The 132,465-nt window shown below is 34.8% G+C and overlaps 8 protein-coding genes, 2 long non-coding RNA genes and 1 pseudogene across 22 annotated transcripts; 4 read left to right on the forward strand and 7 right to left on the reverse strand.

The window, feature by feature from the left end:
• Positions 1-500: 500 nt before the first annotated feature.
• LOC122301889 lies at positions 501-4,429 on the reverse strand (annotated as a pseudogene).
• Positions 4,430-15,178: 10,749 nt separating this feature from the next.
• Positions 15,179-17,790, reverse strand: LOC122300900 (sm-like protein LSM1B). The gene is made up of 5 exons (XM_043111863.1): positions 17,215-17,790; positions 16,255-16,323; positions 16,052-16,167; positions 15,901-15,963; positions 15,179-15,436 (listed from the first exon to the last, which is right to left on the reverse strand). The coding sequence occupies exons 1-5, from the start codon at positions 17,273-17,275 to the stop codon at positions 15,359-15,361; spliced, it is 387 nt and encodes a 128-aa protein (XP_042967797.1). The 5' UTR covers positions 17,276-17,790; the 3' UTR covers positions 15,179-15,358.
• Positions 17,791-18,861: 1,071 nt separating this feature from the next.
• LOC122300901 (protein DEEPER ROOTING 1-like) lies at positions 18,862-27,418 on the reverse strand. 2 transcript variants are annotated; one of them, XM_043111865.1, is made up of 6 exons: positions 27,381-27,418; positions 21,490-21,562; positions 19,930-20,444; positions 19,541-19,706; positions 19,356-19,409; positions 18,862-19,218 (listed from the first exon to the last, which is right to left on the reverse strand). In XM_043111865.1, the coding sequence occupies exons 2-5, from the start codon at positions 21,548-21,550 to the stop codon at positions 19,390-19,392; spliced, it is 762 nt and encodes a 253-aa protein (XP_042967799.1). In that variant the 5' UTR covers positions 21,551-21,562; positions 27,381-27,418; the 3' UTR covers positions 18,862-19,218; positions 19,356-19,389. The 2 variants fall into 2 exon arrangements, with proteins under 2 accessions (XP_042967799.1, XP_042967798.1); XM_043111864.1 differs by lacking the exon at positions 27,381-27,418 and adding an exon at positions 21,681-26,410.
• On the reverse strand, positions 21,540-38,602 carry LOC122300902 (probable nucleoside diphosphate kinase 5). 7 transcript variants are annotated; one of them, XM_043111870.1, is made up of 7 exons: positions 38,453-38,602; positions 38,009-38,098; positions 37,105-37,323; positions 35,931-36,038; positions 35,614-35,723; positions 27,381-27,415; positions 21,540-21,562 (listed from the first exon to the last, which is right to left on the reverse strand). In XM_043111870.1, the coding sequence occupies exons 2-6, from the start codon at positions 38,083-38,085 to the stop codon at positions 27,384-27,386; spliced, it is 546 nt and encodes a 181-aa protein (XP_042967804.1). In that variant the 5' UTR covers positions 38,086-38,098; positions 38,453-38,602; the 3' UTR covers positions 21,540-21,562; positions 27,381-27,383. The 7 variants fall into 7 exon arrangements, with proteins under 7 accessions (XP_042967804.1, XP_042967803.1, XP_042967802.1 ...); XM_043111869.1 differs by lacking the exon at positions 21,540-21,562 and adding an exon at positions 26,548-26,831; XM_043111868.1 differs by lacking the exon at positions 21,540-21,562 and adding an exon at positions 26,548-26,849.
• Positions 38,603-49,120: 10,518 nt separating this feature from the next.
• On the reverse strand, positions 49,121-55,696 carry LOC122300903. Of its 4 annotated transcripts, none has more exons than XM_043111875.1 (13): positions 55,033-55,695; positions 54,421-54,573; positions 54,105-54,317; positions 53,936-54,025; positions 53,668-53,784; positions 53,136-53,405; positions 52,410-52,566; positions 51,815-51,856; positions 51,334-51,434; positions 50,947-51,117; positions 50,422-50,496; positions 49,852-49,959; positions 49,121-49,536 (listed from the first exon to the last, which is right to left on the reverse strand). In XM_043111875.1, the coding sequence occupies exons 1-13, from the start codon at positions 55,429-55,431 to the stop codon at positions 49,198-49,200; spliced, it is 2,235 nt and encodes a 744-aa protein (XP_042967809.1). In that variant the 5' UTR covers positions 55,432-55,695; the 3' UTR covers positions 49,121-49,197. The 4 variants fall into 4 exon arrangements, with proteins under 4 accessions (XP_042967809.1, XP_042967807.1, XP_042967808.1 ...); XM_043111873.1 differs by having other exon boundaries at positions 51,815-51,892; XM_043111874.1 differs by having other exon boundaries at positions 51,815-51,892; positions 55,036-55,694.
• A 6,346-nt stretch (positions 55,697-62,042) lies between these two features.
• On the forward strand, positions 62,043-68,480 carry LOC122300904 (proteasome subunit alpha type-6). The gene is made up of 9 exons (XM_043111877.1): positions 62,043-62,274; positions 63,070-63,164; positions 63,241-63,322; positions 63,899-63,995; positions 65,677-65,735; positions 66,066-66,148; positions 67,265-67,360; positions 67,916-67,975; positions 68,090-68,480. The coding sequence occupies exons 1-9, from the start codon at positions 62,199-62,201 to the stop codon at positions 68,180-68,182; spliced, it is 741 nt and encodes a 246-aa protein (XP_042967811.1). The 5' UTR covers positions 62,043-62,198; the 3' UTR covers positions 68,183-68,480.
• A 1,822-nt stretch (positions 68,481-70,302) lies between these two features.
• Positions 70,303-75,332, forward strand: LOC122300905. Of its 3 annotated transcripts, none has more exons than XM_043111878.1 (9): positions 70,303-70,479; positions 70,647-70,774; positions 71,136-71,454; positions 71,653-71,850; positions 72,092-72,364; positions 72,814-72,916; positions 73,114-73,232; positions 73,554-73,730; positions 74,151-75,332. In XM_043111878.1, coding segments are annotated over exons 2-9 (2,058 nt in total). In that variant the 5' UTR covers positions 70,303-70,479; positions 70,647-70,772; the 3' UTR covers positions 75,018-75,332. The 3 variants fall into 3 exon arrangements, with proteins under 3 accessions (XP_042967812.1, XP_042967813.1, XP_042967814.1); XM_043111879.1 differs by having other exon boundaries at positions 70,673-70,774; XM_043111880.1 differs by lacking the exon at positions 70,647-70,774.
• A 10,375-nt stretch (positions 75,333-85,707) lies between these two features.
• LOC122300906 lies at positions 85,708-87,429 on the forward strand. The gene is made up of 2 exons (XR_006240091.1): positions 85,708-86,225; positions 86,743-87,429. It is a non-coding gene; the product is annotated as an uncharacterized LOC122300906 (long non-coding RNA).
• A 24,283-nt stretch (positions 87,430-111,712) lies between these two features.
• On the forward strand, positions 111,713-115,657 carry LOC122300907 (trimethyltridecatetraene synthase-like). Its single transcript, XM_043111881.1, has 2 exons — positions 111,713-112,678; positions 114,801-115,657. Exons 1-2 carry the CDS (start codon positions 111,758-111,760, stop codon positions 115,461-115,463), a joined length of 1,584 nt encoding a protein of 527 aa, XP_042967815.1. The 5' UTR covers positions 111,713-111,757; the 3' UTR covers positions 115,464-115,657.
• Positions 115,658-119,207: 3,550 nt separating this feature from the next.
• LOC122300908 (putative receptor-like protein kinase At1g72540) lies at positions 119,208-121,931 on the reverse strand. The gene is made up of 5 exons (XM_043111882.1): positions 121,062-121,931; positions 120,799-120,934; positions 120,572-120,708; positions 120,363-120,486; positions 119,208-120,290 (listed from the first exon to the last, which is right to left on the reverse strand). The coding sequence occupies exons 1-5, from the start codon at positions 121,443-121,445 to the stop codon at positions 119,668-119,670; spliced, it is 1,404 nt and encodes a 467-aa protein (XP_042967816.1). The 5' UTR covers positions 121,446-121,931; the 3' UTR covers positions 119,208-119,667.
• A 4,380-nt stretch (positions 121,932-126,311) lies between these two features.
• LOC122295259 lies at positions 126,312-128,080 on the reverse strand. Its single transcript, XR_006237924.1, has 3 exons — positions 126,936-128,080; positions 126,479-126,836; positions 126,312-126,356 (listed from the first exon to the last, which is right to left on the reverse strand). It is a non-coding gene; the product is annotated as an uncharacterized LOC122295259 (long non-coding RNA).
• Positions 128,081-132,465: the final 4,385 nt, after the last annotated feature.

Genomic DNA, 132,465 nt, shown 5'->3' on the forward strand with positions numbered 1-132,465 from the left:
AGTCCATGTAATATTGCTGGCAATCCAGGCTGCATCCTCTGTAGGTAGTTACGAAATTCCCAGAAGCTTAGAGCCGGAAACTTCTGTTTGGGTCTAGATAGCTTAAAAAAAATAAAAGAAGAGAAAAATAAACCATTCATCAGTTAGATCTAGGGAAAATAATTGCCATGTTTTGCTGCCTTGCATTAAAGAAAATATAAAAGGAAAAAAATATCTACTTGCATCTGATGACATGATCCCTATCCGAACATATGAATCATGGAGTGTCGTAATTTCACATGAGAAGCCTTTTCAGCCAAATCAAGATTAGGGCACTTCGCACTTTGCAAATACAAAGACGACGTGGAGTTTAGTAATAAAGGAGGATAGAAAGTGGAGTTGTAGTTCAAGTGAACCAACAAGGAAAAACGACATGCAAATCAGGTCGTTGAAACTACTCGAGCCCTTAGCTTCACATGATAAAAGCTATCAATTTCATACAATCATACTAAAGGATCAGGAGCACGGGAACCCACTTAAATTTATATTCTCATCTCTTCCCAATTACTGAGCAATTCAATAAATAATTTGACACGGGCGGAGAGAAAACACTAAGGAAGAAATTTTCAAAAATAACAAATGAAAAGCCAAGTCAAGTGAGAGTCGTAACCTGGAATTGGGAATGTTTTGTGTCATCATCCCTACTTGAGAATACATGCTAGTGGGAATTTGGTATTACAACAAGGACTCCAGATTTGCAACTGGATTTAAATTTATTTGATCTTGTCTTCTTCCGAATCACCGTTTAATACTCCATTGCTACCTTGCACTGGTCTAGCTTCAGGTGCACTTCGAACATTCTTAGAAGGCATTGGGACTGGTCTTATGAGGTTTAGTGTCGTGTCATCCTTGTCAAACTCTTTGCTCGCATCTCCAGAGTAAGCATATCTGTGATGCCAAATTTGGTAATGAGTTCCTTAACTAAAAGATGCAGTTTGAACTTTGGCTAAAAAAAAAAAAAAATCGTTTTCTTTGGCTTTACCGTGTTGAGTTCTGAGAGGGCGCCCAAAGAGCACAAATAACACAGGAGAAAGAATGACAGGACTTGCCAAAACGTTGGGATGATCCATGCAGTTTGCCACTTCTCATTGTATACATCTGTAGATTTGAAATAAAGCTGCAATGTACCAAGTTGGGGGAAATATTATATCAATGGCCTTATATGAAGCTGAAAATTCAAAGATGAGGATCAGGTAAGATGTGACTCCATTAAGGAGAACATAGTGCAAGGGTAAAAGAAACAAAATACTAAATTGAAACAAATCCAATCCATCTTGTTCAGGCATTTTAAATCCAACCTGTCCTAAAATTACGAGTACTTTTAAAAAACTTTGCTTACTTTTACCATGCATCCTATAAACTTTAATTAGCTTGAATCCATCTGCGCACCTATCTACCATATAATAAAGGAATTGATAAGCTTTGATGTTACTGTTTGTCCCTCCAAGGGTTTTTAATGAAATCTCTATGATATCTTCACATTCCCTAATTTCTATAGAGGCGGTTATAGATTCAACTAGCAGTTTTTTTATAAGTTGAGCAGGTCATTCAGCAGACGTTCTTGAACATGTCAGTAGTTCATATTCTTTTCCTTATCTTCTTAAACATATGGAAGTTCCAGTGTGTGCGCATTACCTCATAGCATATCCAACCCACTGAGACAATAACGGCTACTGCCAAAGCATTTGTAAACTTCCGGTATACGTCCAGTTTAACCATCATCCTTCTAGCCTGTCATTACATATTATAACACATAAGAAGATGAGGTAGCAATACTTAATGCAGCATTAACGGAGCTAAGGTCTGAGCAACCACCCAATTACAAAGTGCAAGACGCAAACAAGTAAAATGGGTCCGACTTTAATAGTCAAAAACTAATGTGAACAGCCAGGTGTAAGACAATTACAATCTGAGAGAGAAATCATGAAAATTCATGATGACAACCTTCTGCTTGTTCTCTAGATGCATGGTTTGGAGCAAAATTATCATCAAAGCAGAACATTAATAAAAAAACTTCCCTTTGATATTATTTGAAGGATTATGGAGATCTATTAGGTTTTGACACGGTTGCCAGTGCTTAATATTCCTCAAGTGCCCATGGTTGTCACAGTTTCTTCGGAAGCATTCTTTCTTTCCTTCTTTTAACAAGTGATCAAAGACACCTTAATCCCAGAAATCTGGCTTTCATTTGTATAGATACATAAACTTTCAACTTGATTTTATTCTCAATTTGAAACCAATATGGAAGGCCATGCGATTCCATCTTCCATAAGTCTAAACTACATGCTATGAAGTTAAACTATGAATTGCGGGGAAAAGAGACATGATCTTCAAAGAAAGAAATACTAAAATGAAATAATGGCAGTTCTAAACTAAGTACCTGAAGCTTATTTGAAGTTGCAGAGAGGGAAGTAAATATCCAAAGAATGAAAAAAGCATCCAAGACTGCCACAGGAAGAACCAAAAAGAGTCGCCTTTCCTGAATGATCAATTACTGTACCAACATTTTCTACCAATTCAAGTACTTCAGATGCCACAAAGAAGGTCACCCAAAGCATGACCACCTTTGATGTAAGCCCACCAAGAGTAGGTCTCACAACACCATAGCCCATTGCAACCATTAAAATGATCACACCATAGCCCCAAAGGTGACCGCCCACATGGTTATCCCAGTTGGCCTGATTCCAGTCTCGTTGAATTCAGCATACTCAAAATACCATATAGTCATCTCAAACATGCCCAGCGTTATTACTAGTGTTAGACAGTTCAGCAGTTGAAGAACTTCTCTCCAATATCTTGCATACTGAGAGAACCAAAAGATCCCAAGTATTGCAAAAGCAAAGCACGTGAACCTATAAAAACTCACAAGTGGCGCCATTCTACCAGGTAGGTAACCAGCAGGATTTTTCCAAATTGTTTTTTCCTCAACCAAAATTTTCAGCTTTGGATCACAATGAATGAAATACACGTTGTACATCCCAGTTTTCGTTATCTGTATTGACTTTGATGGTAATCTTGCAGCTAGTTCATCAACATTGAATGAGACATTAAACACTTGGGGCCAGCCCGGATTCTCTGTAGATGGGCGGTGAATGATTTCTCCTTCCAAACATACACCTAATTTAGCAAGATCCGCTGTGCAACAGACTGCTCTTTGACCCCCATAGGCTGAACCCCCAATGATGTGTCTATCTTCCACCTCAAAAACAATAGCGTGGACCAAACCCGAGCTGAAGTTAGCAAGTGCCTTGTCTCTCCGAAACGTAACCTTTTCAAGACTGATTTTATATTACCACGTAATGTCAGGCAACGGAACAAAATAATTTAAAATTGGAAACCACAGAGCACGAGAGAGAAAAAATGTAAAACCAAGTAGCGGTACACCAACTTTCAGTAAAATCAATAAGAAATGCTGGCGAAAGTTTAAAAACTATTCTGCTTCTTTCAATAGATTTTGACAAGCAGAAAAGCACCACTGGTCCACCATTGAGCTCATTTAGAAAGAAAGTAGATTTTGGAAAATGCTTCTTAGACATTTTTAATTGTGCTAGTGTGCTACTGAGATTTGAATCTCCATTATCAGAATTGGTTGACACTGAGGCCCTCACAAGGGCTAAAAAGTACAGAGATTTCTCGTTACCATATCTCTCATCTGGTCACAGTACACATTCTTTTTTCCAAGGATACAGCCCATGCCTGGAACGAAATGAAGGGTGGGAAGAAGGAGATAAGGGCCCTGATACTCAGGAACTTCAGTATCCCTCCCCTAAAACAGCATCCCAACTAGAGCATTCCTCAAAATACTAATCATCAACTTTTTTCGCCACATTCAATATACCAAAAAAATAAAAAATAAAAAATAAAAATAAAAAAGAAGGAAAAATGACAAATACTCTGACTTAAATGAAGATTTGACTTTCGCAAGACTATAATTTTCCACCTCTTCTTCATCTTTAAACGCGTACATCGGTAACTACTGTTTTCGGCCGATGATCTTCTACCAAAATTTCATTTCACACCAGACTCGCTCAATGTTTCGTATCTAAGGGTGCAATTACGAGTTTCACACCAGATCTTGACCGATTATACTTAAGTAATCAAATAATCACCAAAAAATAAGTAATGTAAGCAAATTAAGCGAGTTTGATCTTTGAAAATAACCAAAGCTCGGCAAATTAACGAGCTTAATTATTTACCGTACGTAAGAGTCGCCATTGGCGGAGGTGGAGGTGTTACTAGGAGTAGGGAGAGAAGAGTAGATTCCCTCGCTGCCAGCATGAACGACAAAGGCGTTGCCTATGGCGGCGAATCTCTCTCCGGCGTATTCATGAACCGAAGCTTCGATTCCAATGTAAACAAAGCACAGGCACAGCAGAGCGAGAACGCCGCGTCATTGGAGCGAAGCTTCTGGAGCCACAGGGAGAGTGACTGAGTGAGGGAACGAAAGTCAGAACGTCAGTCTCAAATCTCAATGTCTCAGGTAGAACGCCTGTTCTGCGTGAGCTATAAAGCTTCTGTTTTTCTTTCTTTCTTGTCCTTTTTTTAGGGTTTTGTTTCGCTGACTACAGGTTATAGTTCTTGAGAAATCTTATTCATTCTCTCACATAGAGATGTGATTTATTATTTTTATTTAAATATATATTTACACATTAATATATGTTTTTAAATATAAAATAAAATAAATTATATAGTGTAAGAGATAATAAATAGAATTATTTTCAATTTTTTCTTTTGAATAGTGATACAGGTATTGTAAAGGAAAAATGTTACGTTAGCTGGTTTTGGCAGTTAGTATATTTTTATTTTTTATTTTATTTTCAATTTAAAAAAAATAAAAATAAAACTGTACCAACGATCTCTGTAGTAAGACCCTTGCTTGAGTTTTAGGAACGATAGTAGAAATTATGGTCAACAAAAGGATGCAAACTCAAATTGAGCTAGTTTAACAATGTAAACTTATGCAAATATGACAAAAGGATCAAATTTGGGTTTGTTTAGTTGGTCAGATTTTAGATTTGTTTTCTAATAGTCACTAATTTGAGTCTCCTCAAGATTATTAGAGGTTTATCACGTCGTAAACTTCAAAGTTATGTAGGATTAGTCGAGGTGTGCGCAAATTAGTCTGGACACTTATAGATATTAAAAAAAAAAAAAATCTGCACAAATATTATCTTGAATGGTACAAACTTAAACCGATATAGAGATTTAGGTTTAGATTCTATATTGAGCATGTTGAACTACTTCAAGAAGGTAAATATGTTGAGATATCTCAATTTATGTATCTCATTTTTAAGAAATAATTAGAATTTTTTATTTTTGAAAGTTTTTTCATAATTTCAAATTTTGAAACTATTTAAACATGACTTATGGCTTGATTAAATGATTTTGAATTTTATCAATAGACTATATGCTTAGAATTTATATTTGTTTTGTATATTTTTTCGGTCTCAATCCTTGGTTTCTGTTGATTAACTCATGTCGAGTAGAATTATAATTAAATAAGTAACTAAAAAAGAATTCTATAAAAAATATATATATATAGCCAAAATCAAGATTAAAACCACTCCCAAAACTTGAAAACGAAAGATTTCTTAAAATGGCACAATTGAACGTAAATAGACATAAAAGCTAGACCCATATGCCCCAAGTCACCGAGGTTTGCATAACTATCCCAATCATTTTATTACAAGAAATGTTTCATTCATTAAAAAAAAATATTATAAAAAAAAACTTATAAACTAACATGATTTGATATGTTATATTAGATTATAAAATTCTTTATACTATAAAGCACATATGATATTTCACATCAAGTCAGTTCAATTTATGAGTTTATTTTTATAATATTTCTTTATTACAGATCTAACACTTTTCTTTCATTGTTATTTACAGAATTCTCCTCTAAGTTAGGTTAGTTTACTAAACCCTCTATAAATATAAGAAATGCCTGTTGAGCATGCGACAAACATCTACCTTTTCTTTTTTAAGTTTTAACTTTAAATTTTGTCATATTCTTTTATTAAAAAGATATATGCTTTTTTTTTTAATCTCTAATATATATTTTTAAATGAATTGGAAAAAGTTTCTTCAACTAAATTTGAAGGAAAATTCTATTCATATTTTTTTGGAGAATTAGATATGTTTAATAATTCTGTGATTTCACTTAAGACGCGATGACTTCTCTAAATAAAAGTATTACCCATCTAAAGTCAGACTAAGAGTTAAAGAGTTAATACCGGATGAAAAGGGCTTGAATTGCCGAAAAATATTAATCCATCTTTAAAAGGCTTTGTTGAACTCAAGATTTTAAATTTTATGTAATTATATATTTACACATAAATTTTGATGATAACAAATGAATTCAAAGAATAAAGAAGTCTCAATCTCAAATTGTCTACACAATGGAGTCAAGCACATCAAGGAAACAAGCATGAGCAAGAATGGAACAAGTTCACATTAAAATTATAGAGTAATGTTGTAAATCTCTTCAAAATTCGAAATTAGGATTAATGCTCAAAATTAATATTTTATCATAAAGCATTAAAATACATTTTCCACATGTGCATGAATATTTTTGAAAATTAAATTTGAAAATTTTGAAAGATGATTGATTGTCATCTTTTGCATGTGCATGCCTTGATTAAAGGGTTGAACTTTGAAAATATTAAAGATGATTGATTGTCATCTTTCACATGTGCATGTTTTATTTGAATATTTTCAAAAGTGATTGATGCTTTTTTAGACTTATACAAAAAATAAAAGATTAGGTTTGAATTTTTTGAAAAGGAAAGTGTGCTTCTTTTGTCATATGCAAAAAGTAAAAGATTAGGTTTGAATTTTTTGAAAATGAAAGTGTGCTCATTTTGTCATATGCCAAAAGTAAAAGATTAGGTTTGATTTTTTTGAAAAAGTGAATGATGTTGTCTTTGACAATTGAAAAAGAAGAACCTTTTATTTGAATTTTTTGAAAAAATGAATGATGTTGTCTTTGACATGTGAATCTTTTTAAATTTGAATATGAAGTCTCATATGCCTATAAATAGATCATTTGAGAGCTTCACATTTACAACATCCAGAACATACAACATTCATTCAAAACTTTCATTCTCTCTTCTCTAAGCATTGAGCCTTAATCCTTATTCATTTTGAGAGATATAGTTTGCGCTGTATTGTTCTTATTTCACTCATTGAGGAGTGTTTTCTGATAACCTACCCACTATCAGCTCTTGTATCAGAAAAATGGTGTGTATAACCCTTGTGTGTGTAGAAAGTATTCTACACGGGGAATAGTTGAATCACCACGTGTAAGGTGATTGCAAGTGTAGAGGGTGTTCTACACGGATCCTTTGTAGCGATGTTGTTCAAAGGTGTAATAGGTTTCTATCTCCACCTGAAGGAGGTTGAATAGTGAATTTGGGAATCCTCAAGGGGTAGCTTAAGGCGAAGACGTAGGCAGTGGAGCCGAACCTCGTTAACATACTGAGTTTGCTTCTCTCTTACCCTTACTCTTTATATTTATTGTTATTTCATATTTTGTTTATATTTTATATTATATATTTGATTTATAATTGTTATTTTTTTTTAATATAACTCAATTCACCCCCCATCTTGTGTTAGTCATCTAGGCAACAATTGGTATCAGAGTTAGTTGACCTGTACTGTTCATACAGGCAGATCACCCATGGAAACTCTCGCTTGTGACTGTGTCACCGAAGCAAGACTCTCCGACCATGGGTGACGGTGCACCGGTAGAGACTGTGGCCGGCTAGTCTGGTAGGTACAATTGTTAGGTGACATAGGTGCGGCCTATGATCAGTAACAATTGGTATTAGAGCTAAGAACTCTATTATAAGACTAACTATCTTTTGAGTTAAGATCTTATGGCTAACATTTCAGCTTCGTTTGGCCGCTGGCAGGCCCGCCGGGCCGTGAGCGCGGTGAAGGTCAATCTAGCAGCCGGCCTCCACTCTTTTGTGGAGATAATTACTCATTCTGGAAAGTTAGAATGAGAATATTCCTTCAGGCTCAAGGTCGAGAAATCTGGAAATGTATTGTAAATGGACCTTATATTCCAACAAAAGTGGTTGATGGAGTAAAGGTAAAAAAGGAAGAAGAAGAGTTTGATCGTGAAGACGATAGACTTTATACTTTGAATTTAACTGCTATGAATTTATTATTTAATGCTCTCAATAGAAATGAGTTTAATAGAATAATGACTTGTGCTACGGCAAAAGAAATTTGGGATAATTTGGAAGTTACTTATGAAGGAACTTCGCAAGTCAAGGAATCAAAAATTTATATTCTTACTCATGAATATGAAATGTTTAAGATGAATGATGATGAATCTATTTTTAGTATGCACACTCGTTTTACTAACATCATAAACAGCTTGACAGCTCTTGGCAAAGTTTATTCCAAGGTGGAGATAGTAAGAAAAATTCTCAACTCTCTACCAAAACGCTGGGAATCAAAAGTGACAGCGATTCTTGAAGCTAGAGACCTCAAGAAGCTCGAAGTCAATGAACTCATCGGGTCACTTATCACCCATGAGTACACATTGAAAAGAGGAGAAGAAGAAGAAAAGCCAAAGAAGAGCTTAGCACTTAAAGTTGTTCCTCATGAAAGTGAAAGTGATGAAGATGAGAAAAATGAAGATAAAGATGAAGAAGTTGCGATGATAACAAGAAGAATTCAGAGGTTCTTGAAGAAAAATAGAACTCCTCCAAAGAAATCTTTCAAAAAGTTTTCCAAGAAAGATTCAGGTAAAAATGACACTTTAATTTGTTATAAATGCAATAAACCTAGTCATATCAAACCAGATTGTCCTCTGCTAAAGAAAGATCGAAACAAGGGCAAGAAAGCAATGAAAGCTACATGGGATGATGATTCAAGTAGTTCAGATAGTGAAGCAAGCAATGAAGAATCAGCAAATCTTTGTCTTATGGCTAAAGATGACATTTAGGTAACAAATCTTGATAATATTGAAGATCCTTCATATGAAGAATTGCAAAATATTTTAGAAAAGGTATATGAGGAATTTGAAAAATTGGGTATCAAGTATATTGCTTTGAAAAAGAAAAATTCTTCTTTAATAAACAAAATTGAAATTTTAAGAAAAGAAAGTATTATTTTGAAAGATGAAAATCTTGAATTAAATAAGAAAAAAACCGATTTAGAAAATATTGTTGAAAACTTTACGAATGGAAAAAGAAATTTTGAAAAATTTCTTGGTAGTCAAAGATGTGTTTTTGACAAGGCAGGTTTGGGATATATGCCAAAACAAAAATACAAACCTTATAAAAATTTCTTTGATAATCATTCTACATCAAAAACTAATATTCAAAATTCTTTTCATAAAAATAATTTTGTCAAAAAAGGATATTATTATAATCATTCAAGTTTTTCATATACGTCACATGCTATTTGCAATTTTTGTAATAGAAATGGTCATAATTATCATACTTGTCCTATTAGAAGAAATCATACAATGACTATTAGGGCCATATGGGTACCTAAAAATCTTGTTTCTTCTAATACTAATAAATAAAGGACCCAAAGAACTTGGGTACCAAGAAAAATCATCTTAATTATTTTTATAGGTATGCATGAAGTCTTCCACAAACAAAAACAAATGGTTTTTAGATAGTGGATGTTCAAGACACATGACGGGAGACAAGACTAAGTTCTTTGATCTTAAATCTAAAGAAGAAGGACACGTGACATTTGGAGAAAACTCGAAAGGGAAGATCGTGAGAATAGGTAAAATTGGTAATGAATCTTCTCTCATAATTGAAGATGTTCTACTTGTTGAAGGTCTAAAACATAATCTTTTGAGCATAAGTCAATTATGTGATAAAGGATTTACAGTTACTTTCAAAATGGATAAGTGCATTATTTTGAATGATCATGATTGTAATATTTGTTTTATTACTTTTAGAAACAATAATGTTTATACAATTGATTTTGAAGAAATTACCTCACAAGATGCTATTTGCTTTTCAGTTCAAAATGAAACTAGTTGGTTATGGCATAGAAGATTAGGTCATGCCAACATGGAACTTATTTCCAAACTTTCAAAAAATGATCTTGTGAGAGGTTTACCAAAAATATTTTTTCTTAAAGACAAAATTTGTGATGCATGTCAATTTGATAAACAAACAAAAACTTCTTTTAAAATTAAGAAACATATTTCCACTACTAGACTATTGCAACTGATACACATGGATCTTTTTGGACCAAATAGAGTTGCAAGTCTAGGAGGAAAATATTATGCATTTGTTATTGTTGATGATTTCTCTAGATATACTTGGGTTATCTTTCTTGCTCATAAAGATGAGGCACATAATGCCTTTACCAAGTTATGTAAGAGAATTCAAAATGAAAGGGGCTATACTATTTCAAGTATCCGAAGTGATAGGGGAAAAGAGTTTGTTAATAAAAATATTGAAACTTTTTGTGATGAAAATGGTTTTGTGCATAATTTTTCTGCTCCTCGAACTCCTCAACAAAATGGGGTAGTAGAGAGGAAAAATAGATCTCTTCAAGAGATGGCAAGAACAATGCTCAATGAGAACAACTTGCCTAGTTATTTTTGGGCCGAAGCGGTAAGTACTGCATGTTATGTTATAAATAGAGTTATGCTAAGGTCTAAGTTAGATAAAACCCCCTATGAGCTTTGGAATGAGAAAAAGCCCAACATTGGTTACTTTCATGTATTTGGATGCAAATGTTTTATTTTGAATGACAGAGATAATTTGGGCAAGTTTGATGCAAAATCTGATGAAGGTATCTTTTTCGAGTATTCTACTAATAGTAAAGCTTATAGAATATTCAATAAAAAGAATTTGACTGTACAAAAATCTATGCATGTAGTATTTGATGAATCTAATTCTCCACTCTCCAAGAAATCTATTGATGAAAAAACAGGAGGTATAAATAACACGGAAAATCTCAATCTTAACAAAGAGAAAACAATAGAGGAAGTTCAACATGGAGCCATCAGGAAAGATCATCAAAATTTAATACAAGATGCAACCAGACAGTGGAAATTTGTGAAAGATCATCCAGTGGAACAAATTTTGGGAGAACCTTCACAAGGTGTAAGTACTCGATCATCTCTTAGAAATATTTGCAATCATACTGCTTTTCTATCTCAAATTGAACCCAAAAATATTGATGACGCACTTCTTGATGAATCTTGGATTCTAGCTATGCAAGAAGAGTTGAATCAATTTGAAAGAAATGATGTTTGGACACTTATTCCTAGACCCAAAAATCATACTATTATTGGAACAAAATGGGTTTTTAGAAATAAGAAAGATGAGTCCGGAGTCATAACTAGAAATAAGGCTCGACTTGTAGCCCAAGGTTTTAATCAAGAAGAAGGAATCGATTATGATGAGACATATGCACCAGTCGCAAGATTAGAAGCTATTCGAATGCTACTTGCATATGCTTGTTATAAAGATTTCAAACTTTTTCAAATGGATGTTAAAAGTGTTTTCTTAAATGGTTTTATAAATGAAGAGGTATATGTTGAGCAACCTCCAGGTTTTGAAAATCATATTTCCCCAAATCATGTTTTCAAACTCACAAAAGCACTATATGGACTTAAACAAGCTCCTAGAGCTTGGTACGAAAGACTCAGTGGTTTCTTGATTGAAAAAGGTTTTTCAAGAGGAAAAATCGACACAACTCTTTTCATTAAATATGAAAATGATGATATTCTTTTGATTCAGATTTATGTTGATGATATAATATTCGGTACTACTAATGAAAATATGTGTCAAGTTTTTGCTATGACTATGCAGGAAGAATTTGAGATGAGTATGATGGGAGAACTTACATTCTTTCTCGGATTGCAAATTAAGCAAGCAAAAAGTTGGACATTCATCAATCAATCAAAATATATTAAGGAATTACTTAAGAAGTTTGGGATGGAAAATGCTAAGGAAATTGAAACACCAATGAGCCCATCAACTAAACTTGATAAAGATGAATCCGGTAAGCCAGTTGACTCGAAGATATATCGAGGTATGATTGGTAGCTTATTATATTTAACAGCCAGTAGACCAGATATTATGTTTAGTGTGTGCTTATGTGCACGTTTTCAATCATCTCCAAAATAATCACATTTAATTGCAGTTAAGCGCATTCTTAGATATCTTAGTGGTACAATTAACCTAGGGTTATGGTACCCTAAGCACACATCTTTCGATCTAATCAGCTACACAGATGCAGATTATGCTGGCTGTAAAATAGATCGAAAAAGCACTAGTGGAGCATGTCATTTATTAGGTCATGCATTAATTTCTTGGTTTAGTAAAAAAACAAAATTCTGTTGCACTATCTACTGCTGAGGCAGAATATGTTGCTGCGGGTAGTTGTTGTGCTCAAGTTCTCTACATGAAACAACAACTTGAAGATTTTAAACTTAAGTATAATCACATTCCAATCAAATGTGATAATACACGTGCTATAAATCTTTCAAAGAACCCAATACAACATTCTAGAACTAAGCATATTGAAATAAGATATCATTTTCTTCGAGATCATGTGCAGAAAGACGATATAGTACTAGAATTCACAAACACACACGATCAGTTAGCAGATATTTTCACAAAGCCTTTACCAGAAGATAGATTATGTATGATCAGAAGAGAAATATGTATGATGCATGCTATGAATATCTCTTAAAAGATAGACGAGAATCAATAAAAATAGAGATAGATTTTTTAAATACTTTTACATAAACTTGAGATTCTTAGCCTTATGTTTGAGACGCTCATTCTCTTCATACAATATCATGTCATTCTTATCCATGGGAACCGGCAAGCGGAATGAAAAATCTAATAAAAATTTCAACTGTTTATTCTTCTGCCGAATGATTCCTTCCCTTGTGTGAGACTCTTGAACAATTCGTTGAAGTACAACAATTTGTTCTTTGAGCTTTTCAACTTCATGATTTTTGGCTTGTAGCCGCTGAGAAAAAGCAACAATAGAGGAAGAGTAGCGAGTCCCAAGACTCACCAAGTCATAAATAGCATCAGAATCTGACTTATTAGTCAGATTATTATTTTCCTGCTGCAACATGGCACCAATGGCAGCTGCAGAAAGGACAGGAGGTTGAGATGCAGAATGCCTCATGGATGGATCTAGAGAAATGAGCCATTGAGAAAAGAATAGAAGGCTTAAAACGAGAATGTTGAAGGAATGCAGATAAGTTATAGAGATGAGATGAAAACTTGATGCGGATTGGATGAACTTCAGGATTGATTTTATAGAGATAGCATAAAGAATAAGACAAGCTATCATCCAAGTCAAAGAGCAATGTATTTTTTTTCCGATCGGTGAAAATGTCATTTTTTAGAAACTCGGAGCCTTCAATCTCGTTTGTCAACAACATCAGACGATTTTTTCAAATCTCTAGTCGCACTTGTCGGGTCACAGACGGATGAAATTTATTTATTTATCTACAGTGTCTACTAACGCACCGTTTTCTTCAGGTCCATTTACTTGTTGCAGATCCTTTTTAATGATGCCAAAAGGAGGAGAAGTGTTAGACTAGAACATTAACATTGTTTGAATTGCTAAACTTATTATATATACTTGGAATTATATTTATACTTTTGCTTGAAAAACTAACGCATATTCTCAGGGGGAGCTTAAGTATTAATACAGGTTTCAGGTTCTATCAAGTATTTGTCATCATAAAAAAGGGGGAGATTGTTGAAACCAAGATTTCAAATTTTGTGTAATTATATATTTACACATGGATTTTGATGATAACAAATGAATTCAAAGAATAAAGAAGTCTCAAGCTCAAGTTGTCTACACAATGGAGTCAAGCACATCAAGGAAACAAGCATGAGCAAGAAGGGAACAAGTTCACATTAAAATTATAGAGTAATGTTGTAAATCTCTTCAAAATTCGAAATTAGGATTAATGTTCAAAATTAATATTTTATCATAAAGCATTAAAATACATTTTCCACATGTGCATGAATATTTTTGAAAATTAAATTTGAAAATTTTGAAAGATGATTGATTGTCATCTTTTGCATGTGCATGCCTTGATTAAAGGGTTGAACTTTGAAAATATTAAAGATGATTGATTGTCATCTTTCACATGTGCATGTTTTATTTGAATATTTTCAAAAGTGATTGATGCTTTTTTAGACTTATACAAAAAATAAAAGATTAGGTTTGAATTTTTTGAAAAGGAAAGTGTGTTCATTTTGTCATATGCCAAAAGTAAAAGATTAGGTTTGATTTTTTTGAAAAAGTGAATGATGTTGTCTTTGACAATTGAAAAAAAAGAATCTTTTATTTGAATTTTTTGAAAAAATGAATGATGTTGTCTTTGACATGTGAATCTTTTTAAATTTGAATATGAAGTCTCATATGCCTATAAATAGATCATTTGAGAGCTTCACATTTACAACATCCAGAACATACAACATTCGTTCAAAACTTTCATTCTCTCTTCTCTAAGCATTGAGCCTTAATCCTTATTCATTTTGAGAGATATAGTTTGCGTTGTATTGTTCTTATTTCACTCATTGAGGAGTGTTTTCTGATAACCTACCCACTATCAACTCTTGTATCAGAAAAAGGGTGTGTATAACCCCTGTGTGTAGAAAGTAATCTACACGGGAAATAGTTGAATCACCACGTGTAAGGTGATTGCAAGTGTAGAGGGTGTTCTACACGGATCCTTTGTAGCGGTGTTGTTCAAAGGTGTAATAGGTTTCTATCTCCACTTGAAGGAAGTTGAATAGTGAATTTGGGAATCCTCAAGGAGTAGCTTGAGGCGAGGACGTAGGCAGTGGGGCCGAACCTCGTTAACATACTGAGTTTGCTTCTCTCTTACCCTTACTCTTTACATTTATTGTTATTTCATATTTTGTTTATATTTTATATTATATATTTGATTTATAATTGTTATTTTTTTTAATATAACTCAATTCACCCCCCCTCTTGTGTTAGTCATCTGGACAACAGGCTTTAAGAGGGAAATTTGGGTATTTCCCCACTAAACAAAAAAGAATTGGCAGCATCGGATTCATAGAAAAGCAGTTAACTTCCAACGTCGTTTTTAGATTTGAATCTATAAATTTAAAATTATAAGAGGAAGTAATGGTTTATGAACTTCAAACCCCATTAAAATCATCAAAGTAGTTGTATTCATTCAAACAAATATTACAAAGATTTGGCCCCCTTAACACCTATCAATATCCAACAGCCAACACAGAGAGAGAGAGGCCGCTATAATATTTGCGGACAGACGTGAAAGAACTCCATGAAGTAGCAAACGTCATTAATCCAGGTCAAGGAATTCCATTCTTTTCCTCATGGTCCCTTTAAGATCTGTAGCTTCCCTTTCTGCTTTCTGTGCCTGTAAAATTTTAATGCAGTTCAGAGAGAGACAGACAGAGAGAGAGTGGGAGTTCAATGAAGAAAAAAAAAATACAGGGCACAGCACGACCCGCCTCAAAACACTTCTTGTTAGTAAATTAGATAGCATTATAAACCTAGATATGCTGCTGTGTGGTCCACAATTCTACGTAAAGAAAGAACCTCTTTGAGAAGATTCGTTGAGCTAATTACCTCATATCTGTGGCACATCCAGAAACTTAGAAAAATATAGTGATACAAGAACAAAAGGCACTCATCTTAAAAAAAAAAAAGGAAAAAAAAAAAGGCAGTCATCTCAACAAATACACGCTATCTGGCATTATGAACTGCACTTCACAGTTGCAATGGTAACTATGGCAGATATAATGACAATTGGCAATGGTGCCTGCTCAGCATATCAATGCCCCGACATACTAGTAGAAATTATCACGGGGAAATGCTTACCCTTTTAATTTCTGCTTCTGAAACGCGAGTCATGTGTGGGGGAAGTTCCTCTCTCTCCAAGTCCTAAAAAAATCAAGTGCAGATCTTAATAAAACAAAAGGGTGCTCATTTCACTCAACAGATATGAAAGGTATCTAATAATCCGCCATACCAACTCCCCAATTAAAACAACATTCTCTCCACGGATTATATATAGGCCCAAAGGAATGTCACAATAAAGATCACCAACAATAACTCTCTCACATGCTTCCTCAAGTACGGCGTTGGCTGAAATATGAGAAATATAACATTTCCAGTCATTAAAAAAACTATAGCATGTGAAACATGGAATAATAAGAATGGAGAAATTAGTACCAAATTGATCAAAAGAACGAAGAATCCCCATGAGCTTTCGACCATCTCGCAGCAGTACAAGAAGTTTCTCTGTAGCATTAATAAGAATGTAAGACCAAAGAATGGAAAAGAAAAGTGCTACATTCTGAATTTGTAAGCCGTTTTGAGTTACAACCCAAGCAACCATGTGCGTCAGAGTCATATTGTGATAATACTTCCTGTAACAATGCATTGCATGTGAAATAAGGTAGAACAAAGGACAAGCAGAGCCCCACATAAGAAAACCAAGATGTTCAAGTAGACCCATTCAACCAATCTCTCACTAATGCATCAAGCACATATTTTTTGTACGAAGTATTCATATTTCCTAAAAGAAGAAGTATCCCAAGCTAGAAACCAATAGTATATATTCTAAACATAAGGCCCAAAAACATGATCCTTGAGACTCAGAGCACCAAGTAAGCGTAATAATAATTTTTCCCTGCTTGTGAAGAGAAAACAGGTAAGAGAGGGAATTCAGAGGGGCTAAGCTTCAAGTTGCATGTGCAATGAGCTGGAAAGAGATTAAAAGAATGGGAAAAGAAACACCTATGTACGGAAATGGAAAGAAATAAACAGAAAGTCTTAATGCCACGCTCATGCTACATAAACAATAAATTAGGAAAAAGAAATCCAGACGATTCTTTGCAGAGCACAACAAAATTACAACAAGACATTGTCACATTGAAACAACTACTACTCTAACACCTTTCTCGGTTCTATCCATAAGATCACATCATAAAGTGTTGCCGCATCTCAAAATTCAAAGCCAAGAAAAACAATTTGTCCAAAATGTAAACTACCAACGTCCAAGGAAAAAATAAAGCACATCAGCATTTCGGAAGCGTTTAAATGTTAATGGAAGCCACACAGACACAGCGAGAGAGAGAGAGAGAGAGAGAGAGAGAGAGAGAGAGAGAGAGAGAGAGAGAGAGAGAGTACTGTCGAGATAGCTGGCGAGAGAGGTCGAGAGGTAGACGTCTTCCGGCCCTGCCCAAGACATTGATGGCCTCAAAATTAAGCTTTTTCGGTATCTTAAAAACCACCGAAAAAATCTTTATATACCAAACCAATAATGGCATTGGCAGCTCAGATTTCTCTATAATATGCCACCCAACCTCCGAGAAGCCTAACTCCAACAAAAATATTCGAAAATAACAAAACCTAAATATTTTCAGATCCAAAACCCTCGAAAGTAAGATACCAAAGAAGTGGGTGGGGGGGTTGATATTTCTCTTCCGGATTGATGGGTCTAGGCGGGGCTGTAAAATGCGCTGAGATCCAATCGCGCCGAAAGAGATTCAGGAGGGGGATTGAAGGGAATTGGAACGAAAATAGAGAAAAAACGTGGAATATCTTCTTCTCCTCCTCCTCCTTTAAGGGGTCGACTTTGATTTTGATTAGGGTTAGGAAGAGTAGCAGGTGGTGGTTGTGGTGGGAGAAGTGGGAGAAAGACGAGCTGTGTAGTTGAAGTACTTTAAGCACGTGGTGATCTCTGTTTAATTTTCATGGGTATGGCACTAAACGACTTGAAGGATTCCTTTCCCCTCAACTATCTATATTTTTTTTTTAAGGCGATATTATTTTTTTATCTTATATTTTCAATCATACCAATGTGATTCAATTTAAATAATTTTACGAATTAAAACTGAAAAAATAACTTAAAACGTAACAATTCAGTCGTTATTAAAAATACATTTATATTCTATGTCAACCATTATTAATATATATGAAGTAGAAAAAACTATTATTAATATCTATCAATTAACTAGAATTAAGATGCTTATCTATCAAACTATTATTAATATCTATCAATTAACCAGAATTGACCCGTTTAAATTTATTTCAGAATTAAGATTTTATTATTGTTAAGTTGTAATATTGGAATTCCTTAATATGCTTATGTTTTTATTATTAGGATTGTAATTTTTGACTTATGCTCATATTTGTTTTTGTATGGTTTGTAATATTAGATTTATTATATTTTAAAATTTGAAAAATATTGATATATATTTTTAAGATATTTTGATTTGTAATAAATATAGATTTTAACTTTTATATGAAATTATGTTAAACAGGTTAAATGAGTTATATGTTTTAGTTCAACCCATTTACATGAAACAAACGAGTTTAAATGAATTGTGTGGTATTAATCGGATTAAAACAGGTGACATGACATAACCCGCTATCTAAATGGGTTGAGTTTGGGTTTGGAAGTTTGACATGTTTAGGTTAATGGGTTGGGTTCGGATTGACCTATATAATCGAATGTTTATAACTTGACATGGCACGAAAACACGATTTGCCACCTCTTATATTATGGTTTACAAGGAGTTTTAGAACCCTCAACCATTGGTATCTTTTTCGCTTTCTAGCCATACAACTTTGGGTCTTTGACATTGAAAGCCACATTGCATCACGTACATTTTGTGTTTTTCATATTCTTTCGAGCCACTAGGCATGAATATCTGGAACCCACCTAATGTAGAGATCATCAGAAGGCATGGACAAAATGGTAGAGGAAGCTTTGAAAATATGTTAGAATGGTAAAAACTATACCATGGAAACTTGTTTTAGTAAGCTGCAATATCTTCATGATTCAAGGTCTCAATCCAATGTTATTCACCATCAAATATCTTACAAAGGGAGGAACTATGCAGGGAGAAGGGGAAAAAAAGAGTATAGAATCGGATGAAAAATGTAGATAATGTCTAGCCTTGCCACTTGCTAGTACAGACTACAGAAATCCTTTTTGACGATAACATGGGTTGTACTGTGTCCACAGATAACCATGAAAAAAAGGGGGAGCACCTTCGAAAACAGAGACAGTATCTGTATCAATACATTTTGTGGTCTTCTGATCATGAGCCACCATTAAAACTTTCTTGATGGTCGGTAATCCTGATGTCTGAGTTCCTCAAAACTCAAAAGCATAAACATTTGAATCTGCAGGGTGATTAGATATAGCATGAAGTTAGAGATGTACAATACTAAGATATGAAATTGACACCCAAGTTAATCCCTCAAGAAAGATCAAATTATTTTTTTTTTCAGGAAAGCTCAGATATAAGGTCCCCTCTTACCTTGTAACTGTAATGATTGCAGAGTTAGGTAGATTCATATCTCTAGAACGATATCTGCAAATCAAAGAACATTTCACATCAGAAGCCACCTTTTATGTAGGTTTTCTTGTGTTATTTTGAAGCTATGCATTTTTCTTATGTATGTGACTTTCATGCTAATCCGTGCATACTAAACATAACCTTACATTCAGAATCTGTCTTGACCCATTTGCCTCCATCATTGGTCTTCTCCTGCGTTTCATCATCATATCTCTTCTTTGGTATCTGTGTGTCCTCTAGATATCTCTTCACTGATGATGCCCGAGAAGTATTTTGAGGGTTGATCTTCTTGTGAAGCATTACTCTCAAAAGCTGTAGGCCAAAACGATATAGAAAGAGAGAAGATCAGATAAACAGTATAAACAAGTTTGATAAGTCAAAGCTGGAATTAAGATGGTAATGTACTAACAGTTTGGCATATGCACAAAATGGCATTAAAATTTCATATTCCATTATATTCACATATTTGACATATGCGCATGTCCGCCTGCAGCCTTATTCCTACATATTAATTTGTGTATGCGTTATTATATACCTTCTCCATTCTTGACTCCTGAAGTGTATCTCTTAAACTGGGTGCTGGTGCAAACCCGCTTCTACAAACAAACATCTTCTTGAGAAGGAAGGAAATTGATTTCTTCCCAATTGCTTTCTTTTTATTATCTGCACAAATTTCTCTACATCTACCAATTATGACACTAATTGTCCTGTCGATATCTTCCTCTCTATCACCAGATTCACTGCAAAGAGCATTACTAATTCTTCGATCAACCTCCAAGCTTGATGGGCAATTAAGGAATCTGTCCAAAGGAAGATCTGCAACTTCTTTCTCTTTGTTTGGTTTACGTGACAAGAGCTTTGTCAACTCCTTTTGTAACTTTCCAACTTCTTCTGGAGTAAAATCTAGTACTTCTTCAGATGAAGATGGATCATCTTGACTATTTTGGCTTTCTGGATTTTCTTTCAGATCATTGTTCCCAAAAGTTCCAATTGCTAGCAAGCCATGGGGCCAGTCGTTGAATTCTTCACGTGGCTCTTGTTTCACATGATCTTCACAATAGAAAGACGGAAATTTCAAATTATACATCAAATTTGGAAAATGTATCAAATTGTGGCTGAACGAGTACACGTGAAGAAGTATAAATTTGAGAAAACAAAAGGACCCTTCCAATTTCCAGGAAAAAAATTATCATACAAGATCATGCATACCATTCACGGATGAGGTTATCTTATAACTCAAAGGGCTGCTACCATTTGATCAAAAGCTAGAAAACATATTAGTAGATAGGATTTGTGAGTTCCCATAAGATCAAACGGAAGGGACAAACGATCCAATTCAATGATCACAATTCAAGCAATATTTTTGGAATTGCCTTTTGGGTGCTAAACAACAGGACTACCTCAAGTTAAGCATATTTAACTTTTCTCTTTTTGTAAAGCTCTCGGGATGAAGAGTGCCATTTCACGGTTCACTACTTTGATATGGGGAAAGTGGACCAATAAAAAACCAAAGCCCTTGGGATCCGATTCTATGAACATTTTTATGCTGGCAATATAAACAATGAGGTAGGCTAGCTTGAGAGAAATCAAAACTAAAATCCAACGCAAACTTTACTTCAACATATTGAAATATGTTTCTCCTATATTCTGATATTTCATTGACTGTTCCATATTTTTATAGTGCATGGTTAACGAACTTAATCAAATCATTGACTTGATTAGGCTTAAAATTTCTTTTATAGGATTTTTTTTGGTTCCAACTGTTGATCATTTTGACAATCATTTGGTATTGTGATATAAATCTTAATCAGCTTAGATTCTGATCTAGATCCAACCTGGTGATCACACACTCTCTCTCTCACTCCATGGTAAAATCTAGTCACTTGGATAATGAATTGAACAAATTAATAGTGATGCCTGATGAAATCAACCACAAAATGGATCCATATCTAGATCCAATCTCTTTCATGTCTCCAACACAATCACTTCCATGGGTGTAAAGCCATCAATATATGGACGGCTAGATCACGGGGGAAAACAATTTGTATGACGAAGTGAATTAAGAATGCAATGTAGAAGTTCAGAGAATACTCACTCGTAGTGGAAGCTGTATGTGGTTTTTTGTTCACTTGTTTCCCGTTAAGCTTATTTTGCATCCAACTGAAAAGCTGCAATCAAACAAATGAAAACCATCATCAACTTTGCGTCTGTGTGACCCATAAATGTACAAACCAACCAACTTCTCTCTCACTCTCGCACACAAACACATACACACTCAAAGCTTACCTTCATCTTCACGACGGAATGGAAATCTCTGAGAGTTATCGAAAGTTGAAGGAGTTGGCGGGTGAAATGAAGTATGCGGAAGCTAGACTGAGGCGTTCAAAGCGGATCTTAAGAGCCAATGACAGTTAAGCTTTGTGCATTTAAAACGATGGGGGTTTGCTGAGTTTTATGGGCAAGCTGGGAATGATTTTTCTATTGGTTCAAGTTCCCAAAGACGGCCTTTAACCACTCCCAGCTCCCACCTATATGAGGACTCTGTATTCAAACTCTCTTCTCTAATCTCTCAACTTTTATAGCTAATTATATAAAACCCCAAAACCCCGCTAATGCAGAGACATTCTCTTCCAATTTATAATCCATGTGCACGGCTATAAAATATATAAACGCATGGACGAGAATACAGTGAGTCGACTCTGGAACATCTCTGTACATAGGAGCCCTTTGTGTAGATAATGAAGTAGAGATCTTAAGATATTTTTCAAGTACGAAAGTTGGAACCAATCTCAATGCATCTATTATCGAAAGGCAATTAGGGTGACACGAAGGATGCAAATGATGATATAAAAGTGCCTAAATGACCACTAGTTTGAATAGCATTTTTGTATTAATTATATTTACGTGAAGTTTCATGAAACTTACTCGATCTTTCATAGCATTAACTTGGTCGTACCATTATTCACTTTGTCATACGATGCTAGAACTGCGGCTACAATTCAGCATATGTTGGTGCTCCATCAGAAAGAAACAGGCAAAACAATTGAGCAAAGGTTGGTCACTTAAACTGAACTAGAGGTTCCCCAATAACGGATTGCAGACTAGCCTGAGTAGATGATTCTAGCTAATTGTGTAATCATCCCATGATGATTGATGAACTCTCTTATGAAACAAATGACCTGGATTGTTTATTATTGGAGAAATGGGCAGCATGGGGTTAGCTTTTCTTGTAGGAAACGGCCCTTTGTAATTCTCTTTTATTAATATTTATATATATACTCATTAATACAACAAAATTGGAAAAAAAAAAAAAAAAAAAAAAAAAAAACAAGGAGCAGACTATCACTAAGCAACAACTCATAAGCATAATAAATTAAGCTCCAGACCCAGAATTATAAAAAGAAGTAAATTAGAAATATTAAGGGAAGTCGAGAAAAAGGAAGGGTATGCGGGGTAGGGCTAACAGGAGGAATAGCTGAGCAGAAAAAGCCAATGTTTCGCATGGAAATGCCTGTCACTGACCGGACCGACAACTGAATCTCACCTGTCCCCACTTGTAGGCGACTTCAATTCAATTCCCTAAGTTCTCTGAATTACTTAATTTTGCTTATGGAGTTTAAATACTAGTTTGGAATCTTTGGATAGTAGAATATTTTGAGAATATTTAATTACTATTTATTATTTTATTATTAATTTTTACCTACTTTTTACTATTATTCAATATTTTGTCGTTACTTTTTTATTACTATTCACAAAATATCTGAAATCACCTTATTATCTAAACGCAACCGCCTTATAATGTAAATATTTCTCAACTTTGCCACAATGATCTGAATGATTAATATTCTGATAAATATTTTGTCTTTTTAGTTCTTTCATTTTGGACCAAAAATGAACGATGACATTTGAAAATATAGAGAAAGGGTTTTCTTCTTCGGATGAGTCAGCAAGAAAAAGAATAATCACTCTCTAATGAAGTTGGAAAAGAACGGGTAACTATTACTTCTAGAGAGAGAGAGAGAGACCACATGTACTCTCTCCTAAAACCTATGTTAATATGTTATTTCATGAAGGAAAAAAAATGGAAAAAAATGGCAAATTTGATAACAACTTACGTAAACACATGCCGGTTTGGTATTGGCCTCTTGATAAGATATGGTCTCGTCCCGAGAGATTGTTGCATCGCATTCATTTTATTACTCATGACCAATCACGTAAGATCCTCAAAAACCATGTAAATATAGGCCAAAGTGGACAGAACTCTCTTAGGGAAGAGGAACATTAAACTTAATTAACCACAAGTCCCCCTTGTTAAGGTAACACTTAACCAGTGCCATCTTAGGTATTTGAAAGATTATTATTGGATTGAAATGTCAATTCAGGCCGTCAATATTGATTCCTGAGTTGGTAAGAAGAATATTGAGCAATAAGGTTTAACTATTACCTGAAAATATTATACATTTTGCTACGTCTAGCTTATATTATTGGAAAAGATAATGATAGAGATGCGAGACTCATTAGTAGAACTCATGAACAGTATTTTTACTGTTTATGAGTACCAATATAAGTACATGGATTGTGTCTTTAGCATTTTCGTGATGCAAAATACCATCTTTTCAAGAGCTATACTCGTAAGTGTGGTACCAATTTGCAATAGAAACCATATACATATCCCAATTTTTTGTAACATGTAAAGCAACACTACCGCTAATATAACGAGTTTATTACTAACTAAAAATTCATATCTTGTACTTTGTCCTTGAAGTACCTCGTTGAACGCCAATCCAAAAGCACCAGTGAGAACAAGAAGCAAGCTACACACACCCAAGGACTTTGGTCTTTTAGATGCATGGTACTTGGATGCCGAAAAGAAGGCCCCGTTCAACTTTAAGCAATCTCTCCTCTCCATGTTGGTAGAATATTATCCGTGAGATTGGGCACCACGAAATCACATGACTGGCCAATCACGTGGGATCCAGCCATATCCACTTGGAAATGGAGGGCACCAAATAGTGCAGACGGGTTTAGGCGAGGGCAGTTGGCTACGTGTCACGACAATGTAATTCCCATCATCTTATGTCGGACCAACACGTGTACCAAAGGGGTCGGGTTGACTTTTACCCTGAACAAATTCGTACTAAACACCCAATTGGTCTATTTATTGGGCCAGATACATGCCAGAACAACGCTCCTTAGATTTCTGTATAATCTTTTTTCTTGTTCTAAGTGCCACCCTTTTAAAATTCAATTGCTGCTTTCAAGATCCTCCCTACATCGCTTAAGCATGATTGGATTATAGTATTTTAGACAGTATCTTCACCAAATCAAGATAGTTAAATGGTCACAAGCACAATTTACTTGGATAAGTGTTCTGCTTCGTCACTCACATTGTAGAATACAATAAATTAAGGTTTCATACAAACGTGTTTGGCTAATTATTCTAAATCTATAGCATTTAAATGGACCGCATAAACAAGTGGCATGCTAAAATATGCCACCTCCAAGCAAGGTGCACCACGAAACATATGTAATTGAGGATTAAGGATGTTTAAGAACTCAATGAGATACGTGTAAAGATGTTCCACAGAAGTAACACAGCTTAAACCAATGCATCGTTCAAGACTATATGATGAAACCATGAAGAAGATCCTAGCAATGTAGGTGAAAAATAATATCCCCCATCCATCGTCACTTGGCTCGTCACGGCAATACCTAAAAAGTTTTCCATTTTATTTTTCAGATTTGAAAACTCCTCGAGATGCAGGTAATGGGCAAGTGAAAAGGGTCCACAAGAATCACACCCACCAAGATACAACTTTAAGGAAAAGAGTAGAAGCCATGTGGGTTATCGCATCTACTAGATGTCTAGTGTTTAGAAATCCAAGCAACAATGGAAGAAACTTACTAATCCTGGAAACTTGTACACTATGCCCAAAGCAAACTAAGACCTTGTATGATGTGGACCTCTATCTTCCATAAAGTGGTGGGCCATGACGGTTTGACCAGCTCAACTTTCATTGGATCTTCAGCAAATTAATAAACAGTGTCTTGCATTATGATTAAGCAAGTGTTTCATCCTGCAATAAGGTCCCTTCAAACCGAAAAAATTAACTAATAATATATTACTAACGTGGAAATAATAAACTATGGTCCGTCTCTCAAGCACAGAGAAAGCCACCATTCTTGGCCATTAATCAGGAACTTGTTGGTATTCTTAATCTTAGTAATTACCAACCATGAAAGGGCACTCCAGGAGTCAGTAATCTACGCTGTATTTTTAGGAATCTCGTATAGCTGTTATAATATACCTACAATCAATAGCTTTTGAACAATCTCTTAACAACATAAATACAAGCAGCTTCCAAGACTAATGGCACGATTAAATACTTTGGGCTCCAAACCAACAGATTAGGGAAAATGCAGTAATCACAGCAGCATCTAATCCCTGCTTGGTTTTAAGATTTCAAGTTACTTAAATTCTATCTAGGTATATTTCCCAATTAGTTTACTCCACCTAAATCTTACAGTTAAAGTGATTTCCTAAAAGGAGTAGATTAATTTGTAAACTGACATGAACATACCTGAACACCACGTTTGCCATCTCTCATGGGACACCTATATAATAAACATCTAGTCGAAGGGGGGGGAAAAGCCATAACAAGCCCCAAGTTGTTGAACAAGCCATAAAGAAGACTCCAAAATTTAATCTGGTACATGGAACAACCCGCATGGTGCAGTGTACCAAAACAGAATGAAAATGATTTTTTTTTTTTTTTGGAATTAATGATTATATGCACATTCTTGGTATAAATTGCGGTCATGTAACCTGATAATTGAAGGTTGAAGCCTAACAATAAAGTCATGAAAGCCTAATGGATCAACATATTGAAACAAACTACAATGCCTATAGTACAACGAAAGATTGAAACATTAACATGCATGCTAACATTTTTTCATTCCTCTTATTTTTCCCCTTTTCTTTTGGAAGGAAGAGTGGGGGCTGTAATGTTTGAAATTATGCATAGTTAATATAATCACGACTACAATATTTTACCTCAAGGATATTTTGAGTGGTAGACAAGCCTTCAACAAGGTTAACCTCTATAATATTGAAAGATGAATAGATATTTTTCTTTATTGAAGACGACGATACTTCAACTTTATAAAGATGCATAGATATTGCCGAGACCAATCAGTGTATATGAAGTTAACTACATGCATAAAACCACATGCATGTACAATCGGCAAGACATATATGTATGATTTATCCTGGCTTCTAAGAACCTCACTACTTTCAGCACTAATCAACCATGCCAACAAGTCAAACTTCTAGTAAATTTCAATCAGTTTAAGTTCCAAGAAACCAAGATTGGCCAACTTGTGCACGTCCATGACCAACCTTGTGAACTTGTAAGCAACTCCTCTCTCTCCACTTTCCTAGTTTTCAGAAAAAAACTACAGAAAATTAACGTTAGCAATCTGCATTGGCTGCACTGACTTTGAATTTAAAACTGCTTACCTAAATAAAAGTAAAATCACAAATTTTGAAAAAGTACTTGCCCAATTCCAATTCCAAACCTATACCTTTACCCAAATCAATTGCAACTAGAACACATTTCAATCATGATTTCCAAAATTCTAACTCAACATCACAAAGTCCATGTACTAACATGACCAACTTAATTGATTAGGAGAGTATCCAATATGGAAACACAAACCCACAAACATTGTTAGCAAATAATGGAATTTATGAATCATCCGACATTAGATGATTTTTAAGCTCTCCTATAAAACCCTTTGAAGCCCGTGCTAGGATCTATATCACAAGAACCTATGAAGTTTGATAGAGCAGGACTTGTAAGAAAGGTCACAACGTTTAGCAACAGATGGTCTAACAGTAACCTCCACAAAGGATTTGGCAGCGCAGTCATCCTATTCTGGAAATTCATACATGTAAATGAGTGTAAACACTAAAGAGACCCGTACCGTTTAAAGCTCATCATGTTCAGTAACTGCTGCACCTGTCAAAACAAATTACAGCAACCAAAGTAAATATAAAACATCCCTTTGTAGGAAGATGAACTTGGGAAGTATAAGGTATTAGACAGCTATTAACATACAAAAGGGTTCTTTTTGTTTTTAGTCTTTATCTGTAACAACCCAGCCCAATATTCTAAAGACAATTTTATTGGGCCTAAATTATATTGATGGGTCATATAGAAAAGCCCAATTGCAATTTTTGGATAACCATAGGCACAAAATTATTATGGTGAATGAGAGAATTTTTATTGGACTCAATACTTGGGCTAAAGCCTAGTTAATATTTATGGACCAAGTGGGCTTATATTTAAACGGTACGACGCCCAAGAAATTAATTATAAGCCAAAAATACAATACCCAATTGACATAGCCCATGGACATGCACGTCTTTCTCGCTCACTAGGATTTCCTACGTTGAAGGGTTATCTAAATTCATAACCAAATCACGCCGGAATCCTCAATTGCTTATATCCTTCTCCCTTCCCCCACGACATTCCTCCCTCAACCCTTGAAACATCAAACAAAGCCTTGCACAATACCCAACCGTGAAGATCACCCATGTTCTACCACGAAACACGCTCCACCAATACACGAACAAGCCTCTGCCTTTACACCATGAAAGCATAGCACAACTGAAAGACCACCTTAATTGTAGCCTAATCCACACTGTCAACTCCCTCCCCTTAACTACAACCTCACATAATCCCTAGTTTTAATACACCATGGCATAAAGCAAACAAACGAGAAAGTGTCTGTTTCCCATTCCAAAATAGAGCACACCAACCACTGTCGAGGGATGCATGAAATCACTGCAACCCAAGAAAGCAACCACCAAAGTCCAATAGAGGAACCCAGCATGTAGCAAAACCAACCACGGTTGCACTGCAAACCATGTTACACAACAACAACCAATTGAAAGTGCAACCCGAAGCCGAGTTTAGCCATCCCCATGCCTACGTCTAGCACACAACAAACCTTCCACTGCCACGCAGCCACTGTGAATTCACCTCGTACCAATAGCCAGAGCATCATGTCACCACACCAAAAGATCCACATGCATGGCAATTTGCGTTAGGAAGCCATGAAGCCGAAGCTTGGTTCAACCACCACCTCACCAGAAACCATTGAGAAAGTCACATAAAGTCCCATAAAGCTTGGTTCACTCTCCTTCAGCCTCACATGGCTACAGTAAGTCCATGCCGAGCTCTCCTTGCTCATCCCTTTACTCCACTGTTACCTCTGTTAACTACACAAAACAACTTCTCTCTCAGTCTCTCTCAGAAATCCTCCACCCCACACATGGGAAGCCCAGTAGCGCTGTCATGGTTCTGGCCTCTGCCACCGTCTTTGACATGCCTTGCCCTCTTCCGCACGATTTCGGATGTCCTCTGTTTCTCCTTGGGTAAGCTATGCTAAACAACCTTCTAGAATAAATAACTACTACTTTAAATTACTTTTAAGGCCTCGTTTGGATAGTGAAAATATTTCATCTTATCTCATCTTTACAAATTTTCTAAATTCTCACACAAAATATAATAAACAATTCAACTTTTTTAATTTCCATAATAATAATATTAAAAAATTATATTCTAATAATATTTTATTTAACTTTCAACTTTCATCTAAAACCATTTCATCTCATCTCACTATCCAAACAGCACCTTAAGTTGCATTTGGGTAGTGAGATGATCTTAGATATTCTGTGAATAGTATTGAAAAAATAAAAAAGTCATGATAAAATATTGAATAATAGTGAATAGTAATAAAATATAATGATAAAATAATGAATAGTAGTGGAGTATTTTTAGAACACTCTAGTACCCAAACTAGCCCTTAGTCTTCAACTTTACATAAAAGTACCTATATATGTTAATATCATTTCAAAGATGCCCTTAAACCTTGCATTGTAGCTCCTCACATAAAGTCTAAGAATTTTGTGTAATTACGTTACTGCCCTTTAATATTTAAGTGGGCTGATTTCAATTGGGTTTGGACTCAAGTGGGTTTGATTCTATTTTATTTCATTTCAAAAAAACTATTTTATTTTAAGTTGGGTTGTGTTTGATATTTTAAATTAGGCATAATTTTACTTAGATAAATATATTAGTCCATAGACGATAGTTTACAGAAGATAATTGAAGGTTTTAAATCATATTACTACGTAATATTAGTAGTTTACAAGAATTTTTAATATTAATTATTATTAAGGCTATTTTATGAATCATTTTCATTTAATCGATTTAGATAAAATACAGTTTCCTACCAAAATTAGATGTTATTAGTATTAAATTATGATTACAATAATAGTTTATAAGGATCTGAATTTTAAATATGATTAAGCTAATTATCGAAATGACTTTTCCGTTGTTATTTTGTCAGCTTCAATAAAATTATTCTAATATAGTTATAACTATAAATAAAGAAATCTATTAAGCATATTTAAATGATGTTATTATTTATTAGATTTCTTGTAAAATTGAATAATTATGTTAAATTTTCTTTTTTTTTTTTGTTTTGATAGGTAAAAGTAAATTTTATTCATAAAAAGGCATAGCCTGAGTACACTAGAGGTATACAAAGAACATGCCAGGTTACAACTAAGAACTAGTGAGGGTTACAAGCAAAGTATGGATATCATTTGTATTACAAATAATGGCCGAAGCCCAGGAAAGCAAAATACAGTAAGAGAAACGTTTCAGTTCAGCCATAGAGAGCTCCATATCTTCGAAACACCTCTTGTTTCTCTCCAACCACACACACCACATAATGCAGTGAGGTATCATTTTCCACACAGTAGCGATTTGAGCGTTTCCCCGTATACCTTTCCAACAGCACATAAGATCCCTAACACTTCTAGGCATGACCCATGCCATCCCTACCCTACTAAAAACATCATGCCATAAGCTCCGAGCCACTTCACAGTGTAATAAGAGATGATCAACAGATTCCCCAACACACTTACACATATAACACCAATCTGAAATAATGAACCCACGTTTTCTCAAATTATCCGAGGTAAGAATCAGCCCAATAGATGCTGTCCAGACAAAGAAAGCAATTTTGGAAGGTACCTTGCACTTCCAAATAACTTTCCAAGGGTAGCTATGACCATGGTGTAGGCCCAAGAGGGCCGAATAAAAGGACCGCACCGAGAATTTTTTATTTCCACTTGGTTTCCACAACAGCCTATCCCTCATCTCATTTCCAAAAGATATAGCATATAGAGAGTCAAAAAAACCAGACAACATGTCCAGCTCCCAATCTTGAGCCGCTCTTGAAAAATTCACATTCCAATGAACAGCACCATTAGATTGTGTCAATAGATCAGCCACAGCAGCCTCTTTGTCACATGCAATTTGGTAAAGCATAGGAAACGCCTGCTTAAGAGCCATGTCCCCGCACCAAACATCATGCCAAAAAGAAACATTGTTGTCGCTGCCAATTATAAATCTGAAAAAAAAAGAGAGAATCTGTCCCAGCCAACTCTTATGTTTTTCCACAAGCCCACTCCATGTGCTCCCCTGACTTCGTTAGAGCACCCCCCCCCCCAGTAGGCTCCCATACTTAAACTCTATCACTTCTCTCCACAAGCCCTCTCCTTCACTATGATATCTCCATAACCATTTCCCCAATAGTGCTTTGTTGAATACCCTTACATTACACACTCCCAAACCTCCCTATTGAATTGGAGAACAAACTTTATCCCAACCCACAAGGTGGATTTTAGCTTCGTCCCCCATACCTCCCAAAGAAAGTTGCGAAAGGTTTTTTCGATGGGAGAAGCAACACTTGCGGGTATCGGAAATAAGGAAAGAAAATACGTGGGGAGCTTAGATAGTGTAAATAAGAGTCCATTTACCACCCTTGGATAGGTATAACCGTTTCCATCCAGCCAATCTTCTTTCAATTTTTTCTATCACTCCATCCATGGAAGGCCAAGGTATTGCAAAGGCAATGAAGAAATTTGACAGCCCAAAATAGATGTCAAGCCTTGAATATTGTTCACACTACCCACAGAGACCATTTCAGACTTTGAAAGGTTTACCTTCAGACCTGAAACTGCTTCAAAACAAAGCAAAACAGCTCTCAAATACTGCATATGAACACTGTCAGGCTCACAAAACAGCAGTGTATCATCAACAAATAAAAGGTGAGATATGGAAAGCCCTCCCACCGAGAAACCAGCAATAAAACCACCACTAACAGCTGCACTCAACATGCGACTCAAGGCATCCATAACAAAAACAAACAGTAGAGGGGATAGGGGATCCCCTTGTCTTAATCCCCTGGAGCTGGTAAAGAATCCCTCCAGTGTTCCATTCACCAAAACCGAATAGCGGACCGTAGTTATACAATGTCGAATCCAAGATAACCATCTTTCCCCAAATGAGAATAACCATCTTGAATCCCACATAATGAGAATACCCCCGGAGGCTCCCCTTGAAGCAAGATAGACCCATCTCACAAATGGACAGCCCCAAATGCTATTGATGAAGTAACGATCTACAAATTCCAATTTTGTTTCCTGCAAACAAACAATAACTAGCTTCCAATGACGTAAAAGATTCTTCACCCTCAACCGCTTTTTGGGATCATTGAGACCCCTAATATTCCAAGAAAGTATTCTAGGCTTCATGGGGAACAACAACCTTGCCCTTGAATCTTCCCTTGCTAGTGCTATAACACCCCGTTTCCGTAGGATAGAGACGTTATTAACAAACATGATAAAATACCCGGTAAAGAGACTCATTACTCTAAAATACCTCATTTATTGAAAAAAAAAACTTAATTAAAAGGATATAAATAGTCTTGAAACTTGAAACTGAATAAAGCAAAACATGAGTTAGTCTTAAACAAGACTAGTTATTGCAATGACATAAAAGAAACTTAATCCTTGAGTAAATGACACTTATTCATCTCTAAATCCTTATACTAAATCTACTACTGGCCATCCAGCTCTACATCATCATAATCACCATATGTGGCAATCAACATAGAAGAAAACAAAAAGACAAACAACAAAAATGAGTCGAACACTCAGTAAATAATACATCATACCGTAAAATACTATCTAGTTTAGCATAAATTTGATTTTTGAAAGACCCTTCATAACGTACATATATCATCACAGATTTATAAACATAGCTTAATTTAATACATGCATATATCGTCACAAATTCACATGGTATATCTATTCATGGATTAACATGAGCGGAAACATTCATAATCATGGCAAACATGAAGCGTGAATATATGAGTAACTTGTTTATCTTGAATTGTACTTATTTCATGGTGAACCACGCTTGAATCCATGGCACCACATAACTTGTCATGTAGTGAAACACGCTTGAGTCCGTGTTTCACTTAACTTGCATAACATGAAGTGAAATACGCTTGAGTCCGTGTTTCACTTATCTTGCATAACATGAAGTGAAATACGCTTGAGTCCGTGTTTCACTTATCTTGCTTGACATGGAGTGAAACGCGCTTGGGTCCGTGTTTCACTTATCTTGCTTGATATGGAGTGAAACACGCTTGGGTCCGTGTTTCACTTATCTTGCTTGACATGAAGTGAAACATGCTTGGGTCCATGTTCACTTAACTTGCATGACATGGAGTGAAACACGCTTAAGTCCATGTTTCACTTAACTTGTGGTAACCACGCCTGAGTCCGTGATACCGTCTTAGCATAACTGTGGTAAACACGCTTGGGTCCGTGTTACCTTAAAATGTTTATCTTTCTTGATGCATGATAATTTTCTTGGACTTCTTAGACTTTTCTAGCATGGCATATTCTTGTACATGGCATGGCATAACATGATATATTCTTGTACATGGTATAGCATAGCATGACATGGCCTAACATGATTTAATCATTTTATGACATTTCATGGCATGCATGATCTCAGAACTACATGAACATGGCATACATGACCTGGCTATTTATTACATAGCATGCCTGACTTAAGTTATTGCATGAACAATACATGGCATATATGGTCTAAGTACTACATGAATGAAGCATGCATGATCTGGCTATTTTAATTCATAGAATACCTATCTTAAATTATTATATGATCATATCATGGCTTCCATGTGATTTTAGTAACATTCAATCCATCACTCAACAATCCATAAAAGCATAACATATATACAGGCTTACTTTCATGTAAATCATCGTAATTCATAGAAGTTCGTGAAAGCGATCTAACCTTGACTTGGCTCTTAGTGCAATGTAGATAACCATCAAAACCATATCATATTATCATACCCAATTATAATATTTACATTACGCGTACATTTATATGATCATACTATTTACCTCTTAGCGCTGCTTCCGAAATCTCACGTCTTAGCTCGTGACCTATACGAGGCACTAGACGTTACTAATATTTCTAGAAAACGTGTCATAGCAATCTAATTACTTAAAATCTTACCATAGAGATAGTTTAATAAATAAGTAATTAATAAAAAGAAAAAATATAATCATAACATAGCTAAATAATTTCTAACTGAATTAGCCTAAATTCTAGGTTCGTATGTTACAAGTGCTCCCCTCCCTTTTGTCATAATTGATTGAGCAAGAGAGGCGTTTCAGTTCCCTCTTTTTCCTAGTAGTATTTTTAGGAGTTTGGACTCGTCCCTCCTGAAGAGCGATAATTAAATCTCTGAATTGCTCCTCATAACCCACACAAGAAATCCCCATACATTCCTAAAGTTCCTTCACTTTATGGACCAACCAATCTGAATGTGAATCTCCCATAGAAATCAAAGGAGATAACGTGCGTAGAGGCTCCACCTCCTCCTCCCCCTGAGTTAATAGAAGCATGGATTGTATAGGATCTGACCCCCCACCTGTCACTTCTATACGTTCATTAGATACTGGAGAAGATAATCTCAGATCCTCCTCCCTGCTAGTTGTATGTTTCACAAGCTGGAAATTCTTTACCGGCAATGAAAACCTCTGGAAATCCCCATCCCCATCCTCCCTACCAGCCTTCGACCAGTTCTGTTCGACAATAACCAACGAATAACTACTCCCGAGACTTGGATAAGGCATATCGGCATTATCTGTGTCCTGGGGGACCTTCGCCGGTGGTAAAAACCTCTTGCCGGCATTATCTGTACCTTGGGGGGCCTTCGCCGGTGATGGGAGTATCTCGCCAGCGTTTTCTATAGCCGTCGGAATGTTCTGTCCTACCCCTATCGACGGAGAGGGGTGATAACCCACCTCTGTAATGGGTTCAAACTCTGCCTGAGTCGAGTCCCTCTGTGTCGGCGCCACCTCCTTCCCTTGCAAACTCCCCACATTTCCCACTTCAGTAGACAGCCCATTATCGGCACCTTCAAGCTCAACTTCTGCCGAGGAAAGCTTTTCATTTTCCACCGCAACAAACGAAGGAACTACAACCTGAGGCGAGTCCATCTGTATTAACACCGTTGCCAACAGCGTCGCCGTGCACTAAATCTTGTCGGACGAGGGGCCTGCCAAGCAGCCTGGCTGTGCCTTCCATTCCCGTCTCACCTCATTTCTGCCTTGGGTTGGACCCGTGGGCTTAAGCCCACCACGGGCTGCTGGCAGAGGCTACTTATTTCGGGCCCCATCCCTTGGGCCTAAAAACCCATCCCTTTCAGACCCAACCCCTTCAAATCCCATATGAACTGAGCCTGAGCCCAAACCCATTTCAACTTCTTCTTTTCCTTTTACGCCCCATATTAAACAATCCATCTTCTCCTGCAACTCTGAAATTTGTTTTCTCATATCCAACATCGAGTTCAACACTTCTTGGTGAGGATGATGATCAAGGTGAGGATGATGATCAATACAAGCAGGCGGGTCAAGCCTAGAAGGAGCAGTTGGGTTTTAGTTCCAGGCTTTAATTATTTAGTTAGTTTGATTTATTAAAAATGAGACCTCTTATCGGGTTATTTTTATGAAAACATGTGACATCCCTAGCCTACAAGAAGGGGGTGTACACTATCATCCTCCACCTTGTTCTTACAAGGGTAAGAAGCACTAGTTCATTGGCTTTCATTTTATCACCTTGTGTTTCACTTTCCAAACAGGTTGGCAATTTGAAATGAGCCAAATTTCCAGGAAAGTGAAACACAGGCTTGAGCAGAGAAGAATAAACGACTGTCCATATTGACTAGGGAAAAAAACAGAGAAGAACTTGACCTGCAGACACCTCTTTAAAGAAAAATGAGATCTCTCTTTGAGCTGATTGAGTAGAATCTGAACCATGAATGCAATTCTTTTCTGAATCTAGCCCACACATTGCTCTGATGCTAGGCAAAAAAAAAAAAAAACAGAGCAAATAATAAATATCTTACAAGAACTATTTAACAGATGACATCATAACATTTTCTGATTGAATTCAAGGATCCTGATATTATAAGAGAAACTGACAATGGATCATACACTTATAATGCAAAATAATGAGAAAGACGGGGAAAAAAGGTACAATTACAAAGAAGATCAAACTTAGAACATACCTGTGTGGATGAGTAACCTTAGCCTTGTGTGCATCAGTTGGTCCAATCAGATCACGCCAATCGGCAACAGCATTTTCCTTCTCCAAAACCATAACCAACACTGGACCACTGATTCCCATGGAGTCTCAAAGAGAGGTATAAAGTGAGCCAAAGTAAGTATCATAGAGCAAATGAATCCCATCATAGAAGCAAAGTAACTATTCAGAGTAGTTTCAAGATCATTAAAGCTCAATATGATGTCAGCTGTATAGAACCCAGCCATTCTATGATGAAAGCTACATCAAAATCCAGAAGGCCCTCAATGTTGTCATTTTTCATATTTCTAAAAACAAAAATAGCTATAAATTCTGATGCGTCAGAATCTCAGATATAATTTTTTTTTTTCAAGTAAAAGGAACCATGGAAGTAGCAAATGTGGATGCCCAACAATCGAATTGCTGATAAAAAGTAAAGACTGATACAGGTTGATCTTGCTATACCTCGCTTTTCTTCTCAACACAGGAGACAAACTGTCTCCTATTCTCTTAAACTGAACAGAGGCTTTAATATTTTTTTGAAATAGTCCTACATATAAGCAATTATCAGACAAGGTTATGTAACAATATACACCCACCGGAAAACCCTGACCTGACGTTTCAAACAGCTGTAGAGAAGAATGGAACACTGACAGAGACCTCTGCTGGATGACAACTTCAAAAGAACTCAACAGTCACAACTACCAGGCTCTGATAAGCTTCAGAGAATGATAGTATAAAACTTAACAGTTTCACACATTGGGTACATACCGCCATCAGTCAACTAATTAGTGAAGACAACAGTTAATGGTTAGCCATGATTTTCATAACTTTAGTTTCCCAACCACTTCCATGGCCATTGGAGATATTAATTTGTCCCACACTATTAGCATGAAATGAGGATCCTTCTGTAAATTTCATGATAGACTAGGAAAAAATGTGAAAAGAGAAACCTAATGAAAATCTAACTTGCTTTAATCCAGCAGTGTATTAACATGCAGCAATGCAGACAACTACTATGGAGCTTGCCAAACAATAAATATAAACAGCTAAGCAATTAAGGAAATTCACTCAAAAACCAACTCATGAGCTTAATTCTCATTTGAGAAAAAACAAAAATAAAAATAGCATGCAATAATCTAAAAAAATATAGTAGATACCTCGTTATGTATTTGATTAGGCTAGAAAAGAAGCTTTTTGCAGAGTGCTCAGCATAAAAGCTTGCTGCAGTGTCTTCATCAAGTTGAACAATTGTTTCCTTGACAATACGGAAACCAGACTCCAGAATGACATTCTTTATCCTATTAGTGTAATTACCAGACATTCCATCTGGCTTTATCATAGCCAAGGTCTTCTGTGTACTTCCACTGCTTGAAGACCTTTTTTTAAGCATTTAACACAAGTAGGTTAAAAGAAAATGGTAGACGTTGGAATGAGAAGTCCCCCCCTCTCTCTCCAAAAAAAAAAAAAGAGGCTAAATCAGGAAGAAAATTTATCACCAGAGAAAGTTCATAAAACTTTTGACACAGAACAAGCAACTCAATGGAACTGTAAATGCTATAATGATGTCTACATATATTTTTCTCAATCTGCCTCTTCTCCTTTTTTCCCATCAAGTGATGCATAGGCATGAAAGTGTGTAGAAAATTCAGGTCTCCTTAAAAAGGCCCTACAACCCTTATACAATATCCTCAACATTTTTCTTTCGTTATAAATGGTTCCTTAGCAACTGTACGGAGCACGAAATGTACTTCAATTATGTTGATTGTAAATGACTCGATGCAGTCGTTGATCTTGTCCTAGGAAGCATTCTTTGCTTTGGCAGTTCTAAATTACCTTGAACTCTTTAATATAACACTTTCCGAGCGTTTATTCGTAAGCTCAATAGCTAGCTAGAGTTTCCTAGCAACCGAACTGAGGAAAACAAAATTCAACCGAAGGAAATTCAAATCCAGCATCCGTCTACTTTAATGCTGTAAAATTCAAAATAGTACTTTCTTTCCTTATCCACAGCTCAATAAGAAGTATTTCTTAAAAAAAATTTGAAACCCTAGCTTCGTTTACCTGCAAGGGAAAGGAACAGAGACCAGAAGATAGAAGAATAGAAATCTCCCGAGGAGCAGAAAGATACGAAGCGTCATTTGAAAGGTTAATCTGTAATGATAAAAATGACCATAAATTAAATAAAAATTAAAAAAAAAAAAACAAAAAACTGATGATGGAAATTGCTGAACAGATTAACTTTCCAATTCTAACGCTTTGCACAAAATTAATGGCTTTGAAAATTGAGGAAAATAAAAGAAAACAGTATAAATGTGCTAGCTACGTCAATCGGTGGAACTCTTCGACGATCGGGTTCAGTGAAGTGGAGTTTGTGTTGTTGTCATTGCTGCTACTATTACTTTTGGGTAATTTAGTCCATGAAATTGAATTTTGAAATAACAAAGATCGAGAGATTGGTGAAAAAAAAAACCAAACAAAGATTTCATGAACCAAACCGGGAAATACCTGTAATTGTGGGAAAAAGACGCACAACGAAGAGAACAAGAGCTTTTGCCGCGAATGAGAGGGGGGCGGGAAAAATGGAAACAAGATAGATTTGGAGTATTGGGTTTATAAACCTGAGTTTAGACGGGGGGATATTAGATGATGGCTGAATTCCCGAAGCGTGTTTTAAAAAAAAAAAAAAAAAAAAAAAAAAACCTTTGTAATAAAATATGTGTTCATTATTTTTGCTATTTTCTTTGATTTTGGATGTTATATTTATAACTATCTTAGGTCCCGTTTGGTTACACAGATGAGATGAGATGTTTTAAATAGTAATAAATAAAATATTGTTATAATATAATTTTTGAATATTAATTTTGTATTGGGATTTGAAAAAGTTAGATTGTTTATTATATTTTGTATTGGGATTTGAAAAATGTGTAATGATGAGTTGAGATGAGATGAGATGAGATTTTTGGTTTTGGCTAAACAAACAAGGCTTAGTATTAGAGCATCCCCATCCGGTTTCCCATCCTCATCCCTATAATTTAACTCAAAATCACATTTCCTCAAATTTATCCCTAAATTTTATTCATCTTCTAAAAACCTCCTACATCTCATTCCCCATCCCTATCTCTATTCTATTAAATAATATTTCTCTATTCTTTTTTTATTACTTTATTCTCTCTCTTCCATTTACAATCCTAACTACTAACTCTTTTGTCTTATTATCTTTTTTTCAAATATCACTTTCTACTAAATATTTATATTATTTTGACTACCCAATACAGTATTTTTTTAAAATCATTAATCGTATTATAAAAATAGTAAATTTTATTAATAAATTAATCCATTTTCTAACGTGATGGAAATTTTATTTAGAAGAGTACTCTTTATCAATTAAAGATTAATGAGGATCCGTAGTCACGTATTGATGTTTTATTTTTTTAAATTGGTTGTAACGGTAATATTACCTGTCCTTTCTCCAACGGTCATATTTTTTGTCCTTTTTACAATGGTAACATTTTTTGTCATATTTCCAACGGTAATATTTTTTGTCTTTTCTCTAACGGTAACTTTTTTTATCTTCTCTCAAACGGTAACATTTTTTGTTTGTAGTGTAACGGTAACTTTTTCCTCTATAAATTAGCATATTGCTAACATTCACATTCTCACAAAGTCAAGTCTCATTTCATTTATAGAGCAGAGATTCTATTCTATCCTTTCATCTCTCACTCCCTTCATCAAATGGCCCGTACCTTCTTTCGCAAATTATTGACATACGTATCCTCTGAAGATGATAGCGATGTTCATACTGAGGAGGTCGATGGACAGTCATCGAGGCAGCGTGACAATAGGCACCCACGTAAGTTTATTCGGCGTGATCATGCCCAGGGGCACGAGCGCCTATTTCGTGATTATTTCGCAGAAAATCCAGTATATCCCTCGAATCTATTTCGAAGGAGATTTCGGATGAGTCGTCCCCTATTTCTTCGTATTCTAAATGAGGTAAAGTCTTACGAGCCGTATTTCGTCCAAAGAAGAGATAATGCCGGAAGACTTGGTTTATCTTCTATGCAAAAAATAACCGCAGCACTTAGAATGCTGGCGTATGGGGTTACTGGAGATTTTATGGATGAATACATACGTATCGGTGAAAGCACCGCAATGGAGAGCCTAAAAAGATTCTCTGAGACAATAGTAAATGTTTTTTCAGATGAATATTTGCGTTCTCCAAATGCTAATGATATAGCCCGATTGCTGTTGGTTGGTGAACAACGAGGATTCCCAGGAATGCTCGGAAGCATTGATTGCATGCATTGGAAGTGAAAAAATTGTCCCGCAGCGTGGAAAGGTATGTACTCTGGCCACATCCATGAACCAACTATTATTTTAGAAGCAGTTGCTTCATATGATCTTTGGATATGGCATGCATTTTTTGGTATGCCCGGTTCACATAACGACATTAATGTGCTAGAAAGATCTTTTATTTTTACGGAACTTGCTCAAGGGCGTGCTCCTGCTGTCAATTACACTATCAATGGCAACGACTACACTATGGGGTATTACCTTGCGGATGGTATTTATCCCAAGTGGCGAACTTTTGTGAAGACGATTCCATCGCCACGAGGGAACAAGAAGAAAAATTTTGTGAAAGCACAAGAATCCGCAAGAAAAGATGTCGAGCGTGCATTCGGGGTACTTCAACAACGATTTGCTATCATTCGTGGACCTTCCCGAATGTTCAAAGTGAAGGACCTAACAAATATTATGAAAGCATGTGTTATTTTACATAATATGATCATTGAAGACGAACGTGATGATAGTGAGAGTCTGAACATTGAGTATGATCAACTTGATGATCATCTTCCAGAATTGTCACGCAATCATACAATTGAACTTACGGACTTCATCCAGCGTCATCATCATATTAGAGATAGCTCGGCACATTATCAGCTCCAAGAAGATCTAATTGAACATCAATGGTTATTATATTCCCAACATTAGCATAAGTGCATTCAAACTATGACCTCTTTTCCTTCGTGTTATTAGATCTTCCAGAATTGAGTTGATATGGCATGCATTTGTATTTCCTTCATGTTATTTAAGATTTATGTTTAACTTAATTTGCTTTGAGTTTGTATTTCCTTCGTGTTATTGGGTTTTATATTTGAATTGATTTGCTTTGCACTTGTATTTCCTTCGTGTCATTGGTAACTATGTTAATGGTAAAACCCTTTTAGTAATGCCTTTCCTTGAGTATAAGCTTTGCAATCTATATGATGATGAAAATGTTATTTTTAATAAAAATAAAAATTATTATAACATATTACTTGCACAAGCATATTGAGGCTACAATACTAAAATTGTTAAAAAATATAATCACATGCTTTTTATACATTTATCATTGTTCAGAACAAAAAATAAGATGGCCAACTGAATTTGGTAATATTAAAAAACAAGAAGTTCAATCTTGAGAAGTACTGCGTCTCGCCATGATTTCCCTCTGGAGTTTCTGGAAGTATAACTGATGCATTTCAGGCATGCCACTCACGTCCATCATCATAATGCGCTGATCACTTTCTTTCGTGGCTAGCTCCACTTTCTGCGCCTCCAACCTTAACCTTTCGTCCTCTTGACGAATTTTGGCGAGCTCATTTTTCCTCTCAATTACCATCTTCTCGGCCTCCAACCTCAGTCGTTCATCCTCAAGGCGTAATTTTTTTTCCTCTTTTTCCTTGTCATACTCCATCTTCTCGGCCTTCATTCGATAAAACTCTTTCTCCTGAGCGCGTGACTCCTCCAAAAGAGTATACTTCATCTTCCTGAGTTGGAAATTTTCCTCTGCTTGCTTGCTTTGGGCCTTTCGTTTTCCTTTCTCAGCTTTCCTCCCAATTGGTCGGTCCAACTCGATAACTTCATTCTCCATGACTTCATCCGCCTCTATATCAAAAGCTGAATCAATTATAGCGCCAGAACATCGAGTTGGGGTCGAGGATGGGGACATCGTCTTCCTTCGTTTTGGATCCTCCTTTGTGGCGCGCCAAATCCACTTAGGTTGGTCCTTCAACAGGTGCCAACAATGCTCAAATTGGAAGAAGCATTTCTCTAGCGCTTGGTACATAACCTTGGCCTTGTCGAACTTGCATGGAAAAAAAAAAACAAATGTTAAACCAATGTAGAAAATAAGATATTTTAGAGTAAAACAAGAAGGATATCGAATGGCAATACCTTGTCTTGGTCGGTCATGCCACTCTGATTTAACCCTTCAACTTGGGCTAGTTTCGCACAAAATTTGTTCGTGGCCTTTTGGATAACCGACCACCGATGAATTAGAGATTTTATTGTCCGCTCAGTTGTGGTTTCTTTAAATTACTGGAAGTACTCAAAATTTTTTTTCCAGAGTTGGGAGTGTTTTTGATCCATTTCCTGAACGGCATCAAGGCTACAATTTAGCCAAGCGGAGACAAGTAACTTGTCTTCTTCAGGGGTGAAATTCGCACCCCTCACTGATTTCCTAACGCCGATGGGCTCGTTAGGGGGTAGGGTTGGAGAGTCATGCAGGGTTAACGGAGAACTTCCACTTTGCCCACCGTAAGTGGGGTCGAGTTGAGGATCTTGACTAAGGAGGTTCGTGAAGTACATACTAGTCAAGTCTTGTGAATCCATCTCTAAAAAAATATATAGAGATTAGAAAAGATATCACCACAATGTTTGCTTTTTGATCAAGGCTCAGGAACCGAATGGCAATACAAAAGATAAGATTGCCACCCACTCATGGCTGCAACAACCGGTTGCCACTACTTGTTGGCCGTCCGGGTTACCTAGCCACTAAGGAGATGGCAATCTATATGATGTATCCCTACATGCGGTTGTCATCATCACAGCCGAGGGGGTTGAGTTTATACATTATTCAGTTATCAGAACATAATACCAAACACCAACATCATCAGCATGTAGATCATGGAAATTTATATAAGAGCATCCCCATCCAGCTCCACATTATTAATATAACATAATTTAATATGACAAAGGGCTCAGAATGGTGTAAATATGCTCAGCATGCGTAAGTAAGGTGGCGAACATCGAATGACTGCAAAACCCCACTCGAACCCCAATTGCCTTTTGTGGAAAGTACCACAAACTGCAATATGGTCATCCGAATGAGGATTACCCCGCCATATCGATGGGTCCCCTAATACACTAGTGACCTACCATCACTATAACCATCATCATAGCCTATTAATAGGTCCCCTCCCCCGAGATATATGAATAACTGCAAAGAATCCAAAAAGATTGCACAAATTCAAGCAAACTACAAGGAAACTGTCACAACCACAATACTATTATCCAACAAGATTGTATTGATCATAAGAATAGGCAAGAGATCTAGCTATAGGATCTACACGGTGCAAATGGTGTAATTCTTGCATTAACTTCTCAAGTGTGTCAGCAAGCAGCTTCTCTCAAGGCTTAAATATATGAGATTCCAAGATTTCACCGGCCATAAAATGTGTATCCCCCACATTGTGGAATTTCAAAAAATCTAGTCAAAATATTAGCTGAATGATTTTGAGCAGCAATGTGATATATAACAGACGCACACAAAGGCAATTAAGTTGAAGTCTACACTTTGAATGTATCATAACTTGAATTCTAAACTGCAATGCAAATGGCCAGACTGATGGCATAAGAATTAATAGATTTAAACAACCTAAATAAATTTTTTTTACATTTTTTTTATAAGTACATCAATTTTAAGACATGATGTAATATATATAAAGTAGAAATAATAATGTCCTTTCACAAGGTTCAGAAGCTGATGAATCAAGAATTATAGAGTCAAAAAATGAACATGTGCAATGATCACAAGCTAGACTCCTCAAAGAACTCCTGTAACATAGCATATACACAAACACAAGAATATGCAATAAGAAAAGGGATGGGGATATGTATTTCGAAGGTAATTAACCCACCAACACAGTGATTATGGTATGTGGTTTCAACTAGCAAGGAAAAGACATATTCCAGATCAATGGTAACACAAAAAGTGGCAATGCTCAGAAACATATTCCAAAGTACACACTAGGCATGCTATTCACTTTTCATTGAAGTTTCTTACTAAAAATAAAAAAAAAAGCACATGCATGGTGATGCTACAGCTTAAACAGCAGTTGAGGAATCACAAGTAATATTCTATCACAAAATGGCAACATAAATAAGGGCAACAGATTTCTCAAGCCTCAAAATCCATTCCATACCAACAAACTCCACCAAATTCTCCTCAAATCCAACAACCCAACACACCAAGAAGTCACCAAAGCCACAATCGCAACCAGAGCATCTCGGCTTGTCAACTACCAGCATCAACAAATTATAAATGGTAAAAGATGAGACAAAAATCCAAAAAAAAAAAACAATCCGTGTGAAACCCAGCAAAATTTTCTCGGCAGCCAAACACCAAATCAATGAATATGCAATACTCAAATAAAATATCCTCAAAACCAACAACCCAACATAGCAGGAAGTACTTAAACCCACAATCGTGTGTTGTATTTTCTCAACATCAACTCAATCAATGGATCAGAATAATAAGAAATTTTCAAACATGAGCTTCATCATTTTGCACGGAAAAAAATCCGTGAGAAAATTCTCTACTTTCTCGGCAGCCAAACGGTGAAAGCATGATGCAATCCCCAAAGAAATTCGTACCCAACGAGAGAGCTGAATGCATTTATCAAGATGAATCACAGAGTTGAGGGCATTTTCCAAATATCATAGCCGAGCGAAAGGGGAAAAGAAGACCTCAAGGTGAAGAGAGAGGGTTGTGGAGATCTTACCGTGCGTGCCGATGAAGACCTGCAATCAATGGTGGAGCGTTGCGAGGGAGGGGCCAACGGTTTACCCTAGCAAGAGAGAAGGAAGACGCGGGGGGGAAAGGAAAATCGTTGGGGATGGGGATGCGATGGGGATGTACAGTCGTTCCCCATCTATGGGGAACTCCTGTACAGACCCTAAACAGAAACCCCAAAATAGGGAACCGGATGGAGACACAAAAGTGACCAAATCCCTAAAATTTTCTCCAAAATTTAGGGATGGGGATGATATAGAGAACCGGATGGGGATGCTCTAATCCTTGGATATGCTTGATTTTTCAAGCATATTATTGTATAAATCTATTCCTCTAAAAAAAAATATTAAGATTCAATTTGACCCTCAAGAATTCTAATTTCAAACTTAAAATTTTTATCTCATCATTATAATTTTTTCAAATTTTCATACAAAATATAATAAATAATTTAATTTTTTCAAATCTTAAAAAAATAATAATATTAAAATATTTTATCTTAAAACTCAAAATTATCATCTCAAAATTCTCACTTACCAAACCATACCTAAACCTATAAAGAGATTTTATAACAGTAAATTTATAAGAGTAATATACAAATTTTAAAGGTATTAAAGTCTCCCGCGGCCGCAAGCTAGGGTTGAAAGCCGAATCAAGTGACTAGGGCCTGCGGGGAGAGGATTGGCTGGACCGGTTCTTCTTGGTTTGGGGGTCGTACTCTTTTTTTTTTTTTTTGGTGATATCCAAACAAATAGACGGGAGTGTTAAAAAAATAAAAATTTTTCTTGTCATCTTCATACTTCACACACTATACTTATTTTAATTTTTTTCATTTTTTCTATAATAAATATGTAGTGTGTGGATGATAAATAGAATAATTCAATTAGTTTAATAAGAAAAAAATGAAATAAAAAATAATATTTTAATATATAAAATGTGTGATGTGGAATGATGTGTAGCATTCCTCTTAAAAAAAAGGTGAACTGGTTGAACCGAACCGAACACACATGTTCGGTGGTCTATTCGGTCGGTGGTCTGTTCGGTCTGATTCATAACCGTTTCGATCCGAAATTGATTCTAAACCGGTTTTTATATTTTAAAAATCAATTTCAAGCGAATTGGATATGTATTTTTAAGTTTTGATATTATATATAAAATATTATTTATATAATTATTTATATTATATATGCTAAATTGTTAATTAATATAAAATAAAATTTTAATCTTATTATTTGTGTCTATTAATCTTATAACATAAAATTAATATAACATTTGATATGATATAAAATTAATCTTAAAAGCTTTAATATGACATTTGATTATGATATAATGTAAATTAATCTTATATTTTTAATATAACATTTGAATTTTGATTTAATAACTTTTTAGTCAAAAATTATAAAATGAGGGATATGAGTCAATCACTTGCTAGAGTTTTGTTGGAGTATGATTTTATTTATCCGTAAAACTAGACCAAATAAGAAAAAAAAAAAAAACCAGAAGTTCCAATTTCAATAGTCAATCAGTATAATATTAGTTCTTAAAATTTTAAAATCACAATTTGGTTATACAAAATGTCCAAAACCAAAACAAAAGGAATCAGTTACACTCATACAAATAAAGCTACATCTCTAACCCCTTCAATAGAAGCTAACACTCATTGAATTTTCAAAACAAAGATTAAAAAAAAATTATGCAAATATTCAATTCAAATTAATTATCAAAGAAAATAATTGAGACTCAACCAAATCGATAAAAATTTCACGTTCCAAGAGGGTAAGAAGGTTTGAGAGAGAGAGAGAGAGAGAGAGAGAGAGAGAGAGAGAGAGAGAGAGAGAGAGAGAGAGAGAGAGAGAGAGAGAGAGAGAGAGAGAGAGAGAGAGAGAGTACGCGAGGATGAGAGAGGCGGCATTGAGATGACAGAGGAACTAGGGAAAACCAAGATAGCTTTAAGAGATAAGAGCATTGGCAATGGCCAAGTCTAAAATTTAGCTAGAATTTCTTCTTTTAGCTATAGTATCAAGTTTTAGTTAGATGAGTTCATATTGGACTAGCCATCTTAAAGGTAAACTAATAATATTATATATTTTAATAATATTAATTTTTTTTTTTTTATATTTTACAATTACATTTTCTGAAGCAAAACAGTATATATTTTATCAATTATATATATAAATGCACTTCCTGAAGCAAATATAAATACAAGACAAGTACACTTCGTAAAACTTTTACAGATTTGGTAACCACAGAGAGATAACTCAGACGCACCAAAGATGCCATGGAAATCAGTTGAACAGATCATGGCCAACCACGAGCACCCCTCCAAATACAGGCAGGCTGTAATGTTAGTTCCATATATGCTATAGTGGTTGGGTTATCAAAAGCACATATCCATGATGAGAATCAGGTTTGATTATCTTCTTATTGAATTAAAAACTGCACTCGCAATGCACACAACACATACAAAGGGCAGCATCACAATTGAAGAGTTACCCAAAATTCATCCACTATCAATTAGCCAAACTATCACACTAATGTATTTGATTTTTATACATAGCGCAGCATCACAATTGCATAAATTCGATTTGTATATTGTTACAAGTATAGACCTTGTGATGAGCAAAATCAATGTGGGAAGGATCAAAAGCACGAGCTTCAGGACCTTCAGATGACACCTAAGGGATCCTTGCACAAGATCCATAGCCATCAAATGACCAACCATGGTATGAACACTGCAAGTTGCCGCCTTCATCAATCCGCCCTTCCTACAAACCATATGAACTCATCAAGATCCCGAAAATACATCAAGAACCCAATCCTTCCCAATTCCTCACTTCTTCATGGAAAATTTACAAGATATAAAGAAACAGAGCATGTTGCAACTTTAATTTACAGATAAGGGCGCGAGGTGGTGGGGGCATTTGTCGTCGAAAGCAACCCATTCACGAGCAGACCTGTCGAACCAAAGCACGAGATCTCGACCCAAAAGCTGAAACGGGGTAGGGAGCAGAGGGTCCAAATCTTCGATCAAAGAAACCGGGTACCAGTGATCCCTCCAAGTGAACATGGCATTGGGCGAGCTTTCCTCACCGTGCTCATCCTCAACTCCATACCCTTCTATCACATACCCTTTCAAATAACTAAGGGCTTGCGGAGAAGAACGACGGGCTGAAGAAGAAATGGGCGACAGAGAGAAGGGGATGAAGATAGAGAAAGGTTTCGGGAAAAAGAAAGAAAAGAAGGAGGCAGGAGCGTTTCGGGAGAAAGAAGAAAAAAAAAAAAGAAAAAGAAATGAAGTGTTTTGGAGACGAAGACAACGAAAAACGGAGGGAAGGATAGAGCGGCAGGTACTTGGAAATGATAAAATATCACTTTACTCTTTGTACAGTCGCTGGCCAAACATGGAGAGCTGCTAAGAATTACTGTAGCAATTATGTCAAGCTTTTCAACTTTAGCTAGGCCAATACAGATGAATTTACAGATGAATACCGTACCGGATGTCGTACCGGTCAAGGCACTGGAACGAAATATTTCGGTACCGGTACCATTTCGTGTACCGTTTCGGGATAGTCGATATATAAATAAATTATATATATAAATATATATTAATTATATTTCAAAATAATAATTTATATATAAATAAATTATACATAAATACATATATCTATATAAATTATAAATAGTTTAGTCTAAAAAATAAATTTATAATATGAAAAAATGAAAAAAAAAAAAGGAGACAGAAATATCAGCCGGTATTTAAACCGATACAAAATTATAGAATTTCTGTACCGATCCATTGGCCAGTACGAAATATACGGCCGATATGGTAGGATTTTAAAAACAATGGGAAGAGGGGCAAGGAGGGCCTTGGAAGCCCCAACCCAAACCAACCGGTATCATTTCAATTAATTTTTTCACAACTATTATAAAACGTCACCGTTTAACTTCAGGTAAGTTAAATGCTGTTGTTTTATTCAGCAATAAGATATATGTATAAATATTATATCAATTGATTCATTGATTTGAACATGGTGGAGAACCGATTTTTGAATCTGGTAGTACCTTTATAGCCCTAATATATATATATATATATATATGCCTTTTGTAAAAATGTAGTCTTCATCAGGATAAAAACAAATTTTGATTTTATTTTATTTTTACACGTTCTCATAACGAGCTTCAATTTTTTCACAAAAAGTCTGCGAAGGCCTTGTTAGAGTTCTTACAAATCTTGACTCAATTTATAAATGGATATGGCTTTACGTGAGATATTAGTAAATTTATAAAACCAATTTATAAGTTAATTTATAAATTTTTAATAAGATCTCTGACTAAATATCTGACTTCACCTTATAAGGTGACTTCGGGGTTTGTGCCTTCTGAATTCTTCAATGATCCACCGGATTTACGCTGTTCATTACAAGCATTCACAGAGTTCACAACAGCAGTCGAGACACTCAAAACAAGCGAGAGCAGCGCAGAGCTGCGTGAAAACTATTGCACACCGGTCATTCATATACGAGCAAGTCTTAATGAAGCACATGCAACAGCAGCGATCAAGTAGCTGGCCACAGCAGTTGGAAGCAGTCTTCATCAACAGTTGTGCAGGATCAAATGAACTGGCTTCTTCCGTTCCAGGTACAATGTTCCCTGCCGTTGCAGCCAAGTTGCCAAAGCCGACCCCTAGTTTCCCCAGGATCATTATCTTCAGGCCCTCCACCTCCACCTGCTTTTGCTGTTTTAGCTTGCTGTTTGCCTGTTTCAATGCAATTCAAGGAAATCAGTAACTCTAATGAATTTGGAGTTACTTTCTGTTTAGATGTTTTGTGAATGATCTCCATAATGAAGATGCTATGTGATAAGAAGTCTATGCACGTGAAACCACAAAATGATTTTTAAGAGCAGAAAAAACTAATGCAAGCGGAAAGATAAATCGCATGCTGTCACTTAATGGATCATTCAGGAAAAACTAGTAGAATCTATTATTTGCTTGCTACTAATAAACTGCACCAAAAACTTGCATGTCCGAGTAGCTAGAAATATTGATGGAGATCCTCAGGAAAACGCATACCTCTTGTGTCCAAAGCAGTTCGGGTGCTTTCTTCCCTGCATCATCCTGAACAAAAACCATGCAAGTATACTCACATGGAACTCCAGATTGGACACTCATTTTGGCAACCTATAAGAATCAGCTAGGGAAATTAGTTACTTAAAATAAGCACATAAATCACTATTGCAGCAAGAAAGATGAACAATTATTCTTTGTCATTATGTTGGCAGTTGTATTTGTACATACTAGGACAAGGCTACAACTTCATCATATATGTTAAGCTTTCTAATGGTGAGAAGGTTATGGTTGAAGTGATCATGCTGTAACTAATATAAATTCTTACACAGGACTCTGAACTTTGGCGAGTATAGAATGATCACAGCTAGCCACTGCAAGTTTGTCTCAAAAAAATTTCTTCTCTGTAAACTGTACCCTGCCAACCTGGGAACGCTAATTCCTTTTTTCTTTTTGATTCTCTAGTTTACAATCATATTGATGGCTGTTTTCAAACTATATTTGTATATAAATTGAGTCTAGTTCTGGTCTTTATAATGACTAATCCGACTGTAGGAAATTCCATAAAAACTAAACCTTCTCCTCCAGTTCTTTATTTTCCGACAACCATGCACGAGCTGTGAGTATATCAATATGTCTTCTTGCAAACATCTGCTGGAAAGAACAATAATTAGAGAATAAAAGTGCCGAAGTAGCCAAAAATATTAATTTGCGCATTTTAATGGAGGCAATGTACCCTCATCAATTCATTCAGAGAATGGGGGAGAGAAATATATTCAAGCATGACAGCTCAGGAAGATAGAGATCCATACCTATGAGTTAGTTTAGAATCTAGTAGCAAAAATGGTCATTCAGCAGGGGGACCTTATAAACAATGCATGTGCAAGGAAGCATACGTGTTGGGGAATTTTATAGCTGATTTTTTTCTTGGAAGGGGTGGAGATTTCCAAGATCCAAAAGTTTGAATATGCAACTTCATGTGCAATGTAGAGGGTGAGGGTAGGAAGATAACTGAGGAGTTTATTTCTGGGCACCTTCGCAAATTCCCTCCTCCCAAATATAACATAAAAACAAGAAACACAACCAGGTTAGAAACATTACTCTATCAAGCGGCATATCCTTTGCTCTTTGCACTTTCAAGTCTATTACAAAATTGCTCATATCTGCCAAGGTACCACTAATTTTAACAGATTCCGGAAAGTTTCCATTGTATCTTCCTGATAGAATCAAGGGACTTCCAGACGAAAGGTCCAAAAAATGAGAAGGAAACAACTGCAATCAGGAATAGGAAGGATAACAATATGTCACTCTGCAGTCAAAGATATCCTACTAGACAAGTAAATGAAGGTTCCCTCCAAGAACAAACATATTTGATCAACAATCTCTTAAAGTGAAATGGGCGCATAATCTTTTGAATCCACAAAAGATAAGCATATTGTTCAATCCAGCATGAGCAGGAACAAAAATTCCCACATAGGACCTGTGTACCTCAAGTGAGTCAACATGTTCTAACGTGTCCATCTTAACATTGGCAAGAATGACTGACGATGCACTAGTGATTAGTCTTTGCATCAAGAAGTAAATTGTATCTGGTCAAAGAAAAGATAACATGAGATTATAAAATATATAATCAGAGTTAGTAATTACAATAACTGGTATATTCGGGACAAGGAAAAAAACCTTTGTGGTATTTAACATATAGCCTATCCCTTACTAGATTATCAAGCATTTCATTGATAGTAATGGTGAAAACCTAGATGGCTTGGGTAATTTCAGGTTTTAAAATGATGTAGTTCCATGTATATTGCAGGTGTAGAGAAACATGTGTCCATCTTGTGCAGAGTGCCTCAATGCTGCTAAATTGCACTTTTATAAAAAAAACCTTGGTGTAATGATAATCCTCACAATTATTAGCAAGGTTAATAACAGTATCAATAATGGAAAAAGGAGAAAGAAAAAGGAAACTGACCTGCATCATAAGCTGCATCATAGTGACCCATCCCAATGTGTGCTAGCATTTGCAAAAAGTAATGATTACAATACGAACCTGGAAAAATGTTCCACTCGATAATTAATGAATAAACTAACAATAGAAAACTACAAGGTGTATTACACAGATAAACACAGATGAAAAATAAGAAAAAAAATTCATGGATTGGTGGAAGTTGGAGAGCTTCAAACAGGAACCAGATGATAAAAGATTGGAGATTGGTTAAAGTGGTTTGAATACACACAGTGAAGAGTGAAGACAACAAAATTCACTGCCCTGATTCAGAAAGAGTGAGTTCAAATTAAAGGTGATGCAGAGATTGAAGGACCAGTAGCATAGGGTCAGAGGAGAACAAACATTAAAACATACTGTCATATATAATGTAGGGAAGGCAGTTCTGAATAGCTGGGACTGGAAATGAGTTGAGAAGATTACATTGAACTACAGAAAACGTCAAGCAAGCAGCAGGAATGGATTTGCAGAGAGGTGAAGGGGTTTCGGCCTTGGTGAGTTGTTATATGATGCTGAAAAAGAGAGAGTTGATAAGAAGTAAAACCCCAAACAGAACTCCTACCTATGCCCAAAGTACATATGCGAGGACAAATTGAGTCCCCACTTTTGAGATAGCCTTTCATAATATTGCAAATCTTCCTTTCATCCTCAACAGCACCATCAGTAATGAGGAAAATGAGAGGAATTGAATCGGTAGTCTCAGCCAACAACTTCATTGCCTAAATACAGGAGATTGTAGTAAATATTCTGTATTCCCTCATGTACATGAACAGAGAAAGTGAAGAGTAATTAATTTGTAAAGTAGCCCATAAATGAGTTGTAAGAATGTCATAGGGGCATTCCCATAATCCAATTTATCAAAAACCTGTTGAACAACTTGCTTTAAGGATAAACCTTTTTAATGGCAGTAGCCACACAGTCCACGTTACAACATGGCAGTGGCAAAAGACCTCTTACAGAATTGTCTATAAATGCAGGACGGCAGGAAAAAATATAGTAAAAGAAAAGTAAGAGCTCCACTTGTTATCTACTAGTTCCACAACATATGATTTCTTATAGACGACAGAATACAGATCATGGAAGTAAGCAGAGTAGAAATAGAATAAAGTTGGTAGTTTCTTTGAGTTTCTATTTCGCTTTTTTCTTTTAAGCAACAACAACTATGAAGGAAGGAAAATGGATGAAAATCTTCAAAAAAAAAGAAAAAAAAAAAAAATTGAACTTCACAAGTGTTAAAATTGGAGTAAATTTGATCAGTGATTTGGAACATGTTAAAACTTAAAATCACCTGATTTAGAGGAAGCAAAATGTTTGTACCACCATCTGCTACAAGATTAACGTCAACCCAGTCTGTAGCATTTGAGACTGCTTCCATGGTTGCCAGCTTCATTGTTGATGAGAATAAGTGTATCTCTCCATTAAAAGCTATTATGTTAAAACTATCTTGAGGGTTGAGCTTGGAGAGTGAGGCCACTAGTGCATTCTTTGTATTCTCAAGAGGATCTCCCCTCATGCTCCCGCTTATATCAATAAGAAAAACAATGTCCTTTCTGAAAACCTATCAAAATCACTAAAATTAATGGAAAGAGAATTACCAGGAGGAATTTGAAAATGTCTAAATTATTATTGTTGCCAATAGGTTTGGTAACTTAACTGCGCATAGAAAAACTCACATTATTAGCACACTTCTTCAAATGCCAAAATGACCATCACATAAGAATTTAGTTGAAAGTGAAAAACCAAGTAAATGCATTTCCCACAAATGCAAGGCATCAAATGAAAAACGTTAGACAAGAAGATACTGCGTTATGCTAACAAACCTTCCTACTCTGGATATTTACAGAAAAAAGATAGAGGCAAAACATCTCTCTCTGATCAAAATCCCGAGGAAATGGAGATTGCAAGAGCACACCCCCAAAAATGTCACTCGAATTAACCTGTAAAAACAGTAGTATATAAGACAGATCATTCTTGCATCTTTGAATGTTATGATATTATCATAACCATTAACACTGTTAAGTATTCAATCCTTCCTATAGCGATACATGCTGAGAAATATTCAGTCACAAAACAACCAATAGTTCTTACAGTATAAGAGAAAGTGAAGTCTGCATTTGACCATACTGGTACTTCAGCTTCATATAAGAAACTTACTTTACTAACTTCTCGTGTTAGTTCCTGAAAATTCAAAAAAAAAAAAAAAACAGGTTCTTTATGTGTATCTAGAAACTGAACAAAACATACAAAGAGTAGTTACCTTTAAAGGATGGCTGATACTTCTGCATAACAATTCTCTCCCAGTACCAGAGTTCACTTTGAGAAAAATCTTCTCTCTTTTAGAGATTTTCTTCCCAACGGGATTGACATATGCTGGAAAACTAAAAGGTACATTGAGGCAAAACTGGCCACCAAGATATATTAATTTCTGAGACCAACTCATCTTAATCGAGAGAGTGGTGCCTCCATCAACCTAAAGGATAAAAATAATTACTAAAATAAAAGAATTGAAAAATAAATAATAATTCTTTGGTTTGGAAACTGAAGAACGCACTGCATGCACTTGATAATATAACCTGTGGAACTTTTAAAGTGTATATCTGGCATTTGATGAAACGTCCATCTTCACATTTTGTCATTTTCTCAATGTCTTTTACATCTTCCATTCGAATCAACTGAGTACGATAAGATCTTCCATTAACATCAACCTCGACACCTAGAAGTGAACCCTGTTAGCCACATCAAGTTTTTTCTTGAGAACTTAATATGAGTAGCCCGAAAGACAAAAGGAAAAGACTGTCGGCAAGTAGCTCGAGTATTTTATAGCATGCCATCAACTGATCAACATATGATAATCCGAACAACTTCGGAACATACAGACGCTATGCATCATAAATAACAAAATGCAGAGCATTAAAATTACTTAACTACGCAAAACCTTGAGAAGAGAAAAAAGTGGATGCTTTTTCAAACAACGACTGGACAGGAAAAGTGCATGTGGATACCTACCGAAAAAGAAAGAAAACTGCATATTGTTCTTAACGGGCAACATTTAACAGGAATCACACACATAACTTTAATTAATAATAGTAATAATAATAATAGAACACAAATTGAAAAAAAAAATGCTAAAACATATTTAAGCAACGTTTTAATTAGACAAAACCACAAAAAAAGTCGTTAATTACCACCTGTTCTCCCATCGGCACAGCAATGCGACAATCGCACCTCCGGCTCGCCATCACGCAATGCACGCGCCACGTCCCGCTCACCGCCACGAACGCAGTGTCTAAGTAGCTCTCGATCTCCATCGCCACCGCATGCATTTGCAGAGGTATCAAAGCCGGAGGCACGCACCGGCCGTGCACGTAAGGTTGGTAGCTCGGAACGTCCGGGTTGTCCACCACCTCAGGCTCGGGTACCACCGCGTACACCGTCGGCGCAGATGGCAAGTACCCCTCCGCCGAGAACTTCGACATCGCTGGAACTACCACAGGAGCCGAAGAAGAAGCCGATTCCTTCCCGTAGTATATTCTCTGTGAGAGCTTCAGACCGTACTCCACGCAGGTCGAGAACTCCTTAGCCATTTGTTTCGCCTCAGAAACTTCCCGGCGAGGCCAACATTTATGTTGTCCAAATCATAAAATCTTTTATCATTCTATTTTTGAGCGCAATCCCTCTCAAATCACGTGCATCAATTGAAACAGTGATTGTTCAACCAGAATCTCGATAAACTGTTCTAACTGTACGTGTCCGAGACACAGTTCACTACAGAGTGTGATGTTAAAGACGTTGTGAGAGTGTTGAGTACGCAGCAGAGAGAACGATGCAGGAAGGACCCACCAAACAAACAGAAAAAAAAGTTCACAACATCGTTATAAAAATACTTAAATCATTAAATAAATAAAAAATCAGATAACTCAGTTGAAGACAGAGCGATTCAACTGTGGAGCATACAATATAATATAATAACACAGAATCAGTGTTTCGGCACGTGGAGCATATCTGTAGGACGCGACGGAATATACATTTTCTCTCGCCAATAAATTTAAAAAAAAAAATTATTTTTTGCAGTTTAGTATTTTATTGAAATAAAAATAATTTATATCATTTTCAAATAGATAAATAATGTATAAGCCTGTGTTAAAAGTGGACTCAACCTAAAATAATATAAAAAAATAATTCATTATTAGTGAGTGAGATACACATTTTTATAAAGGAATTGTACGAGTCGTCGAACTCTTTTACCATCCAAACACCCATCAAAGGCTTTTAAGCTTCATCAGGAAAGTACTTAAGGGAGGCTACACTGTTTGATGTAACCGCCCTAACCAATGGTAGAAATTCTGCAGTGGGCATCATGATGCCTACAAACTGGTGGCTGGGAAAGATAGAAAGTATTGTTTTGTCCATTTTGCCCCTAGTTAATTTGACGTAGATGGCTAAAGTGCAACTTGAAGAAATTATTTTCCCATTTGATGACAAATATGTCAGATGGATAGTTGTGTAACGATGCACTAATTTATTTTATAATTTTTTATAAATATATTTAAACTCATTTGAACATTAAAATATATCTAAACTTATTATAAGTGAATCTCACAAAATTCATTTAACTATCTTAACTCAATTTAACTTAACCTAATATCTAAATGCAGCAGCAGGTTTGAGATTTAGAATTTAAGGTTTAAGATTTAGGATTTAAAATTTAGGGTTTAGGATTTTTGGTTTTTGAGTTTAGGGTGATAGGGTTTACAATTTGGGGTCTAGAGTTAGTGTTTTGGTTTTGGAGTTTTAGGTTTTAGGGTGTTTTTGGGTTTAGGTTTCGGCTTTGGGCTTTAGGTTTAAAGGGTTTTGGGGGTTTAAGGTTTTGAGTTTGGATTTTAGGGTTTACAGTTTGGAATTTAGGGTTTTGAAATTAGGATTTAGGGTTTGGGATTGAGGTTTGGGTTTATTTTGTTTGGGGTTTTGGGTTAGCCAATAGAAATGTTTTTAGGACCAGTGTTTTTTGTTATAAAGTTTATGCTAATTATTTTAGTGTTTACATATATTTTAAACAAGAGCAATGTTAGGTACCTTAAACCCTAAATCCGGATCCCTAAAACCTAAAATCCCAAATCCTAAACCCTAAACCCCACAAACCCTACTCTAAAACCCAAAACCCCAACACTAGGAACCTAAAGTTTATGCTAATTATTTTAGTGTTTACATATATTTTAAACAAGAGCAATGTTAGGTACCTTAAACCCTAAATCTGGACTCCTAAACCCTAAACCCTAACTCTTAAACCCTAAACCCTAAACTCCTAAACCTTAAACCCTCCTAACATCCTAATCCTTAAACCCTAAAACCCTAATGTCTAAACCCTAAAACCCTAAATTCTAACCCTAGCTATAGAACCTAAACCTTATAACCTTTAAACCTAAAACCCTAAACCCTAAAATACAAAAGCCTAAACCCTAGAACCTTAAACCCGAAACCCCAAACACTATAGCCAAAAACCCATAGCCAAAAAATCCTTAACCCTAAACGGTAAAACCCTAAATCCCAAAACCTGAAACCCTAATATCCTAAAAGTTGAAATCCTAAACCCTATAAGCCTAAACTTTGCAACCCTAAACTGGAAACCCTAAAACCTAAACCCAAACACAATAAACACTAAACACTCAACTCTAAACTCTAAACTCTAAAACCACCCTACACCATAATTCCTAGAAGCACAAACACTCAACCCTAAAACCCTATATCCTTCTTATTAAAAAAAAAAAAAAAAAAACCCTAAATCCTTAAAACCATAAACCCTAAAACTAAAAGCCCTAAGCCCTAATCCCTAAAACTCTAAACCATCAACTCTAAAACCCTAAACCAACAACTCTAAAACCCTAAATTCTAAACCCTAAAACACATCTCCTTTTTGTGTATCGAAGGACTTTCATTATCTTTTAGGAAACGAAAATCCTTCAATTAAAATGAGACGGGCCTAATTAATTATTTTAAGTCACTGTAATTATTTTTTATGGGGTCTTTGGAGGATATTTGGATGGAAGAATGGCATCAACTCAAAGTCATCTAATCTTGGTTGTCAGACTTTACTAAATTTAGTCAAAGTAATCAAGCGACGGGTCCCACTATTCTCTTTTTAACTATTTAACTGTTTTATTTACAAACTTTATTTTAGTTTTTATTCGTAAAAGGTAATATTAAAACGACCGTATAGATGTCTAGCATCGTAGGAATGTATGATAAGCCATAAGGTTCTTTGTAGGGATTTTTTCCGTTTTAAAATAGATACATTTTACACTCCTAAATTGCTTGGATTTTACAGTTTGCACCGTAAATTATTAAAATTGGTAAAATGTATTTTCAAACTATTAAGAATTGACATTGTGCACTATTTTTTAAGATTCGACTATTGATATTATGCTACATTAACTATTTTTTTATTCAACTTAATGAATAGCATGTCAATTTATATAATTAAAGGGAAATGCTTATTGAACCGATGGTTTGAAACTTTGACCGATTCTTTTTATTTTTTTTAATTTTTTTTACCTTAGTAATTAAGAAAATGATTATTATTAAATTTATATATTTTCTGTAAAAAAAAAAAATTTTAAAAACTAAAACTACACTATATCGGTCGATCATCGGTTGGGACTATCGGTTGTAATAGCATTATCCATAATTTAATGGTACAACGTGTCAATTTAATAATTTAAGTTGTTAAGTTTTCTATTATCAAGTTTCACCTTCACCTTTACTTTGAGAGTAGTTGACAAGAAGGTAAATAGATATTTTTCACTTGAGAATTTTTTTGAGTTTCAAATGAGAGAGAAAAAAAAAAAAACACATAAAATATTGCTTATAATATTTTTGTTGTTCATATAAATATTTTAAATAGTATTAAATTAATAATAAATGTTATAGAAACTACTTTTAAGTATAGATATCTTTTTGTCTTTTGAGACCCTCAAGTTATAATAATTTGAGAAAGGCCATTGATTTGACAAAGATCTCATATTATCTTACAATGCTATTGGGCACAGTGTTATTACTTTTCAGTAATGCTAGTTGCAACATCCCATCATAACACTAACGACATTATTAATGTGAGTATATTTATTAAAAGTTATAAGCTAACTTTTAAATTTAAATATTTACAACCAATAGGCATCCCATTCCAAGATATATATATATATATATATATATAAATAATTAAGAAAATAATTATTAGCGTATTTGTATATACTAGTAGTTGGGCAACGTCCAAGGGACGTTCATTCAGTGTATAGAAATATTATTTTTATTAAGAAAAAAATTTTGAATAATAATGTAATACTTTTAGAAAAAAAATATATAAATTTTAACATCAAATAGTAAGATAGACTTAAATCAGTTTTAAAGCATTTAGAATTTATAAAAAAAAAAAAAAAAAAAAGAATCTTGAAACAAACATGTGCAGCACAGGAGATAAACTGTTAACAGTAAAGGAACGTGCATAGCACGTTTTCTTAATTTAATAAAGCGATTATTTTTAAAAAGTAACATAATTTTTATAAAGAAATAAAATACTAAGGTTTTTATAAGATATTATTATTTGATTTTAATGTTTCATAATGAATTTAAATTGATAAATAAATAATATTTTATTAGGATAATTGTATTCATAAATGTAGTTGGTAAATATATTTAAACTTAATTATTTTACATTTCTCTTTGTTTATATAAGGAATGAATAAAAATTTTAAATCACATAAATAAATTGATATATAAATTATAATTTATATAAAAGATCATATATATATAATAGAATATAGAATATATATTTATATAATTTATATAGATATATATAATAGAATATATATATATATATATATAGATATCTAATATACCTCATAAATAAATGATCATCAATGCATAGGTTACAGGATTATGCATGCTGCATGAATTTTAATAATTATGAATTTATTCATAAGTGATTGGGGAGAGAGAGATTAAAAAATTAAGAACTTTTAAGAAGAGAGAGTCACTTTAATTTATTCATGTAACTAACGGCGTTAATTTTAACGGTAAAACAACAAAAACCGTTAAACTAATAAAATTCCGTTAGATAGCCATTTTATATATATATATAAAGATATATATTTTAAAAATAAGATGTTTAAAAGTAAAAAATACAATTAAACTAGAGGGTACGCTTAACAGTACATACTGAAACTGCAGAATAGCAAAGTTTAATAAATTTTAAACTATTTTCTAATTCGTATAAGTAAGTTTAAAACATAATTAATATAAAAGCCATTGTTTTAAAATTGTAGTACGTGGCTGATTAATTATATTAATATAATTAATATAAGTACTACAGTCGTTTCATTATGTCAATTGATTCCACCACTATAATAAGTCTACAATGGTGCGAGCTTAGGGGGGCATGATTATTTTTATTTTTATTTTAGCTTAGGGGGGCATGATTAGTGTAAAGTTGGTGGCATTATTGGCATTCCCCTTTTTGAGACATCCATTGGATTAGCGGCCGATGCTAATAATCAGTAGTAAAATATATAAATATTATAGAGGTATTCCAAAGAAAATAAAATTTATTATTAAAAAATTAATTTTTTTCATATATATATCTTATTTATTTATTAAATAATGATACGATACTTACACTTATGACTATATATATCATTTTATTTTTTAAAAAAAAGAAATATTTTAATCACAAAGAAATTACATAAAAGATGTGACTTGATGCAGCATGTCATATTATAAAATTACTTTTAATATAAAATAGATATAATAAATTATATAAAACTACGTCAATTTATAAATTTATATTTATATAATTTATTTATATCTATAATAATTTTCTAAAAACAAATGGGAGAGTGATAAAATCCTATTAATCGGGTACGATGTAGACCAGGGTGGTCCCATGGACGGGTCATCCGGTGGTGCGCTTCTAAAGGACATGGATTTGGATTTTGAGAAGACAAGGTTTGGACTTTGGAGGGTCACGAATTCGTCAAAAGTAGATGCACGGTCATGCACCACATACGTTCTAGCATTCTCCACTACATGGTTTGCTCCTTTTTCCCCCTGTCAAGAAATGATATTTGCATTAGATAGGTTGGTGCTGTACAATTTTTTAAATAAATAAATATAAAATTTATATAAAGAAATTAATTTTTTAATAATTAATTTCACTATTTTTCAACTTTTAAGTACTCGATTGTATTTAGTGCTATTATTTTTTTAAAGGAGCCGCTCTCATAATGAAAAACGCATGCGCTACGAAATTTGACCGTTCGGCATTGATGTTCCACTACACATAAAAATTTTGAAAAAATGAGAGACCATGTTCGGTAGATTTTACGACGTTGATTGCATGTGTCAGCTACCTACACTTGAAACTTTCCCCTTTCACCGGAAAATATTTTGAAAAAGAGTAATGATGTATTTATAAATATTTTATAACTCATTTTTAACTAATTAATATAATTATCTTATTTTATTAAATTTTAATTTTGATTTTATAATAATACTTTTAATGTTGATGTAAAATAGATATGAAAAAGAGTTGTAAATTAATATTTTTTTTTTTAATTTTAATATCGTGATAGCTAAAAATTATTTTAGGCATTGCATAATGTCTCCAATATGTGTGAAAACTTGATGGCATTTTTAGGTTCTTTGTATCAACCCGTTTCTAAAGTACTTTATTTTGTCAAACACACGATGATAACAAAACAAGAGGTAAGTTTTCCTTTCTACCCCTACACGGTGGGGCCGGGTGATTTTCTTAAAAGTTATCCTTGTACAGTTGTACTACCTTTCTTGTCTGTAATCTGTATGTCTTGACTTGTTGAACCAAAAATAGACAAGTCATTAATTATTTTTTAATACATAATTAATTTAATAATATTATATCATTAAATGTATAAAAAATTATATAAAAATAATTACATATAAAATTTTAAAAAAAATAATAAATCTCAAAACGACTGTAGTACGCTGGTATACTATTATAAATTTATATGTAATATTACTCCTCAGAATATGAAGGAGCCATATATTTAAATGGGCCATAAATTAAGGGCTTTTCAACGTTTCGGCTTGATTTCTGGATTTTCGATAGTGAGGCCCAGCCCAGCTCAGTAATAGAAAACGACATCGCTTCCATTGTCTTGGAACTCCACTAGTCGCTACTGTGTTCTTGCCTTCTTGGGGACAAAGAAAGCCCGGTTTTACAATTCTTCATCTTTCCCAATCAGCCTGACTCTCTTCGCTGTCCCGTACACAAAAAGAAACCCCCAAAACACGAATCAAAGCAAATCCAAACGAGTCCGAAGCAATGAGTCGTGGAAGCGGAGGTGGCTACGATCGTCACATAACGATTTTCTCACCCGAAGGCCGCCTCTTTCAAGTGGGTACGTGCTTTGTAGTAACATCTGTATTTTACCTCCAAATTTATAAATTTCAAATCACACACAACGCCTCTTTTGATAATTTGAAACACCCCTTTTTTAATTTTAGGTAAGTGTTCTTTTGGGGGTTGTTACCGATGTAGGACTGGTTGTAGGAATGAGTTGTGATTAATTGCCTATTTGTTCCAGTCAGGTATGCAAAATGACACAGATCCATTTATATTTCCGTTGAACCTTATTTGGTTGCTGGGAAGTCAGAGGAAAAGAACGGGAAATTACGATCTTGAGCCTTATTTTAGCTACTCAGATACTGAAAACATACCTCCAGAAAATTTTAAGTTGTGTCCTTTAGTCTCAGTTTGGTATTTAATATGCTAAATTACGATTTATGAATTTGTTTTTGGTTATCCAATAATTTAAAGCACATTTTCCGTGAGTCATTATTGAACTAGAAAGCCAATTTTAATGGTCTGCTTTAACCTTTTGTTTGGTTAACGGGATATCCAATGAATAGGAAAATAGAAAAAAGGATATTCATGTTAGTTTTGGTTATTCACACCCCCGCCCGATTCTAGCAATAAAAAATAAATCCTTGTTCGAGGGGTGAATGCTATTTTCTTCCTTTGTTTCAGTAGTCAGCAGTGTCCGTTTTGTACATTTTCTTGGCACCTTATGGGGTCTAAGCTCTATTTTTAATAATTTAGAACTGCGAGACTTCAAATGAGGAAAATACAAAATTATAATCTGGCTTGTTAGGATGTTATATTCTACTGAGTTTGTTTTTGAATGAATGAATAGAGTATGCTTTTAAGGCTGTAAAAGCTTCTGGAATTACCTCGATTGGTGTACGAGGAAAGGACTCAGTTTGTGTGGTGACTCAGAAGAAGGTTCCGGTGAGCAACTGATACTCATTCTATTGAGAATCCGGTTTACCTACAGTTATAGTTGATGATGTGAAATTTTATACAGGACAAGCTTTTGGATCAGACAAGTGTCACGCATCTCTTTCCCATCACTAAGTATCTTGGGTTGTTGGCTACTGGCATGACTGGTGAGGCAGCAAGTTTCTATCTAAACCTTTCCAATTTATTTTTATGAAAGCTTGGTAAAAGTCAAAGCAGCCTGTATGCATTGAAATTGCAATGGAAAGAGTTTGATACGATAACATGTCTGACTATATGTACTTATTAAAAAAAAAAACATGTCTGACTATATGTTCCGTTGTTTTGATTTGTATTTTTTTTTTTTTAATAAACATGTTGTTATTGAGTACATGTCTCCATTACTCTATGTTAGACATATGCAATATATTGGCATCTAGTTAATGTTTTTTTTTTTTGAAAATGAGAAATGATGATGATGTAATGAAATTGAAAGATGTTCCCCTTGTATTGGACCTACTAATTACGTAGCACAATGTTTCAAAGCAAAAGTTGATGGAACTTTATTTATCCTTTTCATATTAAGAAGATCTTTGTAAAGAAGTGGAATGTAATCCTCCCTAATTTTACCAGTATGAGGTTCACATATGCTTCATTTTCTCTGGTTATAATGTGAATTTATGATTTCTATGTAGTTCTCTTTCCAATGAGTCAAACAGTTACAATTTTTGGATGCCATTTTTCAGCGGACGCGAGAACCTTGGTTCAACAAGCAAGAAATGAAGCAGCTGAGTTTCGCTTCAAATATGGATATGAGATGCCTGTGGATGTATTGGCTAAGTGGTATAATCTTCTAGTTCCAGTACTCTTTAATTTGCAGCTTGCAGTATGTTTTTAATTAGTCAACTACTCAACTTTATACGTATGGAGTTGGTCATCTCCACAATGAACTATATTCATTGAGTGCAGCAATTCAAATAGAATCTTGTTCGGTCACATGGTGAACTGGAAACTTAGTGGGTTTTTAATCGAAGTTTCAAGGACAATACACCCATAATAATACCCCACAACATCCCCTAGGAGTTTTCTATTAGTATTAGTTACTGCAGGAATCCTTATTCTTCATTATGACATGTTTCTTTATGTAAAAGAAAAAAAAAAACTGCTGTTTCCTTAATATTTTTTTCTTTACTTAGGGCTCCTTTGGACATTTAGGCCATGTTTGGAAAGTGAGATGAGTTGAGAACATCTCATCTCATTTCAAAACTTTTCATAACTTCTTTCCCAAACATCACTTAAACACAAAACACTTTTCAATTTCAAATCTTCAACATTTTCATCTAATCATTAAAGCTTACCCAAACTTACAAATAAAACACAAAAAACGATACAAATTTTTCAAATTTCAAAACAAAAATAATAGTAAAAAACTATATTCAAACAATTTTTTAAATTTATAATATTTTTATTGAGCTTTTTTTCTCTCATTTCCCAAAACCAAATAAAACATTTGAATTCAAACTATTTCACTACTTTTTTTTTTTATTGGTACCGGGTGTCCGAGAACAATGTCCCAACTAATTTCAAGGGTACAAATCATTTCACTACTATTTACAAAACTCTCATCTCATCTCACTTCCCAAACATGCCCTTAGAATATTTGAGGGTTTTGTGAATAGTAGTGAAATGGTTCGAGTTAAGATATTTTATTGGATTTTTGGAAATGAGAGAGAAAAAGTTGAATAAAAAATTATATAGTTAAAAATTTGTTTGAATATAATTTCTTAATATAATTTTTGTTTTGAAATTTGAAAACAATTGTATTGTATTTTGTGTTTTGTTTGGAAGTTTGGGAAAGTTACTTTCTAGTAAGAGGACAAAAAGCATATATTCATTATCATGGAGTAATGGAGGAATCAATTGTCAGCACAAAACATGAAATAATGCCATTGATTTATGAAGCGAGTATTCTCATAGGTGGAATACCGGAAGAACATTTTTTACCAAGTAAAAACAGCCATAAATCTCCAGAAATATGTCAAAAGTCTAAGCCAGTACAAGAATCACTGACCAAGGTATACAGACTAGACGACAACATTGCAGTCGCTCATCAAGAAAATTTAGGAAAGAAGAACAAAATCTCACTTAAACATATCATCTTGTTTTTTGGGAATCTCACTTTCCCAAATTTAGAAGTTTGGGAAAGCTGTACTGGGTTTTGTGTTTGGATAATGATTAGATGAAAAAGTTGAATACTTGAAATTGAAAAGTGTTTTGTGTTTGAGTGATGTTTGGGAATGAGATTATGAGAAGTTTTGAGAATATCTGAAAATATTTCATTACCCAAACAAGGCCTTATTTTTCTTCAGATTCTCAAGCATGTGTAATCTTGTGTTCTTCATGTCGTTCCCCCCTCTTCATGAATATTTGCATATGTTTATAGCATTGAAATCATAAGATTGTATGTAACTCTAGGTAAGTTCAAAATGATTTTAACTAATGTTTGGAGTTTTTTGTATGTTAGGATTGCTGACAAATCACAAGTCTACACTCAACATGCTTATATGAGACCACTCGGAGTCGGTTTGTATCTGGCTTTTCTGTGACCGTAAAATTTTTTACCCTTTTGATGTTATTATCAGGAAAATGATTTGTGTAAGCCCAGGGCGTGCAAGTCTCATATAGTCCATTTTGAAAAAAAGTGAGATCCATTTGAAAAAAAAAAAAAATCCACCTTTTTAATGGTGAGTTCCACTTATTTTCAAAGGGACTGCATGAGACTTGCACGCCCTAGGCTTGTATCTAGCATTACTTTGTGTTAATTAAACTTAATATAATACCTTTTCTTTTATGGATTTGCTTTATTACTGATTTTTCTTCCCTCGCGTGATTTCCATTTTTTGCTTTTGGCAGTCTCTATGGTTTTGGGTATTGATGATGAATATGGCCCTCGACTTTACAAATGTGACCCAGCGGGCCATTTCTTTGGTCACAAGGTATTGGCAAGTCTTCACCTCCCCCCACCCCCCCTCCACGCTTCCTGGGTTGTTTGTTTTCCAATGCTTCTCCACCTATACTTTATGCCAGCAATCACCTTGAGTACTTGTTTACAACATTCATTTTGAGGGCTGATTCAAACAGTCATAACTAACTACCACATCTCCTTCCCTGATGTGTTAATGCAATTTCTATAATGCTTGAACTGTCTAACCTTACTAATATGTTATTGTATGTATCTGGAAAAAATAAAATGAAGGATCAAAAGTGTATGTAGTTTATGGCTCCACGGTCAGCAACTTTGTTTACCTTCACTCCATTTTATTGGTATTCAGTTGAGTTACACAAGATAATGGTAATGGCCTTCTTTTGTTGCTTGTGATGCTTATCCAAGGAATGATCATAAAATGATTGTTAGTAATCAGCTGAACATGTATTATATTCAGGAGTTGATCATTCCTTGATCATAAAATGATAACAGCTGAACTTGCATGCCCTAGGGGTTGGCTCAAGTGGTGAAGGCCTTGGGCTTAGCTGTATACTCTCCCTAGGTCTAAGGTTCAAATCCCCTTGGGTGCAAACAATCTCTAGGGGCCATCGGATTGGGGGATTTTCTCCTTGAATTACCCGATGTGCATTTGCAGGAAACTCCTTGCCTAGGGCCTATTCACCCCTGGGATTAGTTGGGACGTTGTTAATGGACACCCGGTGCCAATAAAAAAAAATGTAATAGATTTTTTAATCACAAATGCGATTTATATATAAAATTCTGCATATAACTTACTAAAAATTATAAAAGAAAAAATACTTTGTACCGGGCATTTGCCTATTCTTTGATAATATAATTTATTTACTTATCAAAAAAAAAATTATAAAAGAAAAAATGGATGCAGTCTGTTATTTGCTGTTATTTAAACACGCTCAGAAAAGATTGAGTACTGTTGAGCTTGTGATCTTCACTTGTACAGTAATGGGATGGCTATATGTATGTCTATAGTGCTTTCCCATAGACATTGTTATTGGTAGCTTTATAGGAGCATTAATCAATATTACTAGTTCATCAGTACTAGATTGTTTTTTAACCCTATGAGTTCTTCATGATATGCTTTGATTAGGCCACGAGTGCTGGATTGAAAGAGCAGGAGGCAATTAATTTCTTGGAGAAGAAGATGAAGAATGATCCTGCATTTACGTACGAGGAGACTGTTCAGGTGAAAAGTTACATGTTCTTTTTTTAATTGTTGAAAAAAAATCAGGACTTATTACATGATTTTGAAAAATTCCACATGTGCTTTCCGTTCATTATCTTATTTTTGTATTCAAATTGGGTAGAAGAAATGGTTTCGTTTCGGGGACACCATTTACTTTGTATGGTCACTTGTTTGTTTAGGTCAGTAATGACATGAATTATTGCTCTGTGCAATTTCAAATTGATCGGGAATTTCTTACATTTTCTTTCACAAATTGATTGGGAAATTCTTACATTTCCTTTCATGAGAAACTCTCCTACACAGCATTGAATTTTTCACATTCTTAGTTGAATTAGGTGCCATATAAGATATACGTCTCACTTCTTTGTATTATGTTTTGTTTATTTTCTTTATGACATGAAAATAATAGGAAAAATGTTATTATTTCTTAAATTAGACATTTTTCATGGGCTCTCAAAGCAAATTTCTTCCTTTTGGCAAACACAGACATGTTTAATGTGTCTAATGGTAGATTCTTATTCTAGATCTAATGTCTCCAATTGCTTCCATTTTTAGACTGCAATTTCAGCTTTGCAATCAGTTCTACAAGAGGATTTCAAAGCTAATGAGATTGAGGTATGAATATCCCTACCATGTTATCCCCATGGGAGTTAGATAAGGAGTTCCCGAGTTTCTGATGATGTTGACAACGATGATTTTGATTAAGCTTTTTAAACTTCCTATGAATAGGTTGGAGTGGTGAGGCAGGAGAATCCGGTCTTCAGAGTATTATCCACGGAGGAGATCGATGAGCACTTGACTGCCATAAGTGAGCGTGACTGAGAATGAGCAACATCTGAAACCATCTGGTGGAATAGCTAGATTCTGCTTGGATGTTGTATGCTTTTTAGTTTTCTCTTTTTTCTTTGGCGTTATCGTGAATCATGAAACGTGTTATCGAAGGATTTTTCCATGAGCTTACGGCTATTTGGAAATGCTTTCATAATCAAAGATTCAAAAAGCCCTTCAAATTCTTTCTCAGGATAGTTTGGAATGGAACGATTGGCACGTTTAATTATCGGGTATTGGTTCAATGCTGACAACAGATAATGGCAGTGATACGAGACAGATTGACATCTGATACCCATTTGATCAAGTTATTCATCTTATTGGGGTTAGACTGTTAGTGATAGTTTTGTCGTTTCAAGAGGTTTAGCTTCTAGAAGGTGAAGGAAATTAGGAAAAAGGAAAATGATAATTCAACAGCTAAAAGTGACCGATTGAGTTATTATTTTTTAAGTTTTTCTATTCATCTTTCTCACATGCTATACTTTTTTTAATTTATTTTTTTAAAATTAATTGAGTTCTTCTATTTATTATCAATACATTATATATTTGATAAGAGAAAAAAATAAATAATTGTGTGATATAAGGATGATGAATAGAATTTTTTTTATTACTTAATAGTTAAAAGAAATTGAATATTAGTAACTTTATATTTTTTTAAAATGTTTAAATATGTAAACAAAATGATTGGAAAAAATATTCAAAAAGCGCATATGCATTTATCAAGACAAATCCTCGGTTGGAACAGTCTCCCACGGAAATTTGATACATAATTTTCTTTTTTCGGGTGTAAAATTTTTTATAAAAGGTTTGTACCAAACTTGCATGCTTAATTTGTATGTAACATAAGTCTGTTTAACTTTAAATAGCTCATTGGCTTAAAGTTAAACCTAAACGTTGCATGCTTAGGTTACGTTTAGATGTTGAAATGAGTTGAGTTATAAATAATAATATTTTATAGATTTTATTGAGATAAATTTAATTTTTTAAATTAAAATATATAAAATAGGTTGAAATGAATTTAAATTTTTTTATAAACAATAAAAAATGATAATTAATTTTATTAATAATTAATTTAAAATGAATAGAGATCAACGTCTAAACGAAACCTTAAAGGTATCATACTCAGTATAAGTTGTAGGAAAAAGCTAGTTTGTCTACTCACGTGTATTGCTCAAGTGTTGGCAGATGTGCCAAGGGACAACCCCTGAATGAAGGTGTATTTTTTTTTTTGAGTTTTGCTAGATATAAGCAGGTTTGTGTACTAATTTATGCATCGATAATCTTTTTTATTTTAAATATATATAAACTTTTTAGACAAAAAGAAAATCTCATATCTCAAAAAAATAATTTCCGTCTTCAATTCACATCACTTCGTTAAACATATGTCTTACATATCAATATCGATATACGAATTGATACATGAACTCCACTTACAAAAAAGATTTGTCCTTTCGAGAAAGACCTCTCGCCGATGGAGAGACCAAACCTCAGCCACAAATTCCATGATTACCATTTGGAACCAAATCTTTAGATTAAGCAAATCTAAAATAATTTAGACTTTTGTTACAATGATTGGTAAAAGATGAAAAACTATTATTCATTCATCAAATATTAAAATATTAATTTTTCATTCCAAACAAATAAATTAAATAAATTAGAATATAATTAACATTTAACATTTAGAATATAATTATTATTAACATTTAAAAATATTTTTTATATATTAATTGAATACAATATAATTATTATTAACATTTAATAATATTTTTTTTAATATTAATATAATATAATTATTATTAATATTTAATAATATTTTTTTAATATTAATTTAATTAGAATATAATTATTATTAACATTTTAGTAGAATTATAAAATGTGATAAAATAAATTAAGTAAAAAAATTATTAATTTAATAATATTTTATTATTATATAAATAATGAATGGTTAATCTGTGAAAATTGAATTTAGATAAAATAGATAAATATAAATAAATGTTAATATTGATTAAATTTAAAGATAAATTTAACTAAACCATCCTCGTTACGACGCCACGTCCTTGTCCGACAACCACGTCGCAAAGCCAAACAACTTAAAATTTAAGAGTCGGGACTCGGGAGTTTGCGCCCTTGCTCCATCCAAGATTAAACAAGAAGTGGAAAACAAAGCCCCAACCTGAAGTGCCTCTTCAACACTTACATCGACAGACTAGTAGAGAATAGAGATAGATGCTTTAGTATAATCTCGTTTTGATGCCTTATTAGAGACTAAATATATACTTCAGCGTCCTCTGGTTCGTGTCCTTATTTTTCTCCCCGATTTTAGGGTTTACATATATATATATATATATATATATATACATTGGCTGTGTTCGACCAGGTTCAAGTATGTAAAATTTTTCAGGCTTCTACAGACTTTTGTACCGGTTCTCATTAAGTTTGTTTCTTATTTTATTTTTAGGCTTTGATTTTTGTTTTGGAACTCAGAGGTCAATGTTCGTCTCGTTGGAGTTCGAATCAATATCTGTCTGCTTCTGTTTTGTTTGGTTGTTGAGAAAATGCTGGAAACGATAAGGGCGCCATTGAAATGTGCGTTACTTCGACTAATTGTTTATTTTTCTTAAAAAGTAAAGCTATATTGAGTTTTAACTTTTAGGTACACAGTTTCAATTTTTCTTTTCTTCCCGAGTTTTATCGCAATCCAATCAGAGAATTAGGTTCGGTGGAACTGAACTTTTTGTTTCCTTTGGTCGGAACTACTGAATTGACTGACAAAACACAATTTAGAAATTTGGGTTGTTAGTCATTGGACATTGAATCGAAACTGGAGGGTTTATATGAAATACCATTTGATTTTTTTTAGTAAAAGTTAGGAGTACAATTTGTGACCTTTTTATTTGATAGTAAGTTGATTGTCTTGTTTGATATAGCTTTATTTTATTTGGCTTAGGAATCGTTTAGTAATGGCCACTGCAACTATGGCCACAGCAGCCGGTGCAGCAGCTCTTTTGTACTATTCATTGAAGCAGAAGTTACCGTCCAATAGGTCTCATGGAGATGATGAAGATGAGGGAAATGGTAGTGATGCTATTAATGACGCTCTTTTGGGCATTGACCGTGTTTCGCATAGGCTAATTCAAGCTCCTGGTACATGGTTAGAGACGATTTCGACTTTGTCGGAGACCCTTCGGTTCACATACTCTGAAACTCTTGGGAAGTGGCCCATTGGTGATTTGGCATTCGGGATCAGTTTTCTTCTTAAGAGGCAGGTAAGATGCTCTCATTGCTTAATTTTCTGAAAACTGGATATAGTCACAAAATTATTGCTTGATATTCTTGTGCATAATTGAAGGAATAGCTCATCATCATCATCATCATTATATTGGGTTATAAGATCACGAAATGAGTTCATGCGTGGCAGGATTTTTTTATCAGGCAAAGCTCTGATAGTTTCATTGTTCTTGCAGGGAAACTTACATGTTGGCAGTGTGTTTGGTGGTGAAGACAGTTTACTGCTCAAGGGACCAGATATAACTGCTGAACTCAGATACCTTTTGAACTTGTTGACACTATGTTGGCACTTTTCAAAAAAGCCATTTCCTTTGTTTTTAGAGGAGACTGGATATTCCAAAGAGAGCGTTCTCCTCCATGAACCCAAAGCAGGAGTAAGTCATGTTTGAAACTTGAATTCTGCTATATTTTTACATGTTAATTGTTTTTCTCTCCTTTGGTTTTTCTTTTTTATTGGTCGAGTTGGGGGGCAGATTAACCAGAATAATTAGTGAATCTTACCAGATCAGCTTACATGACAATAGTTTATTTCGTAAAGTTTTGAAGCATGATTTATGTTGTTACATGTTGTGCACTGAATTTTCCTTCCTTTTTATTTTTTTATTTGTTCTGCAGATCTTAAAACCAGCTTTCACAATTCTAGTTGACCACAGAATGGGATGTTTTCTCCTATTGATTCGCGGGACACATAGTATTAAGGATACTCTGACGGCTGTAACAGGGGCTGTTGTACCATTCCACCACAGTGTTGTTCATGAGAGAGGCGTTAGCAATTTGGTTTTAGGTTATGCACATTGTGGGATGGTTGCGGCTGCTAGATGGATTGCGAAACTTGCTAGTCCTTGCCTAATTAAAGCACTTGGTGAATATACTGGTTATAAAATTAAGGTAAAGCTAGGAATATAATTGTTCTTATGCCTCTGTTCATCTATTAAATCATTTAGTGGGCATTTATGGGTAAACTAAAGTAGTATAATTTGTTTATTGGTTTCTGAATAGTCTTGCATTCTTCTCCGTATCTATAAAATAAGCTAATGTTTCTGTGCAATGCCGTAACTTCCTGAATGAAAAAAGATGATGTTCCAGCCAAAACTTTCTAGCACCAAATACTGCTGTTTAATTATAGTTTTTTTCCCTCTTATCTGCACCAGCTGATAGCTATAACATCTTAATATTTATGCTCCTATTTTTGGAAAATTTTGAGCGGGCCTCTTGGAACCTGCAATGAACTCTGTAGTATTTGATTGAAAATTTATACAGTTTCTTTATTTGGTGGCTTGTGCCGGTACTGATTGTGTTTGTTAAGATCTTTCCTAATATGCTTTTCATTCTGCCAGATCGTAGGACACTCTTTAGGTGGAGGCACTGCAGCACTTCTAACATATATACTCCGAGAGCAGAAAGACTTCTCGTCAACCACCTGTGTTACTTTTGCTCCAGGTATGTTTCTGTTATGCATCATAGTCTGGTATTTTTTAACTTCAACAAACTTCAGGTTTTGATCTTGCTTTATATCCAGCTGATAAGAATGTTTTCTGTTTCGTTGTTTTTGTTCTTATATTTGTAAGTTAGATTTGCTAAGTTTACACGATGTTTTGTTACATAGCTAGAGCACTAACCACATATATCACATGCAGCTGCTTGTATGACATGGGAATTGGCAGAATCTGGCAATGATTTTATTACTTCTGTTATAAATGGAGCTGATTTGGTACCTACGTTCTCAGCTGCTGCATTTGATGACTTGCGTGCTGAGGTTCTATCTTGAGCTTTGTCATTACTTCAAATACTTGTCTTGTCTTTAAAAAGGATTAGGTTTGAAGATTTGTTGATCTTGTACTCTTTTCTGACCCTAACTTATCTTGCTTTTTGTTTTATCTATTCACTTCAAATATTATGATGCATTGTATGAACTCTAGCTAGTCTCATCCATGTTCGTACAGATTGCACCAGCACTAATATGCTTTGCTCTGATGTCATTTATGGAAACACTAGACACGCTTTTGTCTCTCTCCATTATTCTTAAGTAAATGGTCTATTTCATGTATATATTCCAAAAAAATATTTCCTCTTACAGGTGACAGCATCGGCTTGGATAAATGATCTGAGGAATCAGATTGGGCGTACAAGAATTCTCAGTACTGTCTACCGTTCTGCTTCAGCTCTGGGTTCTCGTCTTCCATCTGTTGCCAGTGCTACAGCAAAAGTTGCTGGGGCGGGGGCAATTTTGCGCCCAGTTTCCAATGGTACACAGGTAACTCCTTTCTATTAGACAAAATTGATTTCCCCATGCACTTAATTATGACATTGCGTCTATTCTGAAAACCTGTGCTTAATAGAAATTTGCTAGTGTATATCCTTTTTCATCAAGTAGCCATTAGTTGATCTCTTTTCCTAGTTCTTGGCTTATCTGAAGTTTTGGGCCTTTTTAGTGCAAATGCAGCTGTATGGTAAGCAGTAGGATCCGGTTGCTCAAGTGACCTGATTATAAGTTGGCTGAATCAGTTCTTAATACTAAAAAAAAGAAAAACTTATAAAAAAAAGTTCGTAATATTAATTGGCAGTTAATCTCTCTCTGTTGTTAAAGAAGTTGAGAGCACCCAAGTTTACTTGATTCATTTATTAATTTAAATTATTCCATTTAACCATTTGATTGCATTTCTGACGTCTACAGGTTGTGATGAAGAGAGCTCAGAGCATGGCTCAGGCAGCATGGACCCGTCCTGCACTCAGCTTTTCTTCTTGGTCGTGCATGGGTCCCCGTCGTCGGGCCACTGTTACTCATACTAACTCAAATGGGGAGGGGAGTTCTCCTGAATCTTCTGCTACCAATATAGAAGGGAGTTCTCCTGAATCTTCTGCTACCAATATAGAAGCTTCTGAGCATTTCCTTTTGCCCACTGAGAAAACCACAACCACAACCACAACTGCTTTTGAATGTCCTGTATCTTCGTCTATAGGAATGGAATGGACTGCAGAAAGTGAACTTTCTCATCCTGATGAAATTTACCCCGATGCTTATGGGGATGCCGATCTCAGCAATGGTGAAGATGTCATTGGCCATAACAGTCATGAAGACTGCATAACTGAAGTTGAGCTATGGCAACAACTTGAGCATGAGCTTTATGATAGGCCAAAAGGTCAGGAGGCTGATGTGGCAAAGGAAATACTAGAAGAAGCAGCAGCAGCCATTGCAGAGGTGGTAGGTGAGGACCAGCCAGGGAACTCTACGCGAGAAATAAAAGAAGCACACAGATTTTTCCCTCCCGGGAGGATCATGCATATTGTTACCCTTCACTCTGATGGGGCCGCATGTGAAAGTGACGGTGGCCCTACCGCCAGTAGCTCAGACAATGGCAAGGTAGAAGAGACTAAAGTTGGAATTTTCCTCACTCAAAGATCGCTGTATAGTAAATTGAGGTTGTCGCAAACCATGATTAATGATCACTTCATGCCTGTCTATAGAAGGCAAATTGAAAGATTAATAAAAGATTTTGAAAAGGAAGAAGGCGTTGACCATAAGACTGGAGAAGTTTTATAGGGAAAGAGATTATTTCAACAGATGAAATAAGAACAAGTACACCAAAAGGAACTCAAGTTGTTTACCTTACTGATTTTGAAGCCAAGCTAACTAGAAGCCACCAGACTTAGTGTAAAGCCCCAAGTGGTAAACCAAGGAACAAGATTGATCGAACGCGTTTATGCTGCTCTTAAAATGATCCTTGTCCGGAATGTCATCTCAGTTATATGTACAGTAACTGAAATTGAAGTCCACTGTAAATTTAGTTTTGAGGTTACAGACTTGGTATCTTGTTCTCAATCGATTGATTTGATACAACGGTTCTGTCTTTGTTCATTCCTTTCCATAGAAAATTTAACAACTGATACAATTTTCGTGTTGATGATTGCATGAATGTGTTCAATTTTCATCATGGACAAGTTTTGTCATACCGAAGTAGGGAATGCAGTGAAGAAAAAAAAAATTGAGAATGTTGAGAGAGAGAGAAACGAGAGGAAACCAGGAAATGGGGTAATTTACTCTTTGAAAAAATGGTTCCTGATCTACTCTTTCATGATTCTAGCTTTGAACGACCTCAGGGCCAGGGATGCTTGTGCTAATAAATGACGACAATGACGTGTCTTTAATTTATTGGAAGATTGTCTGAAAACAGTCTATTTCCCAGCCCACTTGCCATGGATAGGTATTTTAGGTAATCTAACCTATATTCATGATTTGGAATTTGTAATTATTTTCTTAGATACTTAGCATAAGGCACCAATTCAGTCAGATATGTCAGCTATTCTAGAATATTCCTGCAAAATAAGATAGACTGTGATATCTTCACTTGTAATCTATAGCTATTCTCCTTTACTTGTGAAGTTTCTAAACCACAGATGACATATCTTATATTTGCTCACGTGGCTTCATGGGAATCTCGTTGCTAATGTGGGTTTTAAAAGCATAATGAATTGGTCTAATCACGATAATAAATCCATGGGATCCTCTTTTCCTACCGTTATCTCAATTACAGAATCATTGGTTTTTTTCTCAAAAGAAAGATGTTTCAGGCTGCCATGACAGCAACAATCCAAATCCGCCTACATCATTTTTAATTTTTACTTGGCATTGAAGTTTTTCTTTCATTTGACTCCTCTCTAATATCTTTTGCCCAAAACCATGGCTACTTAAGATCATTCATTCACGAATCTGAATGCACAAGCAAATTCTCCGGGAAAAAGGCATTCTCTGCAGCCAAACAGCCATTTTGTTATGAGCTAGCGTCACTATCCTGCCACTTGACCAACTAATTAATTATGACAATACAATATTGATTTGGACTAGCGCTGACTATAAGTTTTAGTAATTATCTATAAATGTAATGGGCAAATATCTAATTAAATAAAGAAAAAAGAGCCACTGGTTGTGATAACGATAGCTACCAACATGCATGTTAAAGCAATATTTTTTTAAAGATTATTTTTCCTTTTTCTTTATTTTTTATTTTTTTATTTTAATTCATTTGATTGATTGATTGGCATTAAATAACCACCGAATAATGGAATATCGAGGGAAATATATATACAAACACAAGTGCATCTTGATCTTATCCTTTTGTATGGTATAAAGATATATCATTAATGGAGAATATATATATATACATTGGACATGAAGATCAATGGTCAATGCATGAAACGTTAATGTGGTAGATGTTTTGGACCTCTCCTTACTTGCACGAAACAAGAGAGAGAATACGATGGATGCGATCTGCAAAGATAACAGACTAGATGTTTTGGTTCGGACCTGACCTTTTCATCACACGAAACTGGAGAGAATACGACAGAACATGTCTGTAAATTGCAATGGTATTGGTAGCCAGATGCTTTGGACGTTTCATTGCATATATATATACATAGTGTGTGTGTGTGGGTGGGGTAAGAGATGATAACACTGACTGTTCAACCCGATGAGGCATTCGTTGCTGTTTGGAAATGGAAAGCTATACTCTTAATTACCAGAAAGGTATACGATTAATATAGCTGACATTCATATTTTCTACGGCTAGACAGAATAAAAACAGGGAAAAAAACACGACATATGGTTTTAAAAAATAAACAAACAATTATTACAAAAAAAAATATTACTTTTTACATCACCTAAATTTGTCGCAAAAAATACAAAATGGTTGCGATTATTTGTTAGATGATGTAAAAAGTTATTTTTTTTATAGCGAATTAAAAGACATGCAATTATATATATATATATATATATATGATGTTTTTTTCGACTTTGACACTCCACCAATTAAAAAAAAAAATTTAAAAACAAAATAGAGAAAATCCGACACTCTTTGGACCAGCTTCTATTTCCAGCTTTTGGCAGGTGCCATTCTATTTTCTAAATCAAATTCACCACCCTCGAATCACTTCATTTTTCTATTTTTTTCCCTTTTCAATCTACCAACTCAATTATTGAAAGACAAGAAGAGTCGAGAACTGAAGATAAAAACAAAAGAATATATCCACACGAATATCATGAACAAGAAATCCCTTTGATACACTTGAAAATTTAACACATACCAAATCATTTAAAAAACAAATACTATTTTAGGTCCACTAGGCTAATTATTATTAATACGAAAATATGAATAGTGAAGCACACGTCAGACGATCATACTGCCATGTCAAATTTAGTTTTCAATCAGTCACCACCTCACTCTCCCATACTTTTATATATATATATATATATTTAGGCATTCTTGGCCCTACCACTGAGCGTATAGGAATGCAAATTGTCTTAATTTGTTTGACCTGAGCTGATTAAGCGTGTCCACGACTCCACCTATATATACAACAAATAAAAAATAAAAAAGAAATTAAATTATTAAAGTGCCACTTCACACAAGGAGATGGGGAAACTGCTTTGGAAGTCATGTGTTGCCTATCATTAAAACTAATTAATTACTAATGCACTCGCAAACTTGGATAATGAATCATTTTATAAGTAAAAATTTTATGTATAGTAAATTTTACGTATTCTTTTATATATTTTATTAATGTGATTGGTTGAGTATTAAAAAAAATTAATTCAATCAATTATATCAATAAAATATATAAAAAATATGTAAAAAAAAACTATATATAATATTCTCGAATGATTAATAATCATGTCCCACATGCAATACGCATACTGGTGTTCTATCGGCTTCTTTAGCTAAAAAAGATATTAATCCCATAATGTTCAAACTTATACACTAGAAGACAACTTTTGCTGCAAGCTCGAGGTTTATACTTTTGACTCCATATATCTATATATATATATATATAATTTAATGCACCCAACATGTTATATATGCATGCATGCATGAGCGTGACTTTTGGATGCGAAGGTGTGTGTATTACACACTGAGCATGAACAAGCTGCTACAAGTCGTTCCACAGCAGCTACAACTCGTTCTGGAAAAAGATAAGATTCTTCTTATTTTCATTTTACATGTATTTTGTCTTATTCATTTTTATTCGTAGTAAATATTTTATTGGCTGATTCTATTTTGGGATGTACGATTCTATTAGTTTGTTAGAGTAGAGTGCCTATATGAGGATTCTTTTTTGTATCGTGATACACACTTTTCAGAAATACAGTACAGAAATTTTTCAGGCCTTCGTGTATCATGCTCTTTGCAGTTTAGCCTTTCACTTCTTCTTATTTTTGCTTCCTTACATGGTATCAAGAGCTTGAGAGCAATTTTTCATGGAGGACCCTCTGGAAAGTTCTGGTGATTCATCGGCTACACATGCTGAAAACCTTTCTGCTCACTCACACCAAAATACAAACACCCCTCGTGCCATCAATATGGCTCGCTATTTGAACATGAGTGATCCTAGTAACCCATTTCGGCTAGATAACAGTGACAATCCTGCTGTTATTCTAGTCACCGACTTGCTCACAACCGATAATTACGCCATCTGGTCGCGAACTATGCGCCTTGCCCTCCGTGCCAAGAACAAGTTGGGCTTCATCATTGGCACCATCCCTCAACCAACTGACCTTGCTGATCCTCTCCTTGAGCTTTGGGAGCGCTGCAACGACATGGTAGTGTCGTGGCTCCAAAACTCGATCAGTCCCTCCATCAAATCCAGCGTGGCATTTGTAGATGATGCGCGTGACATCTGGCTTGACCTTCAAGATCGTTTCTCCCAACAAAACGGCCCTCGCATTTTCCAGCTTAAAAAATCCCTTGCCAGCATTCTCCAAGACACTGATTCTGTAAGTGTCTATTATGGTAAGCTCAAAACTCTTTGGGATGAGCTTTCAATTTATGATCCAATTCCTGTATGTAACTGTGGCACCATGAAAACCTTGTTAGACCGATACCAACGTGACTGTGTCTTCCAATTTCTTATGGGTCTACATGATACTTACTCTAATGTTCGTGATCAGATCATGCTCTTAGACCCCTTGCCATCAGTTACCAAAGTTTTTTCCCTTATTCAGCAACAAGAGCGACAACACCAGCTCATTTCTCATACCCCATCCCTTGATTCCATGGCCTTAACCACCAGAAAACCCTTTGTTCCCTTTACCAAACACACCAATCAGCCACGACCCTCACCTAAGAAAGAACGAGCCTATTGCACACATTGCAAGATTTCTGGTCATTCATTTGAGACTTGTTTCAAAGCTGGAAATGCAGCACCCCCTGTGTTCTCTCATTGCAATTTATCTGGCTACACGATGGAGAGATGTTACAAGTTGAATGGCTACCCACCTGGTCACAAACTCTATAATAAATCCCATAGTTCTGCTGTTTTTGCTGCACAAACCAACTTATCTCCCACTTCTGACCTTGAGGAAATTAGTGATGACAAAGTGGGTTTAACTCGGACTCAGTATCAGAAATTGTTAGCTTTACTTCAGCCAAGGGAGCCCTCTTCTGCTGCCCAGTCTTCGACTCATCAGATTCAATCCAATCTCACTTCTGCCAACTTGCCTAACACGCATTCCACCCTCTCTGGTATTTCATTTTGCCTTTCTACTTGCACACACAGATCACTTCACTCCACTAATATCCCTTGGATTATTGACACAGGTGCAACAGACCATATGGTCTGCTGCACCTCATTGTTTACAACCATTACTGCTCATGTTACCTATTCTGTTAAGATGCCAAATGGTACTGAAGCCCCTGTCACTCACATTGGTACTGTCCAGCTTACACCATCCATCTACCTCACAGAGGTTTTATGCATTCATTCCTTTCATTTCAATTTAATTTTAGCTAAGAAATTGACTGCCTCTCTCACATGCTGCCTTGTTTTTATGTCTAACTGTTGCCTTATTCAGGACCTTTCCTCTTGGACAACAATTGGGAAGGGTGAAGTCAGGAATGACCTCTATCACTTGTCAAGCACTGCTGTCCCTCCTTCCACTTTAGTCAACACCATTTCACAATTTTCACCTGCCAAGTTTATTGGTTCAGCTTCTGTTTTTAATACTCCTAATGTTACTGACCTATGGCATTGTCGCCTAGGTCATCTTTCATTTCCTTGTTTAAGTTCAATTTCAGATCCTCTTGTAAAGAAAGATGTTTCATCTATTAATAGAAAACCTTGTTACATTTATCCATTGGCTAAGCTTCATCGTTTACCTTTCTCCCACAGTCAACATAAGACTTCTCGACCCTTTGAAATTATACACTGTGACCTTTGGGGACCTTGCTCAGTTGTTGCACATGATGGTTCCAAGTTTTTTCTAACAATAGTTGATGACTTCACTAGAAGCACTTGGTTGTACCTTCTCCAAAATAAGGCAGAAACCAGAAAATGCATTATATCATTTTCTAATCTGGTTGAAAATCAATTTGACCTTAAAATCAAAATTTTAAGAAGTGATAATGGGAGTGAATTCCAAATGACAGATTTTTTCAACAATAAAGGCATTATACATCAAAAGAGTTGTGTTGCCACTCCCCAACAAAATGGTATTGTGGAAAGAAAATATCAACACTTACTTAATGTGGCTCGTGCATTGAAAATCCAAGCTGGTCTTCCCCTTGAATACTGGAATCACTGTGTCTTAACAGTCACATACCTTATCAATAGAACTCCTAGTCCCTTCCTTCAAAACAAAACTCCATATGAGCTTTTATTCAACTCCAAACCCACCTATGCTCATCTAAGAGTTTTTGGATCCCTTTGCTTTGCCACTACCCTTCCCCATGGTAGGAAAAAGTTTGATCCCCGAGGTCGCATGTGTATTTTCCTTGGATATCCCTTTGCTATTAAGGGATATAAACTTCTTGACCTTGAAACCAAAACAACATTTGTCTCTCGGGATGTTGTTTTCCATGAATTAGTATTTCCATTTCATTCATTGTCTTCCAACACATATCCTACATCTCACACACCAGATTTTGTTTTTATCAAACCTTTACCAAACCTCCATGATTTCCCACCTTCTATTCCCATCTCCAATCCTCTTTCATCAACAGATTCTGCACACTTTCCCTCCCCTACGAATTCTCCAGTACCTGCCACCACAAATCCTCTTCATTCTCCTCAAACTTTTAACCATACATTTCCCATAACCACCACTACCAGTCCCTCTCCTAATCCACCCCTTCGCAGGTCAACAAGAACAAGGACAGCTCCTCAGTACCTACAAGACTTCCACTGTCAACAGGCTTCACTTCCTGCTTCCCACCCATTGTTGTCCAAGTCTCCTCTTGCTGAATCTGGTAACAGTTATTCCTTAGCAGACTTTCTTACATACCAGAAATTTTCTCCATCTTTTACTGCTTTTTCCACTTCCATTTTCACTATTTCTGAACCACAAACATATAACCAAGCAGTAAAGGACCCTGGCTGGTGTGAAGCTATGAATTATGAGCTGCAAGCCTTAGAGCAAAACCATACTTGGATCCTCACTGATCTACCTCCTGGAAAAGAAGCCATTGCCTGCAAATATGTGTACAAAACTAAGGTCAATTCTGATGGGACTATTGAAAGACTGAAAGCAAGGTTTGTTGCCAAGGGTTTTACACAACAAGAAGGGATAGACTACACGGAGACATTTTCTCCAGTTGCTAAACTGGTCACAGTCAGAGTCCTTCTCTCGGTGGCAGCAGTACAAGGTTGGTTTCTACACCAATTTGATGTCAACAACGCATTTCTCCACGGTGATTTGGACGAGGAGATTTATATGCGTAAACCACCAGCCTACAACAAAGGAGGCCCTCACCAAGTGTGCAAATTACTTAAGAGTCTTTATGGCCTTAAGCAAGCTTCAAGACAATGGTATTCAAAGTTTTCTTCCTCTCTTATTGCTTTTGGTTTTGAGCAATCTAAATCTGATTACAGCCTTTTTACTAAACTAGATGGCACTTCATTTACTGCATTATTAGTTTATGTTGATGACATCATTGTGGCTGGAAATTGTTCTACTTCCATTGCATCCCTCAAAGCCTTCCTAAACACTCATTTCAAGATCAAGGATCTTGGATCCTTGCGTTACTTTCTTGGGTTGGAGGTTGCCCGATCTTCAAAAGGCATTCATATATGTCAAAGAAAATATGCTTTAGATATTCTAGCTGACTCGGGCACTCTTGGAAGCAAGCCTCTCAAAATACCTCTTGACCAGAATTTTAAAATCAGTCAAGCATCTGGTGCTCCCCTTCTTGATCCAAGCTCTTATCGTAGACTCATTGGACGTTTGCTGTACTTAACAATCACTAGACCCAACATATGTTATGCTGTCCAGCTTTTAAGTCAATTTATGGATCACCCCACATCTACACACTTGGCCACTGCTCACAAGGTACTTCGATATATCAAAGCTACTCTAGGACAGGGCATTTTGCTATCTTCTACATCTCAGCTCCAACTCAAGGCATTTTGTGATTCTGATTGGGTCTCGTGCCTTGACACTCGTCGCTCAGTCACGGGGTACTGCATCTTCCTTGGCAACTCACTTGTTTCTTGGAAAGCAAAGAAACAGTCAGTGGTCTCTCGCTCTTCAGTTGAAGCCGAGTATCGCTCCATGGCTTCCACTTGTTCTGAGCTTACTTGGTTGAGGTACTTGCTCACTGATCTAAGGATTTCACACCCTCAAGCTGCCTTACTTTACTGTGATAACCAAGCAGCCTTACACATAGCTGCAAATCCTATTTTTCATGAAAGAACAAAACACATCGAGTTGGATTGTCACCTAATTAGAGAAAAGATTCAAAAGGGCAGTATTATCACATCCCATGTTCCTTCTCACAGTCAGTTGGCGGACATTTTTACCAAAGCATTACCTTCTTATCTTCTTCAATCACATTTATCCAAGATGGGAATAGTGAATCTCTACTCTTCATCTTGCGGGGGGCTATTACACACTGAGCATGAACAAGCTGCTACAAGTCGTTCCACAGCAGCTACAAGTCATTCTGGAAAAGGATAAGATTCCTCTTATTTCCGTTTTACATGTATTTTGTCTTATTCATTTTTATTCATAGTAAATATTCTATTGGTTGATTCTATTTTGGGATGTACGATTCTGTTAGTTTGTTAGAGTAGAGTGCCTATATGAGGATTCCTTTTTGTATCGTGATACACACTTTTCAGAAATACAGTACAGAAATTTTCTAGGCCTTCATGTATCATGCTTTCTGCAGTTTAGCCTTTCACTTCTTATTTTTGCTTCCTTACAGTGTGCATATATTTGCAGAGTTCATTTGAAGAACATATAGAGATGAACACATGGAGCTTGTGTTTCTATTTTTTAATTAAAAAAACATCTATTTATAAGTCTTTTTATTGATATACTTAACACATTGTTGAAGTGATATACTTAATATTATGCTTTTAAAAAAATTGTAATGTATCTTAAATAAATAGTATATTTACGTACGGACTTGTATGTAATAAAACTAAAAAAATAATTAATGTTGTTATGTATAGAAAAAGATCGAGATGGGTTAGTGGCATAGTTGCAGGTCCCTTTCACAATCGATATGTGCGATAATTTCAGTCTCTGATCATGTCTTTTAGTTATTTATTTGGCTTTAGGCAATTGTAGGTCCATTTCTTTTGTGCGTATATATTATATAAAGGCATATTATGTATTTGAGTAAGACTGGTCGGTCTTTCATGTTTCGTCATCAATTGGGATCGACGTTGAGGTATGGGCAAGGAGGGATATGAATATCCTCGTGCTTGGAAATAATAATAATGTTAATAATAATTATAATAATGGAGGCCAGGGATATCGAGATTATTGGTTGTGACTGCAGAGATCATGAGTTGCGTAGAATGCACTGCTTTTGAATTAGAAATATTATTTGTTCATCTTAGATTTACATTATATTATTTACAATATTATTTAACTCAACAAATACTATTTACATAAATTTTTTTTTTTAATTTTTAAATCCTCCACTTTACTAGTGTCTTGTTGTGTTAAAATGTAGGTTTGCAGAGAACTCTTTATTTTTTACTTATTATTATTTTTTTAAGTAACTTGGGCACTTTGCTCTATTTGAATAGTGAAAATATTTTATCTCATTTTATCATTATAAAATTTTCAAATTTTCACATAAAATATAATAAGTAATTCAATTTTTTCATATTTCAAAACAAAATTAATATAAAAAAAATAATATTTTAATAATATTTTATTTATTTTTTAACTTTTATTTAAAATCATCCCATCTCATATTATTATCCAAACTACACCTTAACGTAACAAGTAATGCTGAATCTAATTTTTTAGAGTACACAAATCTCGCATAGTTCATTTTAAAAAATAAAGTGCATGTTGCAATTAAAAAAAAAAAAAAAAAAGAGTTTTTCCTATAAGTGACAAGTCTATATTACATTCTTATTTCTCTTAAAAGAATTGTGCAAGAATTGCCGGTCTTAAGAAATATAAATTATTTTCCAAATCCAATCTACTAACAAAAGTTTCCAACGTGAACCAAAGTTTGATTACGAATCTAGTGTGTACCAAAAAAAGAAAAAGAAAAGAGATTGTAGCTTTCTAGAACTAATTAATGCTAAGAATAATGTTATTTTATATTTTATTTTGTTTCCTCATTTTAACTGCTCGTTAATTTTTAAATTTTTATTTTTATTTTTATTTATTAATTAAGAAAGTAATTATTAGTGTAATGATATATTTTTTTATTATTTTTTAAAAATATTTAAAAATGTCAAAAAAATATGAATAAAAAATTAAAAAAAATTAATCTAGAATCAGTTCCGTGATCACTGCTACGCGGCACCCAAATCGAACTCAAAATGAAAAAATAAATATATTTTGTTGTTTAAAAGAATTAATATGGAAAGATGCTTGAAAAACCGAAAAAATTGTGACCATTATTAACATTAAAGAGGAGATTGCGACAAAAAATTCACACTAATTAGGCTGTTAGAGTACTTGCTGAACAAGAATTAACTCCAATTAGGAGAATCTGATTTGTGGGGATCTTTCTAAGCTGTACCTCGCACGCTTTGAGGCTACACGTGGCGAGTAAAGATTGCTCAATAAATCACCTTAAAAACGAGGGAGAAAAAACCTCCCTAACAGCACATAATGGGCTAAGAATAGACCCCCTCCAAGTCGTGATATGATGATGCTTAGCTGGCAATCCAACGATCGACGGCCAGTATTCACTGACAGCAAATGTTGCTGATGTGGATTTTACCGCAGTCCTCTCCTTTAAAGCTTCAATCATTGGGTTTTCTCTCTCCCCAAAAAATTCCCCCTCTCTCCCTCTCTCTCTCTCTCTCTCTCTGTCTCTCTGGAACCCTGTCTCTCTCCCATTAAAGCCTCCACCATTTTCTTCGTTCGTTCATATTTAGCTTTGAGTAGAGGATTTTGTGGAGGAGAAAGAGAAAGAAATCTCTATGTTTGTTTGTTTGTTCTTATAAGATTTGGGTTCCTTTTGAAGTTATCAAAACGCAGAGAAAAAAGTGAACAAATAACAAAGGAGAGAAATTTTTGGCATTCTTTGCGCTGCTTAGGAAAATCATTGGAGAAGAACATACAGCGCCAGAGTCCTTTTGGGCTTGTTTGGATTGTCACGTTTCTTTTTGAAATGGTTTTCATGAGTGAGATTTTCTCGGCAGACGAAGATAAGCTTGAAGAAGGAGAGTGGGAGTGGGAGACAGAGAGATAATATACACCCAGTGCCAGATTGGCAGAAGTAGAAAGAGATAACGAACGAGAACAAGAAGAGTTGGGATTCGATTCTTTCTGCTTCTGCTGGTAATTTTTTATCAAAGTTCTTTTCTGTATTTGCCGTTGAATATTGTGTTTTTCTCTATAAATTTGATGAATAAGGACTCGTTTATTGCCCTTTGATATATTCGTATAGATCGACCCGTCTTTATATTCTTCTCGTGGGTGTGTTCCAGAAAATAAAAGATTATGTTGGATTTCATTCCCGATTACATGTTTTCAATTTCATAATACATGTTGGCTGTGTTTTTAGAGTATTTTGTTTCTCTGATGAATCATTAATGTACAAGTGAGGAAGAAATCATTATAGGAAACGATATTAAAGCATAATCAACTAATCAAGTTGTCGGCTTTGTGAAAACCATGCAAACATTAAAGAAAAAGGAATTTCTCTTCCCCTGCAGCGGAACAAACAGAAAAAGGAAATCATATTTTGATATTTTTTTTCTTGGCTAATTAATAGTTGTTTCGTATTTGGAAGCGGTGAAAATGTGTATATCCATCTGTACTTGGAGCTTGAAGTCTAATTTTTCTTCATTTTCAGGGTTATTGGCAATGTCTGCAACAATAATCAACGACCCAATGGTAATATCAGCCCCGGAAACACAACCACCCGCAGTAGCTACCAAACTCATCACCCAAATCGAAGTAGAATTCGTCATATGCGACTGCTGCGGGCTTACCGAGGAGTGCACACCGGCGTACATAGCGCGCATCCGGGAACGTTACCAGGGCAAATGGATATGTGGTCTATGCTCCGAGGCCATAAAATACGAGATCATGAGGTCCGAAGGGCTAATTAGCACTGAAGAAGCAATCACGAATCACTTCAACTTCTGTAAAACATTCAAGTCCTCGGAGCCGCCCCCGAATCCCACGGTGCATTTGATAGCTGCCATGAGACAGATTCTTAGGCGCAGTTTGGATTCTCCGAGGGGAATGAGGTCTGCGCCAACTAGTCCGGTGAAAGGTGACCGGAATATTCATGCTCCGGGGTTTCCCAGGTCTGGCAGTTGTATTTCTAGTCTTTCCGGTTCGTGAAGGTTTGGGATGGAAAGGGAACAATATAGAGACATACAAGGGGGAGTATACGTTTCTTCTTTGTGCAAACTGAACACCCAAAAAAGGAATAAGGGTTGAAATGATTAATGTAGTTGTCTGGTTATGATCAGGTATATGAAACTTTTTTCTCTGTTGTTAAAAACTTTACTCTGTTTTCTCTGAATCCAAACACCTGTCTAGCTAGTGGCGTATTGTTCTGATTGGAAAACTGCAAATGCTGAAGTCTAAACGCGTCACCTCACATGTTACAGGCGTTTAACTAATTACATATGCCTTAAATTGTGGTTTGAAAATTTTGCCAGCTAGGTTTTGACTGGTTCAAGCACTTGAATTTTGTGTATACTTTCTCTAAAATGTGACTAAGCTGGTGAAGATTGCATTATTATAGTTCAGATGGAGAAAGTTGTGGAATATGGATGCCTCTGATTAGGCTGTTCTGTTTTGAGCATGGGCATTATTTCACACACAGTTTCAGGATGGTATCTGTAGTACTTCGCTAGAAATTATGACTCTATGCCAATATGCCATTAAATTATACAGGTAAGTAGCAAATTTTCTATGAGATCCTTCAGATAGAGTAGCATGTCATGGCTGCATTACAGTTGTATAAACGATTCCACTGCCAAATATGACAAATTGATTGAGCTGTCCGCCACTGTATGGCCCTCTGCTATATGGCATATTTTGGGGAAAATTATTCAATCCTTCCTCACAATTGTGCAGATCAAGAGATATCGACCAGAGGCCAAATTTGTAAAAATCCAAGTTGAAGTACAACAATCACATTTTTTTAGTCTTTTAACTCTATCTGACTGTTTAAACTCTCTACAAGCGAAGTGATTGATGAATAGAGATATTGTTCAATTGCTTAACTGGATTGAATAGTTCAACTTTAGTCCTTTTTTTTTTTTTTTTTTGCATAGATTGAATTTCACATGTTGTTTGTATCTCTTTCTTTATATTAATCAATCCAATTCAATTAAGAAATCAAAGAGTACTTCACTTGTCAAAGAAATTACCTTAAGAAATAGTTGCCTGATTGGTGACCATAAATGGTAAGATGTAATTGCCTAATTGCTGACCATAAATGGTCATGGCGACAAAAAAAGAGTGAAAATGAAGATGTATTCGCAGTTGATTGTTACTATTTAAGTAGCAAAAAATCCTTTCACTGCACAAAGATCTTTTATAATAATATATCCCTAGTTTAAGGGTTCGTATGATAGATGAAATATGTCGAGAAATTATTAAACAAATTAATTTTTTTTTTCTTAATAGAATTGCTACAGCCATAAAGGGATTATATAAAATAATCTTACAAACTGACATGATTTAACGTGATTCATTATATCTATTATATAATAAAATTAATTTTACATTCTGACGAACCAATTGAAATCATGTTAGTTTGTAAAATTACTTTTATATAATCGTTTTATGGCTAAAATATTTTTCTTTATAAATTATAAAATAAAATTTAAAAATTAATACAACATTTTCAAATTTTAAAATAAAAATAATATTAATTTTTTTTAAATATTAAAATTTTGTGATACTTACATTTTTTAAAACTTAATAAATATTTTAACTTCAAACATTTTCTTACGATTTACATAAGAGTTATTCTACACGTTAACCTTAAGCTAAACGTGATGAGAAAAAAATAGAAAAAATAAAAAAAAGTGTGATATAAGGACTTGAGTTTTTCAACCATAAATTACAAGTGTCCAAACCAATCGTGCTACATTCGAGTTAAATATTTTATATTTTAATTCTAGTGTTAGTTAAGTTTTATTATACTCAAATATTCTTTTTATTATTTTAACATAACAATACTTTTTTATATATTTATGTTAATACTAAAATATCGAGTTAAATAGATATTAAAAATAGTTATTTTATTTTTAGATTTTTGTGGAATTTAAATTTAAGATTAGAAAATAATAGAGTTACTATCTTTTTACTATGAATTTATTACTTTTTTTTGTATTTAATTTTTTTAAAATTTTTTATTTTACTTTATAATTAAAGAAGTCATTATTAATAAAATTATATATTTTTTTAATAATTAAAAATATTAGAAAAATATTTAAAAAATTAATAAAAAAATTATAAAATTTTAAATCTTTCATAAATAGTAAATAGATAGTAATAGTGAAGTAAGCATATATCACTGCCCTTCAAGATTAGGTCATTTTTGTGTCCCCGGGCTACGAGACAGTCACGCGTTGTCGGGCTTTGTTAGATGCAGTCGATAAATATAATCGGGATGTAAATGGTTATACAGAATAAATAAATAAAAAAATTATAAACATGGTTGTACGGAATGAATAAAAAAAAATTATATAAGTCTCATATTAATTCACCTTTTTTAAAACGATTGTACACCGACGACTGTATTTACCGACTGCAAAAATCATTTTTGCGTGTTGTCTTTCTGCAAATTCCAGTGTCGTACACCTCTGTCTTCTCTCTATCTCTCTCTCTGCACATCTACCGGCAATCGAGACAGTCATATGCGCAAGGTCTTAACTATGCGCTCTCTCTCCCTCTCTCTCTGAGTATATATCCAACCAACGACATGATCATTAACCATTAACACGTTACCGTCATTACAATACACATCATTGCATGCACAAACTTTTAGCACAAAAACTAACGGTTTTAAGGAGAGTTGAAGAAAAGCTTCTCTTATATTTTCATACTTAAAATAATATTACAAAATAGTGCCATTTTATAGGCGTATGATATACAGAGTCTAGAATATTCTAGTATGAAAAAGATGCAATTTGTTATAAAGAGATGCAGTACAGAGGATGCGTTTATGTGACACTCCGCCGTGACGATTGCAGATCTGACAAATCAGAGAATTATTAGTGGAGGCAGAGAAGTTACTCCCATTCTTACCTCGTCCATGCTGAGAGTTGGAACGACCACTTCCTCTGCCACGAGAATTGTTTCTACCCCCTCGATACCCCTCGGCCACTTTGGGCAGGTTGAGGTTTTGCAGTGAAGTTGGCTGAAGGTTCACTGTTAAAGACCTGAGTGTCTGAGTGGTGAAGCATACGAGCTTCATGAGCCAAGAGATGGCCAAGTAATTCTTCAGGTGATATAGGTTCAATATGGGTAGTGACTAATGATATAAGAGCATCATAATCACTGCTGAGACTAGCAAGCAAGTATGGTACGAACTTAGTGGGTGGAAGTGGACAGCCTGCAGCTGCCATGGTGTCAACCAGAGTTTTAGCTCAGCAAAAGTAAGTAGAAATTGAATCAGAACCCTTCTTTAGGGAGACAAGCTGAAACTGAGTTTGTAATACACGAGCTTGAGAAACAGACGAAAAGGAGGATTCTTCGAGCAGTATTGCAACCCACCACTTGGGCAATAAGAGGTTCTGAGAGAGATGAAATAAGAATAGACATTACTATTTGGTCATATTCAAGCCAGGAATCATAGGCTGGGTTTGAGGTGGAATCAGAGAGTATAGGTTTTGGAGGAGGACAAGAGCCATCTACATATTTGTAGAGGCGCTGCCTACGAAGGTAAGGGACGAGTTGTGCCTTCCATAAGAGTTAGTTTTCGGGACTAAGTTTGAGTGAAATGACATGGGACAAATTTAGATAAGGAAGAGCGAAGGAAGAAGAAGAAGAAGAAGAAGAAGAAGGAGAAGCAACCATGGATGTTTGTCCTATGGTGCTCTGATACCAAGTTGAAGAAAAGCTTCTCTTATATTCTCATTCTTAAAATAGTATTACAAAACAGTGCCTTTTTATAGGTGTATGCTATTCAGAGTCTGAAATATTCTAGTATGGAAAAGATGCAATTTGATACAAAAGTTTGTTACAAAGAGATTCAGTATAGAGGACGCGTTTAAGTGACTGCACTGGATGTTTGGTGCTGCAATGGTTGTGAGCTGGTATTTGGTGCAATGACTGTTTTATCCTTAACAAGGAGGAGCGTAATTAAGTTGTTTTATATGGAGGGCTGGTGTCATTCTCCTTCTTTTTCATCGTCATCGTGCTCCTTCTTTGGTTCTACAGCAGTACTTGAGGCTATGCGTCCAAAGTCGCCAATCCCCGAGGATTTGGATTTGGATGGGAAACGAAGGCAAACGCTCAAGCTCCAGTTCTTGGAGACACAGTTCAGATAGATTTACATGAGGTCAGCTAGCTAGCATTTTTTTTTTTTAATAATTTGCACGTTTTATGCTGAGTGGGTTTGGGGTTCTAAATCTTAGAACATTTTGAAGAATTCTGCTACTTTCTTCTCCTCGGCCTTTTCATTGGCAAAAAGAGCTTTCCAAAATATGAGGTGCATGGGCCTCAACACTTTTGTGTGCAAAAACTTAGTGGTATTTTCTCCTTTAATTTTACTTGGTGTTTTTATATTTTTTATATTTTTTTTATTATAAAAAAAAGAGATCTGTTCTGCCATGCTTTACTCATAGTTACAAACTTACAAACAGCTGGCTTCATGTAATTTTGCCCACCTGTGTCCAGCTCCTTCCCTATATTTTGTCCCTATTTCATGTTACTTTGCCTTGCTTGCCCACGACAAGTTGGCATATTGTTGCGGAATGTTTTTCGAGCTCTCTCCTTATTTTCACATTTGACCGCGTCGACACACGAGTATTACATATGCTACGGTGCAGCATGACTTCTTGCTAGCATTAATTGTTACGTTCTGGTCAATTTTCTACCCATTAATTCTAATTTTCACTAATATCATAGATCATATGATATTCTTTATACAGTCACATTGTGATCATTCGTATACACAGTACTACTGTATTAATACATAGTGAGAATTCACGGTATTTGTTTTGATGCATGATTAATGGGCTAACCATGTTCTTTGATTTGTTCCTATCCTTTTCTTCCTGATCTCTCTTTTTGTTAATTATAAGCAACAATTCATATTTCCTAGAATTTGTCTGAATTTTAGAGTTTATAGGAGAATTAAGAGATATTTACATAAAGTGAATCTTGTAAATTTGTAATTACATTGATTGAGCATTTAATAATGCTCAATAAAATCATAAGTTGCTATATATATACTAGTAATAGAGCAACGTCAAAGGGATGTTTGCCTAGTTTAGATTTTTTACAAAATAAAAATGATTAATAAATTATCTAACCGCATGTTTAATTAAACACCCAGTTTTATATTCTCACAACAGAAACAAGACAAGACCTCAGCTAACGTCTTGAACTGTAAAATGTAAAGAAAAAAATTAATTCCATTAATATAAGGAAAAAAATCAGATGATTACTAATGAATTAACCCATTCTATTAATTTAATATTAATGTTATAGATGAATAAATTTATTTTCTCTTAAAGCTTTTATGAACAATTAGTATTAATTTAAAAGAAAAAAATACTATAAATCATTTATGATAAAATTTTTAGATAAACTAATTTTTAAGATTGTTTGATTTTAAATATAAAACTTAGAGATAAAAAAATGAATCCTAACCCATGTGGAAGCCCAGCCAAAAAAACAAAGCCTACCCCCCAATTAAACGACACCATTTTAGCCCCAGCTTTAAAACCCTAGTTTTATTCATTCTTCTTTAATTCTCACCCTCCCTCCTCTCACATGGCCAGATCTGGCTAACGCCTTTGTGACGCACTATGCATACAATACATATATTAAGTTTTCAAGGTGTAAGCTAGAACTCGTTAAGCAAGGACCCACTGAGTCTTTCACCGACTTCATAACTCGGTGGAGGGCCCAAGCTGCTCCTCAGATTTCACATAAGAAGTAGTAATTTGCTTACTCAGTACCATGTCCATAATGAAATGACAATCAACTTCGATATGCTTGGTTCTTTCATGGAACACTGGATTACTTGATATGTAGATAGCTGCTTGATTATCACTGTACATCCTCATGGGGCTAGACATAATGAAGCTCATCTCTTGCAAAAGAGATCTTACCCACATCATTTCACAGGCTATATAAGCAATAGCTCTATATTCAGCCTCTGCACTCGATCGGGCCACTACATTCTGACAATCCCATCAATTGAGCTTCTAGATCGTGTAGCCAGTCGTTTTTCTAGGGAGCCAAACTCTTGGGACCACGCAGTTCTTAAAGATGAGCTATTTTTCCCTTCATATCTTGCATATGATGGGCTTCATGCTGCTAGGAGAACTATGGATTTCTATCTTTTTATGAATAGAAAAATTCTCTTGAAGATTGTGTGAGCAAGTTCAAAGTTTTTTTTTTTTTAGTTGTACTTTTCCCTTCTAGCACGCTGTATTGAAGGAAGCTCCCTCATGTTCTAGTTATGTATTTCTCTGTTCCTCTCAATTCTCCGTTCGAAGGTATTGTTTGTTCTCTTTATGTTGGTTCTATTCCGTTTATGTTGGTTTACTGGTTATGGTTTCTTTGCAGTACCTGTTTCTTGCTTCCCATTGTGTATTTGTTGGTTCTTCTCGGATGTTGGAGTGCGGTGGAGTCATGTGTGATGCAAGAGGCTTTTGATGCTCATTAATGGCAAAATTAGTTTAACTGCTTAACGGGAACAATAAAATTAACAAAAAAATAAGATTTTTCGTTAAAACAATAATATTCTATTTTATAGACACTTTTATATATATAGAAGATATATATTATAAAATTAATTCATATCTCTATTTCTCTCACATTTTAAAACTTAGAAACTCTGGACATTAGATCCAAAAGCCCATTTCTTCACCTAAATAAACTAGAATTAAAAAACATGTACCATCTAACAAAAAAGAGATATTTTAACTTATCATGATATATTACTAAAAGGATATATAAATGCCATTCTTTATCCTAATGTTGTCATTCTCGACTAAATTAGCTGATGTGTGATATTATAATAGGCTTTTTATTTGTCTATTGACTTGCATATATATATATATACAGAGTAAATGGTTAGCTTTGACATAAAAGGCTATTAATTAGCGCCTTGCATGCATTCAGTAATGTTACAACGTTGATGATCCATTGGACCTCTAACTTTTTGTCTACATGTAGGCTCGACAGTACATTTATTAATGGGGCCGAACCCGAACCTTTTATTGCAACGTACGACTCTTGTCGATCACTAAGCTCTGATCAATTCCTTCACTTAATTAATCTCGGTTAAACTTTCCAAAATTAATGCATGTACGTTTCCTCGATCTCTTTCGATCGAGCAGCAATCGAGAGATCCAGAAGTTCAGCCATCCTTTATGGAAAGAGAGAATTTGGACTCAGAGGTATACCATCCATTAATTTAATATGAATACGATTTAAAAATAAATAATTAGAATTTAATCTTAACAAATTTAATTTAAAATAAATTAACTCGTTAAGACATAATTATTATACAGATTAATAATAGATCAACTATTTTGACCCATTATAATTCATTATAACACGTTAAGAAAATTAAAATTAAAATTATATTTTTATATTTAAAAGTAGAATTGTTAGAATTTCAATTTCAATATTTATATTATTTAGATTGTAATTTTGAATTTTATAATTAATTTTATAATTTTTATAAATATTGTGATTTTAACATTTATATAAATTATACTAAATTTAATCAGGTCAAACGGGTTAATTTCGAGTCTATTCAACCCATTTACATAAACAGTTTGAAATGGGTTGTATTGTATCATGTTAACCTATTTCATAATATTTATTAATAGGTCAAAATGATTGACCCAACATGACTTGTTATGTTAATGGGTCGTGTTAAGGTTTGAGATTTTGATACGATAAGTTTAACGGGTTGGATTAGGGTTGAACTATATAGTATAGTATACATGCTTTGACACTATACAAACATAATCCGTTAACACAATTTAACACTCTTAGATCTGGTAACCAACTTTCATGGCCTTTTTTCATTCTAGTACTTCAATTTGATTATAATATGCTCCTCCCAAGAGCTAGTTATAGGCTAACACTATTTAGTAGGAAATTTTCCTTGCAAAAAAATAAAAAAAAAATTATTCAAGTACTGTTTGAAAAATTGTAAATAACTATATTATGGCCTGTTGAGGTTATGAATTATATTTGAAATGAACTAGATGTTGAACTTCTTTGTGTGGAGCCTAGTTTTGTTTATGACGGTTCGATTGATAACCTAACTTGAAAAAGATTCGTTGCGATTTTTTCATAAAATTTTAATAAAAAATTCTGATTCGTTTTGGCTCTTGATCTAACTCATTGATTAGGGTTTACTATATATTATATAAGACCCCATAATTATACCATTGTATCTTTAATTATCATTTGAAATAAAATTCTTTACAGCTTTGTGAACATAGGAGAAAGAAATAAAAAACTATTTGTATTTGAACTGTATTTATTAACTTAACCAAAACATGGGAGTATATTGATGTTTATAGAGTACACGATTTTGATATATATTACAAGATAAGAAGAACTAGAATTACATAGGAAGATATAAGAGTACTATTTGCATGTGTTTGAATTATAAGTTGTGGGAGAGATAGTTGGTTATCAGAAATTTATCATTTGAAATCTGCTGTTATCTAGTCGAGTGGTGTTCAACAGATGGTGGATAATCCCTATCTTTAAGAGCCCCCCTCAAATTGATGCTGGAGAGACAACCATATAAAAGATGGTATAGTTTCCCATATAAAAGCATAATTTTCCTTCACGCAATCAATAATTTCATGACTTTTTTATTTTCTTGGAAACTTCATGCGACAGTACTGATCATTTGGGAATATTAAGCATTAAAAGCAAGTGGATAGACATGCGACCTAGTTTAACAAGGATAATTTTCCTTCCACTAGATAAAGGACTTGACCTCCAACCAGCCGATTTCTTCTTGATATTCATTACCAAAGGCTCAAGCTAGCATAGATGCTAAAAGTCTCCCATTAAGCACTAGTGCTCCGAAAAAGAGAGGCTTTTTTAATACCAAATATTCCAGAAAATTATAGATTTTTTGGTAACAGAAGTTTGAGAAGGAAAGTACTGTACATGAGTTGAAGAGTACTACTGCTTATGCATAGATGATTTTTCACTTATTTACCCAAATCTCAATTGAAAATAACTTTAGTACTGAAAATTATCTCCACATGACCAGCATGTATAAGAAAGAAATGCATGGTGAATTATGTACATGATATGGTTCACATCCTGAGGCTCAAAAGATCCATGAAGATTATTCCAACTTCCAAGTGCATGGGTTTGTCCTGAGCATATATGCATTAATAAGGCAACAATGGATTCGGCTACTGATATGGATCTTGCACTAGACCAGCTCCCATGATTACTGCTCAATATCTCTCTGTTATTACTTTCCTTGTATACACCATCGATCATCTCTCTGTTATTACTTTCCTTGTATACATCTTAAGCTACATCTGTATAGTCAACTCTTGTAATTCTATATATACATGAATGCAATTACTCCACTTGACATTGAGGGGAGATTACAATATTTGCAACACTGTCAATATTTTATTATGCATGAAAAATCCTCTTTGCTTTTCGATCTCCTTGGCATGCGACAATCATTAAGATAACAAAATGAGTGGATATAGGAAAGAAAATATATATATCTTCTATATATAAAAAGTGTGTATGAAACGGAAAATCTTGTTTTAACGGTTTTTCTTGTTTTTCCGTTAAAGTTAACACCGTTTGTTTTAACGGTTTGGCACATAAAATGAAGACATAAATGTTGAGAGAGATAGCATTCAATGTTGTTATATGATTTATTAATCTCAATAATTATAATACTTAATAGTTTATATAATAATAAGTAATTAAAGATTAGTTATTATATTTTTCTCTTTCTCCTTAACATATCCAAGTGTATTAGGTGCATAAGACGTGAATTCCTAAGTATAATATATGTGTATTATACGTTTCATTAACTCAGATTATTGAGTATTCTAAATTTAAAAATCTCATATAATATATAATACAAGTGTGTTTAATCAAAGTGTTTTTTTTTCCCATGGTAGTAGGACGTAGCTTCCGCTAAGTCATATTCCATACGTGGACTTGCTATGATAGGCACGTGACAAAGGCTGTGATCCTTGAGCTAATCAAGAAAGAGTAAATTCGGCCAACAATTTCAAAATATATTTTATGATTTATATATATGCTATATATAGAAAATATTATACCACAAATTTTATAAAAATATTATGTTTTAACTTTATGTTGTTCCTGATCGACTCAACTAACAGCAAAATAAGAATTTCAATGTTGTCTCTATTGATTATCTACAGGATGACATAAATTAATGAATTATAATACAAACATCAAACGACACATATTTTAAACTACCGTTTGTGTTAGACTTTTATTAAATTTTTTGTATACATCTTTGCTAAAATTATAGATGTTATAAACATATATTAGATTATATGATATTTTGAACTAATTTTTTTATTTTCTCCAATATGCCTTAAATTATTAAGTGACATCAATAATTTTTATAAAATATATATTATTTTTTACAAATAATCATTTCATAAAATTAGACAAACGTACTTTGCACGTTACTCCCACCTAGTATATATATATATATATGCATAGTATATACAATAAATTTGCTGATCTATATTTTCAAATCTGATACGGATTCAAACCAAATAAACGTATTGGATATTATTAATTATTCAATCAAATGAAATCATCATGTATTCATTGATCAGCATGCATGCAATGCAAGGACCTAAGAATTTTAACATATACATATCTCTGATTGGCTGGCTAGGACATGCGCTGATACTGGAAATTTTTGTCTGACATATACATACATACATACATATAATATATATATATATATATATATATATATATATATATATATATGCACTTGGCTCCACTTATTGATCATCTGGAATTTTTCATGGCCAATTATATATCTCACCAACCAAATAAATTAACTATATGAGGATACGTCAAGATCATGAAACTTCTCAGCCCGCAGCATGCACCTGGGTATCCAGACCAAGGTTAATACGAGTACTAGATCTTAAAGAATACCATCAAAATAAAAAACAAGGCAACAACTGATCTATCAGCGACAGGGGAACCCATGTACAACAAGTTCAACTCCATGATCAGCGATTGATGATGATAGGGGAACACATGACAAAAACATCACGTGTTTGATGAAGAGCCATGAAAATATGCGGTAGTACTCCAGGCAATTAATGTGCGCCCCAACTCCCGAACAAAAAAGGAATCCTTCCAAAAAATAAAAGGATTGAAGAAAACTTGAGTCATTTAATTCTTGAGTGGTTGGGTCCACAAGTGTAATTTTTTAATATATTTTTAAATATTCAAAATAATAAAGGTTATAATATAAATAAAAAATAATTACTTAATCAATAAATATAAAAATAAAAAATAAAAATTCATGTAAATGAAAAAAATGCTCAATCTCATTATCAAAATCTCAAGCATTTTTCTTAATTTTTAGGGTGACTTTACAACCACCATTGGACTGCTGTTGGGGCTTCCGCTAGTTCTTTTTATTTTTTTTATTTACATGTATTTTTTAATACTTTTAAAATATTTTTTTTAAATAACAATATTAATAACATTTATTTAATCATTAAGAAAAAAAACTCACCGGTAGACTCCAAACTACCAGCAAGAAAAGTAGCATTTTCCAAATTGGACAGTGCTATAGGTACCGTTGGTGGCTCCCGTTAGGCAAAAACAATTTTTTGTTTTTTTTATTAATTTTTTTAAAATCATTTTTTAATACTTTTAAACATTTTAAAAAAATATAAAAAAATTATAATAATAATATTAGAAAAATTTCTTAATCATTAAAAAAAAAAAAAATAGGGCCAACGGTGGCCCCCAGCAGAGCCCACCAGCGGTGGCCCTATCATTTTCCTTCCAAATTTTTAATAGCCCTCAATAAAGATTGGTAGCAAGCAGGCATCCAACGGTCAAGTCAATAGCAATGCTATATATATAAATATTATTTATAATGGAGATAACGTTATAGTTATAAAAAACAAAATTTAGAAAAATAAATTAAATTAATTTATGTAACATATAAGATTTATTTTGTAATAAAATCAATTTATAATATAATATATCATATTAAAATACGTCAATGAAATTTATTTTTATAAAATTTTTTATAATTAAAATTAAGGGTGCTACCCGCATCATGCGGGGCGGGTGCACCCCTTCCCCGCACCCCGCCCCCGCATGATGCGGGGGATGAATATTTCATCCCGCACCCCGCCCCCGTGAGGCGGGGGCGGGGCCCCCCGCTTCGGTGCCGGGGGGGCGGGGCGAACACCCCATCCGCCCCGCCTCCCGCCCACTTCAAGAATCTCATATTTTAATGGGCTTAAAAAAAATTATGTCTAAAAATATTATTTTTAGACCCAAATTATTATATAATTAAATCTTAAATTAAAATTTATATATATAATAATAATTTAAAAACTAATAACATAAAAATTATGTTACTAATTTTTAAATTTGTTAAACTTGTTTACAAGAATCACAAGAGAGTGAGACTTGTTCATCACAAGCTTGCATATGCCATGGGCACCTTAGATCTCATTTATATAGAACTCTAAGGCCATACAAGAGTCTTTACCCGCCCCCCGCCCCCGCTTAGTGTTTTTCATGACCCCGCCCCGGCATGTGCGGTGCGGGGTACCCCGTCCGCCCATGCGGAGGCGGGGCGGACGGGGGCGGGGTAGCGGGAGGCGAGCACCCGCTGCCCACCCCTAATTAAAATATTTTTCTTTGTAATTTTTGCGGATGATTTTGACATGGGAATACTCAAAATAGCCCTTTCTTTGAATCCCAAGTCCATCGTAAATGAAATACTCTAGGAAAGTGAAAAGAAAAGAAACGTACGTACTTTCCCATGTAGAAGGCAATTCATTGAAGTCAATAGTCAAGATTCACTTACGTACTCCATTTCCTTCTTTCCGGCTTCCTTCTCTTCTTCTTCTTCTTCTTCTTCTTCTTCTTTTATTTTTATTTTTTTATTTTATTTTAATCATTCCCCATTTCCTTTCACCAACCAAGAACATGACGCTAGTTGATGAAACTGCCCTGCTTATATTGTACCATGCTTGCATCCTTAACTATCCCTAACAAAATCCAAATTTTATTACAAAAGGAAAATATCATAAAGACGTATTTTTTTAATAATTTTGTAAATTTTTTAAAATAATTTAAGAATAAAAAAATATTAAAAAATACTTAAGAATATTTTAAAAATAAATAAAAAAGTTAAAAAAGAAAATTTACACTTGTTAGGAACCAAATTTGGATCCCAAGTCGGTGGCTATAGAGCTTTTTATTTTTTTTCAAAGAGTAGGAGGGAGGAACTACCGGACTTGATGCTGGTAGTACTTAAATGATATTTTTAGAAAATATATAACTTCATAATTATTTTATAACTCTACGGAGATGATGAGTAGTTTTATAGCATTAAAAATTATTTTGAACTAATATGATTTATTGATTTTTTAAAAATAAATTGTAAAATAATTATAAAAAATATTGCAAATGTATCAATTATTTTAGGTGGGATTTGGATAGTGAAATGAGATGAGATAATTTTAGATGAAAATTAAAAGTTAAATAAAATATTGTTAGAATATTTTTTTAATATTATTATTATTTTAAAATTTAAAAAATTTGAATTATTTATTATATTTTATGTGAAAATTTATAAAAATTGTAAGGATGAGATGAGATGTGTTGAGATAGTTTTGTTATCCAAACTCAACCACGTTCGGATTTCTATCCTTGCATTCTTGGCCTATAAGTACCCCACCGCTTCGATCATGATCACCCCAAACACACTACAAGAAATTAAGCCACTCAACATGCTGGTTTTGGCAATCGGGCTTCCTTCTTGGGCCATCTCCTCCGTCGCGGCTACCAAGTGCACTTGCCACCAGGTCCAAAACCCTGGCCCATCATCGGTAACCTCAACCTCACAAGCCAACTCCCCCATTGATCCATCCATGCACTCTCCCAAAAATACGGTCCCATCATGCACCTTTGTTTCGGGTCATGCCTTGTTGTCGTTGGCTCCTCTGTCGAAATGGCAAAGGAAATCCTCAAAACCTATGATGTCACCTGCGCCTCCCGGCCTAAAACTGTTGTCGGCAAATACACCACCTACAACTACTCGAACATTGCCTGGTGTAACAGCCCGCTAGAAATTCAATTGTGAAATTTCTATTAACTTAGGAACCTCGTGAAAACCACATAAGTTTTCACGAATTCATTAATCGTATAGGTTTTTGTCTAATTACATAATTAGTGTTATTATTTACTATGGTATCAGAAATGTGTTTTTGATTATTGGAGATAGCTAGAAGTGTCAAAATGTATTATGGTTTGTGCCATTAGACTCGGAGAGTTATTTAAAGTCTTATGGCGCAATAACATTTTTTCATATTTTTAGACAAAACGTCTGTTCAAAACTGTAGATATTATTGGATAAAAAGAAATATCTTGAGGTAATTTTCATGAATATTATTGGGTAAAAATATTTTGAGTTGATTTTATAGATATTATTAGATAAAAATATCTTAAGTTGATTTTTTGTAGATACTATTGGATAGAATATTATGAAATAATCTTTTATAGATATTTTGGGTAGGAGAAAACTACACTCAACTCTCAACTCCAGCCACATCTCTTCCATATCTCATCCATAAGTATCTCCAGCCACCTCTCCCCACGAAATTATCTTCATTTACACTTTCCATTGAAAGAATATCAAACACTCTCTCTCGGACAGCTTTTAGGAGGTCTTGTGCACACCCATTTCGAAGCTTTTGTAAGTATTTTATCATAAAGTCTCCTTCATATAAGTTGTTCCTTTTTGAGTCTAGTTTATATGGATATCTTATTTGCCCCATTTGAAGATCATTTGATCAGTCAAATATTATGTAAACTATAGAAAGGTCATTCTGGGAGATAAATTGGAGAATATGTTATAGTTTGGAGTTTTTGACCAAGCTAATGGATAGATATTGGTCCGAAATTTTTATGGAGTATTGTTAACATGTATATGCGACTATTGGTTGAGGATTTTTGCATGATTAAAGGTTTTGATGAAAGATTTTCTTAGATTTAGAAACTTAGAAACTGGAAGAAGAAAAACAGTTTCTGTTTTGAGAAAGTTTAACTCTTTGGTGGTCTAAACCTATTCTAATGACTTTAATAATTTTATTGGAGGATTCTAAGTATCTTATATACATGTTATATTATTATTTTGAAGATATTTGATGTTAGTTTCAAAGATATGAAATTTTATGCAAAGAGATATTCAAATAAGCCAAAGTGTGGATATTCTTGGCTAAATTTATATTTTGGTTAATTTCTAACCATGTGATATTGAATTAGAAGCTTATATATGTTTTAGGACATTTTTTTTAAACCATGTGATGGTTTGGTTTGAAGATCATATATTTATAAGTCATAGATCAAGAGATTTATCAAAACTAGTTGAGGAAAAAGTTTCTGTTTTTGGACTAAGTGTAAAACCAAAAACTTCAAATGTTATTTTATGATTTTAGTGACTTTAGTTTGATGATTTAAAGCATGGTTGATGTTAGGATGATATTGTGAATATGTTAGAAGTAAGATTTGATTTTTAAAATTCTTGGAGATGTTTTGATTTAAGGTCAAAACTTGTGATTCAAGTGCTTGGATCTTTTTACAAAAAAAGTTTGGTGTTAATTATTAGCTTTTTCTAAATGGATGTTTTAAGTATGGTTTTGAACTTAGGATTGGAAGATGTTTGTTACAAAATTTTGGTTTAAGCATGAGTTTTGAAGTTGGAAGGAATTGCAACAAAAATCAAGGGAAATGGCCCATGGATGTTTCAGCCATAGTGTGTTCTTCATAGTTGTGTTTTGTTTTAAATTTTTCTGAGTTGATATTTAAGTTTAGGACAAAATTTACATGAGGAATGTAAATTTTGGAAACTTTTGGAGTTAGTATGCAAAATCCTTAAGTTATGGGTAAAACGGTCATTTTCTCACATGTAGAGAGTAAAATGAAAATTTTACTCTTTAAGTTAGCATTTTCCATATTTTAAATTATTAGTGATTTAGTTCTAACTTTTAGAATCACTAATTACAGTTCCTCGTGGTCGCACTTGAAGTTTTATAAGAAACGCGGAGATCGAGGTAAGTTAGCTTTTAACTTACTAGCAGTCTATTGTGTATATATGCTAAGTAAAGGAACTGCAGTGTATGTATGTGTGTTATCATATATGTCATGCCATGCCAAGTTATCACGTAATTGTCTATTATACAGAATTTATTCTGTCATCAATTTTTATCTGTTACATAATATATTCTGTCATGTATTACTGTACCTTACAAGTACGTCATGCTAAGTATGCCATCTATTACATGTATGTCAAGTCATGTAATATTCACTGTTGCAAGTATGTCATGTTAAATATGTTGTCTATTATATGTTATGCCATGTTACGAAATGTTTCTATCTCAAGTTGGTCATGTATTTCAAGTTATGTTCAAGTCACGTTATGTTACGTCAGGGCTTCAGTCATTTCGTATTCCAGTCACGTTTCATCTTGATTACTTATGTATGGGGTCACAGCAATTGTGGCGCATACACTACGTGACATACAGCAATTGTAACACGTAGAATATATGGGGCCACAACAACTGTGGAGTATGTATTTAAGCAGTTAAAGAATAAGTTTCTGTAGAATACATGGGGCCACAACAACTGTGGAGTATGTATTTTTCATGTTAAGTCAAGTTTGTGTAGAATACATGGGGCCACAACAACTGTGGAGTATGTATTTACACGTAGAATACATGGGGCCACAACAACTGTGAAGTATGTATTTTTCATGTTAATTCAAGTTTCAAAGCAAGTTTATGCTAAGTCAAGTTTCAGATCAAGTTCATGTCAAGTCAAGTTCAGTTCATGTTTCAATTTAAGTTATGTCAATTATGCTATGTTGTACGCCAAGTTATGCTTTAATTACTTATGAATTTGATTATGCATTTATGTTTTTACTGTCATCCATGCATTATTAGCTTGTGTGGAAGTTTTTTTGTTAACTTGCTGAGATTTGTAATCAAATCTCACTTTGGTAGTCCCAACTACCATTCCCCCCTAATGGTAGATCTTGTTACAGGACCTGAAGGAGAATCAGGAGCTGATCAACTAGACACAGTTGACTAAGCGACAGTGCGACATAAATGTTAATATAGTAATTAACGTAAATTATTACTTGTACGATTGAGTTGCATATCTAGTACTTTTTGGATCATAACCATTTTGGACTAGTGTTGTGATCCTAGTTGTTCAATAGATTTTTATGTATGAAGTATGTTTTAAGTATTTGGGATATTTTCAATTTGGTGCATAGTATTGCTAAAGAAAAAATTTATCCGCTGCGAATATTGCATATTGTTAGATGCATGTTAGGAATATTGCATCTTATATGTCATGAACGGGGGCAGGTAACCTTGCGTTGCATGTCTCGACACTTCAAATGTCCGTCCGATCCCAAACGGAATTTGGGGGCGTCACACCTGGTCCCCTTATAGTCCATATTGGCGGTAGGCACGTAGAATATGTCTAATGGAACTTTTCAGCCCGAAACGTTTGGAGTCCTACGAGTACATACGGAATAAATTACAAAGCCGCTTTGCACCGGTCCATATGTTGCAAAGGGTTTAACAATCTCTAATAATAATCTGCCACATCAGTGATTCCACATAATTCACATAAAGGTCATCACTCTAGATAATCAACATTGCTTTAGAAACTCAGCCTACGATGCCTTAACCTAATCGAATGTTTTGAGCCCCTAAATTTTAGATCCGTCGCCCACCATCGCACAACACTAGTTCTGTCACCCACCAGTTTCGACGCCACCAATTCCTTCACCCACTAGTAATTTGAACACAATCTCTGTCACCCACCATCTCCATCATGCCCACCATCTCCAACGCCCACTATCTCTATCGCCTACCCAGGGTTGTTGTGGCTTTGGTGCTAGGTATTTTTATTGAATAATTAAAAAAAAAAACGATATTTTGAGGGGAGTTTTCTAGAAGCTTTTTTTTATTATACAATTCATGACAAATGTTCACGCTTGAAAATTTTTTTTATTAGATGTGTGAATTGTATAATTAAGCACATTTACTATTATGAGCTTGAATTCCAGAAAAAGGAATTACTAAACTGAGAGATTTTTCGTCCAATGGTTAAATGTGGGGCATGTTTTTGGCCTTTTCTAGAGAAAATGTTAGCTAGGTTTGCAATTGTTCACCGAATCCTTAGTTGTTGAGATGGAATTACGCACATAAGGGCTGTTAACTTGTCACAGCGCAGTACTGCAATTGGAAGCTATTCATTTGAAAGCCTAGATAGAGATGGATTGGGGTCCAATCATCAGATCCTATAACTATTTTGTAAATATTTTTTGTGGAGGTTTTGGACATATGGTTTTCATCATTGAATCCCACTGCCATCTCTTTTTCCATCTAAGAACATCAAGTCTAACTTGTGATAATCATAAATTATGGACTCTGTATACCAAATTTGTGAAAGTTGAGGTTTTTGATGAGTAGTGTAAGAAGAACGTGTTCTTGTTTTCTCTAGTTATATAGTGTAATGTATCATTAGCTTAAAGTCAGATGGTTGCATTATTTTAGTGGATCATTAATTTTGCACTCTTTGTATAACTACTTAATTGTACACTTTGTATTGTTTAAATGAATACCAGAAAGTTAGTAATGATCATATTATTTCAATGGATAACTACTAAATTTGCAATGTGGTTATTTTGTATGGAAAGATCAAATTTTATGTTCTGATAGTGATGAAGTTGAGATAACGATGCGAGGAAATTGTATACATATATAAATCGAAGACTACTTATACATGAGTACAACTTAATTTGAATAAGATATAGGATTTCGATGGTAGCCATATTACACCACAATCTTAGAAGAATTCAAGCCATATCTCAGAAGAATTCGAGCCATAATCTGACCCCACAATCAACATATCAGAACTATAATCTCATAATAATTCAAGTCATATCTCAAAAGAATTCAAGCCACAATTTGACACCACGATCAACATATCATAACAAAATTATCAGAATTCACGCCAAAATATCAAAATCCACTTCATAATCTCGCACCACAATCTCAAGCTCAATAAAAAATGATAGCCATATTACACTAATGAATTTGGAAATAAAAGGGCATAAATGGTAGCAGCTAGAGCATAAATGGTAAAAGGGCTTAGAAGATAAACTTAGTACAATGTCATGTATTTTAGTTCTATGTGGATTACTTTTGTCTTAGTTTTGAGTTGAAAATTTAGCAAATCTTCTCTTCTTAATCTTATCTTCTCTATCCATTTACCTACAAATTTAAGGAATACCCAAACCTAGTAAATCACTCTCGGAATCCAACAAAAAAAATTACACAGCAGTAACGCAATAATTTAAAATGTGAAATAAGAATTTACTTCAATTTGGCCTTTCTTACCAACGTTGGACCAATCTTTTGCAGCAAAGGCCAATTCTCCAATAAAAAATCGACCACCACTATCACCGTGGGTTTAGGATTGTGTAAAAGCAAGCTTTACACGTTTGGGTATTCGAGGTTTCTGGCATTCGAGAGGAGGGCTTCGAGAGGGTCATGGGGGTGGAGAGGGGGGCTTCGAGGTTTCTAGTATCCGAGAGTGGGGGCTTCGAGAGGGTCATAGGGACGGAGAGAGAGGGTGGTTGTTTTGTTTCTATACTAGAGGTGGGCGAGGGAATGAGGGGCTCTAGAGATCTTACTGTGAAAGAAGGAGCGAGGGGTTGCAAGGGGCTCTGGAGAGGGGATTCATTTCGTGTTATCTCCTGATGTGCGTAGGATTGTTCATCCAGGCCGGGTTTTTTCTCGACTGGTCTAGAAGCCGGATAACCCGGTTTCAGTTTTGGGTTTCAGCCCGGATCAAATCCGAGCCGGAACCTGCATTACAAAACCTGAACCAATCTGGTCTGGGTACAGTTATGAAACCCGAGTTCCAGGTTTAAAACCAGGTACCTGGGTTATATATATTAAAAATAACTCAGTATTCCAACCCTCTCTCTCTCTCTCTCTCTCTCTCTCTCTCTCTCTCTCTCTCTCTCTCTCCCTGAGTCCCTCCCTCCATTAAGCCTTCTTTTCTTCTCTGTCTAACTTCTCTCTCTCTTCTAAGTCCCAGCCAGGGTAGCAACTGTAGCACTGTCGATTCCTCTTCCATGCTGCCCCCGTCACTCGATCTCACTCTGGGGGGCTCTGCTCAATACCCAGTTGCCTTTCCCGTGGTCATGGCTGTGCGTCGGATCTACTTCTTCAGCGTGTTGTTAGTGCATGAGTAGTGTTTTGGTTGCCCAAATGTACCATGGTCTTTTGTATTTTTAAGGATCTAGGCAAGTTTTACTCTTCAGATTAAAAGCCCTCAAATCTCTCTCTCTCTCTCTCTCTGAGGAACCCTAGCCACTGCATCGTGCTTTGCTGCCATTTTCTCTCGTTGGAACACTGCAGTATTGTGACTACTGTTATTGCTTTCTCGCCGGATGTTTGGATCACCAACTTCGATAGAAAATGTCGCTAGCCAATTTGGGTTTGTTTTCTTCTCTCTTTTGAATCTATTTTGTTCTCTTTTTGTTGATTTGGATCTATTTTGATGAGAATGTTTGAATGGAAGAATTTTTGAGGAGTATTTTTATGAGTTAGATCTGGATTTGTGAGTTTGTAGTTTGCTGATTTTCGAATCCTATAGCCAGTGACCATGTGAATCTGTAATGAACTTGTACTAAGACAAAAACTCCTGACAAATATAATGACATAAACCAATTTTAGTAGATTTATTTTGCAATGTATCTTCTCTTGGTGGCTTGTGTAGTTTGTGATCTAAGATTTACACACCTTCTCTTTTCGTTATCTACATTTCTGGTTTTAGTTAAGAAAATATGAATTATATTATTCTCAGATTTAATTATTTATTCTTCTTCTTTTTATTTGAGCTTTGTTGAGTTATGTGTGTTGTCTCAAATTCCGTTTGGGTATCAGGGTATGTTTGGTTATTGAGATATTGTTGCAAGGGAAAAACTCGAATTTGAATATTGAGCTATTTGAATGAATAGGAAATGAAAAACTGGGAAACAATTAAAAGGCATTATTTTATTTTTTTGGTGTAACTTTGTTTTAAGAAAGATAAACATCAGTGAAGATGTAGAGGTTTTTTGATTTAATTATAGTGATTGTGGCTTCCAATTGCATGAACTCTCTCCTGAATCAATTATTAGTGGTATAGGCTCAAAAGATTGATGGACCCTTTATTTTCCTTCAAGTCCTTGACGATAAGGTAGGGCGTTGGAAGAAATATACCCTTTCGGCTTTTGATCTTGAAACGCTAATTAACCACCCTTTACTTTTAGAGAAACCGTTTCCTTTGTGTGAATTGCATTTTCATTGACAGCTTAACAATGACCATATTATTATTCACTGTTATAGTGTTAACTATTATATTGCTATTTAAGTAACTTGATTCATTAATTTTGGGCCCATGTTATTATAACGCCTCATAGTTGAATTCTTCAAGAAATGGTCACTATGTAAGTTGCATTGAAGTCATATTTGGAAGAGGATACTTGGGTCCAGTTTCACTTTTTTGCTAAATTGCAGGTGAATTTGTGAGTAAAATGCTTGCTAGTGGACCTGAAGGACCCATACCATCATCTATTTGTGTTTTGGAAAAGTTAAAAGATTTGTTGACATTATTTGTAGCTTATAGAATATTTTTATTGTATAATTTATTAATATTATTTCCTTTTAAATAGATATGTATGTGTGCTATGAGAAATTGCTATAGCTTGCAAAAAGACCATAGATATTCAATTTTCATGGGTCCTGCAATAAAACAGGACCATTAAATATGTAATTTTTATATATTGTAATTTTATATTTGTAATGTAATGTATAAATACCAAATAATATAATATGGAGTGAATTGCATTATGTGTTGCATGCATTTTACATGATAAATATTGATTTTTTATTTTTAGTTAACGAGGTAATTAATTCTATTATATATACAAAAAAAATATATTTTTCAAAACGTTTTCTTGAAAAATTTGTAATAGAATATAAGCTTTTAGAATTTGAAAAAAAAAAAAAGCTTTTCACCATTTTGTTTTTCTTGAAAAATTTTAATAATTAGACTTCGGTTAAGAAAAAAAAAGGGGGTTGACCCAGAATCCGGATTTCCGGGTTGTAAGGTTTTGGACTAGGTTATAATCGGATATACTAGGGTCGGGTTTCGGCCCAAATTTAAAACCCGAATTTCAGACTGGGTATACCTGAATACCTGATCCAAAATCCAGTTGAACACCCTTAAATGTGCGGTCACATAGAAATTTTAATGGAAAGTCTACGTAGCACTCACCCATTGGAGGGTTATTTTTTAGTGGAGGACGGATGGACCGTTTAGAATATTTACTCAGTAAATTAAATACATGAGGATACGTCGAGATCATGAAACTCCTTCGGGTATGTAGACCAAGGTTTAACCGAGTGCTAGATCTTAAAGAATACCATAAAAAATTAAAAAATTAAAAAAGAAAAGTCAAACAACTGATCTATCACCGACAGGGGAACGGGAGCCCATGTACAACAACTCCATGATCACCGATTGATAATGATATGGGAACACATGACAAAAACATCATGCATGCGTTTGATGAAGAGCCATGAAAACATATATGCAGTACTCCATGCAATTAATAATTGCCCCAACTCCCAATCAAAAAGGAAAATAGAAAACTTGAATCATTTAATTCTTAATAGTCCAAAATAACGATTGGTAGCAAGCAAGCAAGCATCCAATTAACGACCAAGTCAATAGGAATGCTATATGTATGTATGTATGTATATGCTTCTAACCATTTTCAACTGTTAATTAATCTACGAGAATGACACTTCTTAATCCAAAGAATAATTCAGAGAAGTTAAGATCAGGACAAACAATACATAATGCACTGGGTCTTATTCATGTATTTGTAGTTAATTGTTGGGGTGATTTTTCTTAAGTATATTTAGTACTAATTTAAAATTTGAATATAAATGAATCAGTATTGATACGTAGATTAATACACGACTTTATTTATACGTAACAAAACTTTAAAATAAAATTCTAAGCAAAAGTAGTATGACTCATGCCCAATTAAGCTGGATCATAGGTTTGATTATCTTATTGAAAAACAATGCATGCATTTAATATTTATAAAAATAACATATTATAGTACCCTTCACTTACCCATATTTTACACTTTGCACCCTGGCCTGTTCGATTACGATCGTTAATAGTTATGAAAAATAAATTACGTGATATAATTTCTAAGGTTACATCTTAAAGAAGAGTGTAAAGTGTCATTTTCCCTGTCGAAATGCAATAATATTTCAGTTTTAATAATTCAAAATATAAAGTACAAAACTTCTAACAGTTTATAAAAAGTACATGGTGTATTAATTATCTTAACAAAAACTTACAATTTCTCACGTGGTGGGGACGATAGGATTATTTTGTTTTGATCATTTGAATATAAACTGTAAGATTTGCAATAATTATTTGAGAATATATTGCATATTTATTATTAATATATATAGTTATTACATTTATAATTGAAAAGTTTTATATATAACTATAAAGAGATTTAACAAAAGTGAATTTATTAAATGACGTGATTAATTTATATGATATGTAACATTTATTTTATAATAAAAATAAATTTATAATATGATATATTATATCAAAATATATCAATTTATAAATTTATTATTATAAAATTATTTTTCTTTATAATTTTGTGGATGATTTTGATATGGGAATAGCCATTTCGTGCCAACGACCGTATGGTTGTCGTTTTCTCTAAAATAAAATAATTGGTATGTCTTTAGCTAGCCGATGCTCAGAGGTACAAGCCAAGCAACCAATAAAGTTAATTGGGAATTTATTTCCAAATTCGGAAATGAAATTCTCTAGGAAAGTGAGAAGAAAAGAAACTTACGTACTTTCTAATGTAAAAGGCAAGTCAATAGTCAAGAGCCACATACGTACTCCATTTCCTCTCACCAACCAAGAACATGGATGCTAGTTGATGAAACTGCACTGCTTATATTGTACCATGCATCCATCCTTAACTTACAAAAACATTTTCGCTCTTCAATAACTGAAGGATATCATGTTGGTGTACTTTATGTAATATCATAATTCCAGTCATCACAACAATCCTCACCCACTTCGGTCCCCTACTGCCACTAGTTGGGAAAGCAGACTTTTGGCACTTTTCACACTCCATAAATTTATATTTGTAGTACTGTTCCATCGGTCGGACTTCTGTCCCTGCTTTCTTGGCCTATAAATATCCGCTTCGATCATCACCTCCCACAAACACACTCAGCGAAATTAAGCCACTCAACATGCTGCTTTTGGCTATGTTGCTTCCTTCTTGGGCTTCGTATGCGGCCGCATGGCTTGCAACCTTAGCCCTCGTCTTCCTCTCCCGCCATCTCCTCCGTCGCGGCAGTCAAGTGCACTTGCCGCCAGGTCCAAAACCCTGGCCCATCATCGGAAACCTCAACCTCATAGGCCAACTCCCCCATCGATCCATCCATGCACTCTCCCAAAAATATGGTCCCATCATGCACCTCCGTTTCGGGTCATGCCCTGTTGTCGTTGGCTCCTCTGTCGAAATGGCGAAGGCAATCCTCAAAACCTATGATCTCAGCTTCGCCTCCAGGCCTAAAATCTCTGCCGGCAAATACACCGCCTACAACTACTCGAACATTACCTGGTCCCCTTATGGTTCATATTGGCGGCAGGCACGTAGAATGTGTCTAATGGAACTTTTCAGCACGAAACGTCTGGAGTCCTACGAGTACATACGGAAAGAGGAGACGAATGCCTTGCTCAGAGGCTTGTACGAATCCTCGAACAAGCTGGTGACGTTGAAAGACCATCTTTCTACCGTCAGTCTCAACGTGATAAGCCGCATGGTCCTGGGAAAGAAGTACACGGACGAGTCCGAGGACTCGATTGTGTCTCCCGAGGAGTTCAAGAAGATGTTAGACGAGTTATTCTTGCTTAGTGGGGTGTTGAATATTGGAGATTCCATGCCTTGGATCGATTTCTTGGACTTGCAGGGATATATTAAGAGGATGAAGGCGTTGAACAAGAAGTTTGATAGGTTCTTGGAGCATGTGTTGGATGAACACATTGCGAGGAGGAAAGGAGTGAAGGAGCATGCTGCGAACGACATGGTGGATGTGCTATTGCAGCTTGCTGAGGATCCTACTCTCGATGTTAAGCTTGAAAGACATGGGATCAAGGCATTTACCCAGGTAGGAATCCTGGCAGACATCATCTTTAACTATTTTCGTCTTATACATAGGACTGTTCATCCGGATTTCGGACCGGATATCCGGGTATACCCGGCCCAGAACCCGGATGTTAAATCCGGATTAGGTTTCGGACCGGGTATACCTGGTTATGATCCGGTCCGGAACCCGGGTGAATTTGGGTTTTTTAAAACCCGGAAATCCGGATTCCGGGTTTACCCGGTTTTTCCCTTTTTGCTTTTTGATTCGATTTTGCTTTACATTACTTTGAGATGTCAATCACGGGCGGAGATTTGGAAACTCAATTTCAATCACCTCCGATGAAGATTTGGCCAATATTATTGAAGAATACGATCGAGCTTCGTCGCCGGTGTCCCATTCTCCGAAAATCAGAGTCGTCCTTTCGGCTCCGAAATCTCTTAAGAAAATCTCCCCGCCTACATCGACTACTCCCAGAGTCGTCGATCCTCCCTATGCGTATGGATCTTCCGCTCGTATCGACCGGTTTGTTGAAGAACTCGGGGGCATATCACCTCTTCCCGCATACTCGAAAGGAAGCAGCGGCGGCTAAAATGCACCCGCATGTAGAAAACACTCTCCCTCTCCTTCTCTCTCTCCCTCTCCCTCCCTCATCTGTGTATCCCATCTCGCCCTAGCCCTCTCATTTCTCTCCCTCTCTAGCTCCCATCTGCACTCATCCACACTTGCACTCGACGTTGACGCCGACGAAAGCGCCAAAACATCTTTTGGGTTTGAATCAATACCCGTATCTCATTTGTTGTCTTTCTCTCTCTAACCAATGTGCGCAAATGTCCTGTGTTAGTTATTCTGCTGTTGGATATGGAAATCTATAATCAGGGCCCATATTAAATCTGGCCGATTTGGGTTTGATGAGGGAGAGAGAGAAGCAGTGGCGGCTAGGGTTCAGAAACTCAGACGAATGAGGGGGGGAGGAGATATGCATCAGGGGGAAAAGGGGGAAAAAAAAACATAAAGGAACCAGGTACCGGGTTTTTAATCCGGTACCCGGATTTTAAAACCGTACTTGGACCACTTAGGTCCGGGTTTTACTATCCGGATTTCGGCCCGTATTAAATCCGGGCCGAAATCCGGAACCGGAATCCGGTAAAACTGGATTCCGGACCGGATGAACAGCCCTACTTATACATGATATTCTTCATTTTATAGGTTAAATTACCATTTGTCTTGAAAGATCCAATAAAATTATAACTTCCCTTTATAACTAACACCTCATAACCTCCACTAACGAGGCATTATTAACTTGAATTATTGTCATAAAGATGGTTGACACTGAATCCAAATGAGGTTACTCCCATCCTTGATTAATTATTAATTCTCAAGATGCTGTCTAATCACAAATGTAGGCTTGTCAATCCATATACAAACTCATCTAAATTCTGTTTTTCTTTTCCTCTGTTATGAGCAAATGAATCGTAACAGAATAGGAAAGGTATGAAGTCTGGATTGATTGTACTGTATGGAGAATTTGTCTAAATTCAACTCTTTTTAACTAGATCATAATTTCGTAACAAACATCTTATTATACAAATATGAAAAGCTTTTTACCTTTTAAGAAAAACAAAACAGAGGAATTGGAATACTGAGACTTGTGTCAAAGCCAGCAATCTGTTTTTTTCCCCTTTTTCTGTTTTAGTATCTTTTATCAGACCTGTTGATGAAGCCTGAATAATGCTTTCCTCGAAAGATGTAACCTTAATTGTATGGCTCGAAGGAAAGTGGAGAACATAGTGATTTGTGGTTAACATTTGTTTGTAATTCTTGGGTGTGAAATCGGAAGTAATGGCTATATCGCTCCGAAGTAGGATCCATCGTGCATTTCGCTTGCTGTAGTTTCTTATCTGACAATGACATTACGACTAGAACTTCCATGACAAGATGCGACCACACAGAACAGACTTGATTATTGATTCAGCCATTTTCCTTTGTTCCCTCCCACCCAACTCCTCTTTAGTCTTTAAGCAACTTATGATTTTAGTGTGCGGAAAATACAAAGATGATTCAGCACACTCATGGATGCGATTAACATGTATTAATTTGTTATTCTCATAGAATTTACTCATGCATTGGATAATCTGATTCTCAGGACTTGATAGCCGGTGGAACAGAGAGCTCAGCTGTGACTGTAGAATGGGCACTATCTGAACTTCTAAGAAAGCCAGAGATTTTCAACAAGGCTACAGAAGAGCTGGATAGGGTAATCGGAAAAGAAAGATGGGTCGAAGAGAATGACATTGTAAATCTACCATACATCGAAGCAATTATCAAGGAAACAATGCGGCTGCACCCTGTGGCACCGATGTTGGTGCCTCGGTTATCCCGGGAAGATTGCAAGATTGGTGGCTATGACATTCTCAAAGGGACCCGAGTGCTTGTAAATGTGTGGACCATTGGGAGAGACCCTGCAATATGGGAAAACCCAGATGAATTTTTACCTGAGAGGTTCATTGGAAAGTCCATCGATGTCAAGGGCCATGACTTTGAGTTGTTGCCTTTTGGGGCTGGGAGAAGGATGTGCCCCGGTTACAGTCTTGGCCTGAAGGTGATTCAATCAAGCTTGGCCAATCTCTTACATGGATTCACGTGGAAACTTCCAGGGGACATGAAGAAGGAGGATTTGGACATGGAAGAAATTTTTGGGCTCTCTACGCCTAGGAAAATCCCGCTTGTTACAGTTGTGGAGCCAAGGTTACCCCCATATGTTTATTCTGTGATTCCTGGCCTGTTTCAAACTCCCTGTGATGAGTAACGCTTGGATTTTACTATTATGATTCTACTCCATGTTGAAGTTGTTATTGTCGTTATCTACATCCATAAGTGTCCTGCTTTTAGGATCGTATTAATGTATTATGCTTTCTTCCTTCGTTTCAAGCTTCGCCATGTAAACTTGCTCGTGTCAGAATTCATGCCCAGTTTTTAAAGAGTAATATAAATTCAGTCACAGTGTAAGTTTGGGCACTAATTTCAAAAAAAAAAAAAAAAAAAGATTTACTATTTAAAAAATATTTTCATTTTACCTTCTTTTTTTTTTTTTTAAATGGATATGCTAGACTATCACATATGTAAATATCATTCCTCGAATTTAAATACGTTTAAAGATTGCTTTACTTATTCGCCCTTTTTATCCTAATTCTAAAATCTAGAGATAGGGTCAAAAAATAAATATGCAATACGAACAAAAAACTTATACAATTGATATTCACTTTAGGGTAACGATAGATGTATAATCTTTTTAAAAAAATTTATATAATCATGTTTTAAAATAAAAATATTTATATAAAATAATGTTATTTTCTCTTATTTAAAATATAATTATATAAAAAGTTATAACAATGACTGTATCTCTCTCATTTTACTTCACCTTTATATTACTTATCCGGGTTCTTCTAGTCCTATCTTTATTTACTTTTACAAGAAATTTTATCTCGTCTCATTTTATTTAATTATGATAACTTTTTTAAATTTTCATATAAAATAAAATAAATAATTTAATTTTTTTAAATTTTAAGATAAAAATAATATTAAAATAATATATTTTAATAATATTTTATTTAATTTTTAATATTAATTTTAATTCATTTCATATCATCTTTAAAAATAAACTAGACAAATTGACCTGGCGATCGAACTTGATTGACGGCTATGATTACGAGCGGTGGCTCATGGTCATGTAGCCGCCAAAAGGATATCCACTTGGGGACGACATTGTGGCTATGTCGAAGAGCAATGCTACATACAGTCGTGGAATTGTAAATGCTGTGCAATCGCTTTGAAAAAAAGTGAGGTCCACGATTAAAAAGTTAATTTTTTTTTTCATGTGGGTCCCATATCAATTTATTTTTTTCAAAGCGACTGCACGCCGCTTGCACAATCATGACTGTAAATATCATTTCTTTATGTCGAAACCCTAGCAATGGCATTGGGATAGTAAAAGGTCTATATTTTTTTTTTTTTTTTAAGAAAAACTTGTATACTGCCCCATGTTAACCGTTTTAGTTGACCGTTGGTCAAAATTTTTTTATTTAATAATTAAAGAAATAATTTTAAGTATATTAATATATTTTTTTATTTTTAACTAACTAGTGGTCAAATGAAACAATGCTACTCAGGCAATAGGGTAGCCGCTCTATTTTTTTTTTTTCCATGAGTATAATATAAAATAAATTTCTTTAAATATCTATGATTGCTTTTACAAAAGTTATAAAATGTATAAGGTACATTTATTTTGTTTGTAACTTATGGATTTGTTGTGAGCATTACACTGTTGATATTCTAGACAAGTCTTGGGCATGTAAAGAAATAAGCAATCCTCTTATTGAATTGGTTTTATGGTAAGAGTTCGGCCCACGAATTTCTTCATGATATCAAAGTTTGCCACAAGACGAATGGTAGCTCATACTACTTATCTCATGACAAGGATAAAAAAAGATACTGGCCTACACGTAAATGAGAGTGTTGGAAAATAAATCTTACTTCGCCCATGAACAAGATCTTAGATATGTTTATAAGTAATGTGCAAACCTCTTTTATTGAACCGATTTGATGAGATGAGTTAAGCCCATGAATTTCTTCATGATATAAGAGTTTGCTACAAGATGAAGCTCACACTACTTATTCCGTGACAATGACAAAAAAAAAAATATTGGTCTGCATGTGAGAGAGGATGTTGAGGAATAAATCTCACATTGCCTATAGACAAGGTTTTGGGCATGTTTATAAACAATATGCAAACCTCTCTTGTTGAATCGGTTTTATGAGATAAATTAAACCCATAAATTTTTTCAAATATTTGCAGTGAAGAAGAAGCAAAGACGTCAATATACTCTGTTTAAACCAAGTACTACCATGCATTTGGTTGCAAAATGCCGGAAAATTAGACTTACGAGATCAATGTAACACCAAGGAGCCCTTTTTGGATTTTTGTTTTGTTTTTTTGTATAACACAAACACATGTATAAATGTAAATTCAGGTGTTAGTTTTTGACAAAACTGTTTTGGTTGCAGCTCTGCCTAATGTGAAATGGTTGCTGTCAGATTCCTATTTAATTATGTCCTGGTGAAAGCGACCATGGAGGTACCATATGATCATCTTGCTTTATTGACTGATTGTAACATTTAACCTCATTATTCTTCTTTGAAGCTTCAACTTTCAAGGATGATTTCAAATAGTGATTTATCGTGCACTATTGTTTCTCCAAATCTAGCTGTTTTTCTAATACTGGTAACTGTTTTTTTTTTTTTTCTTGGAGGTAGGGGGGGACAACAATATGACTTGGTACAAAAAGATGAGTGTTGGTGTGATGGCGTTTTTAACATGGATCTCTTGATCAATGCAAAAGCAGAACAACTACAAAAATATCTAGAAGAAAACAACGGAAAAATTGTATTTTATTTAGAGATATTCTGCAGCTGGACTTAAATGTCTCTTCTTGGTTCAAATGTCTCTTTCTTGTTCCATCAAGAGCATTCTGTGTTGCATCACTTTCATGTTTCAAGTTTTCAATCTCATTGTGTAACACACACACACAACACACATCAACCCGTACAACTTTATGCAATCTTGGTAACGAAAGGAATAAACCCTGTCCCCATTGTATTGGCCAGTTAGTTTCCTGACCACATTTCAATTAAATTTTTATAGGTTGTCTTGTTTTTATTGTTGAGAGCATTAGTAGACAGGAACTTGCAGTTATGATTCTGAAAACTGTTCCTCATCATCTCATGAGGTGATTGTGAAGAAAAAGATCGAGCTTCTGGTGTGGATATATGAAGAACCGAAATTCAAATTACGTGAATTTGCTCTCTGGTCCACAAAGCTTCTAAAGATTACCACGTCTGTTAAACAAATATTTAGTAAGAAAAGAATCAGCAATTATACGGTCTGCTGTTGATGTTGACTGTTGAGTCGTGATAATCTCTACATAATGAAGTTGCATTCCTACCTACCTCACTTTCGATTCTGTAGGGCTGAACTCATATTCTTAAGCTCTGCATAATCATTTTCATATTCTCTTTATTTTCCAATTACCGAAGCTGGGTTCACAGACTTTTCATCTTTCTTCAGTAGTTTTGGAAATGTGACAGACTTAATGAGGTTTGATATTGAGTTGAGATGAAAGTTGAATAAAATATTGTTAGAATATTATTTTTTAATATTATTGTTGTTTTAAAATTTGAAAAAGTTGAATTGTTTATTATATTTTATATAAGAATTTAGAAAAATTATAATAATTATATGAGATAAAATAAGTTGGAATCTAAACGAGACCGTACTAATGGCCATAAGACAAGTACCAATTATACAACCTCAAAGAAAATATTGTTTAAAGGAGTAGAAAATGTGATTCAAGCCTAAACGGAAAATAGTCTTGCTCCATAGAACGTGTTAAAACTAAATCATACTTGGAGTCGTTAGGTCGGTTACCTGGCCATTCCGGTGCTGACTGTATTGAACTTGGAATATTGACCGAGGAATTTTCACTGGCAATGCAGATTAAAATTTCAAATTCGCAGGGATTAGTGGATCAACATATGAATGTGGTCAGCTTTACATCTTTCAACAAGGCATCACCGCAAAAGCTCAAGGAAATCTAGAAAATTTGGCCCTTCCAATCTGAATTTGAATAGAAATTATTTATTCATACAGTTCATGGTATTGGAAAGTCTGATCCTTATGATGACCTTATTTGAGACTGAGCTTCGACCAAAGACCATCCAAAGTTCTTTTCAAGTCCAGGCTGATGAAGTAATTTGAGAATTTGGAAAATGGAAGCTTCTCATTTAAAATCTGGACAAACAAATTTGACGACTAGATGACGATTATTTTGCGAAGTACAAGAGAAAATATCCAAAAAGAAAGAAAAAAGAAGTCCTGATGTACGATAAATATGTCTTCCATAATCAACATCATTTTTTCCCAAAGTGTACGGTATGCTTGTGAGTGATGATGCAAACTATGCCCCTTCGTCCAACGGTTCTGGTTTGGGGAAGTACAAAGCAGTCCCAAGAGTTTTATACAAAGCAGTATCAGAGTAGACAGCACGAGTCCTCAATGTCCTAATCCGATGTCTATGCCTATGACCTCTCTGATGCTGGTGACTGCGCTTCTTTTTCTTTTCCTCCTCCTCTCCCTCCTCTTTTTGTTCATCTCTCCTCCCTTCCCTTTTCATGTCACCTTCATTTTCACCTCCCAGTCCATTCTTCAGTTCTCCACTTTCATTTTTTCCTTCTGTTGGCACAATGTACACAAAGGGTCCAATTGGGATATCTTGCAAGTCCAAAATAGGCTCTAAGGTCTTGACCACATTGGTCATTGTGGGTCTTGACTTGGGGTGCACGCTCAGGCATTGATGAGCCAGCAAGGCTAATTTCCTAGCCCCTTCTCTCGAGTACTGTCCTTCAAGTCTGGGGTCCATTATTCTGTCAAGTTTATGGGAATCCTTCAGAAAGGGTCTTGCCCATTCTACCATGTTCTGCTCTCTACTGGGTCGGTTCTTGTCCACGGATCTTCTGCCCGTTAGTAGCTCTAAAAGAACCACTCCGAAGCTGTATACGTCGCTCATAGTCGTCAAATGGCCTGATTAATTTTAAACCAATTTAGTAATTTTCAAATTAATTATGTTATTAGCTTGAAATGTAACTGTATTACCTGTCATGATGTATTCGGGAGCTGCATAGCCTTCGGTACCCATGATACAAGTTGAGACGTGAGTGTCTTCACCTTCTGGTCCATCTGTTGCAAGCCCAAAATCAGAGAGCTTGGCAGTGAAATCCTGAAAAAGTAGATACATCTTGTTTAGTGACACCACTTACACTTATATGATAAGAAAAAATGGCTAAGAAGATCAATGATATTACAGAGTCTAATAAGATGTTTGAAGCTTTAAAATCTCTAAATATGACTGGTTTTTCTTCTTCGTGGAGAAAAGCAAGGCCTTTTGCGACCCCAATGGCAATTTTTATTCTTGTTAACCAAGGCAAGGCTGCGGAATAACCTGCATTAATCAGAAAAAGAGAAATTTATAACAGGAACAAACAAAATGGAAGCAATCTATATCAAATTTGAAAAAACAGGGCATATTTACTTCTAAATAGTTTGTCCTCTAAGTTTCCACGCTCCATGTACTCGTACACGAGTAGCCTGTGCTCATCCTCACAGCAGTATCCAATCAAGGTGACAAGATGGGAGTGCTTTAATTGCCCAAGATATATTACTTCAGCCTGCAGAATAAAAACGATTCATTCAAACATATGCATATATTTTCATCACCTAACAATGGGAAAATCTTCTTTCCAGAACAACAGATGATATATATTGGCAAATATAGAAATGGCTAGAAATGCTTACCAGCCATTCCCTGTGGCCTTGTGTCCCTTCCAAGTCCAGTACCTTGACAGCCACAGGTTGACTCTCCAATCCAGGCCTAAGTTTGTCATCAATGAACCCCTTATATACCCGTCCAAATCCACCTTCACCAAGATAATTACTAGCTGAAAGGTTTTGTGTAATAGCTTTGAGCTCCTTAAGAGTAAAAACATGAAGATTTGACCCAACAAGAGAGTTCGATAGATCACTCACGATAGAGAATGCAGAGGAATTGCTTAAATCCGAGAGCGATAATCTCTGGAATGAACTTTGTTTGGATGCTGGAAGTTTTGGCTCGGGGGGTGGGTTCTGGGCATTGAAACATCTGGACAAGAAACTTTTCAATGTGGTCTTGTTGAAAGCCATTACTTTAATTTTGAAGGATGCTCTTAGCTCAAGTTTCTTATCATGAAGCTAAACCGTCTCTTGAAAGCTTAATGTTGAAGCAATTTATCGAGAAGCATGTGGGCATAAAATAGGATGTAATTTGAGAGGACTCAAACCACAAAGTCTATGGCCTAATCATAATTGACTACCTCTTTTTCCTTGCTGGGAAAATATTAATTTGGCATAAAATATGGAAACCGCCTAGCTCTAGAAGGATAGATACTATGGTACTAGACAGTTTTTAATTTGGGTCCTAAGTTCAATTGGTGGTAGTGTAAAAATGACCTAATTTTCTCAGTCTTGACTTTGAAGATTGACAGCTGCAACCATTTTGAAGGTTCATATTACAAAAACTATATTCAGGTTAAGTTTGCCTGATCATGAACTAAATTGGAGCTTCTGTGTAATTTCTTGCGTTGGCAGTTGGAGACTTTGACAAAGCAGCTCCTCAATATGCCCGGCCTCTTTTATGTGCCTGAGTACCCATTTACATTCTCATTTCTTGCCGTGTCTCATGCTCATGAGCAATGAAAATTTATATGGATAGGCCTACTAAATCACTAAGAGAAATATTTTAACCATAAAGAGATTCCATAAAAGTAAACTCATGACTTGACATGTGTTAATATGGTTAGTTAAATTATAAAATTATTTATTATAAAGTATATCTAATGTATCATACGAAACTATGTCAATTTATCGGTTTACTTTTATGAGAATTCTCAATCACTAATATGCTTTTTTTTTTTTTTAATCAAAGATAGACAAAACATTAACGTATAAGTATGATTTGAAACCTAACATTTGACCAAAAAGAAACAAAACTGTCTCAATATCAGGACAATTGATTAATATCAGATTTCAATGAAAAATATATTGTAATATATAGGAGTAACAATTTCCAACAAGAAGTTGCAAGGAAGTTAATTAATTTAGTTACAAATTGAAGCCCTTTTTCCTGTCAAAGACTTGCAACTCCTAGTTAACTGCTTGGATAAGAAAATTTTTCTAAGTTGCCAAAAGAATAAAGAAAGAAAAATCAAGTCAGGCAAGCGATATATTAATTTGTTCTCATATAGCTTCCTCGATGAATGTATTGGTCAAAGATATATATGATTTTTTTTAAGAATTAAGGTTTATTGGTATTGAATTATAAGACCACTAGTCGTGGACTCAACAAAATTTAATTAAAAAATTCACTTTTATAAATTTAACTAATTACTTTTCAATAACACCAAATAACAAACTCAACAAATCTATCACTATTCTATTAAAATATTAATTTTGACATTTTCATTTATTATAATTATAATTGTAATTTGAATCATTATTAAAAAATTACACTTTAATTTTCTAACATTCATACTATTTCAACGGATAAAATTTTCAAACAGTCATATTTTTTCAATTGATATATAGTTATATTAAAGTTTATGGTTGTATTAAATTACTAGAAGCAAAATAAAAGCCATGTATTTATGGGATGATAAAATCATTGCATTGTCACAGCTACTAAAATATCAAAGTTAAAAATATCCCTAGTGACTTGGTGAGTAAGGCCTCAATTATAATTTAAGTCTAACGTGTATAATCTAAGACAATCAAGTAAGATGTTTCAAACACAATGTTAAAAGTTGAAAAAGTTGTGCCTACTAAGATGAAATCATTTTGAAGTTGAGAAAGAAATGAAATCGTGCTTCAAGTGGGCGGGAAATGAGCAGGCACAGGAAATGGTATTTTTTATGCCAAAATAATATTTTAGCCAACAGTTAGGGCTCAATATACTGCAAACCCTTCTTATGCTTCCCAATGAAATGTTGGCCAAATTTTAATTTTGTTGAGTCTACTACAATACTTAAGGTAATAAGTTTCCAAATTCTAATAAATAAATAAATAAAACTGTAATCGCAACTTGCAAGTCAACATTTTGACACACCAGTAATGTGGCGAACATACATGAGACATCAATTAATAAAGAGAGTTTTAATTTTAGGTACTGTTTGACCACAAAGAATTTTTATTTCAAACACAAAATTTTTATCTTATCATTACAACATTTTCAAATCTTCATCCAAAATATAATAAACAATTTAACTTTTTTTCTATTTTTTCAAATTTCAAAATAATAATAATAATAAAATATAATATTTTAATATTTAATTTTAAAACTCAAAATTTTCATATGAGAAATTTCAGTGGCCAAGCAAAACTACTCAAGAGTATTCCCATGGTTTTCTATACTTTCAAAATCTCTAAATTTTAAGATATGAACTTAACTCTTTGACAAAACACACACTCCATTCAATTCCCTATTTTAAGATAAATGTTTAGTATGTAAACAATAGCTCCCTATATTAATATGTAGAGGTACTGTTCATCTCTTAAATTATTTTTTATATATATTTTAAAAGGAATAGTTAAAGGTGTAAAAATAAAGTAATAGAAATAATAAAAAAAATATTATTTTAATAGAATAGAAAAATGATAAAAAATAAAATATACATAAGAGATTTTTTTAAAATAAGTAAAATTTAAAAAAAATTATAAAAAATCAGACTGGAATGCTGTAAACCTACAATACTTAAGGCAGCAATGACGAGGTTTTCTGGTCTTTTTCTCACGGGAGAGGGCTAATTATATCCTGCATAAGAAGCTTGACCTTAATCGGTTCGTTTCACACTTTGACACAAAATCTTTGGGTGCAAAAAAATGTCTTAAAAACGATATACCCATCAGCTTGCAGCGTCAGTGAGCCAAATTACAAATATATTTTTCAATACGTCATACAATCTGTAATTGCACCAAACGTCAAAGTACATCACCCCTCCCCACCATTACCAAGAGACAAGCTGGGTTGTTGGCTGTCAATTTTTATGAACGAAATGACCCCAAACCAACAAACAAATTAAAACGTTCATGTATTCTGAAGTCGCTTAAACTTTACTTGTTATGGGCCACGTATACGTAATCACTTTACAAAGTTTGCAATAATTAGGTTCATGAATAATTATTTGTCAGATCAGCAGAGCGGTTAGCCGCCATAATATAGTGAGTATCTCGTTGTTGGTGATCTTTTGAGTTTTGACACATGAGGCATGCAAGCCGTGAAAGATGATTCACACAAAATACTTGTCAAACTCTCGATGCATTTACAAAATTCATTGCATCCAAACTGCCAAAGATTCAATCTTTCTGATCTTTACAAAAGAATGGAAAATATTTTAATCATAAAATAATTATATAAAAATAATTTTATAAATTAATATAATTTATCATATTATAAAATTATTTTTATTATAAAATAGATATAACAGATAAAATAAAACGATATCAATTTATAAAATTGTTTTTGTAAGATTCCACCCTAAAGAGTCATTCCTATCTTTGCAACCTTCGATTCTTTCCCAACACTCCTATTCCAAAATCTTAAAGACTTAAAACTCACTATGAATTATCAGTAATCTTAAAACATTAAGCGGACAAAGATGAAATGTAAGGCCTATCGAGCCACATTCCCTTCCCTTTTATCATATTTTCCACGTTGTACATGTGGACAATGGGATATACCATACCTCCCCATTTTATCCAATTAAAAAAGAAATACCAAAGCAAAACTCACCTTCTTTTACCCCTCAATCAGACTTTTCCTCTCATTAGATCATTATTAATATTAGAAAACCACATCATCCGCTACTCATTTGTGCTACTTGTTATTAAATAATATTAATTTAGACTAATTAAATTATAATTTTGAATATACATGCAATATTATAATTGTTAGAGAGAGTGACATTTTATTGCCAAGAAATCACATCACCAATTAAAGCATTAAATTTAACTAAAAATGAATGTATTATTAAATAAGAATTACACTAGAAGAGATATTTAATACCCACATACTAAATGGGCCCACTATAATGAAAGCCCAATGGCTGAGTGCAAGTTCAAGGATGATATATATTGAGGATAATAAATAACACACTCGACTAATTAAGAACGAGATCACTCTAATTAATATGGAGAGTTTTCAAGATATACTTTAGAAATTGGTCATATTTACCGTGCCACGCCTTTATATATAACATCTAAAGATAACATATTTAGTAGGATTGTTCATCCGGGTTCCGGACTGGGAATCCGGATATACCCGGCCCGGAACCTGGGTTTCAAATCAGGGTCAGATTTCGGCCAAGATATACCCGGTTTTGGATCCGGGCCGAAATCCGAGTGAATCTCGGTTTCGAAAACCCAGAAATCCGGGTACCGGGTTGTACCTGGATTTTTTTATTTTAAAAAAAAAAAATTCCCTTTTTGAGGCTTTTTTTTTTTAAATAAAAGCCTATTTTTTTTTTCTTTTTTTCTTCAAACATCACATTTAATATTAATAAAAACCCATATTTATACAAAAATGTTGCAAAGCATAATTCTCCTATATTTATTCTTAAAATTAAGAAAATGTATTGAATCATATTTTTTTTTATGTGAATCATATTTATAAAAGCTTATATTATGTTAATAGCTTTTCTAAATCATTAAAAAACATAATACTAACATTTTCCAAAATAATAAAAATATATAAAAATGAAAAAATAAAATGCATGCAAACCAACTACATATTACATTATTTTGTTATTTACACATTACATTACAAAATACAAAATTACAAGATATGAATTAAAAAATCATTAGCATGGTTTTCTATCAATGATTTAATCATACCAAGTAGCTACTTCAAGATCTAATTGAAAGAGAGCCTGCAAAATACACAAATTTTGAATACTTATAAAAGCTCAACAAAATTATCAGTTTCATTGGAAAAAAATGAAAGTAAATGGCAAACTTACACTCGAATAGAAAGAACAAAACCATTACAATTAATGGGGCAAGAGCCTGCAAAAAGTATCAATTTAGAGCTAATGCCAAATCAAAGAAAAATAGGAAATGTGAACTTGCCTGAGCAAACTTTATAATGCGACTGTTTGCAAAGCAGGAAAAGAGAAATGAAAGCTCACGTTTGCTACAGTCATGACCATGAAATCCTAGAAAGCAATGGCACCTTCCATCAACACAATCTCCACTAAAATGACAAGAATTGGGACAATGTCCTGAACTGAGAACTGGTCCAGTGCTACAGAGATCATGGTATGTAGTGTACATCAATTCACCTACAGACACATCGAAAAAAAAAAAAAAAAATTGGATATAAGTAATGGATGAAGAAGCCTAGATGGCAGAGCTAGCACCAGCCCAGTTTCAAAGCAAAATGTTCTAATGACTTCCCTTTCTCTCAATACTCTTTTATAAGGGAATATCAATTCTGCTTTCATGACATAATATTTGTGAGAAAAAGGCAGCACCTATGGTTGATTCCTACAGAGTTAACATGACATAATATCATCCTTTAGGATCAAAGAGCCAAATTGCTTAAATTGAGAACGCAATAGATACAACTTATTAGCAGCACCAAACCTGAAATTCCATAAATTGCCCTTTAACAAAGCGCAAAACTAAACTAGACTTCCCAGCTCCAACATCACCCAGAAGCACCTGAAGCAAAACATCAAACATTACTTGTGTAACTCAGGATCATCTCAAAGCAGTTGTAAAAAGAAAGAATGACCTAAACCCTAACTTCAAAATATGACTTCCTATTCTTTACGAAATACAAAAAATTACCCAGAGCTACATTAAAATCTGCTTAAAACAAACAGAGTATAAAAGCAAACCCATATCAGACCGTAGATAAGTAATATATAAACATAAACGCACAATCTAAGAAAGAAACTTGAGAAAATAAGCCTTACCCATGTCAGACATTGCATAAAAATAGTGTTCAACACAAACATAACCCATGAGAATTAATTAAGACCGACCCCCAACATAATTTTCATCAAAATTATGCACCACAAAATCAAAATCCCTGAGATCTAAGGCTGACCTATTAGATTTTGTAATAAAATCCTTCATGACACAAAGAAATGAAAACCAAACAGACCCAAATCAACAAAGTAATAAAAGGAAAAAAACCCTAAAAAAACTGTTGCAGATCTGAACTTGAACAGATGCTAGCACAAATCTGACCCTAAAAAACCCATAAAAAAAGGATAGACGGAGATCTGAACTACTTTTCACAAAATGAACATCTCGAGCAAGAGAAATCACAAACGGCATACACACTTGCATATATCCAGAAAAATCAAAAATAACAAACAACAAAGGTAACGACATACACACTTGCATATATCTAGAAAAATCAAAAACAACAAACAACAAAGGTAACAGCATACACACTTGCATATATCAAAAAATGACCGAAGAAACCGAGAAGACGATGGAGCGACAAAGAGTGATGATGAAGACGACAGGACGAGCGACAAAGATTCAAACAGCAGAGGAAGCTAGGGTTTCAGCGAGAGAGAGAGAGAGAGAGAGAGAGAGAGAGAGAGAGAGAGAGAGAGAGAGAGAGAGAGAGAGAGAGAGAGAGAGAGGGGGGGCGTTAAAATGAGAGTAGGTTTTCCTAGGGGTGCTACCCCGCCCCGCCCCCTGCCCCCTCATGGGGCGGATGGGGAAATGTTTCCCCGTCCCCCGCCCTCGGTGTGCGAGGGCGGGGTACCCCCCTCCCTTCTGTGCCTTGGGTCCAGAAGCATTTTTTGGGCTGAAAATGACCCAAAAGCATTTTCTGGGCCATTTTGAGCCCAGAAACCTCAGCAATGGGCCAAAAATGGCCCACAAGGTTGTATTTTTGACCCAAAAAAAAAGCTTGTAGGCCATTTTCATTTTTTAGCCCATAAAATTATAAGTAAAAAGAAAAAAAATTTAAAAACCAGATTAAAAAATAAAAAAGTGTTATGAATGGTAATTGATTTTATATCTAATAAAAGTTACTAGTCTGAGAGTCTAATTCGTAATAAACTAATAATAATAACTAAGATATTACAAAATTGAAAAGCTAAACAATTACAAAATTACAAACATAAAAATGTTCAAGGGACATTGTATCAACATTACAAATCATTGAATACAAAATATGAACAAATAATTAAAAATTGAATATTCTAAAGAGGCTTGTCAAGCGTTAGCTGTGGCTTGTCTTTGAGTCAAGGGGTGTGACAGTTGGGGTGGCCCAGGCTTGAGGATATTTTTATGTTGCAGAGGTGCTAGACGTCTCATGTATTACTACAAAAATTAATATTAAAATTAATAACGATGAAATGGAAATGAATATAAATAAATTAAAATAATAAAATAATAAACAATTACCAAGTGATCCAAATCCAGACTGATCACCACCCTCATCGGTCTCCTTAAAATCTAAAATATCTGGAATATGAATATCCTTTCCTATTGTCTAACTCTATGTGCATATCAATGCCTCTACAGTTGTAGGAGACAATGAACTACGGAAATGATCCAATATACGACCTCTGGTACTAAAGGCTGACTCTGAGGCAACGGTGCTAATAGGGATGGCCAAAATATAGCGGGCAATCTAAAAAATGATGAGATATTTCTTTGAGGCATTTTTCAACCATCCTAATATATCGAAATTATCATCATCATCTTGGACCATATCTGCTGACAAATAGTTGTCTAACTCAGAAACGACCTTCGTAGATTGATGGACTAGTGTGGGATTCTGTGCGAGAGTCTTAGTCCACGGCATTCTGCGCTTCTTTGTAGGAGGCCCGGTCACGGTGTCTGTAGAAGGCGTTGGGGTCGGTGTATGTGTTTTCGATGTAGTACCACCCTTAATTACTTTAAACTCATTATATAATTTTTTCAGGGTATCTCGGGTCAATTCACCAATAAGTTCAGTCCATACCTGATCGTGAACAAGTCCCAACCCATATAATAAGGTTGAAACTTTCAGACGATGATCAAGAATAACAGCCACATATAAGAAAATATTCATTTTAGTCAAATCTCTCCAATACTTGTCATATTTTAGTATCATGGTCACTGTCATCCCGGATCATCCTTTCATTGGAACCCCTACGCATATCTTCTAATTCTTCTTCTACCCTACATATTTGTTGACAAAACCCATGAGATGTAGGGTAAAAAGAACCAGATATATTCAATGTGACATCATAAAATAGTCCAAGAAAATCAACGAAAGTAGAAACTACCACCCAATCATCCTCATTAGGCTTTCATGATCCCCCGTGCTCATCAAAGTATTTGACATATTGGATGTCTTCATCACCCAATAATTGAAAGGCTGCCTTATATTCTTGGGCCGCCTCCAACATCAAGAAGGTTGGGTTCTATCTGGTAGGAACATCAGTACAAATACCCTTCTTCGATGTTATGCCCGCAGCCTTTGCAGCAACTTTGAATTTCTCCAATTTAGAAGGAGAAGACCTCACCCATTTCACAGTCATTCTAAATCATGCAACCGAGTCATCAACATCTTTCAACCCCCCAGTCACAATTAAATTTAAAATATGTGCAGCACATCTAACATGCAAGTATTCACCACCCAAGAATGTCTTATTTGCATCTTTAAGATAATTATTTAGATATCCCAAGGCGATATCATTAGACGACGCATTATCAACTGACACAGACAAAATCTTTTCCAATCCCCACTCCTTTATTGCGACCTTCAAGGCCTTCCCAATCGTCTCACCCTTATGATCAGTTATTTAACAAAATTTAATAATCTTTTTGTGCAGAACCCAATCAGCATCAACAAAATGCACAGTCAACGACATGTAATTTATATTTTGGATAGAAGTCCAAGTATCGGTAGTGAGGCAAACTACCAAACCCGCCAATTGGCCCCTCAAAACATCTTTATCACGGATGTACATCTTCTTAATATCATTTACCACAATGTGACGAGAAGGAAGTACAAATCTCGGTTCCAACTCTTGGACAAATTCTTGAAACCATTTACTTTCCACAAACTGAAAAGGCAGCTCGTTCATGACAATCATACGAGCTAACTTCCGTCTACACTCATCGGTGTTATACTTCGTATACCCCTTCAATGTTGGCCCCCCGGCCCCACTACTCCCATCCGCCACTTTAAAATCTAGTCTAGATTGACCCTTCTCTACTAATAATTTTAAAATTGGACTCTTCTTGCATTGTTTCTCTAAATGGACCTTCAGCTGGGATGTACCATGTTTTCTATAATGACATCCATACATTTTCTCACAGTGATTACATTGAACTTGTGGGTTGTTGGGGTCACCACCCTCTAGTTTGGTAAAAGTGTTGCCAAACTATGGATACAGGTTTCTTGCCCTGTGTGGGCTTCGGGGCAGGGTAAGGTGTACTCGTTATACGGGTAGGAGTAGGGTTAGGTTCTGGGGTAGGGGTGTTGGCTGGAGTAGGCGAGCTATCACTAAAATCCGAAGACATTCCTGATTCTCCAACAAAAAAAAAAATTAAAAAATTCAAAGTGCAATCCAACACAATCATCAAAAACTGCATACATCAAAAAAATAATTTGGTTTCGGATTGGAACCCTAAATTGGGAACCCCAATTTAGGGTTCCAATCCGAAACCCTAAATCAATTTTGGGGTTTCATGGATTGAAACCCCTATATCAATTGGGTTGAAACCCCCAAAAAAAATTAGGGTTTCGGATTGGAACCCCAAATAATTTCCGAAACCCTAAATCGATTTGGGGGTTTCATCCAAATTGATTTAGGGGTTTCAATCAATGAAACCCCTAAAAAAAATTAAGGTTTCGGATTGAAACCCTAATTTAATTTAGGGTTCCAATCCGAAACCCTAACCCCTAAATTGATTTAGGGGTTACAAATCATGAAACCCCTAAATCAATTTAAGGGTTAGGGTTTCAATGAAATTTACAAATAAAAAAACAATCCATTGATTGAAATCTGAAACAATCACACAAGTCACGAATCCACAGCACACAAGTTACAAATCTCATCCTTCATCTCCGATTCAACCTATCTTTCCTCCATCTCCGATCAAAACTAAAAAAAAAAATAAAAAAATACAAAACCAACTGAGAAAGGAGAGAGAGGAGAGAACAATAACTTACCGTGTACCGTGCGGCGTCGTCGTGCGAGAGAGAGGAGAGAATGAGAGCGACTGGTTGCGAGAGGGAGGAGGGAACACGGGGGTGAGAAAGAGAGAGAGAGAGAGAGAGAGAGAGAGAGAGAGAGAGAGAGAGAGAGAGAGAGAGAGAGAGAGAGAGAGAGAGAGAGCTTGAGAGAAGATTCGACACTCGACAGTGTGCGAAGGGAGGGGACGACGCAGGGGGGACTGGGGGAGGGGGTTTAAACTTAGGTTAACCCACTAAATGAAACGGCGCTATTTTGTGATGGACAAAACGGTGCCGTTTCATATAAAAAGACTTATTAATATTTATTATATATATATATAATATAATAAATATTATATATATATTCGTAACCGGGGCGGGGCGGGGAAAAAACAGACCGGGGGGAGGCCGTTTCTGTCCCCCCCCTCCGCTGGGACGCCACCATACGGGCGGGGGGCCCTGCCCCCTGCCCTTGCAGTGCGGATGCCCTGCCTCGCATATGCGGGGGCGAGGCGAACGAGGCGGAGCAGTGGGTTCCGGGGCCCCGCTGCCCACCCCTAGGTTTTCCTTTTTAATGGATTTTTTCAAAAAAACCCAGGTACCAGGTTTAAAACCCAGAACCGGATTTTAAATCTAGATACTCGGCCCAGTTTACCCAAATTTAGAAATATGAATTTCAACCCAGATTTAATTTGGTCTAAAACCCATAATCGGGAATCCGGTTTCCGGTCTGGGCCGGATAAAATCTGGCTTTATCCAGCCCTGATAAACAGTCCTATCATTTAGATTCATACACCTTACTTGAAATCATTTCTCTAACTTAGACATCGGAATTCCTCTTGGCACCCATTGCCGCCTTCTTTATTCGTTGCAAGCATCCATGCAATTTGCATTATGAAACAAGTCCTTAACATACACATAATTTTTAAGTTACAGACTTTTATTGTAGCAATCTAAGTTTTCCTGAGTGTT

This window comes from Carya illinoinensis, chromosome 2 (genome assembly GCF_018687715.1).
Source record: "Carya illinoinensis cultivar Pawnee chromosome 2, C.illinoinensisPawnee_v1, whole genome shotgun sequence".
NCBI lineage: Eukaryota > Viridiplantae > Streptophyta > Magnoliopsida > Fagales > Juglandaceae > Carya > Carya illinoinensis.

Excerpts from the sequence above, each read along its gene's own strand:
- LOC122300900 (XM_043111863.1), bottom strand. The coding sequence starts at position 17,275 with ATGTCTTGGGCAGGGCCGGAAGACGTCTACCTCTCGACCTCTCTCGCC. Across the intron at positions 15,964-16,051 it reads TTGTTTTAATTGGGGAGTTG|GACTTGGAGAGAGAGGAACT; the intron begins GTATGGCGGATT and ends TGATTTTTTTAG. Across the intron at positions 15,437-15,900 it reads CAGAAGCAGAAATTAAAAGG|GCACAGAAAGCAGAAAGGGA; the intron begins GTAAGCATTTCC and ends AAAATTTTACAG.
- LOC122300901 (XM_043111864.1), bottom strand. Across the intron at positions 20,445-21,489 it reads ACATACAGCTTCCACTACGA|ATCATGTGAAACAAGAGCCA; the intron begins GTGAGTATTCTC and ends TCTATTGTGAAG. Across the intron at positions 19,410-19,540 it reads GGTCAAGACAGATTCTGAAT|ATATCGTTCTAGAGATATGA; the intron begins GTAAGGTTATGT and ends TTTGATTTGCAG.
- LOC122300902 (XM_043111870.1), bottom strand. The coding sequence starts at position 38,085 with ATGACGCTTCGTATCTTTCTGCTCCTCGGGAGATTTCTATTCTTCTAT. Across the intron at positions 35,724-35,930 it reads AAGGTTACTCATCCACACAG|CATCAGAGCAATGTGTGGGC; the intron begins GTATGTTCTAAG and ends TTTTTTGCCTAG. Across the intron at positions 27,416-35,613 it reads CTTTAAAGAGGTGTCTGCAG|GTGCAGCAGTTACTGAACAT; the intron begins GTCAAGTTCTTC and ends TTGTTTTGACAG.
- LOC122300903 (XM_043111873.1), bottom strand. The coding sequence starts at position 55,431 with ATGGCTAAGGAGTTCTCGACCTGCGTGGAGTACGGTCTGAAGCTCTCA. Across the intron at positions 54,574-55,032 it reads TGCCGATGGGAGAACAGGTG|GGTTCACTTCTAGGTGTCGA; the intron begins GTAATTAACGAC and ends TGTGGCTAACAG. Across the intron at positions 49,537-49,851 it reads AACTGCTTTGGACACAAGAG|GCAAACAGCAAGCTAAAACA; the intron begins GTATGCGTTTTC and ends GCATTGAAACAG.
- LOC122300904 (XM_043111877.1), top strand. The coding sequence starts at position 62,199 with ATGAGTCGTGGAAGCGGAGGTGGCTACGATCGTCACATAACGATTTTC. Across the intron at positions 63,165-63,240 it reads TGACTCAGAAGAAGGTTCCG|GACAAGCTTTTGGATCAGAC; the intron begins GTGAGCAACTGA and ends AATTTTATACAG. Across the intron at positions 63,996-65,676 it reads GTGGATGTATTGGCTAAGTG|GATTGCTGACAAATCACAAG; the intron begins GTATAATCTTCT and ends TTTGTATGTTAG.
- LOC122300905 (XM_043111878.1), top strand. Across the intron at positions 72,917-73,113 it reads CTGTGTTACTTTTGCTCCAG|CTGCTTGTATGACATGGGAA; the intron begins GTATGTTTCTGT and ends TATCACATGCAG. Across the intron at positions 73,731-74,150 it reads CAGTTTCCAATGGTACACAG|GTTGTGATGAAGAGAGCTCA; the intron begins GTAACTCCTTTC and ends TGACGTCTACAG.
- LOC122300907 (XM_043111881.1), top strand. The coding sequence starts at position 111,758 with ATGCTGCTTTTGGCTATGTTGCTTCCTTCTTGGGCTTCGTATGCGGCC. Across the intron at positions 112,679-114,800 it reads GGATCAAGGCATTTACCCAG|GACTTGATAGCCGGTGGAAC; the intron begins GTAGGAATCCTG and ends TCTGATTCTCAG.
- LOC122300908 (XM_043111882.1), bottom strand. The coding sequence starts at position 121,445 with ATGGCTTTCAACAAGACCACATTGAAAAGTTTCTTGTCCAGATGTTTC. Across the intron at positions 120,709-120,798 it reads AGAGGACAAACTATTTAGAA|GTTATTCCGCAGCCTTGCCT; the intron begins GTAAATATGCCC and ends TGATTAATGCAG. Across the intron at positions 120,487-120,571 it reads CAAACATCTTATTAGACTCT|GATTTCACTGCCAAGCTCTC; the intron begins GTAATATCATTG and ends CTACTTTTTCAG.